Source organism: Danio rerio, chromosome 17 (assembly GCF_049306965.1).
Source record: "Danio rerio strain Tuebingen ecotype United States chromosome 17, GRCz12tu, whole genome shotgun sequence".
Taxonomy (NCBI): domain Eukaryota; kingdom Metazoa; phylum Chordata; class Actinopteri; order Cypriniformes; family Danionidae; genus Danio; species Danio rerio.
The window spans coordinates 28,059,535-28,186,013 of NC_133192.1; the positions used below are offsets into that span (position 1 = coordinate 28,059,535).

Below are 126,479 nucleotides of genomic sequence, written 5' to 3' on the forward strand. Positions count from 1 at the left end.
ATGAAACTCAGACAGCAGAATGTCTACTGGAAACTCTAGACATCTCCGCCAGAAATTCTAGGAGTCAAATATGGCTACAACTTCTGCGACTCTAGATTGTCCTTGCCGAGCTGAGTGAAGAAGAGTTGGATCTGTCTTAGAGGCGGAGGCGTTAGGCTGGGGTATGAAGAGATGTCTTCTCCTGACATCCCTTCAGTATGGCTGTAGAGGAATCCATCTCTCTGATCATCAAACATTATGATGGCCTGTACACTCGTAATACATGCTTTGAGCTTGGTTACTCTCCAGATAGAAAAACAAAACAAAACTGTTGATTGAAAGCAATACTCACTCACTCACTCACTGAGATCAACACGTTATCAAATCAGAGAAATGCAAATGTTCAGTTAGAGATCATCCATAAATGCTGATACAGTGAAGCTGCCACATAAACATTAAGAGCCACATTCAATATCTGCCAGCAAAATGGTACATTAAGATGTGCTTGACTATTTAAAGATAAATATTGAAGGATTTCCTGGCACCAAAGGAACCAAAATGGCCATTCAAAATTATGAACGAATGACTTTTTCTACTGTATAATATTCTTGTAAAATCCACTTAATGCTGACCAGAAAAAAGAAAAGAATTACAGTACGCATATTTATATGAACCCTGAACTCTTTATGTGCACTTATATTTATATATATGTGATAATAAATATACAATAAAGGCCTGTCCGTCATGCCGAGCTCTGTGTGGTTCACAGAACTAACAGTGAGGTCACATTTACTGTTACTCAACAAAATTCCATAGGGGATTTCCTTTTTCTTTCGTTCAAGATGGTCACGTGTATTCGCCACAGTAAAAGATTCACTTATTAAAACAGGAACAAAAATATGTTGTTTAAATGAGAAGTTTAATTGATTACTATTTGTAAAATCACATATCGGTAATGACTTCCAGTTGTTGGTGAACTACACTCACCAGACACTTTTGGGTCCCACTTTATATTAAGTGGCCTTAATTAATATGTACTTACACAGGAATTAATAGTTTGCTACAATGTACTTATTGTGTAAATACATGTATTTATTGTGTATGTATGCTTGATTAAATACCTGTATGTAATTACATCTGTAATTAACTTCTGTAATTACATTTGTAAATATACTGTTGACCATACCTTACACCTTAACCCACCCCTAAACCTACCCATACCACCAAACCTGTCCAAAACCCAACCCCTATCCCAACTCAAGAGCACCACAAGTGTTCTCAAATACATTATGAACACAGTAAGTACATTGTATTTATTTTTTGATGCAAGTACATAGTAGTTAAGGACACTTAATATAAAGTGGGACCTACTTTTGTAATTTTACATAATTCAATTTGAAAAAGAGAACTCACTAGTGTATCTGCGTTGTAACTAAATACAGGATTTGTGTACTTGTCCACCACTTGAAATTTAAGCTGAGTAACATTAAATGGGACTGCACCTTAAGGCTCACTCACGGCTTATTTTTCTGAATAGCGAACGGTTTTAAAATAAGAAACTTGAAACTTGAAATCCTCATTCACCTGTCATTATGTAGGCTGTACTATTGTACCGGCCCACCCTCATATTGCGGGTATGCTTCCAGAATGTCAGTGTTATTTTCTGAAAAACCATTCATTGCGGTTTACACTGCTGGAAATAAGACCTTAGAGTCCTTTCGGATGTTACAATTGCTATTGAACATTCCACGATCACGGAATCATGATACAAAACGAAGAATTCTTACACATCTATGGTCCAAGATCGTGGATATAAAGTGGTTGGAATTGCATCACGATGAAACATCCGTCTAGAATACAGACAGTATAAATCTTCCATAGCAGGTTCCACGATCCAAAAAGGGTCTCGAACACTCCGGTGCGGGCAACATTCTGGCTATTTAAACTCCCTGCTTTTATGAACCTGCATAGAAACTCCATGGAGGCCTCACAGAGCCATCTTAAGAGAAAACCAAAAGTTGTTACTCCATACAGTACAGCATGTACAGTACATCTGCAGATGTAAGGGATAGACAGTTTCCTGTATTTGGCAGCCATATGAAGCTGAATAGTCCAATATACAAAAATAGGGTTTTAGAAAATTTCAAACAACAACATGAATAACAATACTACTACTAATAATAATATTAATAACAACAGCGGTCATAAATAAGGTCCACGCTCAAACAGCGCGTCATACAAAAGTCCAGCAGACTTACAAAGTGTCTGTCAGTACTGAAGAAAAGTTGCGTCAGTGCTGAGGTGAGTTTGGTTCAAGAAGCTAAGGGGGATTTTGTGTGTGTGTCTGTGTTTACGTGTTTGTGTTAAAGCCCTGGTCTGCTACTGCGTGCCGTTGAACCACCTCTGTTATGCGAGCGTGCTGGAAGTGAGAGAGAGAAAGAGAGAAAGTATGAACACTATATATTTAAAAGTCCCTTTTCTTGCAGAAATATGACACTATTAAATGTTCTGAATGATTTCCTGAAGCTTTTAACCACAATATAAGATATTATCACTGTATTTACATGAGATGCCAAAAGAGTTACTCTATCATGTACTGTATAATAACAAAAAAAACTTTATTTTAATATTTTAGTATATACAGGAATCAGAGAGGGAAATTCAATACCTTTAAAGACCTTTTTTAAGACCCTTTTCATACATTTTAAGACCTTATAACCACTTTTCAACTGGAAACACAAGAGAGGTTTTAACTTACAGTATATTTACTAAATATTAAATGTAAGAAACTTATCCAAAACCTTAAAATTTTTCATATACTGAATAGAAATCAGGGTGACGCAGTGGCGCAGTAGGTAGTGCTGTCACTTCACAGCAAGAAGGTCACTGGTTCGAGCCTCGGCTGGATCAGTTGGCGTTTCTGTGTGGAGTTTGCATGTTCTCCCTGCGTTCACGTGGGTTTCCTCCAGGTGCTCCGGTTTCCCCCACAGTCCAAAGACATGCGGTACAGGTGAACTGGGTAGGCTAAATTGTTCGTAGTGTATGAGTGTGAACCATAGACTGTAAAATATATGGACGTAGTATCCGTGACGTCACCCATAGGTTTCTAAAGAGCGCAAAAGAAGCCACAAGTAGGCGCGGCCAACCGTCGCCATTTTGTTCGCGCGTCATCACACCCACGGCGGGATACCAAACATGGGCAAAGAGGCGGAGAGTGGGCGGAGCTACAGACGCATGCTGCATTTTGCTTGGACCTGGTTCAGACACCTGGTTTACTTTGGGAGAACGCTTAATACTTTATCACCTGTGACTCGTTTGTATTCTGACCACTTGTGCTTGGTTGTACACTATATCAATAAAGTGTTTAGTCTTTTAAAAACACTGCTGTAATACATTGAGCCACTAAACATTGTTCTTATGTCGTTTCTCAACAGGAGGAAAACGCAAATTACATCCAAACACTTCAGATATAGTCTGTGTTAGTTAATGCAAGACTATTGATGAAATCCAGCATAACACTGTATGACAACGCTTTAGATGACTGATCTACAGCCTACAGCTAATCAATCTGACAGATTCTGGAGTGCATTACAGCTCTAAATATAAACGATAAATGATCTTAAATAAAACAAATACATGTATAGAGATGGTATATAAGTATATAATTTTACTCACATGTGAAACAGAGGCCACGTGAACAGTTTGTGAGCACAATTAAGTGCACTCAGCATGCCATGCCATCTAATAATTGTAGGAAACAAGTCCAAAAGGCAGTTGACTGTGTAAAGCCACATAAAACAACACAGAAATACGATAAATATGCCGAGTTCAGTGGCTAATCTGCCGGATTCAGCTGAGGTGACCAACGAGACCAAGCTGTAAATCAAGTGACCACGCCCTTAATTATGCAAACTTAATATAACTTAATATAAAAGAAACGGATGAGTTATAAAAAAATTCATCCCCCTTACAGTTGTCATGAAGGGTAATATTAGCTGTATTAACCAAAATCTTTTTTTGTACCAGGCTGTAAACACCTTTTTTTCTGCTGTAAAGTTGGCCATTCTAACAGTGGGCTCAATTGAAATTTGCTCTGTTTTGGAGCCAGGAGCGGCCAGGACTAGCGGAATTTCGGATGAATTGCGGTTTTAGTTACTTCCGTATTGGCTTCCTAAGAGAGAGCGGGAGGTTGCCGCTTGGTGTGAACGAGTGTGTATGGATGTTTCCCAGATATGGGTTGCAGCTGGAAGGGCAGTTGCCGGTTCATTCTGCGGTGGCGACCCCGGATTAATAAAGGGACTAAGCCGACAAGAAAATGAATGAATAAAAATCTATTAAATGTAGCTAATTCAGCAGGTTATCGTCTATAGAACTGCAGAAATAATGGTGTTGCATTGGTTACTGCAGTAAACAAAGCAGCATGTTGTCAAATCTTGTAGGATTTCACTGATTTCATAAACTACACAGCATCCTGATATTCGCAGATTTAATTCAGGCAAGCTTTAGCATACAACCATACAATGTATGATCAAAAATTATATCAAATTTAATACCTTGCAAAATAGCATTAAAGACTTTTTAATACTTTTTAAGGGCCTTTAATTTCTCTACATTGATTTATCAATTTTTATACTTTTTTGAAGACCCCACGGACACCCTGTATTTTGCAAGGCTTTGTATAAATGTTCAATGTAAACAAATGTTTCAAACTAATTCAATTGCAAAATTATTATTAGCACAATAAGTAAGTTTTTCATCATGAGTTTAATTTCATTCGTTTGTGTTTACAAACAGATGGAACCTGATTCTAATAACAGTCCTATAAAGAATCAGAGATTTTCAATCAATTACTCGTTCATCTTGCAAAATAAAAATGTGGAAATGTTTATGAATGTGATGAACAACCACTTTCAATAGAACAATCAATGTGAATATTCTTAAAAGGCCTTCAAAAAGTTGAAATAATAAACAATTATTCACTATTTGTTCCCTAATAACCAATACAATGCATGTTTATTAACCCAAATACTATATTTTATTATTGAATATAGGCAAGTCTACTTAACAGTTGCTTTATTAGCAATTATAAAAATTCATAAATGACTAAAAGTGTGGTCATCCAGTAATGTTAGTATATATGTTCAATATCCAAGAGTTTCTAAATACAAAGTACAACCAAAACTGTGCAAAAGTACTGCAAGTACATAAGAAATACGTCCTGGGAGATCTGTATTAGATTTTGTATGTTAAACCTTAAGGAAATGTTTAAACTTTTAGTACACTTGAGTTGGAGCACGACACTTTATGATTTATCATTGATATTAAATAATAAATTGATAATAAATCAGAATAATAAATGACTTCCTAACTACATTTCACTCTTTCATCATTACTCTTAAAAGTGAGAAACGATGTAATATTCATAAACACTAAGAAAGGGCAAATTTGAGGAGCTCAGTCAAAAATCCTATTACAAGACTTGCAAGGCTGTTGAAAATCCTATTATATTTTTCTTTTTCATTTTTATGCAATTACTATAGTTTAAACAAATTTCCTTTCCACCAGTAGATTGAAGAACATAGTATATTTTTACAAATATTCAAAATTATCTAAAAAATAAATATTATTACTTTTATATTATCAAATAAATATTTAATATTATTACCCACACGCATTATTTTTACATTTATGATGATAATATTAATAATAATAATAATAATAATAATGCTTTTTTTCAGCACCAAATTAGTATATAAAAATGATTTCTGAATGATCACAAGGCAATGAAAACTAATGTAATGACATCACATGAATAAATTACCTTCTAAAATCTATTTTTAAACACTGATTTTAAAGTTTCAAAGCTCAAAGTTGAAAATAGTTCACATGAAACTACTGGTATCTCTTCAGAACATGCAAAATTGGTATCTTTTTACTTTCAGTTTAAAATTCATGTAAAAAAAGTCAATTGAACAATTCCTACTGACCTTGACCTGAGGCTTTTGCATCTGGCTCCTCCTCGTGCCCGATTGGGAAATGGCCCATTGGATGATGGGAAAATGAGTCTATAAAGGAGGAGCTGCTGATGCCCAAACTGATTCCAGTCACACCAATTCCCAGAGAATCTGCACTCAAAGGCAAAACACAGTCAGTGGGAAAGTTTATAGAAATAGAATGCTCATCCGCAAGTCTGATGTGTGTTTGTCTGCACACACCTACGCCAACAGATGCCCTGCCAGGTCGACCCTGCCCGATGTTGTCTATCCCAGTGAATGAACGGTGATAAGGGGTGTCTGACTGCAAAGCAAATTTTGCCATGATCAATACATCAATAAATCCTATCACATGTACTCAAATTTCAGATGTTTAAACTGGCCTTTATACAGAGATATAATACAATAGATAACATAGTCTTTTTCAATCCAATGCTGTTAACTATAGTCTTCCTCAAGCTAAATTTTTATTTCATGCTAATTTCCATGTTTGGTGATTAGATGGTCTGTTCTGGACTGTGAAACTGAACACAACACATCCAGTTTGCAAGTTTACCTACAAGTTATTGCTCTTTGCTTCTTATCTAAATTGTTTCTATATGCAAGAGAGATTTACCCTAAAGGTGTGTGTGGTGTTGGGTCTGGAAAACACGTCCAGCAGATGTAGTTTGTCTCTGGGCTGCAGACTGATACCCTCATCTGTCACTGCACTGTGTGCACGACTGGAGGATCCTCTCTGCTTCTGGAAACACACGTTTATGGATATAAATCCTAAATATTACAAATGCATGTATATGCATATATAGAAATATAAGAGTTTGCTCAGTTTTTTGGATTTCCAAATTCATAGTAATGTGCTAGGGTTAAACAAAATTGTACTTTACTATTTTCAATTTTTAGACTTAAAAAAAATTGCTGCCTTATATTTGCTAAAATTATTGACCTTTTTCCCTGAAATATTTTAAATTCATATTTTTCTAACTACTTTTTAATAATACTGTAATGCACAGCAGTTTATAATGCAAACAACATAATTTTTTTGGAACACAACAACAACCTAAATCTTGCAAAAGAGCTACACATCCCAGCAAGCATTTTTTGTTTTGTCTAATAGACATCTAAACGTAGACCGCTTGGCTAAAACAAGGCCAAATTTGGGCTGTCAGTGAAAATCTAAAAAACATCTAAGAACAGGCCAAAACTAGACTAGTCATCAAATAAACAAAAATGAATGACTGCACATATAAAGTCTGTCAAATCTGTCTATTTGACGACTAGTCTAGTTTTGGGCTATTCTAAGATGTCTATTAGATTTTCACTGAAAGGCCAAGTTTAGCCTTGTTTTAGCCAAGCAAAATTGTTTGCTGGAATTTATTACTACCATCTGATTGGGTTTATTGTGTAGTTAAAGCACCTGTATAAGCCGTGTGTGTTGTCCGGAGTATACATGGTCTATGTCTCCTGTGCCAATGGGAGGAAGGAGTGTGTTTCTACTGAGATGCATTGGAGGTGAAGTCAAACGATCACTGGGAGTTGTCCTGAAACACAAACACACACACAGACAGTATTGTGAGAAAATTGTTTTTGTGTAACAAAATATACTGAACCACTGGAATTAAATGATGGTCTTACAGTCTAGTGCCTCTGACCACCTCCTCCATGGTTGTGATTGGCTGTGTTACGCTGGACGTAATTGGCATCAGATTTCGAGGAGGTGGGTTCCGTCGCCGTGCAGACTGAGGGGGGCGAGTCAAAGATGAAGTGCTTTGATCCAGTGCCCTGCGGGGCCGGGGTTTACCGGCAGGGATCACACTAGAGCCAGGACGATGAGACACTTTCTCCTCAGAGTCCCTACAGTCAGACCTACAGACAGAGAGAGGACATTCTCTGTCAAAGAAGAAGAAAATATACGCATTTCATCTACAAAAACATGTTTAAAAAATTATGGACTGAATAAAAAGACTTAGTTTTGGAAAATAATGTAAAGACAAAAAAATAAACAAGTTATTACCTGTTGCAAAGAAAACAAATGTATAATACAATTACTCCAGTCTTTAACACAAGCAATAAAAGAATTTGTGTAATTAATTGGACAAAAAAACTATACATTGATATTCTGTCATTCAATTGATTTGTCTTTATTATTGAACCATTAAATATTTTCTTAAATTATTTGTTCCTAATTATTCATTCAAGAACAAAACACCAAAAGATTGCTCTGAGATGCACAAATGTTCAGCTTCAGCATCTGTGAAACTATTTTCATAAAAAAACATTTATGTTTTTGCATTGTTTTTGCAGATTTCATCAATTAAATTTAAGACTTTTTAAGAGCATTATGAATGAAATTTCAGACTTACACAAGTTTTTTTCTAATGGCTCAGTTAAAACATTAAAAACAAATGTTATTGTAAGGATGATAATCAAACCATATGAGTTAAAAAAATAAGAGTAAAATAATAAACTTTTGTTAAAACTTTTATTGAGACTGAATGACTGGATGGGTGTTGGCCCGGTTGGATAGCTTTACATGGACATAGGAAAATTAAGACCTGTTAAAAACGATTTAAGACTTACAACACAATATTTTATCAGACGTTTTAAGGCCTAAAATTTAGATTTTGAAATTTAAATTTAAAACATTTTAAGGACATCGCGAACACCCTGAAAAGAGGATTTTTATTTTTTGAATACTTTATTTTTTAATTAATTTTTATATTTAAAGGAATGTTTGTATTTTTAAGATGTAGCTCGCTCAATATGAATTTCTTATCCATTGTATAAAAATGTATTATTTGTGATCACTCATATCCTAATTTCCATGAAAAACTTGCATTTTGCTTGTGTGATCACTTCACCATTTATTTTAAAATATATAAAATCAAACAGAGTTTTGATAAATTTAATAACAATGTTATTCTAACTTAATTCTAATAGTCTTCATCACACAGTTGATGCTTTGGACCAGTGGTCACCAAACTTGTTCCTGGAGGGCCGGTGTCCTGCAACCCTAATCAAACACAGGCAGGTGTATTGAGGCAAGTTGGAGCTAAACCCTGCAGGGACACCAGCCCTCCTGGACCGAGATTGGTGACCTCTGCTTTCGACTCTCAATGTATTAGCTTGTTAATTGTAAAGTGAGCAACATACCAAAAGCATAATGACAACATAATAATTGAGATATTATCAAAGATGATAAGTATTGCACTGTCCTAAAAACAAAATGCAATATAAGCATACAATACACAGTAAACGCTGTATCTATTTGTGTTTCTGTGTGGTTCATACTGATTTAATCGGTCCAGAGTTCCCAGGTTCCTTTGCTGCAGTGGAATGCCATGTATCATGATGAGGTCATTAAGATTGTGATGAGCAACCGCCGGTCCTACAGGCACTCGACTGGTCTGTGGAAACAAAGACAGAGAGAAGAGGAAAGAGAAAACATTAAACAAATTGAGGTTTTCATTTAATGTCCTAGAATGCATATTTATCTCACTGATAAATAAAAAATGATGGCATTCACAGCATCTGACATCCATCATTTGTACAGCATGCGATGACGTGTGAAAACAGACAAAAAGACAGTGAAAAAACTAAACAAAGAGAATAGAAACAGAACTAAGAGTGCAGAACAAGCATTCTAAACACATCCACAGGATTAAAAAACAGAGAAAGCAACTAAAAGTGAAATCATGTTTAAAAGGCTGTTAGAAATGTGATGTGTGTTAAAAACAGAGTGTGAAAGTATCCGAAAAAGAGAGAGAAACGGGTCCACAGACAGATACACTCTCGCTCGCCCTCTCTGTTTAAGTGTTGTTATTAGCGTAAAGTTACATACAGTCGATGACTTTCTCTGCTTTTTGGATTTCCGTCTTGACTTGTGCTTTGAACCCCATGACTTTGAGCTCTTTAGAAAGAAAATGGAGGGAAAGTATAGAAAGAGAAAGGGAGAATGCGAATGACAGACAGAATGATGATTGGACAGAAAGGCAGAAACAGGGACAGAGAAGAAAACACAGAAAAAAAGGAGGTAAAAAGTTAATGAATTGAAAGCCTGGGGGGGAAGCTGAAAAGACAAATGCTGACAGTTGTGAAAAAACAGCACTTGTATGTATTTTTGAGTGTGTGTGTATGGATATAGATGAGAGACACAAAGCAGTGAAGATCTTTCCACAGTGATTAGACTCAGCTACAGAATTCCCAGAGCTTTGGAGAAATTTGTGTAGTTTTCAGTTACTTATACTGTAATTTCTGGCTAAAGTAACTTCTAATCAATATTATATTATATTATATCATATTATATTATATAATATTATACATTCATTTTCTTTTCGGCTTAGTCCCTTTATTAATCTGGGGTCGTCACAGCGGAATGAACCGCCAACTTATCCAGCATATGTCTTATGCAGCGGATGCCCTTCCAGCTGCAACCCATCTATGGCACTCATTCACACTCACACTACGGACAATTTAGCCTACCCAATTCACCTGTACCGCATGTCTTTGGACTGTTGGGAAAACCGGAGCACCCGAAGGAAACTCACGCGAATGCAGGGAGAACATGAAAACTCCGCACAGAAACGCCAACTGACCCAGCCGAGGCTCGAACCAGCGACCTTCTTGCTGTAAGGCGACAGCACTACCTACTGCGCCACTGCGTCACCCTATATTATATTACATTATATTATATTATTTTTGAGTAAAGCCAATTTTGTTTCTAGTTGACAATGTCAGTGTAATGCATAAGGGAAAAGAACGTGATTTTAGGACTTGTTCACACATGTACTGTGATTCTTTTGGTTCATTTGCTTTGGATCAAACAAAAAAAAATTTAAACATTTCCTTCTGGTTGGCTTCGCGTTTGAACACCAAATCCAACAATTTACAAAAATACCTTTTAAGATGAATATTTTGCAATAAATTGAACAGAAAATCCAAAACAATGCTGTGTGCTGAATAATCTGAGAAGATGTGTTTCCAATTTTATCAGATATGCAAACATGAAATGTTTGTCCTCATATCCTATATCATAGGATATGAGCAAACATGAAACTGTGTAAAAGGAATATGTTTTTAATAATTTTTGTCTCTTTTTCTTTTCATTAAACAATTGTAGTTATATTGCTTAAAGGTGACATATTAACTGAACTTCTACTGTTAAGAGTGATATGCTTTGCACAGCAATGAAGCATTTTTGCAAAGGTAGATGAAGCTGATAGAAATGCAAAGGCCTGATTGTCTAAAATTAACTTGAGCTCTGCAGCAAAACTTTCTGTGAGCAGAAATGTGTTGAAACTGAACACAGAATATGTGCAGTTGAGACGTCTTATGCTTTTAATGTTGTGCAGAGAAGTCATAGAAAAAGGGGATTTATGTATGGGTGCAGCCAATGGAGAACTGGATAAGGAATGACAAATGACAAATTCCACCAAACTCCACCTGTTAATTTCAGCTATGTTTAAAGCTCGAATCAGAAAAATGAAAGTTGTTGCGCACATCCTGAATGTAACTCTTGCATTGCATTGAGGATAACAGAATTCTGTGAATCGAATTATTCATTTCTATCCAATAAATTACTAAGATTTCTGACAGTAAAGAAAAACCTCTTCTGACCTTTTTTTATTGAACACGCATGGAATTGATTAGATATTCTAACAAAGACTCAAAACAGAGCCAGGAACACCTGGGTCAAACACACAAATGAAGATTTATTTCTGATGTGTGTACTGAACTGTTGTGGAAAACAACACAGCAACTACAAAAACAAAACCAGCTATTTTTGAGCATTCTGTCATAGTTAGGGTTGCGCCTTACAACATCATGACCTGTTTTTGGCAGCGTTCACATTTACTCAAACGCAATGCATGAATAGAGCAATTGCACCAGTTTAATTTAAACTAATCAAATTATTTTTCCAAGACCATGGGAATCCTGATACTTAAATATTTTTGGAGGATATCATCAAGCAGATTGCGGGGATGGAATGGTCATCATTGAGATGGAATTTCAGATGAAATCATTCTTGCAGCCATCTCCCATAGATGGAAAAGTAGGAACCCAGAAGATTTAGCTCTAGATCTGAAGGGGTTGACCAACCTGGGCCTGCAAGTTTGTCGTGAGCTGTTGTGTTCTGGTCTGTGAAAGAGGAGGAAGCACGGTGGAGACATTGGACAGCAGCATGAATGGATTCTGAGGATCAGGACATTTAGGGCTGAGGGCCACGGTACTCTTCTCATCATCTGATGGACAGATGTTCAAAGAAAGGTTATTTTTAATCAGCACACAGATCTCCAGAATTTTTAATGTACTCTTATTTTCAAATAGTTTTCAACAATGACTCAATGCATGTGCACAAATAACTTGATTATATCCAATAATCAGAATAAGGGCACTGCAATATAATGTTTACATGTCACAAGCAAAGCTCTTAATCCCGATTACATACAATTTTTATTATTTCCTAAGAACTGGGATAATTTACAGCACAAATGTAGAACTTAGAGTAGATGTGTTACCGACTGCTGTTTTAATTAACTTTTTATGACACTTTTGTATGGTTGTATTTTGTGCTTTTTAGAAACCACTTGTGACAATAGAGGGAAAATTTCCGAATGTCAGGGATATCACTAATAGAACCGCTTTGAAAGTGTATTCCACAGGTGGCACACCGCATTGCCAGTCTCACTTTGGTCAAAATGAAAATAATGCAAATAAGGTGTTAACATGGCTTAATACTTCTTATGTCACTTGTCTTAATATAATTATGCATTGTTTCTATGAGACAAAGTTTAATCGCAATATTGCCCAAATCCTCTTATAATCGCACCAGATGGTCCATGTAAGCATACTCATTGACAACTAATCTGTATATATTTAGAAAATGCTAAAGTTCTCATAATATTCATCCATGAACCAATATTGAGAAAAAAAAAAACAAAATTAATGTGACTTTGAGATTTTTTTCTGTAAAAAACTAATAAACAGGTGCGATTTTTAGAGACATGTTTCTATTCATTTTTAAACAACACAATACTAATGTTTTAAATTTCAATGAACTAGGAAAGCAATATTTGTTTGGAATAACCTTGATTTTCAAATCACACCAAATGAAAATATTAGTTGTTCTCAATTTTTTTTTAAATCAAATTAGCATTTTAGAATGATTTATTGGGAATCATGTGACACCAAAGTAGAGATCTGCGCGGGACTAAATTTTGAATCCCGCTCCCGCCTGCACCCGCCAGGTTTTAGCCCGAACCCGACCGCTCCCGCTTATATTATGCACTTGTTGTCCCGCTGCCCGACCCGCCCCGTTTTCTATCCGCCGCGCCCGATCCCGCTAGAGAGCGGGGGGGAGAACAAAACCGAAAAACACCCGGTTTTACAGTCCAGACAGCCTATAACAAACTGTCTGTATGAACACACACATGCACAGCACCAAGCACACACATAAAGACAAAGCTTTCTCTCTCTCATTCGCGCGCGCGCCCACTAACACACACTCATAAGCACCAAGCACACACACGGGCAAAGCTCTCTCTCTCTCATTCGCGCGCACGCGCGCTCACACACACACACACACACACACACATACATCTCTCATTCGCGCGTGCGCATACATACACACACACTGCAACAAACAAGCTAAACACAGCATCGCGCTATTTCATTTACACACAATGCAGTTTCATTTACAAACGGGAATGCAGACCTCTACACCGAAGCCTAAAGTAAAGGCTTTGTGGTTACATTTATATTTTAAAATATTAAAATAAATATAATTAAAATTATTTTGTAATATCTCACAATATTATTGTTTCTACTGTATTTTGATTAAAAAAATAATAGTGAGCAAAATAAAATGTAAAAACCTAAACTTATAAACCTAACTCAATTCTATTGAAAATATTACTATTCAATATCAACTATTGGTCCAAAGCTGGAACTGAAGAGTGATAAAAATATACATTATAGTATTTCACATTTAGACAAATTTATCTTACCTAACACATATCCATCCCAGTGTTTACGTACAAGCTCCTCTATCCAGCCAATGAGCTCACGCCATACGTCGTCAAACAGCAGATCAAGCACCGCCTCCTGACGACATCGATAGGGTGAGACAGGGGGCAGGCACCGCCTCCGCCTCCTCCGTCTGCTCACATACTCACGTTCACATTCTTCATCCCTACAAAAACAAATAGATCAACAAAAATTTCAAATAAATTATAAACTCCCATTTGTCACACACTCACATGTCTCTGCAGTCGTAGGCCAGATACTCTTCTATTAGCCCTTCGGCCTCGATCACACTGGGCAGCTCATCTTCATTGTTACCACTGGTTTTAATACTGGGGTTGGTCACCTCCACAGTGGGCCGACACAAAACCGCCCTCCGACCCTGAACATACAACCTGCCACACACATATAAAAGTCAGGGTTTTTTTTCCTCCAGAGATTTGCATCAGTTGTTTTGAATTATATTGTATATGTCAAAGGCTGTTTAATAAATCATAAAAAGTCATAAATTTCCACTTCAGCAGCACAGACAAACACCAAACTTCACAACTGTATTCATATCATATCTGTACTCTTGTGGGTTTTGAACTTACTCGCTGACAGTGTTCTCTTTGCTCTGAAAGCTGCTAGAGGGGCTGGGGGTCTGAGCTGGCGTGGCATACCACTGGAATCCTTCATCAGTAGGACACACCACCTGCGTTCCAAGAATCCTGCCACACACAAATGCCCAAAATAGGGTTAAAGTCCATGTGAAATCAAAATGTACAATGTTTATTTGCTTTTTGCAACAGACACATTTGTACAATCACTCCATATAAAAACAGCATTATGCATTTATAAAGTATAATTTACACAGTTGAGTGGGCTTGACAGACCAGCTGTAGAAGCTCTCTCTCTCTCTCTCTCTCTCTCTCTCAAAATAAAAAAAATTCCCCTCCAAACTCCAGCACTAAATTCTTACGAGTAAAAACAGTTATTTTGCATAATGAGCACTTCTTGTGTGTATTGCCTCTTCTAGTTGAGTCCCTGAATGCCTCCTCAATTGTAAGTTGCTTTGGACAAAAGCGTCTGCTAAATGACTAAATGTAAATCCTTGCACAGACTAAATTTCATCTAAAGAATACCAATGTGTTCTAGCTAAATAAACTTTGTAAATATTGATTTCACACAGACTTTAAACAATGAAAAGAAGTGGCCCTAAAAAGAGCCAACAAACTAGGGCTGGGCGATAAAATCGGTATCGGTATTTATTGACCGAACACCATTGTCAATATCAATTAAAAAGTTTCAGTATGAAGGCTATAGTTTTATTAAAATGTGGCTGCTGAGCGAGCACCTTGAAAGCAATGCTAATAAGCTTACGGTGAAAGTTTGCCTTGCCCCTATGCACCTAGTTGAAAACATCTCAACTTTTCTGAATGCCGCGTGCGCATCGCGATTCATGAAAGTCAGTGGTGTCCAAACTTAATCCTGGAGGGGTGGTGTCCTGCAGATTTTAGCTCCAACTTGCCTCAACACACCTGCAAGGATGTTTCTAGAAAGCCTAGTAAGAGCTTGATTAGCTAGCCCAGGTGTGTCTGATTGGGGTTGTAACTAAACTTTGCAGGACACCGGCCCTCCAGGACCGAGTTTGGGCACCCCTGATGTAAGTAGAACTAACCAATCTGCTTCCCACTTCGAATGGAATATACACATTTCAGATTAACTACCTCAGACAAACACAGCCCATCCAAACACTGCAGTGCTTTTTACTTGTATCCATAAACTTGCATCAGAGCTGCAGCAATGGTTTGTCCATTTTTCATCCTCTAAGAAAACAGTTTATGGTCGCCTAGTTACAGAAAGATGGCAGGGGAGCGCGAGTGTAAAGCGCATTGAAAATGGTGAAGGAAACCACACACTCAGGCTTGTCACTTCAGATTAGAATAACAACACATGCAAAAATGAGTGCGGTGACTAGCAGTAGTAAGGACATTGTAAATAAAAAATGGTGTAGGGATGTCGCCAGAGTAGCTTTTTGGTTTCTTTTCTTGTGCATCCCAGCCACTAGCACCCCATCTAAAAGAGTTTTTAGCATAGGGGGTAGTGTAATCATCCAACTTAACAATTTGTAATGTTGCAATATGTATTTGAATAATGATGGCTGGTTCCTTTACTTGAAAGCTCAGATTTGATTATCATCATTTCTATTGTTTAAAGATTTTGAGGTTTACTGTATCATTATTAGTCACACCTTAAAGTTTGCTTTAATTGTTCAGCATTTACACTTTATTATTGCACACACTTTATGACATTTTATTAATCAAGTTTAAGAGTCTCTTTAACACTTGAGTTTATTTAATTATAAAGAGATGAGGAATTTTGTTTAAATATTTTTGTTTTTGACTATTAAAACTATTTGCCTTAGTAATGTTGTGAAATTGACATGGAGTACTTTAAAAAGTCCTAAAATTCCTAATTAGATTGTTAAATATATTTAATAATGATCAATACCGAATGATATGAAACATGATATCGTGATATATTTTTTGTAATATCGCCCACCCCTACTACAAACTGTGTGAATGTGTACAAGTTTGTACCGCAGATGAGGGAATCGGAAAGCCCACTCTTGACACTCATCTTGGAGTCCTTTAAGCTGAGTTTCACACTTTCTTTCATACAACAGTTCGTCAATCTCTTCAAACATCTGCTGGACCTGCCTGGAAGCGGCTTTATCAAATTCCTGTCGGAAGAGAGAGAGAGAGAGAGAGAAAAAAAAAAAAGATAAGCTTGAAATTCATCACCCTGTGATTTTGCATTTGCGAAGATTCACACTTGCTGTCATCATTGTACGACTCACATCGTAGCCCCACGAGAAGACAGAGCTGCGTTCTGTCGAGATGCCAGTTCCTGTGTAACTATGGATACCAGACCAAGACGGAACAGTGTCATCTGTGGTGAGTGTCTGACATCCTGATCTGACGGATGATGCAGAGGACTCCTCAGACCTGGAGACAAAGACAGACTCGTCACATTGGAAAGAGTGAACATTACAGACTAAAATAGACATTATGTGACAAATTCACACAATATACACAGTGATGAAAGCATATAACTTTAATATCTACCTGCTGTATAAGGACATGTCCTCCTGTAGATTGTGCAGGAGTCTGGAGGAATGCGCAGTACCATTGTCTGCCTCCTCTGGAAGAGGATGCTGGTCCAGACAACTGCGGGACAAACCACGACTACCGAAACCAGCAGAGAGAAAGTGGAAGTTTTTAGTGGATAAACACAGACTATCCACCCATCTGTCTATCTGTCCATCTTTATTTTGGACCTTTAATTCTGCTATACTGATAGATAGATAGATAGATAGATAGATAGATAGATAGATAGATAGATAGATAGATAGATAGATAGATAGATAGATAGATATTCATTGATCGATACCTTTATTTCACTATCCTTGTTTCTCAATATGTAACCAAAGATCTTCATAATTGATTATCTATCTATCTATCTATCTATCTATCTATCTATCTATCTATCTATCTATCTATCTATCTATCTATCTATCTATCTATCTATCTATACATTCCAGTATCCAAGATTCTGTTTATATAACCAAATATTCTCTTTTTTATAATCTATCTATCTATCTATCTATCTATCTATCTATCTATCTATCTATCTATCGAATATTTACATGACTATCCATCCGTATTTCTTTCTATGTGTCCGTCAGTCTCTCCTAAGATTTAATAATCTCCGTTAATAATGAAGCGTTGAAAATGATTCTCTGAGCATATAGCGTTACCATACTGACAAATAAACCAGACGTATTTAATCACTAGTCCACAGTAACTACCTAATAGACTATCAAAGTCATCAAAAATGCTGTCTAAACATGCAGCTTGAGATGGTTCCTGTGTAATATTTATACGCACATCTCTAGGTTGTGAGATACAGGCCGACGGCTGTATCGAGAAATCATCCTCCTGATGCTGTTACAGCATACGCATCTCCTCCGTCTGTGAGCCTGTGATCCGACTCCGAGCCTCCAGTGTCCGGACCGGGCCGCTGCACCACCGCTGGTCTCTCATGCTTCACCCACAGTCCGACCACACAGAATGTATCACAGCTCAGAAAAATGTGAGAAAATATGCAGCATCCAGCACTGCACTGGGCCGAGCCTGAACTGACAAACCTGGTGTGGGCGAGAAAAACCCGTCCGCGAACATGAAAAAAAAAGTCGGACTACTCCACCATTTCGTCGACGGATTTTATTGAAATGTTTATTGAGGTGGAAATCAGCTGTATTCTTCATCAATCCATGATTATCTGCTGAACAACAATAACAAGACTGTCATGGAGACCAAGGTGCTCTAGCTGATTTCTGGGAAGTGTAGTTTTTAATCTGATTTGCTGGCTTGAGCTGTATACTGCTGTCTAGTGCATGGGAGAGAAATATTGCGCATTAAATTGTACAAACGCAGGGGTGCCCAATCTCTTGTCAAAAAAATCCTATTGGGATTTCAGCTGATCCTTTAGGATCTTAATGGATCTTTATTGGATTTTTACAAATTCTATTGGGCATTCAGAATTTTTTAATGGAATATCACTTTACACAATGGGACTTTATAATTCTAATGGACATTCAGATTTTGTCTTAAAAGAATTTAAAATTGCTTTTGGACGTTATTACTTAATTCATTTGAATTTCACTTCTTTATGTTTGCTAATGGCTAAAGCCATATCTTGTTTTGTCATGTTTGATTTTTATTTACAATAAGCAATTGTAATCATAAATGAATTAAAAACTAAATCATTGGATGGTGAGGCCCCAGGCAAGATAATGAAAATTTGGTCCACGTGGTGTGATAGTTAGTTTAATTAGTTAATTATTAAACAAAACATTCTGAATGTGGCATGATATTTATCTCATATTTCACACGAGTCTCTCTGGGATCATATGTATTGTTGCATTAAATCCTAATACTAAAGTAAAGTTAACCTTTTCATATGAAGGGCCAAAAAACAAATATCATTGATAGCCATGGGCCAGATAAATATACCAAACTATTTAACAATAAAATTGCAGTGGCTAATTTTCCAATTAATTTCATAATATTATAAAAGACATAGAAAACATTACTTTGAACCTTATTAATTTATGCAGTGTAACTTTTTAAATTAGAACCTAAAAAACAATAAAAGTCATAATGATTGATTCACTCACCAATGTCTCTGCATTGTACATTTTAAACTAAATCTGATTAATTTACATAATTTACATTGGAACATTTAATTTCAGATAGTTTTTTGTAGCTCAACAATAAAACAAGGTTTCATTAAATTTGAAATGACAATCTCTAAACCAGGGATGTCCAAACTCAGTACTGGAGGGCTGGCATCCTGCAGATTTTAGCTCCAACTTGCTTCAACACACCTGCAAGGATGTTTCTAGAATGGATAGTAAAAGCTAGCGCAGGTGTGGTTGATAGGGGTTGGAACTAAAATTTGCAGAACACCAGCCCTCCAGTACTGAGTCTGGACATGCCTGCTCTAAACCATTCTCATGGGGGACCAAATCAAAAGTTACCATGGGTCAACTTTGGCCCGTGGGCTCTAGTTTGGCCATTTCTGTACATAATAAAATAAGCAAGAAATGGAAGAGTCTCATCATATCATCAGTAATAAACGGATAAAAACAGCTTGTGGTGGGGGAGCAGCTCAAGGCCAAACTCTGCTGTCAAGCACCAAGAAATGCTCAGTATGGACAATGCCTACTATAGTAATAGTATATAATTATTTAAACTTTTTATAATTTTTCAGATTTTTTCATAATTAAACGTGATATAATGAATTTTAGAAACAGTAAGAAAAACATTATCGTATTTTTCATGACTGTACCCCAACCCCAAAATGCCCCAAAATAAGACCACATAGTGAGCCTTTTACTTATTTTTCTTTTTGTTTACATGTACTAACACAGTTGTACATCCTCAAATATAAGTGGTTTGCAGGCCTTGCTAGTATTTGATTTGTTTGTCCGTTTTACGTTATGGCGAGATTTTATATTAATATATTAATGCTTTCTTAAAACAATTATTTTGTTGTTTAGTTTCTTTTATTTACAATTATTTATATTCACTATTTTTTTTTTTTTTACTTTAACAGTGTTTAAACATCTAGATGTGAAGACTGACCACAGCAAAACTTCTGCTGGTAAATTGCACTTCCGAAATACACATAGATTGTTTTTTATTTTTTTTATTTATTTTTTGCAAATACAAAAGATGAATTCAAAATCTGGACTTTTATGCTTCCGAGTTTGTGATTTCATGATTAGTGAAACGATGTTGACCTCTGCTGGTGATGTTAAGTAACTCAGCTTAAAATATCTAAACATGATGTGTTACTTTTCTCAAAGAACTAATGCTAATCAATCAACACTGACAGACCCAGAAAAGCTACAGTAAGGAAACGTGGGCAGCATATTAATGTATCCTATTATAAAATCTAAAGGTGGGCATATGATGTTTATCTGTCATTTGTTTAACATCCCTTTATTTGCTCTGACTACAGAAACAGTTCTTATGACAGCTAGCAAAGGTAGTCATTGAAATAAGTGGCTGTTTACATGAAGTTTTAGTCTGATAGTGTCATCTTACATTGCAGAATGGATTTGTATATTCAGATTTTGATGGTAGGTACTAATGAGCACTTTCTCTTTCCACCCACTACCTGCTGCCAGAATTCAGGACTGGAAATGGCCTTATAACTGAACTGAATTTATCATGCTATTAATATATTTAAATTATAAATTATATATTTAATTTATTAAATTATATATTTAACATGGTGAAACTACAATGAAGATGAAAAGTAGGTTAATTATAAACACTTGATTTTTCCAGAAATAGTCTAATAATTATCATTTCAGATGTAGAGGAAATTAACTGTGCTAGTAGAGCAGTGTTTTACAAATAACCCTGTTTGTTAATAGATGGTCATTAAAATTGGAGTATTGCAATGGTTTTATCACCCAAAAATTTCTTTTGTTTACAGCAGTCAGAAATTACATTCGTCTATTTTCTTCCTCCACAGTTCATTAACTAGCGTTTCTTAGCTAAAATGTTGTCATCAAGGATTTTCCAGAAATTTTCAATCGGGTATGGATCAGCACTCTAGGCTGGACATTTCATTATTTCAAACTTTAATTGACTGTTTTACCCATTTTGCTTTGTGATAGGGCTCCTTCTGCTGCTCTAAAATTGAACTGCTTCTCAATGCATGGGAGAGAAAGATTTTGAGAAGGATCTTTGGAACAGTCTGTGACCAAGGTGAATGGTGGATAAGGAGTAATGCAGAAGTGGCAAACCAGTATGGTGAGCCAAGCCTGGTCACAGAAATAAAGAGGAACAGGTTAAGATGGCTGGGCCATTCAGAAAGATTTCCTAAACAGAGAGCTGTTAAAAAAAGTGTACAAGCTAAAGCCAGAAGGAATATGTCCTGGCAGGCCATGGAAGAGGTAGTTAGACAACGTAGAAGAAAATCTACGTTTCCTAGGACTGCATGCTTGGAGAAATCGAGCATTGGATCCAAAGGGCTGGAGGGGAGTGGTTGAAGAGACCGAGGCTCTACAAGGGGCTAGCGCTGCTGGAGGAAGAAGAAGATTATGTAGCTTTATAGGAGGCCCAACTCCTCTTCATAAAAACATCCACAAACCCTGACACTCCAACTCAATCATTAATTGACTTCTTTACATACTCAAGGTTCAGTCTTTCCCAGTTTGATGACGAACATATTGTATTCCATTAGACCCAAATTAAACTTTTTTTCCATCACTAAAGTGTACTTTGGACCAGTTTCTCCACATTATCTTTTTTGTTAGGAGTGCTTATAAATCTGCTCATTTAACGCTGTAAAATAACTTCAAATAAGTAGTGACAAACAGATTTCAAAAAACTGTAGGTTTTGATCTTCAGAATACACCATAAACACAAAATATTATATCACAAACAGAGGAGGTGCCAAATGTGATGATTAGAAATCATTTATAAACAGAAACACACAGATGTACAACAGAGCAAATATCAAAGACAAAAACTAGTATGATTTCATCTCCATCCATCAGATATCCATCAGTCTGTGATGTTCTGGTTAGCTGGGCCAGGTCTTGGTGACCCTTAGGTGGTTCAGTTGGTCTGCGATGTATTTGTGTTCAGGAAACTTGGCTTGTCGCTCAGCTTTGATTTGCTGCCACATCCACTCTCGCCTCTGTGCTGCGTGGCCTCGCTCCTGTTCCAGCGTCATGAATGGCCGGCTGATCCAGTATTCATTCTCTGCTTCTTGTTCTAGCCGTTTGATCACATTCCGCTTTATCTGCCAGGTAACAGGTCGTGGTCGTCGATACTTCCCAATCCACTGCTTTCCTGGAATCCCCTTCCGCAACAGTGCTAGAGTCAAGAACATTCTCAAGCTAGTGAAGGGCTACGAGAGTAAAGCTGTGGAAAATACCACAAGCAGTTCAGATGACACAACAGACATTACAAAATTGCACATTTAATATATATATATATATATATATATATATATATATATATATATATATATATATATATATATATATATATATATGTATATATATATATATATATAATATGGTGATACAAAGGAAACAATAATTATTACAGGAATTTTGTGAACAATGTGTTTTATGTTATATCTATTGGCACACATTTTGCTGGAAATATATATAGATCATAAACAGCCATTCACTTAAATTTGGCACCCTTGATAAATATGAGCTGTGAATAATAAGTCTATGATAAAAAAGGTGTTTTTGTTTCAAGTGAGTGATAAGTCAAGTATAATTTAATTCCAATAAAAATATACATTTATAAATTTTGCTGTCTTTTTTTTTTTTAATCGGAGGACTGATGACTTAATTCTATCAGTCATGTTAATATTAGCACTTCAAATTTACTACAGGGCTGATGGCTGTTTTGGCTGATGTTATGAACTCAAAAATACCACTCTGCTCACATACTGTTTTTCCATTAAAATATAAAGAAGATATTGCATTTGAATGCAGAGCATAACTATAAAACTGCCCCAAAACAAAACAAAGATTAGTGCACTTATGATTAGAATACAAATAAAAAGTGTTTTTTTATTTTTATTTAAAAATGCCATCATGGGAGCCAATAGTCAGTTTTAGCAACTGAATCATAATATACGTTTATTAATATTAATTATGGTGTCTTTCTTTAAGGAACGATGGACTTATTAGAAATTTCATATTCTGTTTCCTTATGTACTGCTTGATGAACAATATTCATCAGAAATGTGGATTAGTTTTAACACCATTTTACTAATTCTAAAATTTAAATATCTAAATTGCCATTAAATACAAATGAGATGAAAATCAATGTATTGCATGATGTAAATACAATGGGTGGATGGATAGAGGTAAAGTTGGTTTTATATTCGGATATTCAGACATTCCCCTTAATAATATCTTTCATAAAAAGTATTCTTTGGAAATTCTAAATAGGTAAATCATATTAGCAGCAAATGACTATCAAAGTACAACATTGTTCACAGTCAAATAAACAGTGTTAATGTTGTTTTCAAATCATACTTCCATGCTAATTCCGATCGAATATTCAAAGTAACATAGTAAACAATATATAGACTGCTAAATGAACGAATGTGTGAATATAAAACCAACTTTACCTCTATGGTGGATGGGGGAGGATGAACCATCCCTTTAAAATGACATTCACAATGCACTTATGTCTATGTATATTCTTGGGAATGCCTACTCAGTCTTAAACAGTAGATTTTGTTATTCGTGCTGATGTCTTTAAACCCATAAACAATACACACGTGAACCTATCAAATGTAGACTTATTAACTTACTCGTGAACTGCTAAAAGATAATTCTGACCTTGACATTAAATGGCAAAGACATCAAATCAACAGCATATTAAACAGATTAACAAGCAAAGTTTAAAGATAGCATGATCTAACCTCCGTTTTAAATATCTAATAAGTCGCATTAGCATTGTAACACGTTTAAATGAATCCTAGAGTACATCATACACAACTATGCAGGTAAAAAGCGAGTAAGCGAGTAAAACTGTTCAGGCGATACACAACCAATGTATTCCTAAGAACATATATCTAGAGATGAGCATCACTAGTTTATATAATATTACTGAGAAGCACAATAAATTACTTACATAATTTCGTCTTCAAATCCACGGCCAGCATGCCGCAAGCAGACCGATTCTGTGAATGTCAGACTCAGGGGGCTGTTGGTTGTAGCGCCTCCTACAGCACCGGCGGTCACAGTACAGTGCGCTCTGCTGGCTGGTGAACTACAAAAACCTGGAAGGGACGCTTTATGAGAGGGAAAGAGCTGCGTTTAGGTAACTAATAAAAATCAACAAAATAAACGTGTATGAATTAAACTACTTCAATACAGTAAGGCTAATTACTTATATACACATATCCTAATTGTTTGCTGACAAATAGGCATCCCATAAGCAGAACAGTGAGTCTCAGATATGTTTTAGTTTTTTAGTTTTTTATTAAAATATTGAAGATATTTTTTTCGATATTTATCGATTACTTTGTTAGTTACTTTTTTAAAGAAATGAGTAGAAATAATAATAAATATTATTAATATCATTATTATATATTACTTTACGTAACATTCATGGTAAATGTGAATGCAGTTTGTTATTTGTTGAGGTTTAATAAAAGTTGTTAGACATTTTTAAATGATTGTAGCTGATTGCACATCAATGATTCACATCAATGATTCAGTTTTTACAGTTTTTATTTTAATAAAATATTTAATAATAGTATATATTCCTTTGTTTATTTATTCATTTTATACGTTTGCAATGTATTGTTATTTATTTACGCATGTATAAAATGTATTATTGTTAATTTTTAAGCAATATATCAAATTACTTCTTAATATTACCAATGTATTATTTTGTTTTAATCTGTATTCTGATTTTTGTTATTTTTTTTATTATTGCAAATCATACAATCATTGTATTTGCTTATTATTAAGTTAATTAATTTAATTACTTTTCAATTGATAATTTGCTATGCTGATGTTTATATATTTATTCATCTTAATAAAATCCTAGCTTGTTTATTTTTTCATTTAATTTGTTTAATTATTTAGTATTTATTTGTAGTTATTTTTGATTTTTTTTTTTTTTTTTTGCATTTATTCCCAAACATTTTCACAGCTTCGTCTCCTCCTGACACTAGATCATTTGCAGAACTCATTATTCAGAAATAATAACTACTGTATGCTATGATTGCCCAGTCAAAACAAATAATATAAAAAGAAGTAAATATAAAAAAGCAAATCAAAACCATGTTTTATAGTTAAAAAGATCACCTGACAGGAATCTATCCAATCAGCGTTCAGTTTCGTGGCCCGGAAGCGTATTCCCGTTCATGTTTTTGTCGTCCTCTCCAGGTCTTTGATGTTTCTGTGCTGCGGCTCTGGTCGTGTTTTGGTCAGGAGGTGGTGGAAAGATGACAGCCAGAAAGTCCGGGTCGCGATTAGAGACTGAAATAGAGCGCTGTAGATCTGAGGGACAATGGGACAAAATACCAGAGCTCGTGCGGCAGCTGTCGGCGAAACTCATCTCCAACGGTGAGAGTGATTTATCTTTATTTTCTCATGGCTAACGCGTTAGCTCGGACAGTCTGTCTCTCTCTCTCTCTGTGTGTGTCTCAGGCCTGATGGCAGATCAGTCTGATTCATTCATGGACATTTTTCTACATGTGTAATGTTTCACTCAATGAATACTTTAATCTTAGGTTGACGGGGCTGCGATATTGATGTCCTTTAAGTAGCATCCCGTTTATCTGCCCAGCACACTTCCTGATTGCTCATAGCTGTGTCCATTCATCTTCACAAGTGATAATCATTCACATTTTTGTCAACTCTATAAAGTTATACAGAGTTGCTGTTTGGTTTATTTTCTTGAGAGGATGTGTTGTGGTTTTATTAGTGTTTTCTGTGTTATCATTGCTGAAAACAGTGATTCAGATAGATAGTTAAATAATTGATTGTTGCATTTTCACACTTTTAAAAAAATCAACAACATTAACAAACAGATAAAGAAAAGGATAAAGAAAGAAGTGGAAATGGAGTAGATAAGGACCATACAAAATATTATCAGAGATCACTTAAAACTAGAAGCATTTGAAAATATATATTTATAAGCACAGGACCTACTGTATAGCATTGACACATGTTTGTGCAAATGAACATACACTACAATAACATAAACACTGTAAAATATATTAAAATGAATATCTGACTTGAGTATAATTAATATTTGATTATTATTATTATATAATTTTTTTTTACAAATGATCTAAGTTGTTAAGATATAAATATGTGAGGGATATGAACTTTCTAGTTGCCAAATTAACAGTTCTAATTTTCACTTAGTTTACGTTAATGTACTAAATAGGCATGGGCCGATATAAGATTCTGACGGTATGTTAACCTTGAATAAAAATATCACGGCTTCACGATATTGTGATTACTGCTCTAAAATATATTTGTTTTAAATGTCTGAGTAAAAAACATCAACTTCTTTCATTTTGAACACAATATATTTAATTTGAGAACGTTTAGAATATTTTGGGACAGTAAACATGTCAGGCTAAATAATTCAAATGAGTCATTGACTTCTGCTGTCTTCATTAGTTTCAAAAACAGATTTCTTTACAATTTAAAACGGCATCTTTGAATATCTTTTCTGCTGGAGATGTAGTTGTCCTAAAAAAAAAAAAAAAAATGTATATAAAAAATCTTACACATACCGTAGGAATATTATAAAAAATTAGGGTGGCTTTAAAACTTTGACTTTTTCAAACTGGGGTGTACCTTGAAAACGGTTATCGTCCCATGCCTCTACTAAAATATAAACAATTACAAAACATACATTAAAAACACAGTAAAGCAGGAAATTAAAACAAGCTCTGATTCTAAATATATAAAAACAAGGCTTTGACCCGGCTGAGTCAGTTGTCATTTCTGTCATTTCTGTGTGGAGTTTGCATGTTCTCCCACCCTGAGTTTCCTCTGGGTGCTCCAGTTTCCTCCACAGTCCAAAGAAATGCACTCCAGGTGAATTGAGGAAACTAAATTGTCCGTTTTGTGTTTGGATGTTTCCCAGTACTGGCTTGCAGTACCACTAGGTGGAAGGGCATCCGCTGTGTAAAACATATGCTGGATAAGTTGACGCTTTATTCTGCTGTGATGACCCCTGATGATTAAAGGGCTAAGCCGAAGGAAAATGAGTGAATGAATGAATTATTTGGCAACGTGTAAGAAATTGACAGCTTTCTGAAAAACTAATAGCTACAGACCTTAGTTTAGCTCAAGAACAGTGCGTAGACAGGTTTTCATGGCTGAGCAGTCACGTCCAAGCCTTACATTTAATGCAAAGTGTGTACTGCAGTGGTGTAAAGCACAACGCCACTGGACTCCAAAGCAGCTGAGACATTTTCTCTAGAGTGACGAATCACACTTCTCTGGTATTCTCATGGATGAGTCTGGGTTTGGCAGTTGCCAGGAAAACACTACTTGCCTGACTGCATTGTGACTGCCAAATGTATAGTTTGATGAATAGGGAATTATGGTGTTGGCTTTGACCTTTTAGTTACAGTGAAAGGAACCTTTAATGCTTCAGCATACCAAAGACCGCCAACCAGATTTTAGCAAGTAGGACATGTTCCTGACTTAACATCTATGTTGATCCTGGAACAACATACCAATAAGCCAATCACACTCAAAGCATACGCTTATGGTACGTTTAGGCTTATGGTTAGGTTTATGCACTTCTACCTGATTATTATCCACTTATTATTGCCCTTTGATTTTGGCATAATTTACAGTTATGGTTGGGTTTAGGGGTAGGGAATTGGTATGGATTACATTTTCAAACTAAATGACTTTCCAGGATCATCATAGATGTTAATCCAGGATCCCATCATGCTGGGCAAATTCATGATGTGCATACCAAGACATTTAGGGTAATTTCATGCTCCCGACTGATCCAAAATGAACAAAGCAACATCCATACAGACATGGATGACAGTTTGGTGTAGAAGAATTTCACTGGCCTGCATAGAGTTCAGATCTCAACCTGATAAAACACATTTGGGATGAATTATAATGGGCCTTCTATATTGAGCAATGCCTTCTCATCCAACACCAGTGCCCAACCTCAGAAAATGTTCTTCTCAAAGAATGCTCCAAATTTTACATAAACACACTATTAAACTTTGTTGAAAGTCTGTGATAGCTGCAAACAAAGAGTGGGCCAACTCCATAGTAAACCCTACTGGTTAAGGTATGAATCTCTTTAAATTTCGTCTGCACATAAAGGCAGATGACTCCAAACCTTTGGCTATATAGTGTAGTAGAAATGTGCACAGCAAAAGACATGCGAGTTATAGGAGACTGTTCTAAAGTCTGGCTTGACGTTAAAACACATTCATACAACTGTGTATTACATTGTTAATCTTTACAGTTTATCCTGTTTAGAGTTTAGGTATGTGTAATATTTATAATATTAATAAAAGTTATGAATGAGTCTCATACAAACTGATAAATAACGCAAGAACTCATGCTGATTAAACCACACGTGATTGTTCTCAAAGCTGTGTGTGGTAAGACTTATAAGAATGTGTTCAGGTGAAAGACTGCATTGTATTTGGACGTTTATGTAAAACTGTTTTCTCATACGGCACTGCTCTCTAACACTGTTTGTGTTTTAACCTTGCCGTGCACAAATTGTTAAACACAAAAGTAAAAATTCTGCCCTTATTTTGTATTTGATGCTTTAATATAAATGTGCTTAAGCTTTTGCTGGCTGTCACTTAACAAAATATAAAGTTCTGATGGTAAAAATGTCATGAAACCAATCTCCAGAGTATAGCCCTGGTGTGTGATTGCTACCTCTTCGGCTTGAGTTGATTTGAATTCATCTGTATCTTCTCTTGCAGATGATCTTGGGGAACTCCTGCTGGGGGAGGCCAAACTCCAGCAGTACCTCAAGGAAAACCCCATCAAGCAGGGGTCAAGTCCACGTGGGCCCCGACCACGACTCCAGGAAGTTCGGAAACATTTGACGGCTGCACTAGATCGGGGAAATTTAAAGGCAAGCCTGAATAGTCTGGATTATCACTTCTTTTTGCTGCATCAGTGTCATGTTTCATGAAAATACCTTTCAAATGAAACCAAAAAGAAAAATGAGGATGCATTTGTCTTGTTGAATTCATGTTGACAACACTTTGTTAGGCATGGGACGCTGTGCAGCTGTCAGACATGTTTGTCTAGCTAATATGTACTGAAAGGAACAATGGAAAAACAGTGGGGTGGAATACAAAGGCACATTCTGTATCAAGTCTTCAATAATTTTTAACATTGACATGTAATTAATATTTAAAGTAATGTTTAAATTAGAAAAAACAATTCATCAAATAGTAGTTACGATATTAGATGGAACTATATTAGACGGCCTCATCACAACATAAATTTCACAACATCAATCTCAAAAACTAAAGTCTAAGCATTAAAAAGTCTTAAATCTACTGAAAAATTATCTTGAAGGTCTTAAATCTTTTTAACAGGTCTGAATTTTCCGTTGCTCATGTATTCTTACCCAATCTCCATAAATTTACTACTAAGGAAACTGACCAGACCTATTTTTTTATTACTAAATTATGATTATTATTGGTCTTGTATTATTAAATGTGTTCAATTATGATAATTTTTTGATCGGGCAAGAGAAAATCTTTTGCAACTAAAATATTTTTTAAAAATCCTTAGTGTTTTGCCTGTACAACTTCAAAATTTTATTCATAATGGTCTTAAAATGTCTTCACAAGTCTTAAATTTAACAGGTGAAACCTGCAGAAACCCTTTGTTAGGATTCAAATGAAGTGTTCAAGATACTCCAGTGTGCATTTAATGGACACTTTAAAGTCCTTTAAGGGCCAGTCAATGGCAGTGAACAAACACAACTGATGCTAGAAGGTCACATGATAATGACAGCATGGAAGTGGAAGTATGTCTGCACGTTACGTTAATGCTACACTTTCACACTTCACAGTACATACTGCTTATGACTAGGACCACATAGGATCTGCAGCCAAAAAAATCCACAGAAAACTCTTAAGCCCATATTTCAATTTATTTATTTACTTATGGCAATGTGTGTAAATCGATATTTACTCAAAGTTCTAAATTAATTTCAGTAATTAATTAAATAATATGAAAATGGTTGGATGATTAATATGATTTGTACAGTAATATTTTTTATTTCTTACAGTAGATTTATTATATGAGACCTGCTGTAACTTTTATCAAACAACTGGTTCTAAATAATTTGCATTGTAAACCTTAAATAAAATACTTTTTTATTGACTTTTATTTATTTATTTATTAAGATAAGTTTTCAGCCCCTATGCTCTCAAAATCATTTCATGCAAATCCAATTTATTTATTCTTCTACACAGAAATGTCTAAAGAAAGTCTGGCGCAGTTTATGATTAATAAAACAGGATTTATTTAAAATATTAACTTATTTAATTATGAGTGTGCTATTTTAGATAAAGCCCAGTTGATTATTAATTATTTGATGTGCTAATTAAATCTCAGTCTGACCATTTGAAAGCAAATATTGTTTGTTGTCAGTGCAGTCTGCAGTGTCATGAACAGGGTGACCAAGCACCGCACTTTTCACCCCTTTTCCTGCTTGCTGCTGGCACATAGTAAGAGAGTGCAATGCATTTTCATCAGTCTGTTGTTTTTTAAGTGTTTAAGTGTCTTAACTTTATTTCAAAAGCGTTTATTTTTGCTGCATAATTTTTCCAAAGAGCTTTGTTAGAAGAAACCTACTTCACACAAATACAAAGTCATTAAAATAAATAATCCTATATAGTGGTTACTAAGATAAGAGTAAACATGTTCGCTAACAAGCTGTGACTGTCAATTAAAACGTGGAGCGGGTGATTCCCTGTGTTGCCTGTCAGAAAACAAAATGAAGCATTTACAGATATTTTGGTAAAGTAAAAGCTACTTAGCTTTTCAATATCATCAAAAAAGGAGAGACTGGATCAAGTGCTGTTGAAATGAAATGACATGTTTGAAAAAAAAAAGTCTTGTTGCATCGTGGTGAATTGGTGTGTTCTAGACGGCACTAAATAACAAATTATTTTTTACAAAGTAAATATAATTAATAATATTAATAATAATTAATATTTGTTTTATTTATTTATTTATTATAATATATATATATCAGGTTATTTTAGTGTTGATAACTTGGAACTTAGTTATTGTCCCACATTTGGTTTGTATGCTGGTGATCACCCTAGTTTTTCTAGCAGCGTTTTAATGTTTGTTTGTTTTTTTCTGACAGTGTGAGGCATTAATTGAGCTGTATTTGATTGATTTATTTATTTTCCTCCTAACTTTATTTATAGAATTTTCCATAAATGCACAAATCACACATTTTACATTATTATTTTACATTTTGACATGTAGAGAGCGTAGGAAAGTAAACAAGGCCCCCAAAAGATTGTGACAAATATTGACCCCCAAATATATTTAAAAATGTTTAGAAAAAAATAAAAATACATAAAAGAACTTGTGTCAACCAGAACAATTGTTTACAAACCAAATTAAAAGCCTGGTCACAATAGCTGTCACACAGTAGCAAATAATGCAAAATAGAAACTATCATCCAGCATTCAGGGGGTATACATTTCCATATATTTAAGGAGAGAACCCCATATTTTCTGAAAGTTTCTATTAGAACCCATCAGATAGTGTCTAGTTCTTTCCATTTTTATAAAGTGAAAGATATTAATCCACATGCAGTGAGTAGGCTGAGCAGATGACTTCCCTTGCATTGTATTTGATTTATATAAGCGTCCTGTCAATAATAATGGGTCATTATTGTGTCTCTTTCTCTGGCAGCCTGAATACATGCAGGAGGCCAGTCTGATCATGGCTAAGCTGTGCTACGTGGAGGCGGATTACAGGGAAGCGCTGAATCAGTACAGCCGTGTGAATCTGGATGAGATGCAGCTGGTGGGAGCTCCAGTCTACAGACTCTCCATGATCGCAGAGGCCTATGCCACTAAAGGTAAATAATCGCTGTAGTAGTACAGAAAGCACAGCATTTTCTCCTCAGAGCTGCTGGTCTGTTACATAACAGAAATGCTGTCGGTGTGAAGGTACAAACCCGAGCCTGCTGTTGTCGTTATGCTGCTAATTTATGCACTGCCAAACAGACATAAGTATTCCAACTTGCTTTTGTAAGGAGGTTTTGCTTAACAAGAAGCGAAACATAAAAATTCTGCAACCAACTACACATTTCTGTCCCTGATGAAAGCAAAGTGCTGTACAAAGCAACAAAATCATGACAAATTACAAGCAGTAGGATATTTGATATTCAGTGGTCACAATGATACAGTATGTGGAGTGGCAGCAATAACAGTATGAATTCTATATAGTATATAATAATATATAATATTCTATATGAATTATTTCATAAGTTCAGACCTAAGTTCTTTAAAATAAATTTCTTTTTAATTTTTTAACCTTTTATTCAGCAAATGATTGTTGTTGTTGTTGTTTTTATATGATTATTTTTTATGACAATAATGCAGATCATGATAAATTAAGAATTGAAGAGTTCAAATGCAAAAAAGTGCCATCTGTAATTTTTCTTCAAAAATTAGTATTTTTCTCAGCCTCCAATATTTTTGTGCAGCTATTTCCCTTTAAAGCCAATGCAAGGAACCTTTTTTTTTGTCAGAAAAGTGGATTTACTGAACATACACACAGGAGCTTGCCCATTTTAGAAGAAAATTTCAAATGGCATTTAGAGGCTTTTGCATCTGAACTTTTTAATTGTAGCCTTGATGCAGATAAGACATCTTTTAAAAATATTTAAAAAATGTACTCCTGGCATTTAAACAGTAGTATATATAAACGTATCAGGTAGCACTTTACAATAAAATCCTATTAGTTCATGTTAGATATTGTTAAATTGTTATTATTGTATTATTATTATTATTATTATTATTATTATTATTTTATGTGTTATTGTTATTATTATTATTATTATTATTATTATAATACATGTTATTATTGTAAAGTGTGAACATATTATTTATAATCTTTGACATTTGTCCAATTCTAAAAGGATTTTAAAGGCTACATGTGTTTAAACTGTATGACAAAAAAGTAAAACTGTATAATTGTGAAATATTACTGCAATTTAAAAAAAAAAATGTCAGAGTGTAATATTTCACAATAATATAGCCACAGCTATATGACTCTGCAGCCCAAGACAGGTCACTCACTGAAGCTAAGCAGGGCTGAGCCTGGTTATTACCTGGATAAGAGACTGCATGGGGAAAACTAGGTTGCTGTTGGAAGTGGTGTTAGTGAGGCCAGCAGTGGGCGCTCAACCTGCGGTCTGTATGAGACCTAATGTCCTAGTATAGTGAAGGGGATATCATACTGTCAGTGAGCTCTGACATTTGGATGAAAAGTTAAATGTTAAGCTAAAAGTTAAATACTAATTCTCTGTGGTCATTAAAAATCCCATGGCACTTCTCATAAAGAGTGGGGCTGTAACTCCGGTGTTCTGGCCAAAATTCCTCCATCTTATCTTACCCATCATGGCCTCCCAATCATTCCCATCCACCAAATTAGCTCTATAACTGTCTCTCGACTCCACCTATAGTTGGTTTGTAGTGAGCCTATAGTTGGTTTCTAGTGAGCGCACTGGTACTGTTGTTCTGTGGCTGCTGTCTCATCATCCATGCTGCACACTGGTGGTGGAGTGCGAAGACCCCCCTCTCATGATTGTGAAGTGCTTTGGGTGTATATCCATACATGGTAAATGTGCTATATAAATACACATTACTCACTTACTTATTTTAGCTTTTAATAATTATTTTTGATTGCTCCGGTTTCCCCCACAGTCCAAAGACATGCGGTACAGGTGAATGACTGTGGGTGAGTGTTTGTGGACGTTTCCCAGAGATGGGTTGCAGCTGGAAGGGCATCCGCTGCGTTAAATGTGCTGGATAAGTTGGCGGTTCATTCCGCTGTGGCGACCCCTGGATTAATAAAGGGACTAAGCTGAAAAGAAAAAGGAATAAATGAATATATTAACCAAAAACAGATACCACCGTCTATGAAAATTACTATAAGAATACCTTTTTTACCTAAATTACAGATGCTGCTTTTATTTGTTTTAAAAGCTAACAAGCAACATATCATTACCATTTCAAATAACTTTTTTTCTATGTAATAAAAAATATATGAATTCAAGGGTGACACTGTAGCTCAGTGGTTAGTGGTTTGAGTCCCGGCTGGGTCAGTTGGCATTTCTGTGTGGAGTTTGCATGTTCTCCCGGTGTTGGTATGGGTTTCCTCCGGGTGCTCCGGTTTCCCCCACAGTCCAAAGACATTTGGTATAGGTGAATTGGGTTGGCTAAATTGTCCGTAGTGTATGAGTGTGAATGAGTGTGTGTGTGGATATTTCCCAGTACTGGGTTGCAGCTGGAATGGCTTCCACTGTATAAAACATATGCTGGTTAAGTTGCCGGTTCATCCTTTGGTGGCAACCCCTGATGAATGAATGTAAATTGACTTTATTAAAGATTTAATTATTTTTTTAATCAAATAAATCCAGTGTATTTCAAATATAAAATAAGTTATATATTACAATATAAAAATATAGATTATTGAGTATAAATATTAATTATTTTTAAATTAATTAATTAAGTTTTATTTTAGAGTTTTTATTTACAGATATTTGTTTTCCAAGTGCAGCTAAATTCCATGGATTTGCGTCACGGATTATTGCAGCTCACATTTTGTCCTGTGGGTGGCAGCATTGATTTAACGTGATCCTCTCTAGAGAAAAGTGTTTGCAACTAAACCCTTTACTCTGAACACACACGCACGCACACACACACACACTTTTAATTCCAAGCACAGTGAATGTGTTTGCCAGGGCCGCAGCATGAGGTCTTTGATCAGAGTTCTGACAGACCGGCGGTACTGTTGGGCTCTGGGGGGAAAAACTGCAGGGTGGCACTGAGCCTGTCTCATCCAATCACCTCGCAGCATCTCTGTGACTGACAACTGCTTCTCCTTCAACCCTAATCATCCATCACACACCAACAACCACACACAAACACATTTTCCTCCCCATCTCCAGTGTATATTAAACCCTCGGCCTGAATTATAAAAATCTCTTTTGACACTTCGTCAGATTTACAGCGGGTCATTAAAGAGCGGGGCCACGGTAATGGAGCTTGTATTGGATCTAGCTAGTATAAGCTACAGTATAAGAAAGGGGGATGTGTGTGTGTGTTTTAGAGGAACACACTGAATCTGTTATCTGTATCAGGACAGAATTGACTGTGCCATTTCCAGAACTTCTAGATTAAGTTCAGGCTTCTGATGTAGAAGGTCTATATAAGGGAAAGGGATTTATAGTATGTACAAACAAACACACACACTCACTCTGTCTTTCTCTGGCTCATTCAGCTTTTCATGCTTTCTTTTTGAGCATTGGTGTTACCAAAAAAATCCTTCTGCCATGCTTTTGTTCAAAAATGGGTTAGATTGTTTTGTTTCTAATGCTCACCAAGACTGCATTTATTTGATCCTAAACACAAAAAAGTAAGGTAACACTTAGGGCTGCACAATATATCGTTTTAGCATTGATATTGCAATGTGCGACTTTTGCTGTAGTCACATCACAGGATCGACTTGGAATTGTAATTACCTATATATAATAACTTAAACTGTTAAAAGCTAATAGTTACTAGATAATTGGTTAGTTTAACCTAACCCCTTAACCTAACCCACATTCAAACCCTAACCATATAGTAAGTACATGTACCTAATAAATATTACTCAAGAGTATGTAACAAGGAGCCCATTTCGTAAAGTTAATCCAAAACTAGTATTCTGAAATATTGTTATAATTTAAAATGCACAATTTCCATTCTGATTTTATTTTCAGACATCATTTCGAAGCTGAATTTTCATTACTTCAGACTTCAGTATCACCCTGTCTTGCTGATTTGTGTTGTCATAAACTTTTAATGTTAATAAATTGAACGCATTATAGCTTGGAAGACCTTTGGCCCTCAGTTGGGCTGCACAATATATTGTTTCAGCATTGATATCACAACTTGTGCATCCGCAATGGTCACATAGCATAGATATGTAATGTTGAGTTAATTATATTTAAGCAAGAGTCACAATTCAGAACATGAGATTTGTGGAGTCACTGCCGGGTTTACCTTAATGTTTTTAAGGCCTGAGAGAGATTTAAGTATTTTAGGCGCAAGACATTTTAAACATTTGGAAGTTTAATAAAGAATAATCACAAAGCATGCACTGCTTATTTCACTTTTATCTCTGCTTTAATTGATTTATCATGATATTTATTACATTTTATGCATGATTCACTCCCCTTAAAGAATCATTACATTTCAAATGTATACATTTGGTAACACTTTAGGGACCAATTCTCACTATTAACTAGTTGCTTGTTAGCATCCATGTTATTCAGATATTGGTTGCTTATTAGTACTTATAATCTACATATTCTGCATCTTATTCTACATCCCTAACCCAATACCTAAACTTACTATTAATAAGGAGCAAAATTCTGAGTAGGGGTGGAAGGAGTACTGAAAAATCATACTTAAGTTAAAGTACCATTACTTTCCTAAAAATGTAGTGCAAGTAAAAATATCTGTTAAAAGTATTATTCAAAGTATGAGTAAAAAGTAGACCTTTCATAAGTACTCAAGAGTAGTATTACGCTGTAAAAAAGCTGATGCACTTAAATCTAATTTGTGGATGTGTGTAAACGTAACATTCTGTAGTGCATTTAGTTATTGCTCAGCAGGCACACAAGCTCATAAGGCATTAATATTAGGTTAGATTTAGGTCTTGATGTCAGGTGACCAAAATTCAACGTCTAGCCAGCGTCTTAGGACAACGTTATTTTGATGTCGAATAATGAAAGTTGATTAGTTGATTTTAGGTTGTGATAGAAAGTGACCAAAATCCAACATCGAGCCAACATCTTAAACCAACATCATGTTGACATCAAATACTGATATTAATTCGTCAGGTATGTCAACCAAAATCCAACGTCTGATAGACGTCATAGTGGTAACGTCCACACAATGTCAAGCTGTAACATCATGTTGCTTTTAGGTTGGACATTGGACATTGATGTCAGCCTGACGTTGGGTTCTGATGTCAACCCGATTTTCATTTCCAAACAAAATGCAACGTCCCCACGACATTGGAGTACAATGTCAATCTGACGTCATGTTGACGTCTTGTACCTGCTGGGTGTTTAAGGCCATTTCAGTCATCATACAGTAAACATCCGTCATCTCATCAGTGACATGCATCTAAACAGTCTCTGAGTCAGTGCGTTGAAAGATTTTGGACATCTTCTTTTGGACACTTTCAATTTTAAATCGCCCATGTCTTGAGGTAGTTCATTATGAAGCGATTTACCTTATATGTGCGATTTGATTGGACAGAAATCACAGGACGGATTTTTCTCCATAGACAAGAAAAAATAAAGTAGTGACTGCAGGTTGAAGAAAAGTGGAGTAAAAGTACAAATACAGCATTAAAATGTACTCAAGGCAAAGTACACATTTTGAAACAACTTAGTAAATTATAATTTCTGAGAAAAAAAAAAAAATTTGACCTTAAAATATTTGACTTAACCTTTAAATAAAGTGTGACTAAATTCTTTCCAAATAGTGCTATTCAGTCATTTGGTGAAATTGTATTTATACAGTAAATGGCAATGTATATGTCACAGAAAAATAAAAATCTCAATGTCAGATTTTTCCAATATCTTGTAGCCCTAGCCAGCAGTGTATATATGACATAACCATTTTAACCTATGTTTTATTCCAGTCTCTTCCTGTCTTACTGAGGCGTCACAGTACACCTTTTTAATCAGGCCTTAGTCGTTACCTTCTTACTCGTGATGGATTATTCGTCTCCATTTTCATTTCGTAATCATTTTGTGACTCTCCACCAGTTTGTTTTCTTCATCATTCGATATCCGTTCATAAGCCGTTATCTATTATTGAAGCCATTTGAAAAGTAGTTAGGAGGGCTACAGTTTCTGTTTCCTGTCACATTGCCATACTGTCATGAAAACCTTATCCGCATGGAGAACCCAATACTAACGGCAGCCAAACAAACAACTCTCATCATGTTTACCGGCCACCTGAGCGCCAGGTCTGGCCTGTTTTCCCTGAGCTATGAGGGGTTTAAGAAGCTGAAGCCAGTCGACAGAGATTGGCCAGAGATTGTGTGACATCTCTAAAGCACCGTGCTTGTACCTTTACCACGTTACTTGGCTCTGGATTGACCCAGACGAGGCAAGGAGATACGGCAGTGGAACAGACAGAGGCTCGTGCTAAAACATTTAAAGCTTGCTTGGTTTGTCTGAGGTCTTTGATTTTCTCACACATGTATATTTCAGAGTCTCACTTCCTCTGTCCAACAGCAACAAAGGAAATGTACTCGAATTATATACACACGGCGTATCGCGTTCAGTTTGACCCTTTCAGATTGAATATCATATCCTGAAAGTTAGGATCAAATCATTACGGTGTATTTCTGTAGTAGATTGGATTAGAATTGACAGAAGTGCTGCGTGTTTCTGAAACGCAAGCTTTGTTGTTGGTTTTTATGCTACATCAGGCTTCGCGTGAGTGAATTCTGTGGCTCAGGAGAAATAGAATGCAGATATGATTTTTATAGGAATGGGGTTGGATTGATGCCAAAAGCCCGTGGTAATGCATATTGGTATTAAATCGATAGCTCAAGCAAACAAATTAACATCCTCGGATGACCTGTGAAAGGAATTCAGATGACAGTGTTTATGACTATTCTCAAAGTATCATTTTTCAAACGTTAACCTTTTTTAGTAACATTAAAAATTCATATCATATAAGATGTATGATAAATATGATAAGATAATAGACAAACAAATGAGTATTTTATTTTTACATTTAACTAGCATTAATTTTATTTTTTTTTAAATGTCTTCTTATTTTCCAGTGGGGTATATGCACATAGACTTTTTATTTCAGTCAGCCAGCACCAGGGCATCCGATTAATTGTCATCCCATACAAAATCGCTATGTTTATGATCTGATTTCTTTAAAAAAAAAACTATTTTTTTTACTGCCTCTTTGAGATATGATATAAAGTGAGTATTGAACCAAACAACAAGCACTACAATAAATTAAAATTTTCTGTGCTGTGTCTTTAAAATATGAAAATTAATTTTACCACAGTATTTTCAATGGAATTCCTGTGCTCGCCTTGCTGCTAATAACGGCGCCTGCGTTTAAACTGCCTTTCGTCTTTTTATGCTTTAACAATCAAGTGGATTGCTTAAGTCTATTTAACTGATTATATTTAAATTACATTACAACATTGATGCTGAGAAAGGAACATTATGAATTTTTTTAAAAATCAAGTGACATAAAGCTCTCACTGGAAGTTCATCATTGGCTGAAAAACACTACCTGTGCATATAGCCCATTGGCAAAAAAACTAAATCACTCTGTGCAATCAATTATTTTTCTGTCATCAGTTAAACCAAAATATACATACATACATACATACATACATACATGCATACATACATACATACATACATACATGCATACATAAATAAATATGGCCAGTAAAAAAAAAAAAAAAAAAGTATTCTATTTAACACCTGTGTGGAGCGGAATTTTTAACCGGTAAGATAAAAAAAAAAATTATTATTATTTGTCGCACTCACTTAATCAGAACTGTGCAGAAGTGTGTGGTGTTTTGTTTTTATTAAGTGATCATTCATTAATGATTAATAGGTAAAAATGTTCATTTTATTAGTTAATGTTAGTTATATATTTACTAGCATGAACAAACAACGAACAATACATTTATTTCAGTATTTATTCATCTTTGTTTTGTTTTATTCATGTAAGTCAATGAACATTAGCTCACAGTGCATTAACAAATGTTAACAAGCACTCTAAGTTTACAGCTCTTAGTTCATTCTTAGTTCAGGATGACAAAAACATTAACTTGCATTAATTCACTAATTAATTTTCCTTTAGCCTTTAGTCACTAATTTATCAGAGTATTAAAAATTTATCAATCGATTATGAAAAAATTAAGGCCCTCAAAAGGTATAAAAAGTCTTAATGGTATTTTTGCAAGGTCTCAAAGTTTTTCTTAAAGTGTTTGACTACAAAAAAAGCATAAATATATTTATTTTTCTCCTAAAATTAACAGCGTCGTGCTTGATCCATGCAATTGGTTCGGGCCGGGGAGTGTCCGGCCAACCTCTGATCTGAGTTTTTTTGCATGGTTGTGCACCGTTGATTTATTTAACTATACAACTGATTATTAACAACTATTTGTTAAGGTAAAGGCTTGATACTGATTAGGACTTGAAGTGGCGATGAGGTCTTAAAATATTTTGAGAAGGTCAGCAACCAGCAACCTTCTTACTGTGTGGTGACAATGAAAAAACTATATACTAAGGGGTGTAAAATTATTCACATTTCAAAATTTCCAATTTCATATTAATCTTGTGTACATATAGAGTAGCACTGCATCCATCTTTTCCAAAAAAAAGTCTTCATTCTTCATTTTCTTTTTGGCTTAGTACCTTTATTAATCCGGGAATGAAACGGCAACTTATCCAGCATGTTTTTACGCAGCTGATACCCTTCCAGCTGCAACCCACCTCTGGGATATCCAATAAAGTCTTTAGTTTTGTAATACTTTTAAAACCAACTACAGCTTTCCGAATATCTCTGGAAAACAACAGATTCTCTGTTTTTCCCCAGGTTAAGCAGCTCCTTGCTTTCATGTAGTTTAGGAGAAGTTGATGAATTGACATGTTGTAAATCCAGCAGCTCTAATCTCCATGGCTTTTTGTCATAAACAGACTTGTTGCCATGAAAATATAAAAGTGATTAGTTGTAAATAGCAAACAATTTGGAGATCAGTGGAAGTTTTTTAAAACTTTAGTGTGAATGGGTTAAACTAGCAATGGCTAAAGTAGATCAGATTTTTCTCACATCTAAAAGCGCACTTTTTCGGATTCTCAGCCAAGCACTGCTGCTGGGTGATACTCTAGGTGTGCTGTAATGCCTCTGAAACACAGTTTTCCAAAAGAAGTGCACATAAAAGGATCTCCCTCCTTGGTATTGTAACAAGAACCAGAATCAAAAAAAATTTAAATGATGAAACTCATTATGACGTGGGAGTAGGATTTTTGGAAAAGAAATACTCTGTTACATGAAACTCCAACTCTTTAACAGCGTAAATAACTCTGAATGCATTAAATAGCATTTCGACTGCTTTAAAAATTTAGTTGCACATTTAATTCCTCATGGTACTGTACAATGATGTATTTATAGTACTGTTCTACCACAAAGCCCTAAAAGGGAAATAAAGGTTAACATATGAATTATTCAGGTCATCTTTATTGAACTGAGCTGTCATAAGTCATAAACTTGCCTATGAGTCTGTCAGTGCACTAGTATAGCTCTGTGGGTTTGCTTTTGCTTGCTGCTGGCATGTGTGTAGGTCTTCTCATCTCTCTGCTGTGTGTTCGCAGGTCTTTGTCTGGAGAAAGTGCCCATGGCGTCTCCATCACTGTCCAACAGCATTGCAGACAAAGACCAGGAGATCATCACTTGCTATGAGAAGTCTGGAGACATTGCTCTGCTCTACCTTCAGGAAGTTGAAAAGGTATTTCCAAACATTCTTTTACTTCAGTTTTTTTTAAAGTCATCTTCTGAAAGGCTGTAAAGTTACCACATTATACTGTTTATATACTGTATATTAAAGATTCCTCATTTTGTTTTGGAGTTCTTTTACAATAAGTTTGCAAACGCAGAACGTCAAACAAATTTCCGTTTTATTGTTCAAAATGTGCCAGACTAGTTGATGTCGATTAAACAAAGCTGATGCTAATCAACGATACAATTTTTTTTCCCTTTTGCTCTATGATTTTACAAATGCTACATTTATATTTTTTCTACAGTTGAAATCAGAATCATTAGCCTTCTTGAATTATTAACATTACTGTATATTTTTCCCCCAGTTTCTTTTTAATGGAGAGGGGATTTTTTCAATACATTTCTAAACATATTATCTTTGCCATGATGACAGTACATAATGTTTTAGTAGATATATGTCAATATACTAGTATTCAGCTTAAAGTGACATTTAAGGCTCTATTTTAACAATCTAAGTGCAAAGTCTACAGCGCATGGTGCCAAAGCATTAAGGGCGTGTTCGAATCTGCTATTTTAAGGGTGGAAAAATATGCTTTGCGCACCGGCGCATGATCTAACAGGGTTGTGCTTAATCTCTTAATGAGTTATGGGTGTGTTTTGAGCGTAACATGTATTAAACCAATCAGAGTCTCATCTCACATTCCCTTTAAGAGTCAGTTGTTTCATGACCCATTTGCTGTTCACATGCGACACATAGCGGGCTTTGTAAGTGGAAAAACTGAATGCTTCACTCGTGAAAAAACAATTTAAGAGATCAGACCATCTCCAATTTGCCCTCTATACTTTCTCTTTACTTTTACTCTTTACTTTACTCCTTTACTTTCGTTGATAAGAAAACTGTGTTGTACGCACTCCACTGAAGACATCCATTAATCTACATATTTAATTTCTTTGTTAAGCGCAAAGATTTGTTTCTAAATATTTCAAAATTCAGTTCAATTTACAGTTATATCCAAACACACGTCCTATTCTTATGCCCCTTATAGTGATGCATATGTCTCCAAACAAATATATATAAATATATAACAAGCAAATATAAGTATGCATATAATAAATAGTATTATACAATTGCAAATTGTCATGAATAAACTGAAAAAAGCCCCCTGAGCTGAGGCATTGAGGCAGTGGTTTTTATATTTATGTAGTAAATAATTTTTGTAACATTTTAATCCTTAATCCTGACCTGCTGTCAGCTGGTCAACAGTGCGGTCTATTTATTTTTTTCAAAATAGCAACGCGCCAACAATGCGCTTTAGCACACCTCCTTTTTAGACTGGAACACTCATGAGTCCACAAATGGAATTGCTATTTAAACAACTTGGTGTAAAGCGTGAAAATTAGGGTTGTGCTGGTCTCAAAATAGCAACAAATTGCGCAAAACACGTCTTACGCCTTATTGCACCGGGTGTATGACAGGGCCCTTGAAGACTTAACTAGATTAACCCTATAGGCAAGTTAGGGTAATTAGGCAAATTACTGTATGGTTTGTTTTGTAGACAATCGAACAAAAATATTGTTTAAGGGGGCTCATAATATTGACTTTAAAATGGTTTTTAAAAAATAAAAAATGTAAGTAAAAATAATTATAAAACAAAAAAAACTATCGTCACAAGAAAAAATATTATAGAAATACTTCGAAGAATTTATTGCACTGTTAATCATCATTTAGAAAATGTTTGAACAAGTAAAAAGAATTCACATGAGGGCTAATAATTTTGATGATTTTAATTGACATTTAGTTTTTCTTATTCAATTTTTCTCTTTAATGTGATCTTTGAAACATTGTAGACCTTTCACAGTACATTACACACAACATAAAAGGTAATATCTGAAAAGCATAATAAGGGCCCTTTAAAATGTACATTGATTTTTGTTGCTGAGGACAGATTTGCACAGTACTGCAGCGGAGGGTCAGCCATCCGTGAGACTAATCTCTTCCTGTCCCACCTGTGAACCTTAAATCACAATTAAAGTCTTTTACAGGTTAAAGTTCAATCTCCTACAGAACAAAGATGAGTCTCTGTCTTCGTCAGACTGTTGTCGCACCACTGATTCCCTTTGTTGGAATAGTAGCGCACACATTCATCCCTCTGTACGGTGTTCAGTATTTACTGCTTGTGATTTAGCGTTGGTGGTGAAGGGAGAGAAAGAGAGAGAGAGAGAGAGTGAATGATGGCAGGAGAGCAGGACGGCAGAGCTTGTGTTCTGCTGCAGTGTTGACACTGCATTTTTTGGGTGCAGCTGAAGTTTTGCGTTTGACCTTCACGCTAGGGAAACTTGCACCCTGCTAACCGCCGTCCTCTGAGGTGTTCCCCGGGTAAATATAGCAAACACTTTGACTCTTCCCTCATTTTGAAAATGTGTTTGCTGAGTATGTAACAGGAAGAGACAAGAAATGAAAGTTGAAGCTGTTCTGACGATGATATTAAATGGCATATGTCTTGTCTTTAGGCTCTTAGTGCTGGCATTCAGAACCGCAGTCCAAAGCCTGGCCCGGTCACACAGGAACAGGAACTTGGCTACTTCCTTGAGACTGGACTTCAGAGGGCTCACGTCATCCATTTCAAAAATGGGTGAGTGTGTGTGTGAAAGGGTTATACTCACAGTAACTATGTTTGATTTACATGTGTAGAAAAGTCAAAAGATCTGAAACAAACAGCGGATCATTGTTTGATGTGAATTGGTGGTTGTTGAGAAGGATCTGTAATAATATGTATTGTACTATGATAGTTTTTAATTTTTGTGGTTGTCTTATTGTGTGTTGCTATTATGTAATTATTGTATTTATGTCACCAGTGTTAAGGACAGATTTCCTTTCTGTGCCAAGCAGAACAGGCAATACAGTTTAAAGAAACAAACTAATATATTTCAATTATTGAATGCATTTATAGCCCAATTTTATTTATAACCCATGCATAAAACAACAAAATCTACATAAGCTTGGCTTGACTACAATAGTTTTAAAACATAACATTACCTGTCTAAAAGAAATACTTCAGCCATAGTGTCAACCTTCCTCCAGCGTGAAACAGTAACTCCAATATTGATTCAGGATTTTTTAAAAGTTTTGATTCAGCATTTGTTTTTACCGCTGTCACTCTCTCTTGTGTGTACGTGAATTGTTGACACAGTTTGGGCTACTTATCAGAATTATAGGAATTGTCAACAAATTTTAATTGGATGAACCAATTAAATATAAAATTATTACCCAGAATATAAAATACATATAAATACTTTTAGATCATTTACTTTAATCATTACAATTGGAATGTGAAGCGATTTTCAACCAGCACGACAAAAAATGTTTCTGAAGAAAATAACCTACTGCATCTTTATTTTAAACACACATCAGATATCATGCATTTTATAATTTACATAACTTTTTATAAGCTTTTTGATTACTAAAATATAATGTAACTATTAAAGTATGGTCTAGAACTGTTGAGTTACAACCTGACTTTTTAAATAATCATATAAAATGAAGAAAATTTGAAAATTTAAAATACAGATTGATTTCTTACACCATGTAAATTATTCTAATTTATGAATGCATGTTTTAAAAACTGATGTGAACAAATCAATGAACCAGACCTTTAAATTGATTCATTGAAACTGACTAACCAAGCTCTGACATGTCAAAACTAGTTTAACTTTTGATAAAAAAAAAAAAAAAAATAGTAATATAAAATTACAAGCATGCGTTTCTGTCAAAAAGAGACTTTCGCTGTTTTTTCAAACTACTTATTTAAAAAGAACAATTCTTGAATTGTTTTAGGAGGCACAACCTAATTGTTTTATGTTCAGTCTACTTAAATTTGTAAATGATCAAGTTAACTTAATAGATTTGTGTTGGGACAACATGAAGCAATAGTATGGAGCCCAGCATTTTTAACAATGTTCTTAATATTACTGTTTCTAATATGGATTTATGTTTTCTATATACAGCAACACTCAAAATATCTCTCAGCTTTAGCAGTATCGCAGCACTCAGTTATGATTTACAGCCTTCCCTTAGAGACGGCTGAACAATGGTGTCCATTCATTTATTATTCCTTCAGTTCATACATCCCTTTTTTATCCTTTCTGTTTGTAAATCCCTTTTTTCCTCAGACACAAGCAGCAACGAATGGTGTAGGAATCTGCTAAGCTTTCTGTCTTCCTACATATCTGCCTTTCTTTGTGCTTTTAATTCTGTAAATGCTTCATTAACCCTCGGTAGTCAGTCTGTGTATGTGCGTCTCACATTGTTTATGTGTGTTCCGATGCACCATGGAGCTGTGTGTTTGACAACTACTCGTACGTATCCACACACTCTGTTCATGTAGAGTAGTGCCGTGCTTTTACTGTAGCAGAAACATAGGCTAGGCACACTCTTGAAATGAAGGCTGCACGATTATGTTGTATTCAGAATTCGGATACTTTTTAATATGACATACATACACTTTTTGGTAAACACACATGATTTTAATGGATCAAACTCATACAGTATTTGCATTTGTTGTAAATTTACTGCTTTTAACATATTGGGAACCAACCATAACATATACTGTGTTTATAATCATTTATAATCATCCTAATACAGCATATAGAGTACTCAACATTTGGAGTAAATGCTTTTTTTTTATTGTCCTAAGACAAGAATGAGTGTTGTTCAATAATTTTTGGACAGCATTTATGAGAGGTTTTAATCCACTTCAATTGCTTACTACCCTTTATAGCAATCTTGATAATGCTTGTTCTCTTAATATTACCTAGAACAGAAGTTAAATAAAATAAAATTATAAAATAATAATAATGGGCGTCACGGTGGTGCAGTGGGTTGCACAATCGCCTCACAGCAAGAAGGTCTCTTGTTTGAGCCCCGGCTGGTTCAGTTGGCATTTCTGTGTGGAGTTTACATGTGCTCTCTGTGTTCGTGTGGTATTCCTTCGAGTGCTCCAGTTTCCCCCACAGTGCAAAGACATTTGGTATAGGTGAATTGAAAAAGCTATATCGGTCATAGTGTATAGGTGTGAATGGGTGAGCTGAAAGGGCATCCGCTGCATATGCTGTATAAGTTTGCAGTGCATTCCGCTGCAATGACCCCCGATTAATAAAGGGACTAAGCTGAAAAGAAAATGAATGAATGAATGAAAATAATAATAATTTAATAATAATATTATTAATAACAATAATAATAATAATAATGATAATAAAATGTATTTAATTATTTATTTATTTATTTATGTACTTACTGTTTTATATTTAATAAATATATAAAAACATAATAAATTTTGACTTATTTAAATTCACAGTGCTCTCCAACCGGTCCTCTTAAGTAATTGTAATTAATAATGTTATTGGGTTTCAAGTAAATTAATTTTAAACACTGTTTTTGTGGATTTTTGGAAATTTTAACATGTACTAAAGAAATCAAAACCAAACATACAAAAAAATGCAATTTCAAATATATAAATAAATGTTTGTAATGTACATACACATACAATATGTTTTACACAGCAGATGACCTTCCAGCTTCAACCCAGCATTGGGAAACACCCATACACTCTTACAATCTCACACGCACTCATACACTACTGCCAATTTAGTTCATCCAATTCACCTATAACGAATGTCTTTGGTCTGTGGGGGACACCAGACCACACAGAAACTCAAAACCGGTGACATTCTTTCTGTAAAGTGACAGTGTTAACTACTGAGCCACTGCGCCGTCCAGTAATAAAATTATGAAACATAAAAATATACATTTAAATGGGTTTTACTCTCACATATGCATTCGCAACATTTTAGCATTAAACTTTAGAGAGGACACATGTAACTGCAGTGCGAGTTACTTGGTATTAGCCCAAAACAAAAATGACAGAGATGGAAAATGAGTGAAATGAGGATAAAAGAGAGCTAAGCTAAACACGGAGGACCTCACAGGTAGATTAATCTTTTGACAGCTGAAATGTGATTTTGTTTACTCTGACAGGTCTGTTAATTGCAATATAAGATAAAGTAAGTAACAGACCTAGTATACAGTCAGTCAGTGTCTGGTCAATGTAGTCAGTGGACGTCTTTTTGTAGGAGTCATATAGGTTATACATCTTTGGTCCCATTCTTTCATCCGTCTCAGTGTGTTGTCTTAACCATAGATGCATTTCTTCTCTTTTTTTCTTTTCTTTTTTGTTTGTGATTTGCAGCCCTTCCACATGCCAGTGTGAGGTTTGGTTTTTGTGAAGCTCCATCATTTATTTATTTATTTGTACAGTGAGCGTGTGGTTGGGGAGGGATCTTCAATATAGATGCAGGTGGGGCATCTGTCAGTGCTTGAAATGCATCTGTTTGAAATATGACCACTGCAGTGGTGCATTGTGGGTAATGCAACGGTTGGGTTCATAAATGAATGATGATGTCTTTAAACCTTACACAACAAGCAGTTCTTACAAGATGATAAATGTTCGGTCTGTCCCTTATGTTTTAAAACAGACTGATATTTAAAGGGGACCTATGAACATTTGATAAGGGGTTTAAACACTGTTGTTTGGCAGCAGTGTGTGATTATTCCCAGCTTCTTATGGTAAAAATGTTTAATTCTATTTTTTATAATCACACTTCATAAAAACAGTCTACAGAAACACTTTGATTGACATTATCCCTTTGTGTGTGTGTCTTGCAAGAAGAAATCCCTGCTCATTAGTGATGATCTTTGCCATATCAGCCTAAACAGCCCTGAGTGAGAAGCAGCCATCTGCCATTGGAGTTTTCACCTGATAAACATAAAGTCAGCAATTAAGGGGGATTATAAATGTTTCCAGATGCAAGACAAACACTTTATACTTCATAGACTGCCTTCTTAACATTTTCAGGTTTTCAAAGAGATAACATCAGTCCTGTTTTGTATCTGCTATACTGATACAGGCATTTGTAACTCCACCTTCTTTTGAAAAAGAGCAAATTCATTTGAATTTAAAGCGACAGTTACCAAAACAACACAATTTGGATCAAAACCTACCAGGGGCAGTTTCAAAGAGATAAAACATTATCTGTGGTGTTTTTTTTTTGATAACAAAGCATAAGATTGGGGGGGGGGGTCTTTATATTTCTTATTTATCAGTTTTTCCCAGACCTTCCTTAAAATTTCAGTTTTTTCTCAATTATCTCAAACCACTGTTTGCATTTCTACATTAAGGCTTTAAGCCAGGTCATTTTTATAGTTTTTTTTTTTTTTTTTTTTTTTTGCCACAAGAAGAATCTTGCACAAATATTGGTCACCACTGGGGACAATGTCCTAAATATCTCTATTAATATCTCCAATATACAAAAAATAATGCAGTTCTGGGAACTTTGCATCCAAACACCTCAGATATAACAATCTGCGCATCATCCCAAAATGGTTAAATTTGTTTAGGGGGGTATTTGGAGCTGAAACTTCACAAACATACTCTAAGGACACCATATGCTTATTTTACATTGTGTAAGAATTAGAGTATTAAATTATAGCTTAGTATGTTCATATGTCTGTTATTGAAATCCACTAATAACTAAACTCAAGCATTTTAAATGTCAAGTAAATTTGGGCATCAGCATTATAATGTGCAGTATCAACCTGAATATTCATTTGGCATTTAAGCATTGTTAGGAGGTTATTATTGTGAACTGAAACATTAGGACTTAAAAAATAGCTTGAAATAAATTCAAATATAAAAATATTCAGCTAGTGGCGAAGGAAGTAGGTATTATTTATATTTTGATTATACATATTTAACTTGATGTACTTCATTTAAACTAAACAAGACATTAAACAAATAAAAATTATGTTGCGAGTTTTTTATAATCATAAAAATCCACATGGCTGTGTTTGAATTGTTGTTTGAAATGACTACTTTACTATTTAATTATTTGTTTTAGCTCTGTTTTCTTCTGTCCTAATGACCAGACGAATTGGCCGAATTGGTCACTCTAGGTTGAAACACCTTGTATTTACTGAAGAATGATGTACCTCTAACATGTAATCACTGTCAAGCCTACCTCACTGTAAAACACATTTTATTGGTATGTGACATTTAAAAAACTTCTAGATGTGTTTTTTATACTCTGAGCACTTTAATGAGTGCTTTAAAAAATCACCAGGAAAATTGTTTTGTTATTCAAGTCAAGTCAAGCTTTATTGTCAATCAGCTACATGTGCGGACATACAGAGGAACAAAATGTAGTGTCTCGCAAGACAACGGTGCTACATAAATGAATCATAAATACAAACACAACACTGGACATAAGAGCTATTAAAAAAAAAAAACCTATGCATAACTAACATATACTATAAAATACTTAACTATACGCTTAAGACAGGTACTTTTACATGAGACTGAACAATGTTGAGCTGGATATTGTGCAAGAGAGGTATTAAAGGTTTAATATTGTGCAAGAGAAGTATTAAAGGTTTAATATTGTGCAAAAGAGGTATTTAAGGTTTAATATTGTGCAAAAGAGGTATTTACTGTAAGGTTTAATATTGTGCAAGAGTTATTTAAGGTTGGAGCAAGCTGTGCAACATGATTGTGGTACACTTATAGTAAGCATCATTTTCATTATTGAGTTCTTGTAAGATGGAGTTTAAAGTGTCAGGTGCACAAGAGAGAAGAGTGTTTCTACGTGTGGTTTGTCAAGCCCACTCACCTAAATGAAACACTATTTAAAATGATATAGGCTGCATTTACACTGCATGCTTCAAGTGACTCAATTCAATTTTTTTTTCCCATGCGTGATAGATCAGATATGGCCCATGTACTTGTAAGCAGAAAAAAAAAATTACATGGATTCCGATTTACTCAAATCAGATTCAGGCCTTGTTCATATGTGGAAATTCATCCTATATGAATCAGATCCGTGTTCTCATGTCTGCAGTGTGAGCAGGTTTGTCAGATGTTCACCTGTCAATGCGAGTCGCTCATCATTAAAAACAGTAGAGAATAACGTCAACTCTGAGGCTTTCATTTCAGAACAGACTTCAGCAGTCCCAAACCCAAAATATAGCCAATATAAACTAATTTAAAACTGTTGCATATGTCACATGCATAAATCATGGATTTAAGATGCCTACTGCTTAAAAAAAGGCCTAGATAAAAACAAAAGATGACAAAATGACAACTTTTTCTGTCATAAACTATAATAAAATTCAAAACAGTGGAGAAAAAAATCCACAGGAATGGAGAAAAGAACGCTGTTTTATTATCAGCTGTCACTCAGCGCCCGCTCTTAGTTTTTTTTTTTTTTTTCTCACCTGGTCATTGCATCTTTGCCGTGCACAATGTAGAGGCAGTCAATCAGATACCAGTCATCAGAATTGATCTCAAGATCTGCAGTGTAATGGAGTGATTGAGAAAGTGTCTATAGTGCAAATGTACAACCTGGCGCAAGAGTCAGAGAGATGAGGTGGTTTGTTAAGCCCACTCACCTGTATGAGACATATCACAAATTGATCTGAAATATTAGATGTAATATTTTTAATGTAATATTTTATTTATTTATTTATTTTTATTCTGTATCATTGAGATATGAGGTTATTATTATTTAATATGGTTTTATCTGAATGGATCTTGCCATGATTTGCTAATGTGGCAGGGAATAACCTCAAACTCTGTCTGTCTGTCTTTGGTATCATCGCTACTTTTGTTGCTTGTCTCTCAATACAGCTTGTGTACTCTTGAGAGAAAAAGAAGTTCTGTTTCTGACTCAGAAGAATCTCGGTCTGATTAAAAGACTGACCCCAGTTAATGACATACATCACATTGAGAGGTTGTGCAGTGTTCATAAAGGTGGTAATTCCCTATATAGAGAACTACTGTAATCAATGTGCCCACAGGCCCCGATAGCTTCCTGTCCACCGATGAGTAGCTGCTTAGTCTGAGTGCGTGATAGTAGAGCTCATTAAATCACGGCCTGTCCTAGGGTTTTCTGTGTGTGTTTTTAGGTCTTTGTGGATGATTTAGATGTGAAATTGTTTATATTGGTCATTGTGCAGCTCTCTAGAGATGAATAATGGATCTCTTTTCTCTCCTTTTCGTGGTGCTGCAGTAACCTGACCCGTGGTGTTGGACGCTTCCGAGAGATTCTCCGTGCCGTTGAGACCAGAACCACTCAGAACCTGCGTATGGTGAGTTGTGTGTCTGTGGGTGAGCTGCTAGGTTTGTTGGGTTTGTTGTCTTTGTTCACAAGAGTGGTTCTCATTCTTTGTCACTCCAAAGTCCTCCTTTATCTAAGATGAAATTCAAAGGCCTCTCACTTCTCTGTTAGTACCAGTGTCAGTATATTGCACTAATTATAATAATGATATTTCAACATTTTGAAATTTTTAAACTACTTCATGACTTTTCCACTTGTTTATGATTAATTGAATATAATTTGTATTTTTCTGGGCAACACTTTAAAATAATGGTCTATTAGGGAATGTTAGTTATCGTAAAATGAACCAACAATTAGTAATACAATTACTATGGTATTTATTTACCTTCGTTAACGTTAGTTATTGATATGTAAATTAAATAACGCTAGTTCGTGTTAACTCACTGTGCATTTACTAATGTTAACAAGCGCAATTTTGGATTTTAATAATGCATTAGGTAATGTTAAACTATGAATAATAAATGCTTTACAAGATTATTCATACATAGTTTATATTAGTAAATACATTAACTAACATTAACTGGACCATTATTTTAAAGTGTTACTTTTTGTTGTTCCCATCAAATTAAGGTAGTGATTTTATATACATAATGTGTTCAATGTTAGTGGTAGTAGTAGTTCAAGTAGCTTTTGTTAAAATAAAATGTCCAAATATGGGGGAAAACTTCAGTATTACTGATATATAACAATATATAATAGAGGCATATGTACATTATTATATACATGTTATATTTATTTAAAATATAAATATATATTATTTACTTTCAGTATATACAAATCAGAGATTAATCGTAAAAAAGAATAAACTTGAGAAATGCAAGTGATCCAAAATTTAGAAAAGAAAAGAAAATCATCAAAAAATTATATAATTATTGCTATTTATTGAAAGGTATTGGGGGACCGAGATTTTTAAAAACAGAAAAATCATGGGATATTTCCTCTTTGTTTATATTTTTTATTATTTTTTAAGCTTAATTTAAGTATGTTAGTGGGCCCTTGCCTCCTAGGTAAGAACCACAAATTTAAGACAAAGTCATTTGTTTGTGTATGCTGTTTGTTTAGACTATTGCCAGGCAGCTGGCAGAGATCCTGCTGAGGGGCATGTGTGAACAGAGTTACTGGAACCCATTGGAAGACCCTCCTAACCAATCGCCCCTGGACGACCCACTCAGACACAGCCCACACACCAAGGACTATGCCCTAAGTCGCCGGCCGCGCATCTACTCAGGAGAGAAGTATGGAACATCTCCAGCTCTCAAAGCTAGATTTGTCTTCTCTCATCTGTATACTGTCAATCTGTATTCAGTGATTCATTCGAATGCACCAAAATTTTGATTAAAAAATTTCTTTGTTAAACACAAACCAATATAAAAGTTAATTCAAGCAAAATATGTAAGCTTCAATGCCCATTCGGAGTAGCCCATTCTCATGGGCGTCGTAATATCCCTTCGCCTTGTGCAGCCATGGTACTGCAGAGTTTCTTGACTATTACACCAGTGAGAGCATAGTTTCTTGCAAATTTGGTTTAGAAAATAGTAATTTCTCGTTATCTGTCAGTTTTATTACACAGTGTAACTACAAAAGATTCAAGCTTTACATAGAAAATTTATCAACTTTTAAAAAAAAAATTTTTTTTATGAAATGTTGTTCACATTCGTTTCATTTCATTATGCTAAGCTAAAAGTGATTTCACCAGAACAAGAAATCGTCTGAATAGATCAAGTCAACTGTTTAAATCTAATAGACTACTAAATTGAGTTTATTTTCAAAAGCTGTATTGTTCCTTTAAACATAAAAATTAATATATTTTTAGCCTGTTGTCAAGTCTGCTATTTCTAAAGTGCTTTAAGCTATGCAAATGATATATTATAATTATAACAATTTCCACAGTGTCAATTATCTCATTTTGGCATTTTATTGTTTCTCTCCAGATGTTCTTAGATAAAATTTTTTCTGATTGAAATTTCTGATGTTTTACTTTTACTTAATTTTATTTTAGTTAAAGTATTTCTAAGGCTAATTTCAGTGTGTCCACGGGGTCTTAAAAAGTCTTAAAATGTCTTAAATTTTGTAAACTGAATATTTTGGCCTTAAATGGACACATATATTCTGTTTTATGTCTTAAATCATTTTAAACAGGTCTTAAATCCGTCCAGTCACCAGAAATCTATATCAATAAAACTTTACATCACGGGTGTCAAATCCAGTTCCCAAAGGGCCGCAGGTTTGCACAGTTTAGCTTTAACCCTAAGTAAACACACCTGATCATTGATCAAACTAATTAAGTCCTTCAGGCTTGTTTGAATCTACAGTTAAGTGTGTTGAAGCAGGGTTGGAACTAAACTGAGCAGAGCTGCTGCACTCCAGGAACTGGATTTAACACCTGTGCTTTACATGATTATCCATTTATATAAAAGCTATTTACGGAAATAAGAACGAGTAGAAATAATACTTATAAACAGGTATGGAACTTATGGTTTTATTACAGAAATCCAGATGGTCGAATAGGAGTTAAATACTCAATCCATTTGAACAAAAAGCTATCAAATATATATGTTTGATCATTCTTGTAATTGTGTCCGTAATAAATATACTTTTAACAAGGTTAAACTTGTCATTAAATTGAAGAGAAAAAGTATACAACTAGAGTTTTCTTGTTTTGACACGTTAAAATATATGGCTAAGGATTAACTACATTTGTTTTTGTTGTTCTTGTGGAAAGCAAAAGATCAACTCGGCCATTAGAAAAAAAAAATCCTTGATATTTAACTCTGTATATGTCAATTTCATTCATAATGGTCTTAAAAGGGTCTTAAAAAGGCTTACATTTGACTTGATAAAACCTGCAGACACCCTGAATTTAAACTTATATTTAGGTTACAACACGTTTCTAAAGTATTGTGCTTCATTAAGCAGCCAAATTAAAAAAAACATAGCCAGCGGTTTTACATGCCTAACCCTGCATTCATGAAATCATGCGTGGGCTAATGAGTCTTCTGAAGTACAATTAAATAAGTACTCAAATCAGATTAAAATGTTTACATGGTCATTTTTTGCTGTTTTATTGAATTAACTAAACAATAAACTCCCTTTCCAATTCATTGGAAATTTCAATTAGATTGATCTCAGTCGAATCATGTTTTGAAAATGTTTTTGTTTTTGAATGAATCATCAATCCGATTACAAACTGATTATTTGGGTGCATTTAAACCAGGGGTGTCCAGACTCAGTCCTGGAGGGGCGGTGTCCTGCTGAGTTCAGCTCTAACTTGCCTCAACACACCTGCCAGTAAGTTTCTAGTATATCGAGCAAGAGCTTAATTAGATGATTCAGGTGTGTTTGATTAGGGTTGGACCTAAACTCTCCAGGACACTGGCCCTCCAGGACCGAGTGTGGAGAATACTGATTTAAACATAACCATTTTTGAAGAACGTATGGTTGCTCTATCATCCCCAACATAAAAAAGGAAAGAACAGATTTTAAAAATATGCTTCACTGATGGAAAAAAAAAAATCATGATAATCCTTTTCCCTTTCTCTCTAGTTTGTTTTGTCCTCAGGAGAACACAGAGGAGGCTTTACTTCTGTTGTTAATCAGCGAGTCTATGGTGAGTAGAAGTAAAAGTTGCGTGACCGTCTGAATATGTAAATGAAGCCTGACACTGCAGGTTTTACCTTATGAAAGGCCTATTATTATAGTACTGAAAGCAGAGCTGAAAAATCCGAGATGCCTTTAGCTTGAGCACAGCAGAAACTCCTATTGAGTCTCTCGCTCATGTGGCTTTTCTTCAGATTTCTTTAAACCGACTGTTCAACATTACAGGGTTTGAGTTCAGCCGTAATGAGTTTGTAGTCTGGCACAGTGCGATCAAATGGTGCTTTTTTTCACTGGAAATAAGATTTTAATACTGCAGAGTAGCTGGGTAATGTTACAGAACATTGTATTTCAAATGAACATCCTGTTAATTAAAAATCCGGAAGAATGTTTAATTGGTTAAATCAGCACATTACAATGTTTTCTGAAGGATTTTGAGTATTACACTGGAGAATAATATCTCGCTGCTAAAGATTCATTTTGAATATAAATCCATATTTAAAAAAGGATACATTTTTCTCACATATAAAATATCTGCCTACCTTAAATTTTGAACAGTAGTGTGATGCAGGAAATGTGTTTATTCATTTCAACATTGTTTATAGGCTAACAGAGACGCTGTTTTGAGTCGAATCCCCGAACACAATAATGACAGAATAATCAGCCTCCAGAGTGCCTCTTTGGTGTACGACCTGCTGACCATCGCACTGGGCCGTCGGGGACAGTATGAGATGCTCTCAGAGGTGAGGTTCTGTTCAGAAATACTCGGTGCACCTCCTGGTATAGTTGCTGTGGTAACAAGACCAGACCTGTGCTGTAGACTACCCTCTTTTTGTGTGAATGTGTGTGTCTGGGACTTGTCTGGAAATTATTGACAGTCTGTATGCCAGTTTGGGAGCGTGTAACAAGCCTTTATTATTAGTTCTAAAGTTATGCTTTGGATTTAGCAACAGTGGATTGTATTGATGAACTGTAGTCTGAAAGTTTTAACTGTGGATTATTAGATAATACACACTCAAGGGGTTTACTCTCCGTGGTCTATTATTCCATTTTCTCATAACGGCATAACGTAACGTAACGTATAACTAGGGCCAGACAGAATCTGCTTTTTGCTATTTCTGCAGAAAATTTTGTAAAAAATCAGCAGATTTATGCGTAGTAATTTTAGGAGTACCCTAACTAAAAACTATATATATGAAATAAAAAATAACACCTTTTTAACATTTATTTAATGTTTACTATGCAAATCCAATTAGATCGACTGGTCCATTGGTAAACAAAGCAAGTCTCATAAAACGTATCTATTAAAAGACAGAAAATATTACTTTCCGAACAGTATTGTGAATAAATCATATAAACATTTTAATATTACTATTATTATATCACAATAATATTAGTGAAATGACTAAATATAAATATAAACGGAAAAAATATATATTTACACACATTTACACATGTAAATAATATATAAACTCGATGGGCTGAAAATCTGTGGATTTCTGTGCGCAATGATTCTGTGTGGGCCTACAAATAACATATAAAATAACATAACATAACATATTATGGATGAACCAAAATGGGAATTATGTCATAATATCTAAAATTTAACTTCCACTTGGTCAAAATCCCAAACGACAATGATTAAATTTGTTGTTATATTATTGTTTGTATTAATATTAGGCTTTTTATGCATTAAATGTAATATTATGATGGATGGATTGGTGGATAGGTAGGTAGGTAGGTAGGTAGATAGTTGGATGGATGGATAGATAGACAGACTACATGGAAAAAAGTCTTGTCGCCTATCAGAAGTGACTTGATTTTTTGTTCAGCAGAATATAAAGTCATGGTACAGTGGAAAAAGAATTAATATAGTGTATGACTCCCATGAGCTTGGAGGACTGCATCTATACATCTCTGCAGTGACACAAGTAACTCATTGATAAAGTCATCTGGAATGGCAGAGAAAGTGTTCTTGCAGGACTCAAAGAGTTCATCAAGATTATTTGGATTCATCTTCAATGCCTCCTCCTCCATCTTACCCCAGACATGCATCCAATATTGTTCATGTCTGGTGAATGGGCTGGCCAATCCTGGAGCACCTTGAAATTCTTTGCTTTCAGGAACTTTGATGTGGAGGCTGAAATATGAGAAGGAGCGCTATCCTGCTAAAGAATTTACCCCCTTCTGTGGTTTGTAATGTAATGGACAGCACAAATATCTTGAAACCTCAGGCTGTTGATGTTGCCATTCACTCTGCAGATCTCTCACACAATATTGAATATTGAATGTAACCCCAAACCAAGACTTTTCCTTTCCCAAAATTGACTAATATCTGTGAGAATCTTGGGTCCATGCAGGTTCCAATAGGTCTTCTGCAGTATTTGTGATGATTGGAATGCAATAAGTCAAGTTATTATTTGCTGTTCTTACAACTGTGATTGACAACAAGACTTTTTATGTAGTGTAGACAGACAGACAGACTGACTGACTGACTGACTGACTGACAGACATTGATTGATTGATTGATTGATTGATTGATTTAGAACTAACCCAGTTTCAGAAGTAAAGCCAAAGTTTGCTTGTCACAAATTTGTCATAATTAAACCACATTTAACTTTCTACTTAAAGTTTTCTTTTAGCCTGAAATAAGTGTCCTTGTTTTTTCCTTGTTTGTTTTTTTAAATATATAAAGCATGGCCTATTTAAGACAAACCAGCCCAACAAAGAACATCGTGTGTGCGCGTGTGTGTGTGTGTGTGTGTGTGTGTGTGTGTGTGTGTGTGTGTGTGTGTGTGTGTGTGTGTGTGTGTGTGTGTGTGTGTGTGTGTGTGTGTGTGTGTGTGTGTGTGTGTGTGTGTGTGTGTGTGTTTGTGGTTTGTGGTTTGTGGTTTGTGGCGTGATGTTTTCATTAGCATACCTGAACAGATTTTTCTCTGTCATCTCCATCTGTTGATCACGCTGTTGTTGCTAATGTTGGACTCAGCATAACTTTTGCTGTGTCTTTTATATTCAAGGATTTTATGGTTGTGCAATCACCGGGCCCCAGGAGTCTGTCATATTTTGTGTGTGTGTCCTCTGCAGGGTCGTGTGTTTGAGTTGCTGTTTGTTATATAGATCTAATTGCTCAATGAATTGCTCTGTGCTAAGCTGTTGGCGTGATTAACTGTAAAACCTCAGAGACGTGCAGAAAGCCTGTGGCACTGTGGGTAATCTGCAGCAGGAGACATGGCCTGGCTCTGTGCTTGACCTTTGTTTGTGTATCTGTTGAGGGTCCTAATTGTTCTCAAATCCTATCTGAGGTGATCCTTATGTGTCCTCTTCACAGTGTCTTGAAAGAGCCATGAAGTTTGCCTTTGAGGAGTTTCATCTTTGGTTCCAGCTAGCGCTCTCCCTCATGGCTGCTGGGAAGGTTAGTTTTGACTTTTTTTGTCTTCTGTGTGTGAAACCAAGAGTTCTTTTGCTCATAAAAATTTCAGGCAGTTAAGAATTCTCTGAATCTGCAGTTTTTAGTTAGTTTTATTCTGGAAACTACTGACAGTTCTTCCAAATTAAATATATATTTTTAAATACTTTTCTTGGCATAAAATAACATTTTCAGAAATGTTTTTATTAATATTTGGACAACAAAATAGAGATGTTTTACATACCTGTCAACCCTCCAATTTTTGCCTGCATTCTCCCATATTTTACCATTCTATCATCGCATTTAAGTATTTTCCCGTATTTTTCCCATATTTTTAATCTTTCTATGAAAAATGAAAGTAGCATCAAAGAGTCAATCTCAGATGTGATATAATTAATGTGATATAATAAAGAGCTGTTCAAGAGAATTGTGCTGTTGCTTTGTTTTGGCTTGAAAGCACGTCGAAATTATTATTAAAATGGAAACTAAAATTAAAACGCATTTACTTTATTTCCACATTTGCTATGTGTCGACTGTTGACTTTCCTATGCAACCTCTGAAACAGTCAAATCATGTGTCAGTGCTGACTGACGGACATGCTCCTTATAAAGACACTGTTCCCAGATCAGCTACTTTAGATAGAAGTGAAAATGGACACTTTATGATTTGGGTGAGTTTTTAAACAGACCAATACACTTATTAATAGGCTATGTAAACATGTCTGTTCTGGCGTATTTTGTTTCAAACACAAATAGTTTATACTTAAATGAGCATAAACAGTTACAAATGTAATTAAATGATTTTGTTTTGTCTGTTATCAAACACAAGAGTGTATCAAAATGAGAAATTTGCCGCTCTTCACTAAATAACTTTAGTAACTTTTAACAATATTTAAACAGTGAATAAAAATGGACAGGTTTTTAATTTCTCACATAACTAATTAATTTATGTATAGGCCATTGATTTTAATAGTCTATCATTTATTTTATTTTACCTTTTATTTTATTTTCAATAAAAGTTTGCTATTAAAGTATCCCGTATTTTCCATCCCAATGTTGACAGGTATAATTCAAGTTTATGTTTCAGTTATTCTGACCAGTTTTCATTTTGATGAAACAAACAAATTGCTCTAAATAATAACACTTATATTCCAAATTTATCAGAAATGTTATTGGAGCTTTGTAGAATAAACGTTTATTAACATTTACAGTTTCCACATGTCAAGGAATTTTAGAAATGGCATGGGATTTTAAATTGGTCAATTCCAGACTAAGCATGGAACAGTAACCGGTTTTAAGGTTTTGAAAAGTCAATGTTTTAAAACCATTAAAATGTTCTGCTATACCGTATGTAATGTGTTTTTAATTTATTTTTACATGTTTTTTTTTACAACTATTTTATTGAGTTTTTTAGGGCAATGGTATATTCAGCAGAAAAAGACCCCCTAGATTAAAAGCTACTAGTCAGACCATAATTCAGGAAACATCTGAAAAACAAATTGCTTATAAACTAACATCCAAGCCTGCTTAATATCTGAACAATGGCTTACTTTATATCTAATGAAAATAGATATAAAGATATCCAAAGATGCTTAAAGTTTTAAAGAAATTTGTGTTTTTGAAATTAATGAAGACCGCATAAATAAATGATTTATTTTAGTTATTTAGCCTGACATGTTAACTGTTTAAAAATATTTAAAACAAATGTTAAATAATGTAAAATAAAAAATATTTCAATTTGGGAAAATATTGTTGTTTTTTACCCTGACATTTAACAAGAACATATTTCAAAGCAGTAATCACTCGTGAAACTGTGATTTTTTTTTTTTTTTTTTTTCCCCCAAGGTTATCATATCGTCAAAATCTTGTAACGGCCCATGTCTATTCCAGACATTGAACGTCAAGAATTTTATTTTTCCAAGTTATGATGATATTTATTAATCCATTACATTTATATCTTCCATTTAGCAACATTTATGATTATTACATTCAAAAATAACTTTTCTCGAAATTTCCCATAATGTTAAACAATATTTGCAGCATTTCTTCAGCGTTTTAATATGAAATATATATTTTTTAAAATGACACATTAGTTCTTCATAAATTTTTTTGACCTCAAGAATCATTGGTCTCTGTAATTTATGTCAAGGGATCACTAAAGAAACAAAGTGAGACAGTGTTTACCTCTTAACCATATAAAGCCTGCTTAATCATATTTGATGCATGAATCTAAAGCATGAAAAACGATTGAGATCTCTTCAACTGCAGCATTAAAAATAAATCATTCAACAAACATAGCCTTGTTCAAATGGGCTTCGGCTGAATATGCATTGCAGTAATTTCACATAACACATCTAAAGCGAGTCACATACTGCCGTGCCTTGTCTGTGACAATTTGAGGTATCACACACCAGATGAGCACTTTCTATATGTAGATATAATGTTACTTAATGTAAAGCAATGTAGAATTTGAACAGCATCTTTAATTACAGCAATCACAGAGTTGTGAAATTCAGGTTTTTAGTCATTATAAGTCAGGGAATTTGATATTTTATTTAGAGTTGGAAATCTGAACATTTGACTCGCATCTAGTAAATCCAGAGAAACTGAAATGGTCTCTTGCATTTGATCTTCTGTATCACCTATAAATGACTCTAAATGACTCAAAAGCCTGTGTTTGTGTGTGTATATAGTCGGCTCGAGCAGTGAAGGTGCTGAAGGAGTGTATTAGACTGAAGCCAGACGATCCCACCATTCCTCTGCTGGCCGTCAAGCTGTGTATTGGAAACCTGCACTGGGTAATGAAAGAGGAATCATGAGAAATATGCACAAGATCAACTGGAGAGCTGACACTGACCTGTTTACGACTCTGAAAATCCATTACTGTTAGACTGTCCACGAACAGTGAGGAGGTGATGACATGGGGTGTGTATTTGTGTGTTTTAGCTGGAAGAAGGTGAGCGCTTCGCTAAAATAGTGATTGATATGGGTGAGAAGGCGGCTGAATTCAGGGCTAAAGGCTATCTCGCTATTGGTCTCGTCTACAGCCTGAAAGCCACAGATGGTAAGTATAGCTGCAGTAGGACACACTGTATATATGCAGAGTTACTCTATTAGATGACACACTTTATACACACAATATTCTGTTTTGATCTGAATCTATTTGATATAAAAAATACTTTGTAGCATTTTATTTTATAGTCCTATTATATTCTTAACATAATCATTACATAAACTAGGTAATAACTAGGTACTGTCCCTAAACTTACTTATTACCAGGGCCAGATGAAATCTGTGGACGTTTTTTGCTATTTCTGCGGCGAATTTTGGTAAAAATCTGTGGATTTCTGCGGAATTATTTTGGAAGTATCCAGCGGAGTATCATAACTTAAACTCAATATATATTATTAATAAAAAGTAATAAATTACTGAATAAAAACTGAATAAATTCAGATTTACACATTTACCCAAGTAAATAAACAGAATTAATAATGGGCTAAAAATCTGCAGAAAAAAGCGGAATTCTGCGGAAAATCTGCGGAATTCTTCGCGCGCAGAGTCCGTGTGAGCCTAGTTATTTCCCTGTTTATGTAATTATTATTAAAGTAAGAATATTGTATATGTAAAACAGGACTGTAAAATTGTCTATAGACCATACATTGTATTAGATAGAGCACAAAATGGATTGAAGTTCTCCATTCAGCTCTTTTCAACAGAATCAAATATATATATTTAATTATTTTCTCATAGTTTTCATTATCACAAATCTGACTACAGAGTACATTTTATAAGAAACATAAAATTTATAAAACTATTTATTTTGGGTATAGAGTGTTATAGCAAAATACCCCTGAACCTAACCTTAATCCATTTTGGTACTTCATATAACCAGCATGTTTTTTTTGTTTTTTAACATGGAAACTACACATACTTTAAGGCAGTGTTTCCCAACCCTGTTCCTGGAGGCACACCAACAGTACACATTTTCAATCTCTCCCTAATCAAGTACACCTCAACTCATCAAAACATAAGGGCTGTTTGTCAATATGCGTTCTTCAGTGGCCTTGCGTCCTGGTGTTCTCGTGTAACATCATCATCAACTGCCAAAGTTCAGTTCCAAAACTCAAGATTACAAGAACGGAGGACGATTTTAAGTTCCAGGATGTGTTCTTGATATCGAGGACGCATCGATGCAGACTTGAGCGCAAAACTTAGTCGAGAAGTCCCAGAAGTCATTACGGCTGAATAAAGGAGGTGGAAAGCGCATCATTTTATATAGGTTTATTCAGAGTTCAGAGATTTATCTCTGGAGTTTCCCTAAATGAAACGGTGAAAGTAAACATTGATATTAAAATCTTTATAAAGGCAAAAACACATTCAGCGTGTTTATTTGCTGAAGTTCATATTAAAATTTTATTTGTATTTTTTTGTGTGTATAGTATATATATATTGACAATGGGAAAAACAATAAATCGTTGGATGAATGCTGTAATTTTCCATTAAAAACGTGTGAAGGTCATATGACCATCATGAAGAACCAGGGAAGAACACAGCATCTCATTTCTCAGAGGACACGTTCTCTGTTTTCACGATGTCCCGAGTTTGTTCTTCCGGGGTAACTTGGTAAGACCGATCTCCACAAGAACACAAGTCTGTGCTCAGCGTTCTTGGAATTGAGAACCAGCCAGGAAGAGCCTCCAAAACCTAAAGTTAATGGATCAGATCCAAAGGGAGATATCCAAAATATGCACTGTTGGGTTGCCTCCAGGAACTGGTTTGGGAAACACTGCTTTAAGCTATAGTAGTACCATGTAGTCCAGGGGTTCTAAATCTTGGTCCTGGAACTACGGTGTCCTGCAGATTTTAGCTTCAACCCCAATCAGACACCTGGGCTTTTACTAGGCTTTTTAAAAACATCCTTGCAGGTGAGTTGAGGCTAGTAGGAGCTGAAATCTGCAGGACACCGGACCTCCAGGACCGAGTTTAAAAACCCCTGGTGTAGTCTATATTAGGGGTGTCACGATTTCGATTTTTAAATGAAATCGATTGAAATTTATGCTCAATTTCGATTATCGAGTCAAAAAATAGAATCGTCGATGCTGCCACGCCCCCATGTCCGCTTGGCTTGCCAAGCGGGAAAAAACAGGCTTGTTGAAGTGCTTGTTAAACTGCAGAAGCAGGAGACCCGTCGAGAGAACTTAAACCCTCTCCTCTTTCAATGAAGTCGCCGGTGTGTAAACATTTTGGATTTCCAGTGAGTTATGTTGACAACGTTCGTGTTGTCGACAAAAAAAACACAGTTTTGCAAGCTCTGCTATGTACGTATTACGTACGGTTCGTCCGATAGACAACACCGGTATCGCGATCCTCCGCCCGCCCCCGTTGCAAATCTGCTCGCAAAAAGTACACACTCAGGCCCTGTTTACACTGTCTTTGTTTTTAAATGGCATTTTAGAACGACAACGATTTGACATCCACAGTGGCGTGTAGCATTTCTGAGCAGCCCTCCTTCCTCTCTACCTCTGAAAATGCACATCACGTGACCACACAGACACAGACGCACATACAGCCTTGCGCTCGAGACAGCAGGTCCAGGCAGTCAGAGGACTGCTTCAATCTTTCACTCACTTGTACTTAGTCATTTTATCGAACACCTCAGATACTGTTGGCTGGTTCCTGTTGGTTGTGCGTCTTTTTTACCGACGCCATTTTAACGACACAGATCACTGCCTATTCACGAGTCCCGCAGAAAAAGTGATTGACAGGTGGTAATTATGTGTGTATCTTGCCTTTATTCATTTACTGTATGATTTGTTTATGGGTAAAACAAAGACCATGCAGGTCAGGTAGTTTAAACGGTAGGCTACAAATAATTAATTGGTCATTAATTAATTAATTATTCATTATCGAAAATCGAATCGAATCGTGCCTTTAGAATCGAAAATGTAATCGAATCGAGGATTTGGAGGATCGTGACACCCTTAGTCTATATGTATTTGAAATTCTTAAATGTTATAGTATGATTGTTTTTTATTCACTATATACCTTTTTGTAATATGTTATATTTTATGCCCTCTCTATTCTTTATTGCTAACTCTGTACCTTTCCTTATATGAATACATATTCATGGTTTACTATTTATAACTCTTATATATGAGTTATAACTTATATCTTTTAACTTTATCTCTATAGAAATGTTGTTTTTTGTAATTCAGTTTTTATTAAAAAAAAATTAAAATATACAATTTTTACAATCAGATAAAAAATACTTTCCATCCCCCATCCCCCCACCTTGTCATATGCACATTAGAAAAAAACAGAATAACTTTAGTTTAGATGTATTAGATGAATTACATAAAGTTTGACTTTCGTAGTATCAGTTGTGGCTTAAGTGTCTAAGATTTCTTTGGTGAAGCCTATATAGATTTTCCACACCATCAGAATGTACAGTTTAGCATGGTTGATCTGTGCTGATGACAGTTCCAGATACAGTATTTCCAATAATATGTATGGACCTTTGCATTTAAGGGAAATTGAGAGTTATCGTTCAATAAAAACAATACAGGATCTTTGGGAAAACTAATTTTTGTAACTTTAAACAAAATCCAGCACAGAATCCAGAAGTTTTTGCACCTCTGAACATTCCCACATCATATGTAAAAAGGTATCTGGATGCTGTGGTTCACAGAACTTACAATAAGAATGTGGAGATAAACCTATGATATGTCGTAAACGTGTAGTTAAATATGCCCTGTGAATAGTTTTTAAGTGAAACATTTATATATATATATATATATATATATATATATATATATATATATATATATATATATATATATATATATATATATATATATATATATATATATATATATATATATATATATATATATATATATATATATGTATATATATATATGTGTATATATATATATGTATATATATATATATATATATATATATATATGTATATATATATATATATATATATATATATGTATATATATATATATATATATATGTATATATATATATATATATATATATATATATATATATATATATGTATATATATATATATATATATATATATGTATATATATATATATATATATATATATATATATATATATATATGTATATATATATATATATATGTATATATATATATATATATATATATATATATATATATATATATATATATATATATATATATATATATATATATATATATATATGTATGTATATATATATGTATGTATATATATATATATATATATATATATATATATATATATATATATATATATATATATATATATATATATAATTGTTTGAAAGAACTCTGACCTTTCAATTAGCCTATATAATAAAATCATATCTTTAATATTAACATTTTCCTCAAGTTTTCTACAGAATTGGGGCTGTAAACATGGTAGCGATTAATTTGCAGAAACTGTGACTTAAAACAAATTAGTTTTGTGATTATATTATGTTTTGTCAGTTTGATTAATGTTGTGTTTCCCAGAGATGGGTTGCAGCTGGAAGGGCATCCTCTGCGTAAAAATGTGCTGGATGAGTTGGCGGTTCATTCCGCTGTGGCGACTAATAATAAAATTAATAAAGGGACTGAGCCGACAAGAAAATGAATGAATGATTAGTTTTGTGATTGTGCATGTTTTTTTTATGTATTTTGTATGCATTATAATTATTATCATGCATACAGTATGTCATTCATTCATTCATTCATTTTTTCATATTCATTTCATATTCATTTTTTTTTTCGGCCTAGTCCCTTTGCATACAGTATGTTAGCATTTTAATTCAAAGTTTACCCAAAAATAAGAATCACATCATCATTTACTTCCCCTTATGTGGTTTTAAAGATTTATGAGTTTCTTGCTTTAATTAAACACTGAAGATGTTTGTGGTTTAATAATAAGGAATATAAATACCACAGAAGTTGTTGAGTGCCAGCTACCAGCATTCTTCAAAATATCTTCTTTTGTGTTTGGCAGAAAAAATAAACTCAAATAGGTTTTGAACAAGTGAAGGGCTAGTAAACAATAATTGCATTTTTATTTTTTGGCCTAACAATCCTTTTAAGTTTTAATATTATTAATAAAATATAAATGCTATGAGACTAATTTGAATGCAACCAGGAAAATGGTCCTCGGAGAAAATGTACTTTTTGAAGATCTATGCTGGTGTCTAGTTAATATATCTGAGTACCATTACTGTAATCCATTAATAACTCATAACCTCGCTCTTTCCTTATATAACATGTTCCGTACCTCTATGCAATAACAATTACATAATTCATAATTCTCTCAGAATACTCTCTTAATAATTACTCCATATTGCGCTCCCTCTCTTACGCCCTCGATAATCCCCTGATACTGTTTCTCTAACAACAAGGTATGAGAAGATTCTGTCTTGCTTTATCTTGTCCTTACCATCTTCTTATGCTTTTTTGTCTGTCCTTACAGCATCTCTGCGAGGAATGCAAGAAGAGTATCAGAAAAAAGCTCTGAGCGCTTTCCAGAGGTGATTTTCAGATTGTCCTAAATTCTTCTCTTTCTCTTGTTCTCTCACGCTGATGAAAATCTCTCTTTGTTTCTGTGTCTTTCTATGTCTCAGGGCACAGAGTCTTTCCCCCACTGATCATCTGGCTGTTTTCTACCTGGCGCTGCAGCTGGCAATATCCCGACAGGTAGGAGAAGCAACATCTGCTCCTTACACACAGGTAGTGAGAAACAAAATGTCTTGACACACAGATGGATGAACTGTTGTCAGGCTGGTAGCTTTTCTCTAGATTACTCGTATACATTATACATCTATACATTTTCAAATGGCTAACACGTCTAGGGCTGGCATTATGGCCCCAAAAATCACAAAAAAATTTTCCATGTCAATTCTTACATTCTGTTAATGACATTGGGTATATTTAGCTCAAAAATTTAACCCCTGTTGTTATTTACTCGCCCTTAAATTGTTCCAAACTTTTATGAGCTATAACGGCTGAAGCAATATTTCAATTTCAAAACATCTCTTTTTGTTTCTTCCACATTAGGGTGCATGGGTATGAATTAAAACTTTGGTGAAAATATGTATTTGTTCTAAAATCTGAAAGAAAAAACAAAATTCAAATAGTAAGACTGCAAAAAGATTACAATAAAACTCTGCTAACTGGTTAACAGAAGTAGTAGAGCATAAGTTCTGGCAGCCACAACTGCCATTTTTTATTATAAATTCCACAGATATTTTACAGTGTGTTTTTAAATGATTATTATTATTATTAATAATAATCATGTGTCATCATGGTGGCGCAGTAGACAGCATGAGCTCTGGCTCAGTCAGTTGGCATTTCTGTGTGGAGCTAGCATGTTTTCCCCATGTTCGCGTGGGTTTCCCCCACATGTTCTGGTTTCCCCCACAGTCCAAAGAAATGCGCTATAGGTGTATTGAGTAAGCTAAATAGGCTGTAGTGAATGTGTGTGAATGCAAGAGTTTATGGGTGTTTTCCAGTGATAGGTTGCGGCTGGAAGGGTATCCGCTGCGTGAAACATATGCTGGATAAGTTGGCAGTTCATTCTGCTGTAGTGACCCCTAATTAATAAAGGGACTAAGCCAAAAAACGAAAAGGAATGAAAGAAAGAATGATAGTCTTTGTAATGTGTATTAATATAATAAGCCTAATTGTCTTGTTGTAGGCTAAATCCTCCAAAAGTTTCATATAATTATAGAAATAAAACCTAGTATTGGAAGAGCTATTTTTGGTGTCTATCATTGACAAACAAGGTAAAAAATGTTATCGCCTTCGCTACTTTATTAGCAAGGAGAAGAATAATACTTGAGTGGAGATCAGCAGTCCCACCTAAAGCTTCATTGAGGATGTGTGACCTGGTTTTATGTTTGAAGTAAGAGAAAATTAAATAGTTAATGACCGGATCTATCCAAACAATTTATGAGACATGGCAATCTATGATCACAATATTTGAAAAAAATAAAGACTCTCCCTTTTTAACTGATTTATATAAAGAAATCTGTACAAAAAGGTTTAAATGCGATCACCAATAATGTTTGGTTTCATATTTATGTAGTTGACCTCTATAAATATGTCAGATTATTGATTTTTATTATTGTTTATTTGTTTATTTATTTATTTATTTGAATTATTTTTACAATTGATATTGTCTTATTGTAAATGTATACAATTTGAATACAAAACAATCTAAATGAATAAAATACAAAAAAGTTTTTTTTTCACTTAATAATAAATATATTTATCTATTTCTGTTGCAATTTTATTTTATTTTATTTGCTTTTTAATTTATTTCAGTGGTAAGGGTCACTAAAGCGAAAAATTACAACTTTGATTATATAAAATATTTTGTTAAAGCTTGGAAAAAATCCCAAATATAAATATCTTTTAAAAAGTTTCATATAACAGGTTGTTTTCAAGCACGGGGTTCTGGTGACGCACAAAATTCAGATGGCAGACAGGAAGTAAAAAAAATAGGAGAGACAGAGGACAGTCCATATTTTTGCGATTCATACCATATTTCAAAGGAAATATCAATATAAAAAAACCACATATGTCGGGCATGATCCTTATATCATGTAGAGGGCAGAGATTTCTACTGAAGTAAAATGAATTTGCCTGCAATCGATGCGGTACATACTGTATAATTACGTTACGTTACGTGTCATAGTAATTATATTGTTGCTCTAGTAATAGTTTATTTAATAGGCTTCAGTTTTCTTTGCTATAATCACAATGCACCACAGTTTACAGTAACGTTACAGTGTTTATTACAGTTTATTAGTTTACTAGGCTACAGTATTCTTTAGCATTCATTAACAAAGAGTTGTGCACATTATACACTTTACTATGTGGTTCAAAAACATGTTTATTATAAATTAATATAATTTTTCCCCATGTGGATATCTTTAAGACATCACAAAATAACGGATGAAAGCATACAAAAGTGTGGAGGCATAGTCTACATTATTATTGATTTATTTTTGTAAGGGGGAAAAGTGCTTCACAATAATAATCATCTAGTTTTGTCGCAAGGGTGCATTTCTTTTTTGTTCTGTTGATGAACTTACCATCAACAAACATTCACCGCTGTTGCGTATTTCGATGTTCACGTTACGGTTGTTTATTCTGTCGAAACGCCAGTAAAGACTTGGGTAAGTGATGATTAGTGATTACTTGGATATCTGATTGTTTTTATAACACATTAACATATAATACACATAGCTAGGCCTGTATATAATATTTATTAGTGCTGTCAAAATGAATTATCACATTCCAAAAAGTTAGTACACATGGATGTATTGAAATTTTTTTATTATTACTTGCCGCATTTTATTCCATCTTTCAGCAAGTTTCTTGAACTTTCCCCCGATTGTGAGCAAAAACGTTCAGAAGTCTATAAAAGCTGTTCAGTAGGGATGTAACAATATTGTAAATACATACCGCAATAGTAATTTGTTTCAATATTACCGTAGGCGCATGACTCAATAAAACTATGTTTCTGTGAAAAGTTTGCTTAGGCAAATGAAGCGAACGGAAGGTAGCGGGAACTACAATTCCCATAAGCCTAGGTGTGGCCATCATCCTTTACGGTCTGTTGTCACTACAGATCCAGTAATGCGGAAATGGAGGGTGCTGCTAGTAGCGGGGAAGAAAAAGAGCTTGAAATGATCAAACCTAAAGCGAGTTTTAAATCGGATGTGTGGAAGCATTTCGGTTTCTTTCTAAAAAGATACGAAAAAGGAGAAAAGGTGAGAGACAAGGAAAAAAACAGTATGCAGGCACTGCCAGACTGTGGTGAAATATAAGTCTGGGAATACGACTAAAAACAGTCATGGGGGCTGCAGAACACAGCACACTTGTTAGATTGATGCAGACATTGAATTGTACCGCAAAGATACCTCTATCTCACTCATGGCTTGTCCTCTCAAGTGGTGGAAAGACAATGCACAATGTTACCCACTGCTGTCAACCTTGGCTAAATCATATCTCTCTGTCCCAGAAACCTCAGTCCCAAATGAGAGGGTTTTTTTCTGTTGCAGGGGACATGCCCAGAGATCCTAGCTTTAACCAGATTATATTTATATGATAATTTTCCTTAAAAAACACATCTCTATCTAAGTGAGTGGGTGATTAAATGTTGAATGTGATGAGTTTTCAACAATACTAAATTGAAACTTTGTTTTTTTTATATGGTTTAATAGTTTTTTGTTATTAAAATTGAAAAATTTAAGTTCCTGTTTTGAAACTTACAGATAGATGGCTAATTTTTATGTTATTAATATGTTCAGTGCTAAGGTAAATAAACACTTTTGGCACTTTTTTTGAGTCTTTTCATTAGTTTTGTGTTTCCTGTCAATTATTCAATAAATACCATACCGTGCCATTCATACCGAGGTATTATTGTACCGTGAAATTCTGATACCGTTACATCCCTACTGTTCAGCGTTTCTCATTTTGGCCGATTTAAACAATTATAAACAACATAACCAGAAATATTTTGATGTTCTAATCACTTCTCCATCTAAATTCCGCGCATCATCAATGACGTACGTGTGAAAACAACCTATCATAGTTGATGCCTTGTTTTGTATAATAATTATCTTTACTTATGCTTCACCCAATTCTAGCCACATCTGACTCTGCTCACTAAAGGAACTTAGTTCTGTCCTTATTTTCTTTCTAGCCTGTCTCTCCCACCAAATGACAGTCTGTTATTTTTTCTCCTCATTTTTCTCTTGTCTTATTTAAACAGTCGTCTAATAAAAGCATCTCTTGTGTATGTGTGTGTGTGTGTCAGATTCCAGAAGCGCTCGGTTATGTACGACAGGCGTTACAGCTGCAGGGTGATGATGTTCACTCGCTGCACCTGCTGGCCTTGCTGCTGTCAGCTCAGAAACACTACCACGATGCTCTCAACATCATCGAGATGGCCCTCAGCGAATACCCAGAGAACTTCATGTGAGTCCAACAAAACCACTGTCACACTAAATCTAACCTATCGAGCCTTACTCTAAAGTAGCCTTGTTGTTTGAAACGGATGTCACCAGCTAATCAGAGAAAAGGAAAACACCTTTTCTTGGCTCAGAGAACCAATTAGATGATTCCGTGTTCCTCTGCACAGCATTTATAAAGCTACAAACACACACACACACACACACACACAGCAGTAGGCAGTGTTTAGACAGTTAGAGGCATGCCACAGTGCCCACTTTAATGAGAATGTTTGTGTTTGCTGTCGCAGCTGGGATAGATGGGTACATATCTGCTTCTGGCATCATCAATTAGACAACTTAGAAGTGTGTGAGTGTGTGTGTTGGATGTTTTGAGCACTGGCCAGTCCCCACGCAAATTCCCTTCTCATTGGATTTGATCAGAGTCGCCTCCATCTGTGTGTGTGTGTGTGTGTGTGTGTGTTGTCGCCCTTCCGGCTGTGTGCTTCAGCCACTTACATAATAGAAAAAATACAACAGCTTTCTTTTTCCTCCAATCCTATAGCTCCCCTTTTCACCCTGTTTTTCCCTGAAGGGTTTTGGTTGTGCATGTGTGTGTGTTTCCATGCATTTGCTTCACTGCCTTGAAAGGAAATGCACCAGAACATCCAGCCCTCTTTATTATACACACACACACACACACACACACACACACACACACACACACACACACACACACACACAGAGACACACACAGGATTAATTCAGCAGTTGTGTGGGCGTCCTAGCTATGTAGCGTGCAAACACAAGAGAGATGAAAGAACGGCTGATGAGAATGCGCCTTCAGAATTAGCTGAACTCAGATCAGCGCAGCTTTTAGACGCTGCTCAGAATGATCTGGGTTCAGACGAGCGGCTGCAGCAGCAGAGAGCTGCTGAAGAGCATCCTCTATATATGGACACACACTCACACACACCAGCTGCGTCTTCTCACAAGCTGCCATATCTGATTATTGAAAAATGCCCATCTGCACTCTCCATGGTGCGCGCAGATCTGCTGTCTGCAAAAAAAATGTGTGGAAAATCCAGGAGTTAGCAGGGGGATTCTTTATGCACTCATTAGCAGACAAGAGCCAATATACCTGAAAACCTTCAGTGTTACAAAATCACTCAATATAACACTCATCTAAATTAGGCCTACACGATAATGGAAATATCGGACATATTTTGTTCTCCTGCTAAATAAATTGCAATATGAATATAATTTCACTAGAAGAATTGAATAGCTCTATTTGGATAGAATTAGTTCACTTACTGTAGATAGTTTGGGATGATCAAGATTTTTTATGCAGTGCATTTGCATAAATTATAATACATTACAGGCATTACAAATATAATATTGTATAAACAATTAAAAACAGAATAATGTTTAATAAAATCTTTGTTTTAATCTTTAGTAAATAATCTAATCCTCCGATGTGACTATTGTGGATACATTGCGATATCGATGCTCAAGCTATATATTGTGCAGCCCTATTCTGATTATTGAATTATAATTGTGCATTTTTATATTTCGTTTGTCTTTGCTGCCAATTTATACCTGAACTTTCCAATCTTAAAATTATTTTATTACAATGTTAAATATAATATTCTCATCATAAAATAAAATGAATATCCAGGTTTTTGTACACTATAGGAAAAAGTATTTTTTAAAGTATTTTTTAAAATAATATATGTACAGTTGAGGCCCTGTTGTTTATTTTTCCCCAATTTCTGTTTGACGGAGAGAAGATTGTTTCAACATTTCTAAACATAACAGTTTTAATAACTCATCTCTAATAACGGATTTATTTTATCTTTGCCATGATGACAGTAAATAATATTTGACTAGATATTTTTCAAGACACTTCTATACAGCTTAAAGTGACATTTAAAACCTTAACTAAGTTAATTGTGTTAATTATGCAGGTTAGGGTAATTAGGCAAGTTATTGTATAATGATGGTTTGTTCTGTAGAATATCGAAAAATATATAGCTTAAAGGGGCTAAAAGCTTTGACCTTAAAATGGTTTTTAAAAATTTTTAAAAAACTGCTTTTATTGTAGCCAAAATAAAACAAATAATACTTTCTCCAGAAGAAAAAATATTAACAGACATACTGTGAAAATGTTTATGTGAAATATTTAAAAAACAAAAAAAATCAAAAGGGGGCTAATAATTCTGTCTTCAACTGTATATATTTCAAAATGCTCACCAAAGCTGCTTTTGTTTTGATCAAAAACAAAACATTAATATTGTGAAGTATTATTACAATTTAAAATTTATGGCTTATTATATATTTTTTATTATATTAAACTCTGAAAACTGAACTGACACCGTTTCAATTTACTATAATCTTCTATGTGATGCTACTTTGACTCAATCCACATTGTAAAAGCACTATAGAAATAAAGGTGAATTGAATTGAATTGAATATTTTAAGTGTTTCTTTAGCTGTCTCATTTCAGTGGCTGCATCCACCGAAGGATGCAGACTTCAAAGGTGAGTCCTTCGTAGTCCGCACAGGAACCAGACCGAGCGTTTTGAAATGAGACGATCTAGCTTAGAGAGAAAAGATCTTGTCACTCACCAGGCAACTGTAACAGCTCACGTTAATATGTAGTAAAAAAAATTGTAGTGACTTTTTTTCAAAGTGATTTTAAAACCTATTTTGATGAAAACGAGCCCACCGGCTCGACTTCAGGGGGAGAAATGCAAGTTTGTGTGGAATATAAATTGATAGCTTACTCAAAAAAGCACTGTCGTGCAAGGTGGTGTTTAATTACAGTCCCAAAAAGTCCATCCACAGTGAAGGTATATACAAGTGTAAAACTAAGAAAAAGTCAAGAAGTACCAAAGAAACAACAAATAGGAAAACAAATCAGCAAAAATATATACGCTAGATATATCTACAAAAATAATTCCAACAGGTATCCACAATATACTAGCTTGCTTGAGGCAGTGCAGTAGCACTCTTGCATCGACTTAGTAATCGATTTTAAGCGATCTGAAGGCAAAACAAGGTTTACAGAAGCTGGAAATTCCTCAGATTCATACATGTACACATAAAAATGTAAACTGTCTATAAAATCACTCTTTACTAAGACATGTCATGTTCTTTTTTTTTTTAGCATGTGTTTAGATCTCCAAGTAAAATAATCCTAATTTATACATTTAATCCAGAGTTTTTTTTTTTAAAAGCGTCCTGCTGTTATATCCCAATTACCTGGGAAATGAAGGACACATTTTGAGGCTGCATTTGAAGGAGCCTTCTAATTTTTTTAAAATGAGACAGCCCTTCGGAGGACGCAGTTTCTGAAATGAGACACCGCTTTTGATAATAGCTAAGATTTCAGCATTTTTAGTTCAGTCTTTAATGTCACATGGTCATTTCATGTTTGTGAAGGGGTTCTCAGTTTAATGAAAAAAGTGCTAGGTCGGTGAAGAGAGTACCTTCTTTTCTCTAATTTCCTAAAACAAAGAACATTTCTTATCCAACAAGTGTGAGAAGGAGGGTAAGGGCTCTTCAAGTTCAGATGACTTAACCACCTAGCCAGAAGGATTAAGAAGGCTACAAAGTCTACAAAACGTGTGGCTGTGTGGGATAACACCAAATAAACCAATAATTGGACAAGGTGGAATATCCACAGTGGTAATAGCAGACAACAAGAAGAAAATTTGCCTCCAAAAAGAGAGCAGGGAAGGACAGGACCAGACATATGAATTAGATTAACTTAACCAGAATGACACCTGTCACACTCGGGGTCAATGACCTTTTCAATGTGGTCATGTCATTGGTCCATGAAAGTTTCCTGCTTGTTGTCAAACTATTTCATAACTGTAACAAATGACGATTCAATCATAACTTGATGTTATAACAGCTATCGTAACATTATTTATCAATATGTGGAAGATGCTGTGGAAATTTAAAATGTAAAACAGGAAATACGTCAGGACCATTGTTTTTGTTAATATCTTTCAAAATGGTCTTATACAGTACAGTTGAACATCGTCTTCATGGACTTTTTCTCCAGTTTGTTTTATCACAGAGATGAATCTACCAATTTGTTCTGTTGATGCTTGTGTTAGCTCAGCAGAATGAGACCAAACATCTTGACCCTAGTTAAAGTTTTGCATGTAAACGCCTTTCAGGAAGATTTACACTGATTCATCTTAAACAGTTTTTAATAAACCTTTCTGTGCTCTCTTGTTTAATAAACACTGCATTAGACATTCAGATGGAAGGAGAGTAACTTTTTTATAATTGTTTTTACAGCCTTTTATTCACAAAGGTGAAATTGGAGACGTTGTGTCGAGGCCCAGAAGAGGCGTTACTCTCCTGCAAACGCATGCTGCAGATCTGGAAATCCTGTTACAACCTCACCAACCCCAGGTATATACACACACACACACACACACACACACACACACACTCCAGCTGTTGACACATGAATGTTAGAAGCTCAAATTTCGGCACTCGCCATCACACATCGGACAGCACAGCATGTCTCTCTGACTGTGAGGAGCTCACCACACCTTCATTAAAAATAAATAAAAGCACAGCTCGTACCATTGCTGCATACTATGATTCAGTCCTGCTTTCTTTCTTTCGCTCACTCTCTCGTTCTAATGGCTGAAATTCCAGCCCCTCACTGTCAGAACACACCAGCTATTCCTGTCAAACTGTCTTGAACTCAGTACCTGGTGACAATGCACCAGAGACCAATTAGTGGGCAGACACGCTTACCAAACTCTGCCATATATTCAGAGTCTCTTCTGCCAAATGCTGAGCTCATTCTCCTTAAACCCCAATGCTAATAAGACTCCAACCTACAACTTTTGCCACTCCCACTGGGGTTAGTGGCCGTCTTCCATTGACACTAGAAAGAAGTGGAAATTAACCACATCCGTAAGCATCAATGGGTGAAATCATAAAGGCGCAATCACTTTAGTAAAATTTCATAAGCATAATACGTTCTGTTGCTACTTGTGTTGCTTGCACCACTCAAAAATTCTAAACCACATTTGAAATTCCACATTGCTTGGATTTCTAGTGAAATTACTGGATTTTGACCCAGCAAGAGTAAATGTAAAACACAACTTTAACATAACCCTTTTAGGATTTGAGTTTAATCTGAATTCATTCACTTGTTTTCCTTCGGTAGCCCCAAAATGTTGTATTAAATCTAAAAAAAAAAACATTAAAATAATTAATTACTTTTTTGTATCAACCAGAAATGTAATTTCTAGCTGTTTTCCTAAAGTTAAAGCAAATGCAGGAGAAGTTAATAAGGTCAGGACTGGAATGTTACATCACAAGCAACATATGCTAACATTTCAGCACTTGCAAATGGACAGCGACTCTTATGAATCACTTAAAGCGCACCATAGTGCAATCATGTTAAAAGCATTTTTAGGAAATGCATATAAAGGGGTACAAATGGCTTTTCCCTGAAATGTAAGAACACTTGGAAGAGCTATGATTTGTCAATATGGGTAAATGTTGGGAAGATGGCCACTTAAAGGGCACCTATGATGAAAACATATGTTTGGACAGAACTGTGTGTAAATATAGTGTGTCCAAAGTCATATTGGGTTGATATAAAGACATTAAGTCTCTTTTTTTTAATTTCCTGATGTTAAAATAGGATCCAAATCCCTGCCATTTTGAGGCCGACCACAACTTGACATAGGAGTGCGATTTCCCCACCCACCGAATTGATTGACAGCCGCGTATTAACATCTCTCCGTAGTAACAAGCATAATCATATCAACAAGACAGGACGTGCGCAAAGCAACCGGGATTAAAAGATTTGTTGAGCTCGCTGCTTTCATCAATCATCATCAAATGTGATCAAGAATCAGTTTTACAAGTTGAAAATATTTTAAAGCAGTGCATGTTTGTAATGAATCTTAGCAATTTTACCGTCTTTTATCACCACAGCCACATAATTATAAAAGCAGACACTTCAATCCCGATTTGTAGACTTTGAATCAGGTTTGTTTTGTACATTAACATAACAGATATCCATACAGCAGTGGATATTAATGTGTATCCTGTCACATTTGCATGCAAAAACAGTGCAAAGTTAAACGTGTGCGTGCGTGTGTGAACTTTGTAACAACATTGTGTGATTTATCGTTCTCGTCAGCTAATTAACTCCACAACAAATACATCAAATAATCATTGGGAAAGTTCTTACTGTAGTATTTCTCACAAACAATATGTGAGATGTGCTTCCTTCATGTCTGCCACTGTGCTGTTTATCTGACGCAGCAGGAGATTGAGGCACACTCTGACAGGCATGTGGGAACGGTGGGCGGGGAGAACTAGCATGGCACGGGCCACAAAAACAGCTACATTGTGTTCAGAGCAGAAAAATCCAGCATTCTGAAAGGTCTAATAAATAATCTGATGGGCGTTTTGAGATGAAACTTTACAGACACATTTTGGAGACACAAAAGACTTATCTTAAATCTTGAAAAAGGGGTAAAATAGGTGCCCTTTAATGAAGGCCGCAGATGTCATTTTTTGGGGAGTTTGGACTGGTTACAAAATGTAATTTTGGATTATTATTATTACAAACAGGGCCATTTCTAGAAAGCAAATCATCATCATCAAGGTTTTGGGCTCTTTTTTATAAGGGATAGTTGCCCCTCATGTGGCTTTAAACCTTTGTGATTTTCTTTCTTCTGTTGAACACAAAAGAAGATATTTTGAAAAATGCTGGACCCATAGATCTCCATATTGAGAAAAAAATTACTATGAAATTCAATGGGTGCTAGCTGCCACCATTTTTCAAAATATCTTCTTTTGTGTTCAACAGAAGAAACTCAAATAGGCAGTGCTTAATTTGTGAATTGCGAGGTCCCGGAACAGATAGGGGTAATGGATCTGGCAAGTTACCCGAGGATGGAGAGGTGGATGGCGGAGGGGTGAAATAGACAATAGTGAAGAGGGTTGGAGAGTCGCTGAAGAAAGTGAACAGCGGACGGGCAGGAGGGAGGTTGAGGAGGGAAATCAGTCAAATTTGGTGCCGGACCAGATTTCAAAGGTTCCGGATCCGACATGTTCCGGCAAAAATTAAGCCCTGCAAATAGGTTTTAAACAAGCGAAGGGTGTCTAGATCATGGCAGAATTTAAATTTTTGCATGATCTATATAATTTGGGCCAGTAACCAACCACTAATCAATATGCTGACAGCCATTCAGGACACACAAGCAACCACATAGCATCATCCATTTAACCACATATAAAACCCGGACTGTCTGGCAACATCTCTCATTGTCCTCTAATTTTCAGTTATTACAGTACTTCTTTTTCCATATGAACAGTGTTGCAGAGGCGTTGTGGTTGTGTGTGCTATAGCAGTGTGCCATGAGATGCTGAGTGAAATTTCTGAGGGTTTCATCATTCCGTGTGTATTGATGTGCAAGTATCACATCGCCTGCCTGAGTGCTTGACTCACTCTCTAATTTTAATGTCTTAATTGCTTTTTCTCGTCTGTGTGTGTGTGTGTGTGTGTGTGTGTGTAGTGATTCTGGAAGAGGGAGCAGTCTGTTAGACAGAGCTGTTGCTGACCGTCGCCAGCTGAACGCCATGACACTACCTGACTTCAGTGATCCAGAGACAGGTGAACACAAACACAAAACACACACAGAATCTAATATCTGTATCTCCATAGCTATTGTGGTAATGTTTTTTTTTCACCCACTCACTTTAGAGGGTTTGTACAAACATGGCAACGGACATCAGCTTTTTGTCTCTTTATCTGCATTTCCTGCATGTCTCTCTCTCTCTCTCTCTCTCTCTCAAACACACATATTTACATATATGATAAGCTTACACGACCATTATATAATTTGAATTGGAAAGGTTTTGATCCACATTGACACTGATCTGACAAAAAAATATACTAAAAATGCTATTATTACATATTATTAAATATATACACTACCGGTCAAAAGTTTGGGGTCAGTAGGATTTTTTAATGTTTTAAAATGAGCTTCTCCTGCTCACCAAGGCTGCATTTATTTCACCAAAAATACAGTACAAATTGTAAAAGTGTGAAATGTAATTGCACTATAAAATATCTTTTAATTTAATAATTTATTCCAGTAATTTTAAAGATAAATTTTCAGCTTCATTACCCCAGTCTTCAGAGTTATGGAGTTAGTTTTGTTTCTGTATTATTCAATCAAAAATATTTAGTTTTAAAGAAAAATTAAGTTTGTAGTAATTAAAAAAAAAAAAAAGATTTCAAAAAAAAAAAAAACACAATTAATTAAAAAAACGTATGTCAATGATAATAAAATATTTTGGATTGCAAAAAATAAACATAATTTAATGAAATAATAATACAATTGTCCTATTATGCAGTTACCAAAATTTTCATTGCGCACACATTAATTTTGCTGATTCTACTGTAATTTATTGCACATCTAAAATCTTTGCTTGCGGGTTGAAATGTTTTGCTTATGAGTTGAAAAGTTTTGAACCCATGAATGCCGGGGTTCATTTTGTGTCTTTATTATTCAAACAAACATATAAAGTTTTTGACCAAAATTAGTTACACAGCAATTAAAAAATTAAAGAAATTAAATTATAAAAGTACATTTATTAAAAAAAATCAAATAGTTAACTATTGCCATTTTATGCAGTTACCACCAGATTAATTCATTGTGTGCTCATTTATTTTGCTTTCGGTTTTGTTTCGTTTTTGCGGTTCTAAAATCTTTGCTTTTGAGTTGAAAAGTTTTGCGAGTTGAAAACTGCAGCTCGGTGGGCGGGAAACACCTTATTCTATTGGTCAATCTTGATTGAGGTCACAGGTTGGCCACGCCCATTACATTTTTGTGCGGTTGGAATGTGTTGCCATCCATGACAGGAGCGAATTTTGTGTGTTTTTTTAATAAATGTTTTTTTTATTATTTGAAATCTTTTATTTTTTAATTGCATTGTACCTAATTTTGGTCAAAAAAATTCATATGTTTGTTTGAATAATAAAGACAAAATTAACTCCAACATTCATGGGTTCAAAACTTTTCAACTCACAAGCAAAACATTTTAAATTGCAAGCAAAGATTTTAGATGTGCAATAAATGACAGTAGAAACAGCAAAATTAATGTGTGCGCAATGAAAATTTTGGTAACTGCATAACAGGACAATTGTTTATTTTTTGCAATCAAAAATATTTTATTATCATTGACATACATTTTTATTAAACATGTTTTTTATTTGAAATCTTTTATTTTTTAATTACTAATACTTAATTTTTTTTTAAAACTAAATATTTTTGATTGAATAATAAAGAAACCAAACTAACTCCATACAGAGTCACATGATCCTTCAGAAATCATTCTAATATTAACAATTATTATTGATATTATTAATATTAATATTATTAATGGTAATAATAACAAAAGCAATAATAACCAGAGTAATAATTTAATTTGAAACTACATACAATAAGAAAGCAGTTATTTAAATTTTTAAAAAGTATTTAACAATTTTAAAAAAAAATTACGTTTAATAAATGCCGCCTTAATTAACAGAATTATTTTCTTTAAAAAAAAACAAACAAAAAAAACATGGAAAAAAAATAATAAAACAAAACTGACCCTAAACTTTTGACGGGTAGTGTATATTGTCCTTTACTTTGTAAAGTAACACTACTAGTCTGCCATTGTTGTTTTGGTTGGCAAATGGCAAATATCATGACTTTTTTTAAATGATTAGAGAATGATAACAAAATCATTTCACTATTTAAAAAAAGAAAAAAAATGTTTTCGGAAAGTGAGGCAGATTCCACTGTTGTATAAAAGTACAATCATATGTCATACATATACTAAAACATTTAGCTAAAATCGTTGACTTATCAGAATTCACCGTCTATGATAGGTTATTGCACTTTGTAATGCACTTCTGTGACCCATGAAGATCATAACATGGAAAATAATTCATTTAATTCCTTTAAGCTCTAAATACTTTTTGATACAGATGCATTAATGTGCAACTATTCATATTTACACATCAGTAGGGCCAGGCAGAATCTGCGGTCATTTTTTTTCCCATTTTGTATAAAAAATGATTATGCAGAATGATTTTTAAAAAGTATTAAACCTTATTATAAAAAATAAAAATTAACTATTATTTAATGTTTATATTGCAAATCCAGATGTAGATCCACTTAATTTGTAAACAAAGCAAGTCACTTATATAATATATACTAAAAAACAGAAAATATTACTATACAAAGTTTATTGTAAAATATTATTGTTCGTAAATCACATGAACGTTTTCATAGTAGTCATACTATTACTGAAATTAATTTCAAATCTGAATAAATATAAATTTAAACAAATTTACACAAGTAAATAAATAGACATAATGATAGGGAAAAAATCTACAGAAATCTATGGATTTCTGCGCACACATATTCCGTGTGGGCCTAGATCAGTAACACCTGCTCACTGTTAAGCAAACTTGGCCTGCCCAGTTTAGAAAATATGGAAATATTATGTTTCTTCTTTCATTAACAAACCTGTAAATGATCCTATAGAACTTAAAAGAGCCTTTATTCAACCATTCATGTGTCATTTTACTGCTAAATTCACATTATTTTCCCCAGTATCTTGTGCAGCAAGTAGAGTAATTAAAAAAGAGGGCTGAAATGAGTGCAGGTGTTTATTTGCTGTGTTTGCACATCAGTAATGGTGGAGGGTTTCTGTGCTGTGTATGCAGACAGTAAACATGTCATCTTGCCTCCGTGAATCAGCAGTTACCTTCCCAATCCTGTTTTCCTGCTACAGCTTTTCTGTTCTGGTGATTTGTTTTGATCATTTTTTAGCCTTTCCATTATTTTAGGGCTTTATTGAGTTTAATTAAAATACACTCGCCAGCCACTTTATAAGGTAAATCTGTCCAAGCGCTTGTTAACGCAAATTTCTAATCAGCCTGTCACATGGCAGAAACTCAATGCATTTAGGCAAGTAGACATAGTCAAGATGATCTGCTGCAGTTTAAACCCAGCATCAGAATGGGAAAGAAAGGTGATTTAAGTGACTTTGAACGAGGCATGGATGTTGGTGCCTGATGTGCTGGTCTGAGTATTTTATAAACTGCTGATCTACTGGGATTTTCACGCACAACCATTTCTAGGGTTTACAGAGAATGATCCGGAAAAGAGAAAATATCCAGCAGTTGTGTGGGCACAACGGCCTTGTTGATGCCAAAGATCAGAGGAGAATGGCCAGACTCGCAATGACTCGCAACCAAGGTATGCAGAAGAGCATCTCTGAACGCTGAATTTTCTTGGCACAATATGGGGTCATTAATACCAGTTGAACATCATGTCAATGCCACAGCCTACATGAGTATAGTTGCTGACCGCGTTCATCCCTTGATTACCACAGTGTACCCATCTTCTGATGGCTACTTCCAGCAGAATAACGCACCATGTCATAAAGCGAAAATCATCTCAAACTGGTTTCTTGAACATGACAATGAGTTCACTGTACTCAAATGGCTTCCACAGTCACCAGAACTCAGTCCAATAGAGCACCATTGGGATGTGTTGGAACGGGGGATTCTCATTATGGATGTGCAGCCAACAAATCTGATATGCTGTGATGCTATCATGTCAATATGGACCGAAATCTCAGAGGAATATTTTAGGTACCTTGTGGAATTTATGCCACGAAGGGTTAAGACCGTTCTGAAGGTAAAAAGGGTCCTACGGTACTAGTAAGATGTACCTAATAAAGTGGCCGGTGAATGTATAATGTCATTTGCTTACAAGTCCCTAGTTGTATATTCATTAACTATATAGTTCATGTTGAATTAACACTTTTCTATCACAGCCCTAAATAGTTTACATCATTTCCTTCTGTAATCACTGGGATCATTTTTCCCTCAATATTATGTATCCCCAATTTTTTGTTTTGTTTTTGTCATTCACATCCCCTGTTCATTTTCTCATTTTTCTTTCTAGCCTCTCATGCCTCCTCCTCTCTCTCGGGGTCAGAACCAGTATCTCCTCTTTTTCCTCTTTCATCCCTCTATTCTCCACCTCCACCCAAGGCCACAGAATCCAACCAGAGGCGCAGCAGCCATGCTTTCTGTGACCACGCCCCCCACCGACGCTTCTCCTCCGCCAGTGATGCACCCAGTGTCTTGTGTGTGTGTGTTTTGCAGCCAATACCTAGCACCATTCACCTTTTGCCAACCAATCCCTGGCCACTAACCACTATGCTTTGACTGAATAACACCGCCCATAAGCCTAGATCCTTTGGGATTTGGTTAAGTGTTTGGTGACTTGTTTGCTGCTGCAGTTTGGATGTTTATTGAAACCTTATTTGGGTTTTGAAGGACTCTTTTGGAAGATTTCATTCTCTAAATATAGTCATCCATTAATGGGTTTGCATTGTTGTGAAGTTAACCGATCCAAGAAGCATATTTACCACTAATTTTCAGGCCAAATTGACAGTTTTTTTCCTTTTGAAATCTCATTACAGTTATACAGGATGAGAAAAACAAAAGCAATGATCCTTATACATTTATGTTTAGGTCTGTAGAGGAGTCAGATGTACAGTTGCAGAGTTATGGTGTGTCCAGTTATGGCTAATATTATTCATTAATTGAGTACAGGGACCGATTTAAGACTCTAAATGCCGCTGGCAGGGTGATGTGATGGTGTGGGTTCAGAGATCCAGTGGCCCGTGAGACTGACACTAAGCTCTTAATCTCCATTGAGAGGCTCCTGGGGAAACGATAGACCGAGAAGCAGTGACACTTGCTATCAGCCCGCCGTTTAAGACCCGGGATCATGTCCACTAGTAACATCAGAGAGAGAGAGAGAGAGTTCATCAAGAGATTTCCTGTGTTAACTCAAACTCGCTTATACTGCAGTTTTGTCACCTTTCTCTTCAACTACGATGTTTTCTGCTTCTTGCCCTGCTTGCAGTTTGTATAAACATCTGCTTTAGGGTTTTCCAGTCAGATGAGACCCATCACTGTTTACACCTGGTTTTTATTTACATGCATTGACTGTGACCACTTAGGGTCAAATTTTGACGGGAAAGTTTGCAAATAATATAATGTAACATTAATATAAAACACACTACTTTTAAAAAATCAATTTGCTTGGCTGAAAATCTTATAATGGACTATTTGTAGAATTCAGAAACCCGTAAAAGCAACCCCAGTGGCTGATTAGATGAAGTACTCATGCTCATGTAACATAAGAGGCTTAAGGCTAATTTATACTTCTACGACAAGCACACGCATAAAAACCTACTGCCAGCTAACGTTTTGGAAGTGTTATTGCAGAGCAACCCAAACAGCATGCAGAAGTATAAATACGTGACTAAACTCAAGGCAAGCGCTTTTGGTCATGCCATTCCTCTCAATGACAATATAACCAAAACAAAAATAACAGTGGAGAGAAAACAGCGGCTAAGAAAGCATTTTATCATAGACTTATGCATGCAGGGTTTCCAGCGGTCATGGAATTATTGAAACATCATGGAATATTAAAAGGTCAACTCCAGTCATTGAACGACAAGAAGTTTTGTTTTTTTTCTTTGGTTTGTCGCTTTAAATTTTATTTTCCATTTCATCAAAATGCATTCTTTTTTTTACAAATTATTCTGATGCTTATGGAACTTTATTAATCGTTTTGCCTATTATTGTGAATATAATATGCTGTTTATTTTAATTATTTTTCTGGAAGCCACTTAAGTAAAATGCAGTCATCCAGCTATACCTGTTAATCTGCGAAAACATGCCAGCAAATTTCAAGAGCCTAGGCTACAAAAAACATGACCACTTGATACGATTAAATTTATGTAAAATTATATTCTGGCCCAAACAATTTAAAAATTATGCAAAGCACAGCAATGCCCTTTTTTCTGTTATAGGCCATGGTAATTAAGTGTTTAGTCAGTGAAAGTCAGTGAAAAGTCAGGAAATTTGACATTTGGATAAGAGTAGAAACCCTGTGGATGTGCTTGTACAAGCAGCAGCGCTGGCATAATGTTAAAAGGCTAGTTATCTCAAATTACTTCATGATGGTTTAACTATAAAATATACTGAGGTCTATAGACTAGCTCTGAATATATTTTAATATATGACTATACTTTGAATTCATTTTGTTTCTTTGTCTGGCATTGACGTTACAGTGAGTGCAGGATAGCTCTAATGGCATTATTCTGAAGCATGTGTCACAGTATGGAAGATTCTTAAGGGCATGCAATCACACTTTTTAATGGCGAAAAGCTAAATGATTCTCAGTCTTTATGCTTTCAAAGACAACTAAGGAAGACAGAGAAAATCGTATCTTTTAAGTTTTGTTACATGCTGCTCTAAGGGTTTTGGGCACCATTTAAACTTAAGTGTGCATCTCAATCAGCTCCCGAGGTCATGGATCAATTGCGTATATGAAATCGACAACTGTTAAGGGCAGTGATGCACTTGTTTTACTGCACATTGTGACACTGAGTGTGACATGAGAACGTCCTCGTTGTACTACATTAAACGTGGCTTTTATAAACAACAGCAGAACTAGTATTTTGCATATATACAGTACATTTTGCAATATTTGAAGCCAAGTTTTATAAACAACAATCGAAAGCATCACATGCTATGATTGACCACGGCTGGTCTCGCATCATTAATCACTAACCAACCAATCAGACGTATCCAAATGCAAATAAATCATCCATTTTCCTTACCTTTACCATTCTTGTTTTTTCGACAAATCCCCCTTCAACCCCATCTCCTTCCACTACTTTCTTAATCCAATAGCAGGGGAGTTCTCGAGATCAACCTTTCTCCCGGGACAGCATGACAAATACACTTTTATTTATTTAAGCGTCAGCTAAGTCTAAACTCTTAAAAAGTGCATTATCACTAAAAAAAATGATTGATTCATATAGCAGCAACATTTCAATTATGTTAATGGTAACCATTAATTCACAATTTTTTTATGCTTGCTAGATTGTTCCTTAACCTGTCTAGCTAGGTTTATTCATGTAAAATATAAATAAATATAAGTTTATTTTTCAGAAAAAACATTTCTAATGTATCGTTACATTTGATGTATTGGTTAACATGGTTTTTGTTTCCCGTTAAGGGCGCATAATGAGCTCTATGGCACCCAGGTTTATTTATTTTTTTACAGTTCAACGCTTCAGGTACACTGTAAGAATTTTGTAAAACTGCACTTAAAATGGCTCCCTAATTTGTTTCCTGACTACTGAACATGGGAGCTGATTGAGACGCACATTTAGATTTGCTGATGTCTACATGTAATCAAAGATTTTCTTACTATAGGGGAGATGAAAATGTCTGTATTACTACCATTGGAAAACTTGTAACGCTAACTTAGTCATGAGAAGCACATCTTAGCCAATCATACAGAGGCATTTGTTTCTCAATGCCAACATGCTAACGTAGAGGCAGTGTTAGCCTTATGCATTTTAGGCTAATGATTTCAGGCTTGCCTTCAGTAGGCTTTGATATAATCACATCATTCAAAACTGCCATTCAAAACACCAGGTGTAAACAGGGTCTTAATAATACTGTCCGTCTGCCTTTTGTAATACTGTGCATGTGAGTCAGGCTCTCTGCTGTGACTTTTTCCATGTTTGTGCACCCAAACCATTGAATTTACAGTAATGAAACGCGTGCACCTGCCTGTCTGTTTGTGGAGAGCTTACCAATTACAAATGCAGGTTACCTGTCCATAACCTACACTATATTCAGCACTCATGACACTGGTGTGTGGTATAAGAAGAAGACAAGATCTTGTCTATTATTCTTTTCATTTTTGTTTCTCTGTGAACTTTCTGTTGATTGATGTTGTTGTTGTTTTTTATTTGAATTTTTTATGAGTAATTGCCCCCTTTTTGTTGTTCTTTTTGGTTTTCAAGGCAACCTTCCAGATGCTTTCTTTCATGGTTTTGACTCCTTTATTGGGGTTTGTAAGTAACTCTTGCTGTTACTGCTCTGTTACACACACACACACACCTGCTTCATTGCCTCACTGGCCTTCTCCCCTTTGGCCGAGTGCACCCTCCACCTGTCTGTGAAGACACTCCAACACACTCAGCCATAATGTGTTCTATGGACGCGTTGCCTCTTACCTTTTGTTTTGCCCTCTTGTTGTGTGTCCTCTCCTGGCGTTTTGTGTCTCAGGCCTCTTTGTGCTGGAGAGAGACATAAATGCACTCGTTTGGCCTCAGTTCTTAATAATTAAAGAGACAGTATTGTTCCTCCAGGCCTTTCAAGCGAGGTTTGACACATACGGCTGCTTCAGCCAAATGGGTACACAAGCAAGATTCTGGCTCATTAGTTGTAATGCTATAATTGGTTATAATTACAACACTTGATATTATTGTTAACAGTATAGCAAGGATCACCATTACTGTTGTTCATAAATGGAGTTAGTAAATAAAATAGTGCTAAAATATATGTGTTTAGCTTAAGAAAAAAGGCTTGACAATGTTTTTAAAATAAATATCTTATGCTCACCAAGACTGAATTTAGTTTAATTTAGTCAACTAAAGTCAGTTTTCTTTTTTAATAAATTTTAAAATGTAATATTTACACCAAGTCTTCTGAATATAATAAACAGCACTTCTCGTTTTCATGTAAAATGCTGACCGACATGGACACTATTTGGTTTTAAATGTTTTCTAATATAAAAATTGGTTCTGAGATCTTAAAAAATGAGCCTAAATACATTTGGTGCCACAGGAGAGCAGTGACCTTGTCTAAAATGCGCTCTAATTTTTTAACCATTAATCCAAAATTAGACTTAAGCTCTTTTAATTCCATTTGACAGTCGACAGTTTAATCCCAGTTGAAGATTATTGTTTCATTTTATTCGAAACCTGAGTGAAGTTGACCACGTTTAGAAGGACTTTTACTGATCCTGTAATCATTTTGAAAGTTGTTATTATTCAAATATTTATTATTTGTCATTAGGGACACTTGATATAAAGTGTGTGTGCGCTATCTGATGGAATGACACCCAGATCTCTGGACCGTAGATCACAAGCTCTAATTTCTTTTAGTGTCTCACATTTAGCAGCTGTTTCTCATGGCTCTGTTAGCAGAGCGATGAAACGTTTAAGAGGACGCGAGCACCGGTGTCATGATCTGTCTGAGTGATGCTCATTAACGTTTTCTAGCAATTTTAGTACATGCGTTTTACCTTTCATTTTATGTTGGTAAAATTAGGTACTTGGTCACACTACAAATCCTTGGGAAACAACGCAGTCAGAGACAATACATTTGTTTCAATTGGGACAATTCGTGGCCGTAAATCAAACCTGCCACTCGTTTTTTTTCACACCCATCTCTCGCCACTCTTCCCTGTTTCTATTTCTACCGGAAAAGTCCTGAAATTCACTACTTCGAACTCTCCCCGAAACCGATTGCAACAAACCATTTGAGTTAAAAAAACTAGTATATATAAGTACTGTGAACTTACTCCATTTAAGTTGAAGTAATGAGGTATTTAATTAACTCTTTACCTTCAAGACTGAGTTCAAAACTCTTATTTAATGAGTAGAATTAACTTTCAGTCAATTTTGAGTGAACTCCACTCATTTCATAAACTTTAGTTTTTCTTTCTTTATTTAAATAAAGCTATTACTATATAGTACTATATACTATACAAATACTATAGCTTTTAGGTGTTTGAAAAAAGAAAGTCCATTTGAATTTTAGGACTTCACATTCATGACTACATTGACACATACAGTGATTATTTTGCCCAGTGTTAGTTTTAAGATGAACAATTAATCTGTTTAATTTTGTAAAAAAAAAAAAAAATTCTGTTTGAATATAACCCTTACCAAGAATGGAACAGAACATAGCTGTCGATCACTTCAGTCTAAAAGTATTTGGAGAAACATAATAATGTTAATAATGATAATAATAACAACAACAAACCAAAAAAAAAGTAAATACAAAAACAAAACAAAATTAATAAATAAATTTACTAATTAATTAAATTATACATACATATATATTTGTTGCCTATTACTTAATATGGCCAACATACTCAATAAATTGGTGCCATATTTTGGAATTGTTTTTTCAATCCTCTTCAGGAAGATCAAATTTTTCAAGGTAAAGGAGACATTATCTCCCTGGTCCATTGAATGAAGGTGGGTGGAAGGGGATCTTTCCAATAGAGCAGAATTGCTCTGCATGCTATTAAAGAGCAAAAAAATTTGGGGCAATTCTAAATAATGCCTCAAGTGGTTCCGGCTCTTTTTTACATTGAAGCACAACAGAAAGGGTATTGAATATTGATCTCCAAAAGTTTTCTAATTTAGGACAAATCCAGAATGTGTGCATTAAAGTACACTCAGCGGACTGGCATCTATATTACACAAAGAGCTAATACCAGGAAACATTTGAGCAAATTTAACTTTTGATATATGAGCCCTATGTACTATTTTAAACTGAGGAAGAGATTCTTGAGCTGTGATGAATTTTTAATTCATTATTTGATCATTTGTTTTGCTCAGGAATGGCAGTCCTTCTCAGATGATGTCAGTTTGAAGGATTGAGATTGAAATATGCTTAACCATGCCCCAACAAAAGATGTGAGGAGCTCAAAAATAAGACCCCACTCCCTGATCAATATTTAATTTCAGTTGTAATTCGACAAAGTGAAATAAACATCTGTAACAACTTCCAAAGCATGTAGACTTTAAATAATACGGGAACAGACAAATAGTAACTGAAATTAATAAATTAAATAATTCTATAGCTAAATTTATTAAAAGTGGGTTTTTCCAGTTGGTGCTGGTGAAGAAAGTACTGTCTCTTTAGAAGCATATCTGCTTTTTATGTGCGTGTGATGATGCTTTCTCACTTTTAGCATGGAAATCCATGCTCATGCTCTTACTGCAGGCTGGTCTGACGCACCATGGGAGTCCGTTTGCGTGTGCACACGCATGTGCTTTAAAGAGAGATGAAGCTGTTGACACTTTATTAGAAAGTACCTCTCAACCTCAGCCTTATAAAGTGATGACAGCTCTTTGACCTCAATGGCCTGTTGACTTTAACTACTTAAGTAAAGTAAGAATTATTTAAAGCTGCAGCATGTGATGATTGATGCTTTACCAGATAATAAAAATGCAAATCATTTTTTAGCCAGACCAGCTATGCTGTTTCTGGATATGAGGAGTCATGCAGGTACTGATCTGCTTAACAGCTGGGAGTGACACCATTTTAAAGATTATTTCATGATGTGCTTTATTTTTCAACAGTAACATTACATACTGCAGCTTTAAATAGAGACTTACATGGATATTTCACACAGAAATCATTGTTCCAACCTGTATGACTTTTCTTTGTGTGTATAAATTCTTTCAAGTGCCAAAATATGAAAATAAGAATGTACCATATTTTATGTTACAGTATATTTTTATTAGTACTATAAGTCTTCAGAAATAATATGCTTAAGTTTAACATATTTTTGATCTCTCTATCATTAGTTTGATCCCTCTATCATTAGTTTAAAATTCAATTTGATGACGTGCATATATGCATAATAACCTACCATTGAAAAGTTTGGGGTTTGTAAGATTTTTTTAAAATGTTTTTGAAAGAAGTATGCTTATGCTTCCCAAGGCTGCATTTATTTGATCAAAAATACAGTCAAATTCAATTATATGTACATTTTTAAAGTAACTTTTTCCATTTAATCTGTTATAAATTGTAATATATTTCTGTAATATCAGTTTTGAAAGCAAGATGTGCTTACATTTTGTAGTAAATGTTCCAGATTCATTGTTTTACGCCAACTTAAAAGGATATTTATTTGGGGGAAAAAATCAAGTTAATGTGTCCTTGTTGAATAAAAGTGTACATTTCTTTCAAAAAAATCCTACTGACCCCAAATCTTTGAAGGTTATGTTAAGACACATAAAGACATGTGGTGTAAGGGAAGTCATAAAGGTTAAGAACAACTCAAAGAAACATAATCAAATTTTTATTTTTGTCTGATCCGTTTTTCTTTAAATAGAGATTATTCATACCTTGGTAGGAACTAGAACAGCCATAAATGTACTAAATGTCTGCTTCATGGTTTAACCTTGTTCATTTATACTTGTGGCCTCCATGAGTTGTTTTTTTAAGGCAGCCATATAGGACATTCATGAAGGGATCCCCTGGAAGCCTTTTAAACTCCATACAGATGGGGTCAGATTCCCAGTGTTTGGTCCAGTGATCCATGGCTTTGTCCGCTGTCGCCATAGAAACACTAAAGATAGGAGCAGCAGCTATGGATTTGACTCAACAGGCTCATTTCTAAAGAGAAAGAAACTGAGATGTACAGGGATCGATTTCAGGCCCAATGTGTTTTATGTCCCGCTGGTCCGCTCGATAAAGTCCAGCCTATGACTCACAGAGACTCTTGAGGATCCTAATATGTTCCTCTGAACCCCGACAGAGACTTTAATGACCACGCTGATGCCTCGACCACAAGCTCTGCTGGGCAGCCGCACGTCCAGACAAATAGGGACTCTATGATCACTGAACTGCAGGGGCCAATTTCATTTTAGGTTCAGGAAACTGATGTGGTGTCTTCGGCTCTCTCTCAGCAGTTCATCTCCTGAATCTCGCAAATTGAAAAGAGGCCGAGGCCAAATCCTGAGTTTATTGGTGAAACTGTAAAAGGAACTGGAGGTTCGGTCATTTACAAACTCAAATGATTTAAAATACCATTTAGAAGTTTTGGTTGAGAATGAAATTAGTACTTTTACTCAGCGTGATGCATTAAAATGTATTACATTGTTTAGAAAATGTATACAGTCAGGGCTTGACATTAACACCCTCCAACCTGCCAAATGTGGGTAGATTTTAGCTGTGGCGTATTGAATAGCCGCTCCCACTGGCTACTTTGGCTGGTTGTAAATGTAAATTGCCAGTGCTGGCTCATCACTAAAGATTAGAAGATTAGTTTATGGCTGTTTGTCAGTATGCCTGCAAATGTGATCTTCGAATTGAGAAGCTGTTTAAGCGAGCAAAAGAAAGAAGGTGAATACCGAATGAGATGATGATCACGCGCACAGTTAGACACAGGTGATCCCCACTCACTGATAAGGGCTTTAGTGTCATGCGCACTGCTTATGTAATGCGCATAGTGTTTTAAAAGATTGCGCGCTCTCATTTCCTTGCGCGAAGCAACCGTACGATTTCTTGTCTTTAAACAAGAATAACTTTAAATTCACAGTCCTGTTGCTACTTTCGAGAGCTCAAGATTGTTTGTTAGCAGCAGTGGTTGCCGCCTTCACTTAAAATATTCTTTGAACAGATTATTAATATGCTTAACTTTAACCTTGTACACGCGATCACCCTTTCATCATCATCATACTTTCACATGCTTTTTTTTTCCTTACAGTTTTTTTTTTTGTTTTTTTTTTTGTTAATGGTTTAGTTATCATCCTTTACAAAAGCCTTGCTTTAATAGGAGATTAACTCCTTATTTATCTGTAGTTAACTAGTGGTCTGGGACATTTAGCCTGGACCAACTACTGTTTAAAGTTTTAGCCCAGTTGCTTATGCTCATTGAGCAAGGTCATACACAACACAGAAGTTAAATGAACAAGGAGTCATGTAGACGTAACACATAATTTAAATCAAGTAATTTTAGCATGCCAAAGTCAAAGTTATGCCTATAAAATATATTATCCCAACAACAAAATTGTGGCTAGTGAAAATGGCAAGTCATTCATAATGTTGAAAAAATAGTATAGCCACAGTGGCTTTTGAAAAAAGTTAATGTCAAGCCCTGTATACAGTATATTACTTTTGAACATTCTATTAAAACATCACCATATCTTAAAAAGTATTAAGCGGTATGACTGTTTTCAACATTGATGATAACAATATATGTTTTGGAGCATCGAATTAGCATATTAGATGACACTGAAGATCATAGGAATTTTCCTGAAAATTCAGCATAGCAGTTGCAAAAATTATTTTAATTGAATTATATTTAAAAAAAACTAAACTATAATTTTACATTTAAATAATATCTAGTTCTATTTTACTGTCGTTTTACTACCCTTTTTATTTTTTAATTATTAAATGCAATCTTGATGAGTATCAGATCTTTTTTCCTCCTTCAAAATCATTTTTACTTTAAACCATGAACAAAAAGTTTTTATAATTCATATCGTGCAATTACAATAAATGGAGACAAGAGCAGTAAATAATACAGGAAATCTAAGTGGTCAGTATGACTTGTAGACTATGGCCCAATCCCAATTCTATTTATGTACCCCTACCCCTGAAAAATTAAAACCTACCGCTTAAAAATTTACCCTTAAGAATTGGGACAGCAATACAGCACCTGCACACGTCATCATATGTCCTCGCGGTCTGATGCTTCATATGAGATTAGACGATCGCGACTGCTGTAGTGATTCCAGTTGTGTTATTTTTTGGTATTTATCTTCAGGAAATTACTGATGGCATCATGTCATCATAACGATCTACTGTCTAATGATCTAATCTAAGCTTTTCACTCATCATAGCACACGTGCTGCTGTTTATGTGACAATAAAAGTGATTTGATTTGATGTGGCAATAAGACCGTAACTGTACTGTGTATTTATACCATGGCCATATTCATCTTTGTAAACACACCAAAAACAACATGAACATTATAGCAGACAATGTAAAAAGCCCATTCCCAGTCACTAGACTTTTCTGACAGGGTATTGCAGTGTCATCGAGTTTCAGAATACTGTGGTACTGTTGTACATGAGTTATTATTAGGGATTATAGATCGTGAAATTTAGCGGATTTAAGCGGGGGTTTTTTTTAAGCATGATGGTAAAACACGAACGCGGTTATGAATATAATAAAACGCGTGGCTAGTGTATTCTGGGTAATTTCTCTTACCCTTTGGTTTCGAGTGTGGTCTTGAAAAATCTTCGTTTGAAGGGGTGTATACCCCTTGCCCTTAGCCCTACGCCTTCAAGCTAAAGAGAATTGGGACACCACTACCCCTTCACGGGCACGCACAAATCGAGGGGTAATGGGAAGGGCTAAGGAGTAGAATTGGGATTGGGCCTATATATTTCAAGACTTCTGGTGCCTTAAAATGGCCAAATTTTAAAAACAGTTGCTATTCACTAAAAATTATTTGGTTTGTAAATGACTAGGTCTTTTGACTCTGATCCTTTAATTGTATCATTAGTCACATTCCCAATTTAAAAAAAAAATTTAATTGATGATTGAAATTTAACTATTCAAGCTGAGCACATAAGAAAAAAAAGCCTCATTTCTTTTGCTTTGTTGCTTAAGTGTGTAATTTGTATGTTGCAGCGAGATCCTTCAAACTGCTAGATTATTTGTGAAATGTAGCAGCAAATGTGCAAAGCTTCATGATTTACCGTTGATAACCTTATGTCATTTATGTGCGTTTAAGTGGTATCCTCTTTTTGGAAAGCCACCGATATGTGGATCCTTGTTGGGCTGTTTCTTTCCCCTTGTGTTTCCTACTCTGAATCCACCTGGCATTAACATCTGTTTTCAGTGATCTGACCACAAGTGCCTAGCTGACAGACATCATCATGTCCACCTGGTTGTAAGATTTATTTAAATGCGCCTCTTGTGACCACTTATGCTCTTAGGTCAGTAGGTGGAAAGGCAAGTTTTTTTTGTTTTTGTTTTTTGTGGCTTTTCAAGTACATGCAATCATGTTTACAGTATAAAAGCAATACAATCAAATCTGTTTGCAGTTACTCCTGGAAGAGGTCAAAATTGGACAAGCTCAAAACTTTTTAGACCCCATTTGCACTTGTATTTATCATCCTCCTCTTGTGACTGGATTGGCTGTAACGCATCTTAATATTAGGTGTAAACCAGGGGTGTCAAACTCAATTCCTGGAGGGCCGAAGCCCTGCACAGTTTAGTTCCATCCCTGCTCCAACACACTTACCTGTAGGTTTCAAACAAGCCTGAAGGACTCAATTAGTTTGATCAGGTGTGTTTAATTAGGGTTGGAACTAAACTGTGCAGAGCTGCGGCCCTTTTGGAACTGAGTTTGACACCTGTGGTGTAAACTAAGACAGATGAGACTAATGATTTAATTGCTAACTGAAATATCTGAATAATACTATTAATAAATATCCTCTTAAAGGGATAGTTCACCCACAAATGAAAATTCTGTCATCATTTACTCACCCTTCACTTGTTACAAATCTTTATGATTTTCATTTTTTTCTGTTGAACACAAGATCACAAGAAGATTTTTTGAAGAAAGCTTGAAACCTGTAACCATTGCCTTTCTGTAAAATTAGTTTTTCCTACTATGGATATCAATGGTTTCACGATTCCAACGTTCTTCAAAATATCTTTTTTTGTGTTCAGCAGACGAATGTAACTCATGAAGGTTTGGTAAAAGTGCAAGGTGAATAAACAAGTACATTTTTATGGTTGGGTGAACTATACTTTAATGTACACTGTAAAAAAAAATCTGTAAATTTGCAGTTTTTTTTTTTTTTTTTTTTTGTATTTTGTGGTTCATCTGTTAGTTTTCCCATTTATTTATGCTCTTGAATTGCATTATGTGGCCTTGATCTTTCATCCAACACCTTTGGTGACAAAAGTGACTTTTATGAAAATTTTTAATAGTTTAAAGGGATATATTTTATGTGTTGGTGTTGTATATCGTGGTACAAACACTTATAATAAAACTTCCAGTACATTTCCTGTAATTTTACAGAATTAAATCTCTGTATATTATTTATTATACATTATACTATTTGAAACTATTAAATTGTCAACAAAAGTCACTTTGTTAAACTGCAGAGTTTAATTTACAACATCAGAAGTCGACATAGCAGAAATCAAAATCCCATAATGCAAGGCTACGTTCACTGTGCAAGGCTTATTGCTCACATTTTTTCTCATATCAGATTTTTTTGCATAGCTGTTCACATTTGTTGTTATAAATGTGGCCAATGCCAGATTTGTAGTGTGAACAGATCATGGTCCTAAACTGACCTGCATGTGCTAAAGTACAGTTACGGACAGCACTAAATGTCTAATTATGCACACAATGTGTATACTGTATGAAGTAAGCATGTTGTCAGATTATACTTAATATGATTTTTGGCCATTTTCACAGACAACAGTGGTGTATTTCATGGACTGCAAAGGGTTGTTCTGCTAGTACTAATGTGTATTTCGCCATTTGAAACCTAAAATAAGTCATTTGTGATTGAAAACGCTGTCGAGCGTGTCTTTCTGACCACTGATATATATTATATTGAATTCATTAAGGGTTATTGAGAGCTGCAGACTGAACTGTAAAGGCGGAGTTGGTTTGTCTGTTTGCAGAGTTATTTTATTTTAATTCGTTATAAACAACAGGCATGTGCAGTAGGGGCTTTTGCGTGCTTGAGCACCTGCCTTTTTTTTCTCTGAAAGTTCATTCTTAAAATGAAGGTGCCCCCCTACTGTGCCTTAAATTTTTTCAAAATGAACAACCACCTGTCTGTGGTAAACTAATTGCCATGAGTGCCATTTTGCTATGCTTCTAAGGAGATGTTTGCAGCACTGAATGATGACGTTCTCACTGTGGATGCATTGCAAAACATCAGATCTGTTTCTGGTTTAATACTACATATGAAAGTGGCACAAATCTGAGTTGAAAAGATCAGATTCTATGCGGTTTGCGCTGTTAACACTATCAAGACTAAAACAGATCTGAGTCACATGTGGGCAAAAAAAAAAAAAGAGAGCTTCGAGCCACATTTGCCTGCAGTGTTTATGTAGCCTAATTCACAACCATAAATAAACAAAATACACTTGTGAATCACAACAGAAACATAAACTGTATCAGATCATTTTTACAGTGTATACCAGTGTAAGATTTTTTGTTTTGTTTTAATTTTTTTTTTTTTTTGTAGAATTGTTTTATATACCTGTCAAATTTATTAATGGATTTGTATTTATCTTTTTGCTTTATTTTAAGTCTTAGTACATTTCACATTTTTGCTTTTAAGGATTTTCATCTGATATTGTGTTTCTGCATTTAAAGTTTTACTTACTAAATTACACTGCTGAGAATAGAGTTCATCCGCAATGAACTAACTGCAAGTTGACTTTAGAATAGATTTGAATAGAAGCAAAATTTCAGATCTGTGTTTTCACTCTGTCCCGTAAAGGCTGCTGTGTTATGGATATATGCCATAGATCATCTGTGCCAAGTATGCAGTGAAGCTCCTGTCTGTTTGGTTGCCAACTGTCTGTGTTTGCACTGCAGGTTCTGTTCATGCCACCTCTATAGCAGCGTCCCGAGTGGAGCAGGCGCTGTCTGAAGTGGCCTCCTCCCTCCAAAGCAGCGCCCCAAAACAGGGACCCCTACACCCTTGGATGACCCTCGCCCAAATCTGGCTGCATGCAGGTACTGCAAAATTTACAGTGCATCTATGAGCCTAATTTGCATCCTTTTATCATAAATCAAAACCATATGATATTTTCACAGAGTTTAATAAATGGTATGTTCTCTTTAATAAATGGTATATTCTGTAGTTTCACTATAAAATAACCACTTTAACAGACTTGAGGAATAAAAGATCATGTTTTAATAAAGTCAGCTTGTTCTTCGCTGCTTTGTGAACACACATTGATATTAATAGCTGTCTTTGTCCAAGCAAATACATTAGGAAAACCACATCCAGCAGGATTGAATTACCCATCTGGATACTTTTGTTCTCTGCCTACAATCAGCACAGAACAACAGACAAACCGTTGTGCTTGTTTGTGAATATGGCTGATTTTAATGCTGTGAAGTTCAAGAGAAATCTGCATCTTCATGGAGATAAAAATAACAACTTCACAAATCATGGATTTGATTCCTAGGCCATACAAATACTGATTGAAAAAACTTGAATGTATAGAAATTAAAGTTGGTAATTAAGGTTGATGGGAATAAACAAAAACATTGTCTGTTATGTGTTCAAAAGTAATTTGTTCATCCTTGAATTAACATTTTCTTATCATTCGTGTCGGAGAAAGTTACTTTAGAAAGTAATTCATTACAATATTTAGTTACTTCCCAAAAAAGTAACTAGTTACGTTACTTAGTTACTTTTTGTGGTAAGTAATGTAATGCGCTACTTTACTTTTCAGTTACTTTTGCGTCGCTTTTGCGTTACTTTTTATTACCTTGCTGAGGCTTGATCTCTTTCAGAACTTTGTTTTTAGTAGTGGAGTTCTGCAATTAACAGTGTCATGTATAACCTTCATCTTCGTTTACCTTTTAAAAAAAACACATTAAAAAAATATTTTAGGATAATGTAATTTGAGAACTTCCTGACCCCAGAAATATACAGAGTACTGAAAGCTTAAAGCAATGTTTTAGCTACTTTTGTACTATTTGTCTTGAGTAAAATCACTGTCTGTTGAGACAATCCCCCTTTTCTTTTCTTCAATGAGTTTAAAATAATAAACACATTCTCTCATTGACTTTGTGATTCATTGTGAATACTTAAATACTGAATACCTAACAGGAGTTTATTTTTTAAAAGCGAATAAATAAACTAAAAAGTAAAATTTTCAAAAGAATAACTCAAATATTATTACTTAAATTATTACATATTTTTTAAAAGTAATGCTTTATTTTACTCGTTACTTATAAAAGTAATATTATTACGTAACTCGCATTACTTGTACTGCACTACCCCCGATAAACTTTATCATTTACTCAAACTAATGTAATTACAAACATGAAATTTGTTCATGTTCAGGACACAAATGAAGATCATTTTAATCTAATCTCTTAGATTTCTGTCATTTCACTGAAAATCTGTTCTCCCAGATCTTTTAGACATTATAAACATTAATACAGAGATTAAAGCTAAATCAACAAAAACACAAATAAATTAATAAATAAATAATGAGTCTTTTGAAGAGACACAAATGCTTTAAGATAAAACATAAGATGCTTTAATATTAGCTTTTATTTGTCAGTATATTCATTTGTGTTTTGGTTTGTGTTCTGAAGATGAAACAACCCCAATTTTTCATTTTGGTTTGAACAAAATCTTTAAATAGATTTCTAGAGCTAATTTGAGCTTTTTTCTGACTTTTCTGAATTCATGCATCTTTTCTGTTAAATTCCTACATCTTAAACTGTAAATTCAGATAACAGAACACTTTATGGCTATTACCAGTCAGATCCATCCAGCGCCAACAAAAGTCATCTATGCAAAATATTAGATAGCACTTTATTTTGATGATCCATTCGAGTATTAGTAGACTGTCTGCTTAATATCTGCTGATACTGCTGCTGAACAGACATTAAACTGACTATATGAAACTTTGCAAGTACATGTCAACTTACACTAACCCTAACCCCAACCTAACAGTCCACTTATAAACTAATGAGAATTAGTTGGCATGTAGATGCAATGTAGCTTAAATACAACACAGGGACCATCAAAATAAAGTGTGACCAAATATAAATTTCTTACTTTAAAGTATTAAATTATAAATAAAAGTAAAAATTTAAAATGCTATAAAATGCATTAAAAATAATTGGCTTTAACTGAAATAAATACAAATATTATATGAATAAATAAAAATGTGGATTTAAATTATTATAGAAGTTTTAAAATCTACCTAGTAACATTTTAATTAAATAAAAATATTAGAAGCATTCAAAATATGAGAAAACCATTAAAACAAAATTACTAATACTTTTAAATTAAAGAGAAAACAGTTTAAAACATACCAAAAAAGTCATAAATCAAAACAAAGTAATACTAGCAAATAATACTAGAATCAGGGAAATATTTCATACCAAAATTAAGCGTCATTTAAATGACAGTGTTTATATTTGTTGTCTACAAATAAGGCAATCGACTCCGTTACTAAGCCTAATTATTCTTTAACCAGCTTGACTGTTGCTGAGCCAAGTAAGGGAACCTTAGCAGGACTTGGCGAGGTGAGAAAGGTGTCAAGAGCAAAGCCTGCTTACTAGTCACTTTCCCTGGAGTTTTTTGGCTGAAAACAGAGGACACCCTTCCAACTTTAATCTCCCATCAGCCCCACTGCGTTTTCGGAAACGGTCAAAGCTGTTGCTGAGACTCTCGATTCCTGTGCATCTCACACACACACACACACAACTCAAGGATCACTCACAATAACAAGGATTCTCTTAATCTTTGATTTTAGCGGAGGTGTATATTGGAATGGGAAAGGCGGCGGAGGCTACAGCGTGTACGCAGGAAGCAGCCAACCTGTTCCCCATGTCCCATAACGTGCTGTTCATGAAGGGTCAGGTGGCAGAGCTGCGGGGGAACGTGGACGAGGCCAAGCGCTGGTACGAAGAGGCGCTGTCCATCAGTCCCACCCACGTCAAGACCATGCAGAGACTGGTGAGAGAACACTACAACATTCACTTTAAAGAAACAGTTCACTCAAAATCAACATATGCTGTTCATTTACTCACCAGTAGATCATTGAAGAAGTTTTTAGCTGAAACTGTGGTCCTTGGTCATTTCTAAAATACAAGTGAACTCATACCCATGCTTTGAGAATCTAAAGAACATATAGTTTTAGATTTAGAAGTATTTCCCAAGGAATGTTTAGCAGAACAAGGGTTTTTTCCGCCAAAGTATTTCCCATTATACAGTAGTCAACATTCAAAGTGAATCAAAATATGTTTTTCCAAATTATTGTAGGATAAGAATGGGTGTTGTTTAATAGTTTTAGGACAAATTCAATGAGAAGTGATGATCCACTTCAAATCTTCTGGAAAAAGTATTGTTTTGTTTTGTTTTGTTTGTTTGTTTGTTTGTTTGTTTGATTGGAATATACAATATATACACTACCTGACAAAAGTCTTGTCGTCAATCTCAGTTTTAAGAACAACAAAAAATAACTTGACTTCTAGTTGATCATTTGGTAAAGTGACATCTGCTAAGCAAATGGCAACATCAACAGCCTGAGGTATCAAGACATTTGTGCTGCGCATTAGATTACAAACCACTGGAGAGGGCAAATTCTTCAGCAGGATAGCGCTCCTTCTCATACTTCAGCCTCCACACAAGTTCCTGAAAGCAAAGAAGGTCAAGGTGCTCCAGGATTGGCCAGCCCAGTCACCAAATATGAACATTATTGAGGATGTCTGGGGTAAGATCAAGGAGAAGGCATTGAAGATGAATCCAAAGAATCTTGATGAACTCTGGGAGACCTGCAAGAATGCTTTCTTTGCCATTCCAGATTACTTTATTAATAAGTTATTTGAGTTGTGGCAGAGATGGATGGATGCAGTTGTTTAAACTCATTGGCGTCATACACTATATTAATTCTTTTTCCACTGCACTTGACTTTATCTTCTATACGGAACATTCTTTCTGTTAAGTGACAAGACTTTTGTCAAAGCAAAGTCTTAAGTTGCACTTTAAGCTGAATACCAGTTTCTTGCAAATTAACTACTAAAATATGATGTAATGTCAGCGTGGCAAAGACTTAAATGCATAATTTAGTCTTTAAATAAATAAAATAAATACATAAAATTATTAAAACTATTACATTTAAAAATTGTGCTAAAACAAAATCTTCCAGTTTTTTTTTTTTTTTTTAGATTTTAAAGATTTTCAGATTTAAGAATTAAAATTTCACAGCAGGGCTAATAATTTTGCCTTCAAATGTTTTAAGGCAAACTGAATGAACACTGGTGATTCCTGATGATACATTGAGTTCTTATATGAAGCAAAATGGTCTGTATGTGAAAAGTGATTTTCAAACGTTTGGTGTATGTGTGTGTGTGTCACGTTGAGTTAAAGGAGAGAGACGAGATCCCGTCCCGTGACGGTATTTAGCAGACTCTGAGTCCAGAATGTGTGTGTGTTGCTGCGTGTCTTAATAGTAAGCAGAAATGTCATATCTTATAAAGGATCTGTGCTGTGGTAGACAGCAGCAGGAGGAACTCTCTGTCAGATCTCTGTCTGGCCTTTTTTGTGTGTGTCTGACGCATTAAATCTTCAATTGACTTCAGCTCTTATTTTGTGGCAATTTCAATCTTAAAACAACACAAAACACTGTTGTATAAATATATGTAAGGAACACATTTCATCTGGCTAATCAATTGACACATGAAAAACAACCAGTATATACAGTAATGAAACCGTGGAAAAATCAGTACAATTAAGCAAGTTTCTCCTAAAATGTAGCTTTAAATGCAGATTGCAAAAGTAATCCAGATTTTATGTGTACACTCATATATCTTCTTATATGCTATCTTTCATCCATTTTAAAATTAAATTATAATATTATTAAAGTAATTAAATAATTCTGTATTCTACAGAATAGAAAAACAATGATAAGATGTGGGCAGTGGGTAGCACTTACAGCAAGAAGGTCGCTGGTTCAAGCTCCGGCTGGGTCAATTGGCATGTCTGTGTGGAGTTTGCATGTTCTCCCCGTGCTTGGCCCACCATTTTGCCCACATATATATATATATATATATATATATATATATATATATATATATATATATATATATGGTAAGCAAAAATTAATCGTCATCATTCAGAATCAATCATCATTTATATATCATATATATAATTTTTTTTTGTTTACTAAACATTTTGCCTTTAAATTCATAATGCTTCCCAATGTGGATTCAATTTAAACCTAAAAGATTTCCAGTTTTTAAATAAATAGTAGGATAAAAAATTGTACATTTCCTGATATCTAAAATTCATTCCATCATCCTCCTCTTTTGATTGGTCTGTCTGTTTTCAGGGTCTGATCTTGCATCAGCTGCAGAGGTACAGTCTAGCAGAGAAGATCCTGCGGGATGCGGTGCAGGTGAACAGCACGGCTCACGACGTGTGGAACAGTCTGGGTGAAGTGCTGCAAGCGCAGGGCAACGACGCCGCCGCCACCGAATGCTTCCTCACTGCCCTGGAGCTGGAGGCCAGCTGTCCCATCTTACCATTCACCATCATTCCCCGCACCCTCTGAGACAGTAAAACCTCTCTCCCACAGTCATGCATGAAACACAACCCCCTTAAACACACACACAAACACACACACACACACAAAGCCCAATCCTCAAAACTTTTCCTCTACCCAGGAATGCCTTTCATGGATTTTTCCTTCCTCCTTTCTCTGTAAGAATATCCTCCAGCTCTCTCATGGGTCAGTTTCAATCCAGAAACCAATACAAGCTGAAGTCACCATTCATCAAACCCCAGTGCTTCCTTTTTTCTTTTGACTTTTTTTGGGGGGGCCTGAAACATACAATCGTGAAGTTCTAGTAGCTGTGTGTCATACAAGCCAGTAATAACACTGACGCGGAGATGGTCAGACGTTTGCATACTTGTGGTATGTGTGTGCGTTTGTGCAGACGGTCAGAGTTTGTGTGTGCGTCCTTTAAATGTGCCGATTTCCAGGATATCCCTTCCTGTGTGGCGTGCGCGCCTGTTTGCTTACAGTGGCTCCCTGTTACACACACAGAGACGTAATAAAGGTTGTGTATTATGCTGTTGATCCTGAGGGTAGGTGTGTCACCCGTGTTGTGACTCCTAGAAAAACATTACGTCCCATTCTGATCAAACACTCCATTGTTTGTATACTGTATGTCAAAAAAGAGTGGCCTAGAGCAGATGGAACGGATGCCAAAAGAACAACTATTCTACAAAGCAAATACTTTATCTCGCTTCTCGATGAAAGAGAGGATAAATCTAGTTTTGGACATTTCACTTTGTTCCTCGGTTTATTTTTTCATGTTTGTCACGATTCAGAGGTCAAGATTTATATTGTTGATTTATCAGAGACGTGTTATTTTAGATGTTTATTTATCTGTCGCGGTGGCCGTGTGTTCCACGGGTAAAGACGTATATGTGTTCCGCGTGTGGACCTGAGAAGTTGTTGTTGGACTGTTACAGATGGACATGATGGAGTCTGTCAGATACACAAACGGTCAAAGTGATGAAGTCGTGTGAGAGAGAGAGCGAGGAACACTGTATGTGTGCACTTGAAGTCTTAGCAGTGGCAATCACAGAGCCAAACACACAACTGGAAAAGCTGTTTTATGATGTCAATAAATGATCAATTGTGAAACATCTGTCTTTGTGTTCAGGTGTTAAGGAATATCTACTAATATTGTTGACCTTTGTTCTAATTGCAGCTTTCTTTTTCCACAATTTTGTCTTTTTCATTTTGCTTCTGTGTGTTTGTGTGTGTTTATACTTTACACACTGTACACAATAGCTTATTAAGTCAGAGGCTGCATTTCTTATAAGGATATTTTTAAAATTTTGTTTTCTTTCATTTTCTTTCGGCTTAGTCACTTTATTCATCAGGGGTCTCCACAGTGGAATGAACCGCCAACTATTCCAGCATATGTTTTACACCAGGGGTGCTCAAGCCTGCTCCTGGAGATCGACCTTCCTAAAGAGTTCAGCTCAAACCCTGATCAAACACACCTGAATCAATTAATTAGGACCTGAACAGCACTTGATAATTACAGGCAGGTGTGTTTAATATGGGTTGCAACTGAAATCTGCAGGAAGGTCGATCTCCAGGAACAGGGTTGGTCACCCCTGTTTTACACTGTGAATACCCTTCTAGCTGCAACCCTGTACTGGAAAACACCCATACACTCTTAACATTTACACACATACACTACTGCCAATTTAGCTTATTCAATTCACCCACAGTGCATGTCTTTGGACTGTAGGGGAAGCCAGAGCAACTGGAGGAGACCCACACAGGGAGAACATGCAAACTCCACACAGAAATGCCAACTGACCCAACCGGGAATCGAACCAGCGACCTTCTTGCTGTGAGGCGACAGTGCTAACCACTGAGCCAGTGTGTCGCCTATGTCAAAAATATTAAGTGTGTTTTTAATATTTGTATTTTAAATGTCTTAAAATGTCATTCAAGCCATATTAAATGTTTTTTTCAAGCTATTTTAGTTGTTAGCAAATGCTTTTTAAACAAAATCAGAAAATAAGTCATCACCTTGGAATTATAAGGTTCTTTCTACGTTCTGAATGATTTTCAGATATCGAGCTTTAAAGTTTTTGCATTCCATATAGCAAACAGTATGTGTGTAACATTTGTTTTAAATAAAAATTCTTAAAATGTAAACAACTTTTAGAAAAACATCCCATAATGTAAATAAGTTGTCATTTAATAAGAATACGTCAGTAACTCAATTTTGACAAAAATGTCAGGTAGAACCTTATAACTCTAAGGTGGCGAAGGGTCTATAAAATAGTAATAAAAGATGTAGATTTAACATGATAGTTTTCATATGTCTGTTAATAATAGGCATAAGTTTTTGACTTTGGAAACTATTTATTTTTGTTAGTGTTGTTAATAGAGTTTGGGGAACTAATGTCAAATTATTGTTATAATTTTATTATTAATATTTTATTATCACTATTATTATTCATCATTTATTTATTCGTTTTGCTTTGGCTCAGTCCTTTATTTATCAGGAGTCACCACCCTGGAATGAACCGCCAACTATTCCAGAATATGTTTTAATCATCGAATGCTCCAGCAACAAACCAGTACTGGGAAGCAGTCATACACTCACTCATACCCTGCAGTTAATTTTAGTTATACCCAATTCGCCTATAGAGCACATCTTTGGACTGTGAGGGATCCCCAGATGAACACAGGCAAACTCCACACAGAAATGCCAACTGCCCCAACCTTGGCCGTGAACTAGCAACCTTCTTGCTGTGAGGCAGCAGTGCTAACCACTGAGCCACCATGCTGTCTCATTATTAATACTAATAATGGATGAGGTTTTACACACTTTATATGTATAATTAAGTGTTAAGGATGGTCATTAGTAGATGGTCTTTTTTTCAAATTCTTTACTATAAAATAAGTCTTCAATTTAATTCTCTGTTTTATTAAAAATGTCTTTAAAAGTCTTAGAAACCTGCAGGAGTCAGCGTGAGTCATCTGAGGTCTGAGAAGTGAGTTATTTTGTTTGTTTATCTTTACATCTTGGTTGTTCGTTTTTGTCTTTGAACATTTTTAGCCCTGATAATCTCTAGCCCAGCGTGAGTTGTCGGAGATCTGTGAGGTGAGTTTTTTTGTTTATTTTAACATCTTGATTGTATGTTTCCTTCTTTGAATATATTTGGCCCTGATAATCTGACAAATTGCATCATTTACATTAAGTGGAATGTTATTTTAATGTCTTGTCATACCAACAGCAACACTAACAAAGCTGGGTTTGTCACATTTTGGGTTTACTTTTACTCTTTACTCCTTTACTTTGTGGATAAGGAAACAGTGTTGCACTCACTCCACTAAAGGCATTCGTTAGCGTACATAATTTAGTTTCTTAAGCGCAAAGATTTGTTTTAAAACTAATAATAAATTCAGTTCTGATTTCCAGGAAATTAATAAATGATCAATTATAATGAAGTGGGTTAAAAAAATATTATATCCAAACACACGTCCTGTTCTTATGCCCCATATGGTGATGCAGACGCCTCCAAAAACGATAGATGGACTAATCTAATCCTGTTTTTGTTCAAACAAATATAAATATGCATATAGTGAATGATCCTGCTAATAATAATAACATTATACAAAAGCAAATTGTCATGAATAAACTGAAAACAGCCCCCCGAGATGAAGAAGGCATTGAGGCAGTGTTTTTTTTTCATATTTATGTAGAAAATAGTCATTTTTCTAACATTTTAATTTTTAAAATGTTTCTTAAAATGTCAGTAATGTGCTCTGTGCTGGACTTTAAACCTGCTTTTAGCTGGTCAAAGGCTCAGTCTGTTGGTGTGTTTTTCAAAATAGCAACACACCTCTATTTTAGACAGGCACGCCCATGAGTCCACAAAGTGGCTCAAATAAATTTGCTATTTAAACAATGTGGCGCAAAACCTGAAAAATATGTTTGCGTTGGTCTGAAAATACCAACAAATCACGTCTGGTGGATGATAGAGCCCCTGAAATGATTTTAGGTTTTTCAAAATTGCACAACACCAGTTTTTTCTTCAATTTAGCTTGAAGTATATCAGTTGTTTACCATGGCCTCAGCAAAGCACTTTCCCTAAAAACTGCACAGCAAGTCTAGTTAGTAGAATGTAATGCATAGTTTCGTTGCGTTGCGTTGCGTTGCGCCGTAAAGCATTTCAAAGTCCAATGAAGTGTGAAGCCATGCACTGATTTAAGGAAAGAGTACTTTTTGGCCCCACATTAAACTTTATTTCCTGTTACCCACATGTCTCCTTACATGTCCCTGCTCTCCTCAGCTCATGTATGTTAGATGAGTCCACTGTTTCCTTGACTTGTGCCATGCTTGAATACCTTTAAAAAGCTCTCAAAGATTGATGAAGGTCCAAAAGCTCACAAGCAGAAAAAAAAAATAATGGCGAGAGAAAGGACGAGGGCAGCCGCCTCTGAAAAGCAAATGAATGACGTGGCCTAATAAAAAAGGGAGTCAGGGAGAAAGAAGGATATGAGGTGGGAAATGTACAAGGTGAATTATTTAATGCACTTACAGGCCTGCCTTAAACTAATGAGCGCTTGCTGCTTTACGGGACAGGCCGCGCTCCCAGGAGGATTCTGAGACGTACAAAGAGCTGCAGCAAGAGTTTGGCCGTTATTAAGAGGAGCGTTTTAGTGTTTACGCCTCTCGAGAGCTCTTCTTCGCCTCGTTCCTCCTGTAAAGCGCTGAGCATCATAAACTGGCCAGCACGGCCACACGCTGCTCTTTGATCTGGGTCAGGAGCGGCTTGATCCCTAATGAGCCCTCAGTGACCGCTTTGGCTTCTGCAAACACTACACACTAGTCCTGACCACCGCCTCTCTTACGTCTTTAGTTGTGAAGCCTTAGTGTGATCTAAAAAGATGGCTTTGAGATTTGAACTGGTTTTAATGACCATTATATTATGTGGTATAGTTAAACCAATTGTTTTTTCAGATTCCATATATGGATATATTTACAGTGGATATACGGAAAGTATTCAGACCCCCTTAAATTGTTTCACTCTTTGTTATGTTGCAGACATTTGCTAAAATCATTCAAGTTCCTAATGAATGTACACACAACAACAAATATTAACAGAAAAATACAGAATTGTTGACATTTTTTAATTTAGATTTATTAAAAAGAAAAGCTGAAATATCACATGGTCGTAAGTATTCACACCCTTTATTTAGTAGAAGCACCCTTTTGAATAAGGTAACAAGTTTCCACACCTGGATTTGAGGATCCTCTACCATTCCTCCTTGCAGATCCACTCCAGTTCTGTCAGGTTGGATGGTAAACATTGGTGGACAGACATTGTTTTGGTCTCTCCAGAGATGCTCAATTGGGTTTAAGTCAGGGCTCTGGCTGTGCTATTCAAGACCAGTCACCGAGTTGTAAAGCCATCCTTCGTTATTTTAGCTGTGTGCTTGGGGTCATTGTCTTGTTAAAATGTGAACCGTCAGCCCAGTCTGAGGTCCTGAGCACTCTATAGAAGGTTTTCATCCAGGATATGCCTGTACTTGACCGTATCGTCTTTCATCTTTCCGTCGATTGCAACCAGTTGTCCAGTACCTGCAGCTAAAAAACATGAGCAGTGCCTGGTTTTCTCCACACAAATATTATTTGTTTTATTTTGGCTAGAATAAAAGCAGATTTCGATTTTTTTTTTTTAAACCATTTCTATATGCTTGTTTATGTACCAGGGACAATACACTTAACATTGTTATACAAAGATAACCGATGATGTGTACATAGGGCATATAGCCTAAAGCTAATTTGCAGCCCTCGTTCCTGGTTAGGCTTTACATTAAAAAATTAAAAAATTAACAAACATGAAAAAAAACACCATAGGACAAACATGTACAATATATATAGAGCGACACACATAAAATGTAAGTCAATCTGCATAAAGAGAAATGGAAACCTGACCAACCTGAAAGAATAATACTGAATTCTCACATTGCTGTAAAGATTTCAACCATTCTTTCATCTTTACAGATCCGTATTGTTAGCCCCCTAACATTTTTTTTCTCGATTGTCTACAGAACAAGCCACTGTTTTACACTGACCTGCCTAATTAACATAGCTTGTCAATTTAACCTAGGTAAGTCTTTAAATTGCACTTTAAACTGAATACTAGTATCTTGAAAAATATCTAAAATATTAGGAACTGTCATCATTCATTCCTTGATTCATTTTCGTTTTGGCTTAGTCCTTTTATTAATCTTGGGTCACCCCAGTGGAATGAACCGCCAACTTATCCAGCATATGTTTTACGTTGCAGATGCCATTCCAGCTGCAACCCATCACTGGAAAACATCCATACACACTCAATCACACACATACACTATGGTCAATATTAGCTTACCCAATTCACCTATAGTACATGTCTTTGGAAACCCATGCTAACACGGGGAGAACATGCAAACTCCACACAGAAATGCCCAAGTGTCATCATGGCAAAAGTAAAATAAATCAGTTATTAGACATTAGTTATCTGTTATGTTTAGAAATTAAACTTTAAATTAAACTGATAATTACAAATTTATTGTCAGTTATTAAAAATTAAAATCTATTATGTTTAAAAATTTGTTGAAAAAAATCTCTCTGTTATACAGAAATTGGGGGGGAAATATATGCAGGGGGATAACAAGTCAGAAGAGCTAATCATTCTGATTTCAACTGTTTGTTAGGATAGCAAAATAAAGTAAACTAAAGTATTACACTTGGGCTAAAAAACTGAATTGAAGAACCTACTGCTCTCTGGGAAAATACCGTAGGAGATCCTGATTGGACTTGAGGCCCCCAGTCAAGCAGAGCTTACTAACCCTAATAGCACACTAATACTCTATTTAACACTCTATGTGATGTTTGTGTTTACATCTAGAAGATGTTTGAACACAGCCGATATTTTCCAGAAAAATATTAATCTAAAATTCACCTTGCAGTCCTACATTGTTAACAATTTCCTGTATTATCAACGGTAACTTAATGGCAGCAGTTATCCACTAACTTTCTGTAAATCAAAGACAGCAAAAATACTGTACAGTGGTCCCTTGCTTTAACGCAGTTCTCTTTTCACGGCCTCGCAGGTTCGCAGATTTTAAGTGTAATTTGACATGCTATTTTTTTCTTCAGCGCATTGTGTTCTGTGTCCTGATTAGCATATTGTCTAATGTCCATCAATCTCCTCCGTGCCGTGTCTCCTCTAAAGTACAGAATACGTTCAGCTTTCAAAATTTTAATTAAGTTTTTCCCCACAATGTCAAAGAAACGTTCTGCACCATCAAAGGCACCTGCAGTAACACCCTAAAGGCAGAGGAAGATGCTAACCAGCGCACAAAAAAGTTGAACTTTTATACATGTTAACCTCCTAGTGGCCACAAACGTGGACAGCACATTTTAGCTCTTAAGTGGCTATTTAAAATATGTTAAATGTTTTATATTTTGTTACAGACATACAGTATTATCATGCAACTGTTTTGCAGCATATTTTTAACTGTCTAAAACGGGCAAAAAAAATTTATTTTTACTCTCTGATAGTCATAACATTTTCAAAAAAATATGTATGTTATTAATGTCTTACAAAACAGTCTGGAAAAAGTGTTTTATGTAAATTGGACCACAAATCCACATATATGGACCTTTTTCTGTAAAATTATATCAAATCAATAGATGATACTTAGATTTTTAGTCTAATTAGGTTCCAATAAGCCCAAATAGCGAAGAAAATAAAAAAATGCATGTAAAAAAATAAATAATAAATAAATAAATAAATGAAGATCAAATGGTTTTGATCTTTGGTTTCTTTCTATAATACTGGACTTATTTTTCATGAAGCTTTAAACTTTAAGAGTGTTTAAACAAGAAAAAAGTGTTAAAGTTATGTTAATGTTAATGCCTGTCTGAGAAAACTGTATAAAGTGTGTAGTGAGGGGTCTTACAACCTTAAAACATTTTTAATAGTTGTGAAAAATAAAGCTGACGACTTCGCGGATTTCGCCTATACTGTGGGATACTTTTAGAACATAACTCCCACGAATAATGAGGGACCACTCTATTACAGCACCGTTTATCTTGCTGTATATGTATTGTATGTCCTTACTCCAAAATATACATTAACATACTGCATAACTGCCCTACAGTAAAATACTGTTCATGTCACAATTCAATCCAAGTTAATTTGGATGATGCTTTTCACATTAATTATTGCATTACAATACAATTCCGAAAAATTTAGGCTACTTCAAGAGTTCACACTTAGCTGATGATTGATTATAAGCAAGTTTGGCATGCTGTCCCGGGAGAGAGCCCTGACCTCGAAGGTTCTTGAGCCCTGGGCTCCCTCCCGTTTGGAGGAAGAGAGGGAAGCCTCGAGCTCAGGTAGATCTCGACAACTCCCCTTTTTATAATAGCTAAAGATTAAGATTGAAGGCTATTAAAAGATATGCTGCATTATTAGATTACCTGTATTGAAATTTAGATTTAACGATTAACTTGTTGTACATGTTTTTAGAATGTGGGAGGAAACCGGAGAACCCGGGGAAAACCCACGCAAGCACGGGAAGAACATGCAAACTACACACAGAAACGACCACCGGCCTGTTAAGGAACTAGAACCGGTGACGTTCTTGCTGTGAGGCGACAGTGCTAGTCACTGAGCCACCGTGCTGCCCTATGGAGGGAAAGGTGAAAAGGTAGGGGTGGAAGGGGGGATTCTTCAAATCGAAGATGACTGTAGTGAGAAAACCCTGGCTCTTTATAGTGGTTAGGAATGGCCTGATTGGTGGATCAAGCATGCTAATGCAGAACCAGCCGTGTTCAATCATAATCACGTGCTCCTCTCGAAATTAGTTTATGAATAAACTTCACCACAATTTTACTAGCTACTAATAACTTTACCTAATTAATTAGTACCTTATAGCGTTTAACAGTTAAAGTTATAAACATAGTTAACCTGCAGTTATATAGTATATAGATGATGTCTATGTGTAAATGTAGATGTAAAATATACAGTTATTTTCACAATGCAACTTTAAAATTCAGTAACATACTGCAATAAAATACAGTTCATATCACAGTTAAATACACTCAAAAAATACATTTTTGATGTTAAAAACTACTTATTTAAAATAAGCTAAAACAACACAATTCTTGAGATTTTATTGGGACAGCTTAATCTTTTTATGTTCAATCCACATAAGTTTGTTAAAAGTGTTAAATTAACTTAATTTGGGTTGGGACAACATGAATGAATTGTGTGGAACCCTGCATTTTTTACAGTGTACTGTGTCATTTACAAAAAAAAAAAAAAAATGTTACCAGTGTATGTCTATCTAAGAACCCAGGTGAAAAAATAGAGCACTTTTAATACATTACTGAAAAGTGTACTAAGTATACTTAAAGTGTATTTTAGCACACTGCTTTCACATTTTGTATATTCTTTAAAAATATTACTATTATGCTTAAAGCTATTCTTAAATATATTTATAAATGTTTAAAATTAGGGTTCAAGTGTATTTCTAGTTGTAACTAAACATATTTTTTTAAATACAGATATAGTATGTTAAAAGCACATTTTAGTTCAATTTCAGGGTGTCTCAAAATAGTACAGTTGAGTGCACTTAGATGGTAATAAGTTTATCTTAACATATACTTAATACTATCTTTTAGTGCATTAAGTACAAAATTAGTGTGCGAATATAGCACTTTTAGTACATTACTGAAAAGTGTACTAAGTATACTTAAATAAGTGTATTTTAGTGCACTTTTTTTTCACCTGGGAAATCAAGCATCACTATTGCACTAATTATCCTTGTAATTAACATTAAGCAACCATTTGTAAATATTATTTAAGCAGTGACGGGTTTTTAAATTTTTTCTTGGAATTTGGCATTCTGTTTGGGAAGATTAATCCACCAGGAATATCCTCTCGCAATAAGTCATTACAAATGAAGATGACAGATGCTGGTAGCCCGCTGTATTATCCAGGTATTAATGGCAAGGAAAGGATTCTTGTGTTCAGCTTTTCGTCTTTTCTGTGTCTTTTTCACCAACTTCAAATCTTTATAATTGTTTAGCTTAGTTCATAATGCTTTGACCTTTATTACTCTTTAGAAATCCCAACAGGGAAAAATGAATTGAAAAGAAAAAGATATTTCCAGAACCAGTGCCACTGAACTAGAGGGTGGGCTCAAGTGCGTTCACGGACAGTTATTTCCTCTCACACATGGTGCTGTCAGCAATAGTTTATGCAGTATTTTAGCACAGACAGAGCCAAGAACAGTCAGCTTTTGTCGCTGCTAGTTCTTTGAAGTCGAGTGTTTCACTGCCTATAGCAACTCTCTAGCAACTGACCACAATATCCTAAAAGCCACAGTGGCCATCTGTTAATGTCCATTCCTGCTGGCCAGCGCTCAGATGTTCGCTGCTTTTCAGGTTGTCTGCGTTGGTCGGCATCTGTCAAGGAATCTGCCTTAAAAACTTAGCAATGCCCTTTCAATCATTCCCCCTAATGCCAATGTTCAGAGCCTAATGTAAGGTAAACTGTAATATAAACATTCAGCAAAAGTAATCAGAAATTGTGAAAATCTAGTGATTATAAATGGATGTAATTTCTGCGATTTGGAGTAAGCTCTAGGTTTAATCTCTGAGGTGGTCTATCTCTGCGTGTGTATGTGTGTGTGTGTTTGTTCTCTCTCGATGGTGGCTTGTTTTTTTCATTGGTATTATTGCTGTGATCCTGTCATTGATTGGCAGCCCGGCTCAATTCTCACATCAGAGAGCACCCAATCAATACAAGAGACTCCAGGGAGTTTGATTTTTGTAGGGTGAGCTCACATTCTCACACAGCGATGGGAAAGTTCATGTGCGGCATTCTGTCAAAGCTTATACAGAGACATTAAGATGAGCTTCTGTCATCGTGCTGCTATCTCAAGCACATTTGGCTTTATTTATTCTGTAGGACATCAATTAGCAAGCCCTCACTTCGGGCATGTTTTTTTTTCTGACACATTGGTTATTTTTCTAGAAAATCTGCTGTAGTAATTGACCACAGATCCATATGTTCTCTCATCACATGCCCGTCCACATGTTCTCTTGCGATTATAAAGGGTGTTGACATTGCACAAGGACGTTTACTGTCATTTGCCTCAACGGTGTTAGCTTAGCATATAATGTTTACAGCGGCTTTTGGAAAAGCTGGACTTAATGAAGGTTTGCGAGCCGGTGAAACAGTGAAAGGTGACTCCTGCGGCCGTCACACAGACTTAGAGTGTTGATGGCAATGTGTCATCTATCATCAGCAGATTAGAGAGAGCGAGACATGGAAATGTTGTGCATTGTTTTGGAGCGTGACAGTTTTTGGTGTCAGTGTCACACACTGAGCGTTCTCAGGGGTCGTGACCCTTCACTCGGTTTGTGGGATCTGCGGTCTCCGTTTTGTGTTACCATTTGGATCAGAATCAGCGTTCCTGCTGGACCTAACCAAATGTTTTTCTGTTTGTCAGGTCTCAAACATCATTTCCCAGATTTTCAGGGGATTTAAGGTGGCATGAAAAAAAATTGTTTTTCATTTTAGCATAATATATATATATATATATATATATATATATATATATATATATATATATATATATATATATATATATATATATATATATATATATATTTTACACATACACACACACACACATTCACCAGCCACTTTATTAGGTACACTTGTCCAATTGCTCTCCATGTCATAAAGAGCGATTCATCTCAGACTGGTTTCTTGAACATGACAATGAGTTCACTGTACTCAAATGGCCTCCCCAGTCACCAGATCTTAATCCAAAAGAGCACCTTTGAAATGTGGTGGAACGAGAGTAGTGTCATTGATGTGCAGCTGACAAATCTGCAGCAACTGTGTGATGCTATCATGTCTATATGGACCAAAATCTCAGAAGATTATTTCCAGTACGTTGTTGAATCTGTGCCATGAAGGATTAAGGCTGTTCTGAAGCCAAAAGGGGGTCCAACCTGGTACTAGTAAGGTGTACCTAATAAAGTGGCCAGTGAGTATATATATTCTAAAAATATTTTTTTAAACACTGTGTATTATTATTATCATAATAGTTTGTACATTATTAAAATACTATTTATTAAATGCCTTAACACCAGCTAATTTATTTTTTTATTTAATTAGTTTTTTTTTATAAAAAGTGTTTTGTTTTAAGATAATAAGACATTAATTGTTTTTAGGTATATTTTAATTTGTTTGGATGCAGTACACTTTCCATATTATTAAACAACTAATGGCTTCTTATTATGTTCAGTTATCATATATCATTTTAGATGAACTTCTAAGTGAATACTTACAACTAATCACACATCGCATTTAAATAAGAATCACTTTCTGTAATATAAATATTTAATTAACATTATTATAAATCTGTCATTAACATTTTCTACAAGAAATACTAACTATAACCAAAACACTCGTACTGCTGTTCCACTTTGAAATTGCTCAAGACTGCTGACACAAGGTGGTACAAGTGGTGTATTTTCCCAGAGTCGTCCAGTCTGTAGCAGCAGATGACTGTCCTATCAGCACGTCCCGCCTACGCAAATACAAACATACACCAAAACCCTCACAATCTCCTCATCTATCCATCCGTCCATCCATCCATTCCTGGCCTGGAAGCGTGGGAGGAGAAGGAACAGATGGAGACTGGGGAAAGAGACGGACATAGCAGGAACACCCAGTGAGAGAGAGAAAGAGAGAGAGGGGGGATTACGGGAAGGACTTGCTGTACTTTGTTTAAAAAAAAATAGAAGAAGAAGAAAATTCAATTCAAGTTAATTAACTTTATTTATAGCACACATAACAGTGGTGATTGTCTCCATGCAGCTTTATAAAGTGGCAGGACTCAAGGCCCAAGTGAGCAAGCAAGCAAAGAAATGCACTTAGGCTGACGCGAGGATCCATCCTGGCAAGAGTTGAAAATGGAGAGGATTGATCAAACACACACTGTGCTGTAGTCCAGAAGGACAGTAAAGGCTTCAGGGAGAAATGGTCAACTGAGGAAGTACATCAGTTCGATTTGCACTCGACTTTTTACTGAACCTTCCTTCAGCAGATCGATGAAATATTCTAATTAGCAATATTAAAAATGAAGAAGAATCGAGATTGATTGGCTAAAACAGATTCACTATAAAGACTGTGGCTATGTATACTAAAGCGTGTGATAGGTAAATAAAAAGAACGGTTTGGGAGTAATGCTGACTGGAATTTCAGTTGTTTTGTTAATTACATAAATTTATACAACAGTTCTGTCTGGTTCTCAAATCTGATTGGCTGATAGCCGTGGAATATTCAGCAATAACAGCACTCGTACAGCCTCCTCACCCTTCTCTATTACTCCGCCCACGTAAAGTGACAGCAAGTTAATAAACTTAATACAGTTTGACAAATATTGCAACTGTTGGACAACACAATGTACTTTTGAGGCTCTTTTACAAAAGAATGTAGTTGTTTAGACTTGTTAAGCATAGTGCCTATTTTAAATATTTGTAATTTCAGAGATAAAGCACGTTGGCATCCACCAGTCATACTGAGCAGATCAAAGATGGTTGACGTTGTCAATCTACAAGATGGCAACAGAGGCCGCATAATAAGCCTTCAGAGGATGAAAACTAAGCGTAACAGCTGATCAAATCATTTTAAATCTGGTAAGTGACATACTAAGTCGATCTTTCTCTTTTGTATGATGTAGTGCTGTATTTATACAATAGTAATAGTGAAGTGTTGAGTGAGATAGGACTCGCATATTAGGAATGTATGTATTTTGTGTTGGCCACTCTTTATATATCCCTAGTTCAGTAAAAAGAAAGAAAAAATAAATGCCCATGTGTTTAGTGTTTTTTCCTCATCGCAAACACAACAGTAATCTGGTAGTAGTTCCGGTTTGGTTAATCGGGAGGACAGGAAGAATTCCCAGTGTGCCAGTTCGTTGTTTTGGCCGCGAGAGTTGGTGTCTCTAGCTGCTTGCACTTTCAGCAGTCGCATTTTTTAAAATGTATTTATTTATTTAACCATAGCCTTGTTCTTTTTATTCATTATTTTGCCGCAGCTCCGCTCTTTTTATGTATTTTCTCGCAGCCCTGTGAGCAAATTGGGTTGTTGAACATTTGAAGTTTTAAAGCAGCTGTTTTCTTTAAAAAGACATGATAGTGTCATTAGAAACTGAATTGGAAATGACGTTAATTTAATGTAGTCAGACTTGAACTGAGGTGGGCCGGTCTAGGGCTTGAAACCAGGGCTAAAAAGGAGTCCCACTCCGGCCCTGTCTGGTATAGTTTGCGTTGCTTTTGCTTTTTCGGAAATACTAATGTCTGTAGACTTATGGCATTCCATGCCGTTTAGCCTTAAAATCCTAAAATGTCAGCAAAATCAGCTGTTTTGTCATCACTTTAGACATTACGCTAGAGAATCATTCAAATGCTAGCTCTAAAGTGACGTTGGCCAAGTAGCAACGGTTTGTGCTGTCCTGATGTCAGCTGCAGATGTAAATCATAGAGGAAAGTAGTTCGTCAGACATAAGGGTTTTTAGACTCTCCATGTTTGATTGTCTTTTATATATATATATATATATATACGATTATGCCGTCAAACGGCTGTATAAATGCAACATCACACTCTTAGCAGTGTGATATGGCTATATATTGTCACTGGTGGCACACCAAAATAGCGCACGTCGCCCACCAGTGCCAATATTCAGCCATTTTGCACTGCTATGGGTGTGATATTGCTCATGTGTTGCTTAAGAGATGTCATAAGATTAAATTTGTAGCACAGGCTACAATGCGCAAATAAATTGAACAAGTATCCTAACGTTATCTCTGTTGTTTTGAACAGGCTTCTTTATTACTGGAGCTCTGCTTGACAGTAGCGTTCACTTTTCACTCTGCAATAATGGTGAGTACAAGCAATATGATGACAGAATGCTATTTTTAACTCTTGTCATTATAGTTAATTCTTCAAAGGGTGAGTTAAGAGCTGATTTAGCGAAGTTACCACCCCCTCTATGTTAGTTACTCTCCAACAATGGCGTTCAGTGTGACCTGTTCTAAATGTGGATGCGTTTTACAATATCAGTCAACAACACGGCCTTTACTCTCAATGTGTGTGTGTGTGTGTGTAGTGCGTGAACTCCAAACTCCCCATTGTGCTGCTTGATTTACGTGGTTGTGTTGGGTTTCTCGTGTTACTGTAATGCAAGCCTGTGCTCTTTCAGTGGCCGGTGTGTTGCCGCCCTACAGCGTGTATGTGTGCGTGAAATATTAATGCAGCGTTTCACTTCAGCATCATTTAACCCCACAGAGCAGCATGTCAATCAATATATGCCCCGCCCCTTCTGTAGGATGGCCTCACTGTTCCGCTGTGCGGCAGGGACTCCCTCACAAATCACTGACAGTGAACAACAGCACAGTTCAAATGCTGATGGCTGCATTCTCAAACAGCCCACTCGTTGTATGCGCATGTATCTTGTTCCCCCCGCTGTGCATGTTTCTTCCGCCATATGGGCTTCCCCACCCCACAAACACACAAATACAGGGTCTGGCTTCTGTATTTTGAGTCTTTCCCAGACCCCTCTGGACTTGTGCCAAGCGTTCATAAACGCACGTGACACACAAACACATATGCTGACTGATATCCTGTGATGCTCTAGAGCAGAACCTGCAACGCGCGCGCGTCGTGACGGACACAAAATAGACTCATAATCTTTTTATTTTTGTTTAGGTTCAAGGTCGTGTTAGTATGAAAACTTCACTGAGAATAAATATAAGCGACATGGACACATTTCATTAAGGTTTGTGACAGTCAATAGGCCATAATAAAGCCTGACGAGACATCTTGTATGACTGAATTAATGCTTTGCTTGTTAAAGTGTCATGAACCCCCCTCTTTCAGTTCAGGTTACTTCAGAATTTTTTATTTTATTATTTTATTTTTTTAATGCTTCAGCACGTGGCACAGTGGGTAGCACAATCGTCTCACAGCAAGAAGGTCACTGGTTGGTGCCCCGGCTGAGTCAGTTGGCATTTCTGTGTGCAGTTTGCATGTTCTTCTCGTGTTGGCGTGAGTTTCCTCCGGGTGCTTCGGTTTCCCCCCACAAGTCCAAAGACATGCACTATAGGTGAATTGGGTAAGCTAAATTTTCTGTAATGTATGAGTGTGTATGGATGTTTCCCAGTGATGGGTTGCAGCTGGAAGGGGATCCGCTGCTTAAAACATATGCTGGATAAGTTGGTGGTTCATTTCCGCTGTGGCAACCTTAGATTAATAAAGGGACTGAGCTGAAAAGAAAATGAATGAATGAATGAATGAATGAATGAATGAATGAATGAATGAATGAATGAATGAATGCATGCATGCATGCTTCACGATGGCCATGGAATGCTGTGAGCAGAGGAAGGACTGAGTGTGCCCAGCAAAGCAGGGGAAAAAGAGGCAGGTATCCTGACATTTTATCCTACCCATCAGATTATGCTACAAACACTGTATTTGAAACAATATAGCAGTTTTTTCTGACACTGTATAACAATAGTTAATATTTTTAAAGTACTGTGATGGATTGGTTTATTGTTTATTACAATCTACAATTTATTGGGTCATTTTTATTGATAACATAAATAATACTCTGTTCAACTACTGTTTTTATGTTACTGTGATGTGTCCTTTCTTGTCAGCTTGTCCTACCTCCCATTCAAAAAGTAGGTAGCACATTTTGATGACGCAATATGCTACCCATCAGAAATTTTAATCTGGAGTAGTGTGGTATGAAGCTGTAATATCACTCTAACCTACCTAAGACCTGACCCCAACCTCAGAACCATTCAAATACAGTGCTTGGTAGCATAATCTGATGGGTAGGATAAAATGGCAGGACTACTGTTGATAAAAATAGCTGACAAAAGCTCATAATTATCCAGTTTTCCCCACAATTAAAGCACACCGGTGCTAACATTGTCTTAATTGAAGCTCAACACACATGAATCTGTTAATTTTTTTTTAAGTACTCGAGGGTGTTTTGAATCTTTAACAAATAAATAAATAATGTACAAGAAATATACTGATTTGAGTTTAAATCATTTATTTCTGTAAGATGAAAGTATGAGTTAAAAATAGTGTTTCTAACAGCATTTGGTTTAAAATATAAAAAAAAGATAAATGACCCATGAACAAATACTGTCAGGATTATAAAATGATCTCTGTTGGTTTTATTTCAAATTCAATTTTTAAATGCAGGTTCATTTGTTTCATAGTTGCACTCAAAATCTGTAGAAACATGCACACTGCTTCAATATGAAGCCTTCTTCAGCATTGATTTTTTTAAATTGTTTTACCTCTACTTTGAATTGTACACTGCATTGCACTTATGATAACATTTTTGGATACATTTAAGTGAGTGAGTGCAGTGTGAAAACCATTTATTTAGCATGACTTGCAATTTCGTTTTGTGAAGGCATCTTTATGAAGATTATAGTAAACGTAAAGAGAAATTAGTGGATATTATATTGAACAGTTCATCCATAAATAAATAGTTTTACCTCATCGTTTTTTCTCTGGTAATTTATGGCAGACTTCAACCCTGTTCCTGTTAAATCAATTGCAAAATCTCAATCAGATCTGCCTCCATTTAATCAACAACTGGTGGATTGCATGCCCTACATTTTCATTTCCAGTAATCTGTTTCACTCTAGGGCTTTTCACACATGAAATAGTTAACCCTGGTTCATTAAAAAAAGTGGTTGTGTCTCAATCAGCTTCCTTGTTGGCTAGTCAGGCCATGACATTCTCGTGTCAGTGTTTTCACTACCCAATGTACAGTAAATTGAACATCTTGCTGTCATCAGCAGTGCACGGTTTTGTATACACAACCTACTGATTTACAGCCATGTATTACCCTGCAGAGTCTGGTTATGACCTGGATAGCAGACCACATGGTAAAACTAGGTCGCTGTTGGAAATGGTGTTAGTGAAGCCAGCAGAGGGTGTGCAAACTGCGGTCTGTGTGAGTGCTAATGCGCCAATAAAGTGATGGGGACACTATAGTGTCAGTAAGCGCCATCTTTTGGATGAGACAACCACTCTCTGTGGTCATTAAAAATCCCATGGTACTTCTCATTAAGAGCAGGGTTATAACCCCAGTGTCTAGGTCAAATTCCCTCCCATCAGCCCTTACCCAGCATTGCCTCCCTATCATCCCACACTGAATTGGCTTTATCACTATATCTTCACTCCGCCTATAGCTGGAGTGTGGTCTAGTGGTGGCCGTCGCATCATCCAAGAAGATGCTGCACACTGGTGTTGGTGTGGAGAGACCCCTCTCATGACTGTAGATTGGAGATCTAACTTTCTGCAAAGTTTAGCTGCATCCTTGATCAAACACAACTGTCTTTAATTATCAAGTGCTTCCTTAGATCCTACATAGTTGGTTTAGTTGTTTATGATCAGGGTTGGAGCTGACCTCTGCAGGAAGGTAGATTTTTAGGAACAGGATCGGGCAGTCCTGTCATTCATGATCAATGCATTATATAAATGCATATTACTTAGTTACTATCCCAAAACAGAAAAAAGGTCTGTCCCTACTTCCATTGCATTATTTGTATCCCTTTAAATTTCATCTTAACTGGAGGAATTTTGATTCAGAAGTTATCTTTAAGCTCTACGTACCCAGTACCGGGTCTGTAATGTCATTTACTCCCGCATTCTTTAGGTTTTAAAGGTCCGTACTGGCCCAATACCCCCATAAGTGGTTCCGTTCTCCCAATTGGAGTAGAATAACTTTTGCATAGCTTATGATAGAGACATTCTTATCTTTTCATATGATTACTAACATGTGCAGGAGCCACCAAAATTAATTACAGCAACCCAGACCACACAGAATCTAAAGGTACACTTTCAAATTTGAATTGACAAAAAAAAGCAGCTTTTTTATTTTTACTTTTATATACAATTATTTTAATCACTTTCAACAGTGTTTTATGAAAATTCAAGGGTTTTCTTCAAAATGATACCAAACTTTTGCATTCACACCTCTGCATGTGGGTTTGGGAAGCTTTTGAATTTGGGTAGCAAAATCCAGGCGGAAACCACAAAATAGCACTCGACTTTAAGATGTTAAAATAAAAAAGAAAATACTAAATTTATTTAGAGCTGTGTCAGAAACACAATTTAACCAAAGAAACTGGTCAAAAAAATCTTACAGTGCAAGTTAAAGTTTTCCTTCGGCTTAGTCCATTTGTTTATCAAGGGTCTTTGCAGGGTAGCCCTCGCCATGGGCTGACGTTGATGACGCACACCTCTGTAACTGTAACATGGCGCAACAACGTGTAGCGCAAGCTCTGTGATTGGTTAGATTTGTAACAGTGACAAATGTGACAAGAGCAGCAAGCCCAATGGAGCGAGTGTTTACAAGTGTTGAGTCAAGTGAAGTAGCTCAAGATGGAAACTGTTGTTTTATGTTTACCTTAAGATCAAAGTTGTTGCACGTCTGCCAGTTTCTGACTCTGAATAAGCAAGTTTTAGATTCTTATAGTGTTCAGAAAAACAAAAAACTGCAAAGAAACTCGACACAGAGGAACATAAAAACCTACTGCCAGCTAGCGTTTCAGAAGTGTTATTGCAGAGCAACACAGACAGTGACCAGAAGTATAGATGCACGACTACACGCAAGCCTTGCACCATGGGTCATGCCAAACACTCATTGCAGAAGTATAAATCAGCCTTTATCCAGCATATGTTTTACACAGCAGATGCCCTTCCAGCTGCAATCCAGTACAAGGGAAACATTCATATACACTCATTCACACACATACACTACGGCCAATTTAGCTTACCCAATCGACCTATACTGTATGTCTTTGGACTGTGAGAAACTGGAGCACCCAGAAGAAACCCACGTGAGCAGGGCCAGAACATGCAAACTCCACACAGAAATGCCAACTGACTCAGTTGGGACTCGAACCAGCATGCTTTTTGCTGTGAGGCGACAGTGCTAACCACTGAGCCACCATGTCACCGCCAGTTAAAATTTGCAATGTAATTCATGTAATTAAAGGACATTTTTAGCATGACTAAAGTGTGCAAATATCTTTCCTGTAATATTGTTTCCATGGCCCCTATTGTGTCTCTCCATGTACCAGTTTGAGATCCTTGTCTTTTCATCCGAGCAGGTCAGGGTGTTAACAGATGACAAAAGCTCCTAATACATTTCGTGCCTTGTTGCAATGTGAGCTGTTCTGTAGGCGCGTGACACACAGTCTGTTCTCTCTCATGCCCATCCCTCTGCCCAGCTGGAGGGCTGCAGAGCTTGCGTTTGATTGCATGTGCTTTTAATGCTGCTGAACCCTCGGTCAGGTATAAATTAAAAATCCCCTGCCGGGCGATTTGAAAGCTCAGGGGTCGAGAGGGAGCCTTCGGGATAAGGTGACCCTGTTGGCACAGTATGAATACAGAGGAAATGAGTGAATGACAGGCCTTTAGAGTGCTTCCATGTGTGCGCTTAAGAAGCACACTAGATAGAGAGCACCGCTGAGGGAGGGGGAGGAGTCTGGGAGAAAGCATTTGACAGAATTTGTTCGACCAAGCATGAGTAAGCTTGTGTTTGGAATAGACCAAGACCCCTGAAGCAACACGAATTAAAGCTGCAGTGTGTCACTTCAGCATCACTGAAGAGTTTGCTTCTGATTGCAATCTCTAATCTGAATAGCAGTCTTAAATGTCCCAGTCCACCACGCTATACTCAGCTGAGGTCACAGTGTGGGCCACTGAAGCTTTGTGACAACTGACTGTAGATTTACATGATAGGAATCAGTGGAATGAGACACAGTATGACCTTTCACCGGTTTACACCACTGACAAGGTCTTCACAAATATTTTGCGTGTGTGAATTTGATCAAAATGGCACTTCAGAGCATGTCCAGGCATAGATACACTGGGTTTAGTATTCAGATTTTCTATATGCATGGAATATTCTCGGATGGCTTAGTACATCATTATTAGCTCACTATGTAATACTGTATCCCACAATGCAGTGCACTCAGTTTGACCTCTTGTTATGTAATGTATGAATCAGAAGTAATATCAGCTGCCAATTTAAATATAAAAAAATAAGTTAAAAAAGTTAAATGAAGAAATAAATAACTTACAAATTACAAAATAGGATCAGCACAACAACCAAAAAAGTATATATAGTGAATAAATAGTATTGCATCAAAATATGCAAAACCCACTGGATACTTGTACACTAACAGGGTGTCTGTGGGATCTTAAAAAGTATTAAAAGTTGATAAATCTATTTAGAGAAATTTAAGGCCCTTAAAAATATTACTACTTAACTAAAGTAGTAGTTAACTAATATACTTAACTAAAGCCTTAATATATGAAATAAAAGTACTAAATTACTGAATAAAAACTGAATAAATTTAGATTTACACATTTACTAAAGTAAATAAACAGAATTAATAATGGGCTAAAAATCTGCAGAAATCTGTGGAATTCTGCGCGCGCAGATCCCGTGTTGGCCTAGCGGTGAGGTCCTAAAATGTATGTAGTATCTTCCAAAGTTGACACTTAGCTGATGATTGATTATAAAGCTTGATTGGCGTGCTGCCCCGGGAGAGAGCCCTGAGCTCATAAAATCCTTGAGCCCGGGGCTTCCTATTAGTTGCAAGGCAAGAGGGGAGTTTAAGCTCAGGTCGATCTCGAGAACTCCCCTGCTGTAAAAGCTAATGAACAGATAGTGATTGCTCTTAAGAGATAACTACTTACTAGGTGCATGTCTGGTGCTGATTTAGATTAGTCAAATAATTTAAGTTGCATGTTTTTGGATGATGCAAGGAACCCGGGGGAAACCCACGTGAGCATGGGAGAACATGTTAACTCTGCTGGCTTGGTAAGGACTAGAACCAGTGACGCTCTTGCTGTGAGGTAACAGTGCTAACCACTGGGCCACCCATCTAGGGTAGGGGTGAAAAGGGGGGATTCTTTAAAACGAAGATGGCTGTTTTATGGAACTTTGAGTATTTATAGTGGCTTAGGAATCGTCTCATTGGTGAATCATAAATTAGATAATTCAGGACCAGCTGCAAGCAATCAAGCGCATGTGATCCTCTCTAAATTAGTTTATAAATAAACCACTTAAAATATATAGAATTTCATTCTCTGATTACTGTATATACCCTGACTAAAAACTTAAGCAATCCCAAATGTTTACAATGAAAAACAGAGAAATTGACCACTAATTTAGACTATTGTGTAAGAATT

The 126,479-nt window shown here is 35.5% G+C and overlaps 3 protein-coding genes across 8 annotated transcripts in view; 1 reads left to right on the forward strand and 2 right to left on the reverse strand.

The window, feature by feature from the left end:
• Positions 1-18,367, reverse strand: part of fam149b1 (family with sequence similarity 149 member B1) — an 18,667-nt gene extending 300 nt beyond the window's left edge. The window contains exons 1-16 of one of the 2 annotated variants that reach the window (XM_005158524.6): positions 17,924-18,367; positions 17,102-17,221; positions 16,834-16,981; positions 16,574-16,716; positions 14,585-14,701; positions 14,228-14,386; positions 13,976-14,160; positions 12,069-12,211; positions 9,811-9,879; positions 9,261-9,376; positions 7,605-7,835; positions 7,387-7,510; positions 6,589-6,714; positions 6,195-6,276; positions 5,967-6,104; positions 1-2,398 (exon numbers count right to left, since the gene is read on the reverse strand). The exon at positions 1-2,398 is cut by the window's left edge and continues 300 nt beyond it. In XM_005158524.6, coding sequence (XP_005158581.2) covers positions 2,343-2,398; positions 5,967-6,104; positions 6,195-6,276; positions 6,589-6,714; positions 7,387-7,510; positions 7,605-7,835; positions 9,261-9,376; positions 9,811-9,879; positions 12,069-12,211; positions 13,976-14,160; positions 14,228-14,386; positions 14,585-14,701; positions 16,574-16,716; positions 16,834-16,981; positions 17,102-17,221; positions 17,924-17,970 — 2,004 coding nt within the window. In that variant the 5' untranslated portion in view covers positions 17,971-18,367 and the 3' untranslated portion in view covers positions 1-2,342. 2 annotated transcript variants of the gene reach the window in all.
• Positions 18,368-22,019: 3,652 nt separating this feature from the next.
• mrpl57 (mitochondrial ribosomal protein L57) lies at positions 22,020-24,265 on the reverse strand. Its single transcript, NM_200775.1, is given in 2 exon segments — positions 22,020-22,486; positions 24,230-24,265. A coding segment is annotated over 1 exon segment (312 nt). The 5' UTR covers positions 22,455-22,486; positions 24,230-24,265; the 3' UTR covers positions 22,020-22,142.
• A 1,227-nt stretch (positions 24,266-25,492) lies between these two features.
• On the forward strand, positions 25,493-105,264 carry ttc7b (tetratricopeptide repeat domain 7B). 5 transcript variants are annotated; one of them, XM_009293100.5, is made up of 22 exons: positions 25,493-25,674; positions 29,049-29,203; positions 32,026-32,194; positions 41,771-41,904; positions 44,406-44,527; positions 52,014-52,092; positions 53,184-53,356; positions 55,665-55,728; positions 56,321-56,458; positions 59,044-59,127; positions 61,814-61,918; positions 62,067-62,184; positions 67,613-67,670; positions 67,764-67,836; positions 71,969-72,129; positions 76,416-76,532; positions 79,676-79,773; positions 84,134-84,298; positions 88,074-88,124; positions 98,450-98,590; positions 101,365-101,567; positions 103,942-105,264. In XM_009293100.5, exons 1-22 carry the CDS (start codon positions 25,554-25,556, stop codon positions 104,161-104,163), a joined length of 2,751 nt encoding a protein of 916 aa, XP_009291375.2. In that variant the 5' UTR covers positions 25,493-25,553; the 3' UTR covers positions 104,164-105,264.
• The last annotated feature ends 21,215 nt before the right edge of the window (positions 105,265-126,479 follow it).

Bases quoted from the DNA above. Each gene is read 5' to 3' on its own strand.
- ttc7b (XM_009293100.5), top strand. From the start codon at position 25,554: ATGACAGCCAGAAAGTCCGGGTCGCGATTAGAGACTGAAATAGAGCGC. The intron at 29,204-32,025 runs GCAAGCCTGAAT...TTTCTCTGGCAG, and splicing joins TAGATCGGGGAAATTTAAAG to CCTGAATACATGCAGGAGGC. The intron at 72,130-76,415 runs GTGAGTCCAACA...TTGTTTTTACAG, and splicing joins GAATACCCAGAGAACTTCAT to CCTTTTATTCACAAAGGTGA.